Consider the following 144,179-nt stretch of genomic DNA (forward strand, 5'->3'; position numbering starts at 1 on the left):
AAGAGGCTGACTAGTATCCACAGAACAGGCCATCCTGTCCACTTAACTCCTAAAATCCTCCTCTGCTGAGGTCACATATTGGTGAACATTCCCATGGGATACAAATATCTCCACATTTTTTGGCCTATTGAAAGCGGTCTATCCACATATCCTTTCCTCAGATTTCCTTGTCACTAATTTTCTAATCATGTTCCTTCCAAGTCCCTCACCATTTAGCCAAACCACAGGCTGTAGCCCATGAATCAGCATATAATTCCATGTCTGGCCATTTCTCCATCCAATCAAAGTGAACAACCGGGTGCACAGATCAACATTCTGCACATTAAGACTTCCCTTCATCTTGGTACTTCACAGCCTCCAGAAAAGGGCTGTATTGCTGCAGCTGCTCACTTTGGGCTAGTGCCTGCATATCATGTGAAACTATCTGTAAACCATACCTGAATCTTCTCTTCCTCCACCAACTGAATGTAGAGAACTTCCCATGAGGCCATAGGTGCAGGCTGGGAGAGAGAAGGTAATGTAGCAGGTATGGAGACCATGAGCATTTGGGCCACTTATTCATGTAAGATACTTGTGCTTGATTTAAATATTTACCACTTCTGTTGGATGATGGAGTGCCACTGTACACACCTAACTTTATGGTTAAGTAGATCAGATATCACTCCATTCATCATGGACCACTCAGGTCATGTGGTAACTTAGTGGTTGCCCATGGCTAAACAGTCAGCCTCTACTAAAATGTAGTAGCAGGCCAAGAGCTGTTTCTCAAAAACAGAGTAGTTCCCTGCAAAGGATAGCAGTGCTTTGCTCTAAATCCTAAGGGCCTCCACTGTCACTCACCTATTAGGGACCTGCCAAAAGCTCCAAACGGCATCCCTATCTGCTGCTGACACTTCCAACACCACTGGATGGCAGGATCATATGGCCCTGGCTAAGAAGTTGCAAGGCAGCCTGGATCTGTGGCAGAACCTTCTTTTATTCTCAGGCAAAACTAGCAGTTTTTCTGATCATTCACTAGATGGGCTGGAGTAACATATCAAAATAAGGAATGTATTGCCTCCAAAATCCAAAGAGGTCCATGAAGCATTATGGCTCTTTTGTTTGTTTATTTGTTTGTTTGTTTGTTTGTATTTGTAGGAGGGACCATATGCAGCAACTTATCCTCCATCTTAGAAGGAATATCTTGGCATGTTCCACACCACTAGACCCTGAGAAACGTCATTGAGGTGGAAGATCACTATTTTTACCCTATTTTGTTTGTCTTTTGTTTCCTTGACTTTATGGGCCTTCAATTTGTGTCAGATGTATTTCTCTGACATGCAAATGTCTTACCAGTACATCTAGGGTAGTGGCTACTTCTTGTTCACATGATTAACATACTATCATGGACCAGTGTGATCCCTTATAAAAGGGAAAGACAATAAAATCTCTGTGAACAAAATTATGACATATGGCCGGAGAGCTGATAGACCCCAGAAGCAGGATCATGAAGGTATATTTCTGGCTCTGGCAGCTAAAAGCAAACTGCTTTAAAAAATACCTGTCAATAAAGACAGGTATGAAGGAAAAAGCACTTTTCAGATCAAGTACCAGGGGATGTGTTCATTTGCTCAAGAAATTAAACCACATCTGGCATAGCAGTTGCAATTGGAGTGACCACCTGGTGAAGCTTACAATAATCCACTGTCATTTTGAAAGGTCCATCTGTCCTCTGCACAGGCCAAATAGATAAGTTGAATGGGGATGTGGTGGGAATCACCACCTCTATGTCTTTCAAGTCTTTGAATGGGGGCACTGATCTCTGCAATCCCTTCAGGAATGTGCTCTGGCTTTTGTTTTATTGTATCCTTAGGTAGAGGTAATTCTACTTGGCCTTTGCCACCAGAATAGCCCTCACGCCACAGGTCAGGGCACCAATGTGGGGATTCTGTCAGCTGTTGAGTATATTTGTGCCAATTTCTGGAACTGAAGAAACTGAAGAAACTTTCTGGAACTGAAGGAATAACCATAGGCTAGGCTTAGGGGTCCATGGGACTCACTGTGAGATGGACCTCAACTAAAACTCCATTGATTACCGGACCTCCATAGGCTCGACTCTAAGCTGCAATATTAAATGTCAAATCTCTGCTTAGTGGGCTCATATCAATAAATTTGGCCTTATCCAACTTTATATTTCTTCTACTATTATCCCACACCCTTAGTAACTATTCCCACATATGTTGCCCCTGGATTTCTTCTTGTGTAAATTAAAAGCCCAAGTAATTATTTTGGAGTGTAGCACTGCAACTTATGGACCACACTTTGTATCTCACCTCTAGGAACCTCTAGGGTCTTAAGTCTATTTATGGGTCAGGAAGCAAGGAAGGGTATTGGGAGTGAATCCTGAGAAGACTCATGGCTGTCTTGCACGGCAACTGCAACTGCTTTAGTGGAGGCCATTACAATTTCCTCAGGTAATGTGGTTAATCTCCTCAGATGGGAATGGAGAGGCAGCTCTCAGTCAAGGTGGAGTGGCTTCTCTTACTGGGGTTCAGGAGGGACCCCACTGACATTTAGGGGTTCAAAGGCACTGAGGTTTATCAGGCCCTTCCCACAAATGCTCATGCCAACTTTCAGGATACCATTCCTTCCCAATCAGTATCCTCACTTTAACAATTCATACTTAACAAGGCTGGGAGTTCAACTTACATTGTAATTTAGCAAGTCACAGAATGAGAATCCGGGTTTGATTCTCAGCAATCTCAGCCCTGCAGGTACCAGAGCTAAGGGTCTTCTTCAGGGCACACACAGAAGCTTTTAGGTCATTCATGCAGCACGTGAGTTGGAAATTCAAATGCCTGGGTTCATCGTTTTCTTTTCTTCTCCACTTTATTCAGTGACATTAGAAGCAACCAGCCCATCTCATTATACTCATTAATTTGCCAAAAATATTTCAAAGTATCTTATACATAAACAGGTTCTTGCTTCTTGTAAGTAGTTGAGTATCCAATGGTGGTATTTTGTGTATCTCCATTGTCAGATCATGCCATGAACTATTACTGCTCTTTTCCTACTGAAAATAAAATCATTAGTGTTTCCAAATTTAATCATCTTAGAGACCCAATTCCAGAAATCCCAGAATTAATTTCTAAAACTCATTGTTAAAATTCTGTTCTTCTGGACTCACTCTTAGTGACAAAATTTGTATTAGTTACCATCCTATATAAACAAATAGAGCCAATAGGATGTATATATTCACAGAGAAAAAGATCTATTTATCTGGGTGAGAGAGAGATTTATTATAAAGAATTACCTCACACAAATATACAGAATGACAGGTCCCAAGAGGTGCAGTCAGCAAGCTGAGACACAGAAGAGTTGGTGGTATCATTTCCGTGAGCCTGAAAACCAGGCAAACCAATCATGTGGCTTCATTCCAATTGCTGATAGGCTGAAGACCCAGGAAGAGCCAATGTTTCAGTTTGATTTTGAAGGCAGGAAGAAACCAACGTCCCAGCACAAGGCAGTCAGGTGGTAGAAGACTCTCCCTTACTTTCGGAAGGGTCAGTCTTTTTATTCTATTCAGGCCTTCATCTGATTGAATGGGCCCCCAACCCTGCACATTAGGGAGGGCAATCTGCTTTACTCAATCTTCAGATTCAAGTGTTAATCTCATCCAAAACACCCTCATAGACATACCCCTAAATAATGTTTGACCAATATCCAGACACCCATGGCAAGTTGATACATAAAGTTAATCATCGCAGATAGTAAAGGAGTTTGCGGCATTTAGGAGCTGGGCAGATATTTGCCTCTTTTCTTTCATTGACATTAGTCTAGACATCACAAATTCCTCTTTGGAATAATGTTTTCTAGGCCTTTCTATGTTATAACGGAAGGCATACTAGTGATAATAAGCAGTTCATTTTATTATAATGTAGTTTATAGGTTTTATATTCTACTCTTAAACAATTAAACAGCGCTACCTTCTGTTTAGCATATGTAAGAAGAATAGTAAGACACTGTATAATCATTCACCCTGATGATTATTCAGAGACAACATCTCCTCCTCTTCATTTTTGTTCAGTTTCATTTGCCATTTTTCTGAATCTGCTCTGAATTCAGAAGTGGTTTTTTCAGAAAGTGTTTTTCTTTGAAGCATTTTGAGCTTTGGATTTTCTCTGTTCTTTTGCTTCTCAATCAATTCAATACAATCTACTTTTCATCATCCGTAAATCAACCTTTCCCTTGTCCAGAAATTCCTCAAGATATCTTATCTGCTCATCGGTTCCTTTCGTTCCTTTTAAGGCTACTATGAATTTCTTCTCAGTTATTAAGGTATTTGGTACACAGGAAAAGTCGTAATGAGGCTGTGTGAGGAAAATATAATGTTTCTAATAGGAAAGAGACAGACTAAACAAGCCGTCAGAAATAGAGGAAACAGAGATGATGCAGAAGTTGAAGAAAGCTTTAAAAAATTATAATAGTTGTCTGCGCACAGTGACTCATGCCTGTAATCCCAGCACTTTGGGAGGCTGAAGTGGGCAGATCGCAAGGTCAGGAGTTATAGACCAGCCTGGCCAACATGGTGAAGCCCCATCTCTACTAAAAATACAAAAATTAGCCGGGTGTGGTGGTAGGCACCTGTAATCCCGGCTACTCGGGAGGCTGAGGCAAGATAATCGCTTGAAACCGGAAAGCAGAGGTTGCAGTGAGCCGAGATCGTGCCACTACACTCCAGCCTGGGTGGAAGGGTGAAACTCTTTCTCAAAAAAAAAAAAAAAGAGAAAATTGTAATAGTCACAGAGAGATAACAGAATATATTGTAATCATAGACCTAAAATGGGATCCTATAAAAGTAAATGTTCTGAAAAGAATAAAGATGTCTTACAAATTCAAAGCAGGATAAAGTTAGTGTAGGAGAGTATATTATCAAAGCGATAATACAATATAACATAATATATATTACATTTATTTTTCTGAAGATCTCTCTTCTCAGGCCTCTTTACTCTTTCTCCAATCTGAACTTACATTTCTGCAGGTCTAATGCAGCAGTCATCCTGGGATATCTCTGCTTTGCTCTCTCTGAGGTGGTTAATATTCATATTATAAATATAATATAAAATCACACTATATATTTAAAAACAACATTGAGAAAAGCACTATACTTCATAATACAACTCTAGATACCAAAACACCAAATAGGGCACTGTGATTTATGTTTATGGAGCAATGCCTTCATATTATTAAACAAAATTATTTTCGGTCCACTTAGCCAAACTTTTAATTAATCATGAGGGAATAATGAAGCTATTTTCAGTCACACAAGATATTAAGAAATATCCCTTCGGGGTCTTTCTCAGGAAGCTTTTGGAGGATATGCTTATGCCAAGCCATGGATTAAGCAAGGCATAGGATCTGGGATACAGAAAAGGAAGGAACTAGCCAGAAAAGCAGTAAAGCAAAAGACATCCCAGGATAACCACTGTATTAGACTTAGAGGAAACTAAGTTCAGAATTATAAGCAGGAGGAAAGAAGGAGACAGGGGGCCTCAGGAAAGAAAAAAAGGAATTTATAGTTTAATTGACATATATTAGTGTTTGGAAAGATTATTTATAGGTGTTTGCCATATCTGTTGATGTATTTGGAGAAAATAGAATGCAAAACAAAGGGAAAAAAGATAAAATTATTAGATTTAAGAAAAATTATAGGAGACGGGAAAAAAATCACAGTGTACTACTTGGTTCGATGGTGAGCAATCATTTACATGGCCATAAAAACTGAAATACTGCCTACTGATTTTAATTACATAAAAATCCTATAGTGAGAAAAATGTGGGATGATAATAGTAGAAAGAGAACAAAATCTTCATTTTAAGCATCATGTGTAAAACTGATAATTCAAAAATGGTAGTATAAGCATATTATTTAAAACTATGAAAGTAAGTCCAGGTGCAGTGGCCCATGCTTGTAATCCCAGTACTTTTGGAGAGAGAGGCAGAAGGACAGCTTGAAGTCAGGAGTTTGAGACAAGCCTGGGCAACAAACCAAGATCCCCCTCCCCAATCGCCTGCCTATATGTACACAATATTTTAAAAATTAGCTAAGCATGGTGGCATCTGCCTGTAGCCCCAGCTACTTAGGAGGCTGAGGTGGGAGGATCCCTTGAGCCCAGGAGCTCAAGGCTACAGTGAGCTATCATTGTGCCACTGTATTCCAGCTTGGGTGACAGAGCACAGGGACCCATCTCTAAAAAGAAGGAAATAAAAAGTGAAAGTAAGTATCAGAAGAAATAGCAAAATGAGTTTAAAACAGGTGAATGGGGAGGCAGGGATTACTGATTATAAGTCATTTAGCATTATCTGATTTTTTTTATCTGATATTTTTGCTAAAACAAGATGTGCACACAGTTTAAAAAATCAGATAATGCTAAATGACTTATAATCAGAACTGTGTGCACGTATTGTTTTGGCAAAAATATCAAATCTAAAAAGAATACAGATGCAAATAAAATGATACCAAGATATGCTGAATATAATTTTAAAACATATTTGTAAATGTTAGTTATTTCCTAAATGTGGCATTGATATGGTTTGGCTCTGTGTCCCCACCCACATCTCATGTCAATTTATAATCCCTACATGTCAAAGGAGGGACCTGTAATCTCCACATGTTGAGGGAGGGAGGTGCTTGGATCATGGGAGTGGTTTTTCCCATGCTCTTCTCATGACAATGAGTGAGTTCTCACAAGATCTGATGGTTTTACAAGTGTTTGACAGTTCCTCCTTCATATGCTCTCTCTTGCTTGCTGCCATGTAAGATGTGCCTGCTTCCTCTTCTGCCATGATTGTACGTTTCTTGAGACCTCCCCAGCCATACCGAACTCTGGGTTGATTAAACCTCTTTTCTTTATAAATTACACAATCTTGGGCAGTTCTTTATAGCAGTGTGAAAACAGACTAAAACAAGCTAATGCTAACACATTGGTACTTTATATAGCCTTAAGGAAACAATAAATTGATCGCACACACACACTTATATATATATAGCATTAGCTTCATGGTTAATAGCAGTTAACAGACACAAAAGTCAAGGTGACAGACATTACTATTCACCTCATGAGTTAAAGGTTAACTGACTAACAATAGTGGCAAAAAATTTTATTGTAAAATATGTTTCTATAGACATGTAGAATCCAGAGACATGAGCATGTATGTCTTGATGAAGATACTAGATGCAGCATTCTGGCAATATTTGAAGACTGAATTACAAAAATCTGCTTCATTTCGTGGATGTACCTAAAAGTTTGGGCCAAAGGGGCAGCATTTAGAATCTGCAAGGGAGAGGAGGAGCCATTAGGAGAGAAAGAAGAAAGTAATATAGGAAAGAAAGATTAAGAACGGATGGCCATTCGTATAAGGAAAGAAGGCACCTTGACTGTGTTATATTACCACTACTACACTGAGTAGTAAAGGAACTAGTATTTTATCACTAAGCAAGGAGATGCTAGGTGATCCCTCAGCAGGAAACAACACTCAAAGGACTGTACATTCTGAATTAGCAACCTTCCTGGAGAGGAAGATGACAAATGATTACCAGGTATGAAGTTCCAATCCTTATCTGATACTGATTTTCTGAAAAAGAAAATTAAGGTGGCATATAGAAATTGTAAGTTGTAAAGAATCACCTGATGATATGTATGCCATTGATCTTATTCCCATTAACTAGCAGATTTTGAAACCTATCTACAGGGTTTTAGTAGTGATTAAATTTATGTTTGTTATAGGCATTATTAAAGCAGAGTGGAGTAATTTATACAATTACTGTAAACATCTAGAAGGCATAGGCTATTTTTAGAGTAAAAATGCAGGGATAATAAAGTCATAGCTTTGAAACTGACCCTGCTCCCCAATTACCTGCTTAGTAATGAATGACTTGGAAAAAATAATGATGCCTTAACTTTTTAAAGGTGCAACTTAATTTTATAAAAGAATTCAAAAAAGATACTTAAAAATACTTGCTAGGCAGGGAGGGCGCAGCGGCTCACGCCTGTAATCCCAGCACTTTGGAAGTCCAAGGAGGGCGGATCATGAGGTCAGATCGAGACCATCCTGGCCAACATGGTGAAACCCCATCTCTACTAAAAATACAAAAATTAGCTGGACATGGTGGCGCATGCTTGTAATCCCAACTACTCAGGAGGCTGAGGCAGGAGAATCGCTTGAACCCGGGAGGAGGAGGTTGCAGTGAGCCGAGGTCGCACCACTGCACTCTAGCCTGGGGACAGAGTGAGATACCATCTCAAAAAAATAATAATAATTAAATAAATGAATATTTGCTCATCAATTAAAATTCTTACATGAAAATTAAAGAATTAAAATGATTTAATATTTTCATTAATAAGGTAGATGAATTATGTCATATTGCTATTCTTTACAGTTTAGATACCACTATTGTGTGAACAGGTTTCAATAAAAGTCTACTTTATATTTTGTGTGTGACAAAAATAATATATAATTGCTTTAAATAAGTCAATCATACAAGAATGTATAAAAAGGCAGATGAATATTCTCCCCCCTGCCCCATTTGGTGTCACAACTTGCCTGTGATTTTAACATTCGGCGTGTGTCTGCTCATCTGGTACAAATATATTGCACTTATATAGCCTTGTTCAATTTTTTTCAAAAGTGAGAAAATACACTGTAATTTTTTAAGCTAGCAATTACTGTAGACATCTCTTCTGATCCATAATTTTAGGTCACTTAAACAGCTCATAACATAGATGTGTTATAATGTTTTGACCACTGTCCTACTGAGGGACATTCAGAATATTTGTAGTTGTTTACTACTATATTAAAATGAACTTCCTTTTACATATATCTTTACATATTGCTATTTTATTTCTGTAGGATATATTCATAAAAGTAGAATTTGCACTTTGGGAGGCTGAGGTGGGCAGATCACAAGGTCAGGAGATCCAGACTATCCTGGCTAACACAGTGAGACCCCATCTCTACTAAAACTACAAAAAATTAGCCAGGCAAGGTGGCACACGCCTGTAGTCCCAGCTAGTCAGGAGGCAAAGGCAGAAGTTACAGTGAGCCGAGATCGCACCACTGCACTCCAGCCTGGGCGACAGAGTGAGACTTCATCTCAAAAAAACAAACAAACAAAAAAGTAGAATTTACTAGATTAAAAAGACATAAAATTGTCATTATTATCATCATTATTACTATTGAATAGGTACTACCTAAGCACGGTAAAAAGAAAAACATTCAAAAAGGAAAAAGGGATATAAAAACCTAGTCTATTATACACGGATTCTTGTTATATTTTAAAAGTTTGGAGAGGCCAGGAGCGGTGGCTCACGCCTGTTATCCCATCACTTTGGGAGGCCAAGCCGGGTGGATCACGAGGTTAGGAGATCGAGACCATCCTGGCCAGCGTGGTGAAACCCCGTCTCTACTAAAAAGTACAAAAAATTAGCTGGGGGTGGTGGCGGCGCCTGTAGTCCCAGCTACTCCAGAGGCTGAGGCAGGAGAATGGCGTGAACCTGGGAGGCGGAGCTTGCAGTGAGCCGAGATCGAGTCACTGCACTCCAGCCTGGGTGACAGAGCGAGACTCCGTCTCAAAAAAAAAAAAAAAAAAAAAAAAAAAAAAAAAAAAAAAGGTTTGGAGACTATATCATCTAATATACATACTAACCCAGACGACTGAATTATGATAATCATTAATGTGTCAATAGATACACCAGTGACTATCTTGATATCAAATATTCAATGAAGTGCCTGTCTTACTGTATTTCAGTAAAGTGTCTGTGGCAGGTTCTTACTTTACAAGCATTTAAATTGGTCACTTACATCACCTAACAGATTCTGAAAACTATTATTTTATGGATTATATAGACTACCAGATTTTCAAAGGAGAGACAGACCTTTTAAAAAATCTGCAAATTTTGAACTTTTATTGCCCTTCCTATACAAAATGAGAATCCAGATGAACCAGTGATAACTATTTACTGGCAACAAGTTTCATGATGAATGCTTAAAGGAGCTGCCTAGAAAAAACAAAGACCTCCTTAATCACCCCCAACCCCCCAGGGTCACTATATGATAACAATGACTCTTAACTAGAATGCATGCTCATTAAGGGCTGGGATTATTCTTATTTCTGCTGTATCCCCCAGTGGCTAGTGTCAGAGACAGAGATTCAGTAAATACCAGTTGATTGCATATTATTCAAATTTGACCAAGAGCTTGAGGACACGGGCTTTCAAATGATCTGATTCCAACATTTAAGCAAGGAAGAGCTAAGAAGCATTCACTCTAAATGGTATACATAAAAACAATTGAAAGCAAGTACCATATGGGAAGGGTAATTCGTTAGAAGTGATGTTATTCATATGATGCAAATCACACATCACATCAAAGTCTTGTTCTACTTCCTAGTTTTAGCTTTTTAGCTTTCCACAGTGCTAGGGTTAGCTAGTCTGATCCCAGAAGTATCCTTGCATCATGACCTATCACAGGTACATAATTCAACTTAATTCACACATAAATGGGGAAAAAAAAGAGAAACTTAGAAGACTCAGAGGCACATTCAATAGGTTTACATTTAATAAAGGTTGTGGTGAGACACTTTAGGAAAAGTGAAGACAGAACTCTCATGGTTTGGTAATATTAAATTGGAAGCAGGGCCGGGAGCAGCAGCTCACGTTTGTAATCCCAGCACTTTGGGAGGCCAAGGTGGGCGGATCACCTGAGGTCAGGAGTTCGAGACCAGCCTGGCCAATATGGTGAAACCCTGTCTCTACTAAAAATACAAAAATTAGCCAGGCGTGGTGGCACATGGCTGTAATCCCAGCTACTCAGGAGGCTGAGGCAGGAGAATCGCTTGAACCGGAGAGGTTGAAGTTGCAGTGAGCTGAGATTGTGCCATTGCACTCCAGCCTGGGGGACAAGAGCGAGACTTCATCTCAAAAATAAACAAACAAACAAACAAATAAATAAATAATAAACTGGAAGCAGAACTATTGACTTAAGGCCCTTTCTGCCATTTTGAGTCCAGAAAAAAATAAAAACTGCCTTTTTGCCAAACAGAAGTGATTAGTAGCAGGTTTTCCCTCAAAATTATGTAAAATTGAAATATTTTTGATTTGTATGCATTTTTTGTTACAAGTGGTAATGAGGATATAGCAGTGAAACTTACAGATTAGGTCCTTTAATAACTAATACTTCCAAAAGTAAAAAAAACCCAAATATTTCCAATTAAAAGCAATGATTAAGCTTAAATACTCTCTATATAATTTGGGAGCAAAAGGGGTATCTGTAGCTATGATGTGAATCTGATTTGACAGATTTTATACTTTTACATTGAGTTTAATGACTAATATTATAAAAGGGAGCTATAACTAGTAGAAAAATAACTCAATAAGATTCTGCTCTTTTGGAATCAGGAAATATATTTGTCATTGACTCACAAAACAAAATGTGCTTTCAAAATCTTTTGAAACAATTTTTCTGAAATTTATTTCTAAAAGAGACAAAACTTTAGAAGTGACACGTTTATACTAAGCATACATGCGTGAGCAAAAAATAAGCACGGAATACAAAAATGAAATAGTAAAATTTTAATACAGTATTCTGAATACAAGTAGAATACCACTAGATAAGATTTGTATTTACCTAAGAAATCTATGATAGTATGGGTTGAGATAAACCAGTTTAGGATAGCCACTTCACTATTCACATTTTAATCAGTGCTGACCAGAAGCTAAAACAATTTATTTTAGGCTAAGAGTTGCAATAAAATCATAGACCCAATCTTCCTTGTTATGAATCAAATGAACATGTTTTAAGGTGATTTGTCACTTAATGGTAGCTGGGGTAAGTCATACAATAGAGAGCCCTTACAAAGACTAAGCACCAAATGATGAACTGTTTGTGGCTTTTGTTTTGGGCTATCTTAAGTTTTATTTTGTGTTTTCCATTAACATTCATGTGCAAATTCTTACAGGCAAAATTTTAACATGGAAGTTTCAGCTTGGAGATCTTGCCAACTGCACTTACAACAGTTTTAAAGCAACTGATACTTTCAGAACAATCTCAAGCTTAATTGGTTACCATTACAAGATGCAGAACTTTTTCTTTAATGTTTTCTGGTCCCTGAAAATTCAATAGGGCCAAATGCATTAACTGGAAATAGCATTTTTTAAAGTCTTAATCAAAGATGATAATGGATAAAACAACTATATAGGCTCTCATACACAATCTTTCTAAATTTTCACCCTGTAAGAAATGATTACAATGTCCTTCAGGCTTGTTATACACCCCCACAGAATCAAAAAGAAAGCCAACAAAGAATTTAACATTTCAACAAGCTAGGAACTATTTACTGTAAGCATATCGTGAAATTCTGGAAGACATACTATCAATACTTTGAGAAAACACTATTAACATGTGTTGAAGAAGGCAGTTTATAAATGAAACATTACAAATCTTATGTTTATGCATACAACTTATAAAATAGAAAAAAGTTGCTATTTTTCCAATAGTATAGCATCACACTAACACTATATAGTTAAGATTGAAAACTTCTGTACACACGTTCACTACACCTCCAAAGCAGCATATGCCTCTTAGACATCCTCATTTGTTATCTAACATATGCCAATCATGGTTTCAGGGATTTGTATCAGTTTGAGCAGGCTACAACAATCATTCTGCCTTATTTCTTTAACTTTAGACAAAGTCAATTAGTTTCAGGGAACAAAAGTTTCATAATCAATGAAGAAACATTAATACCAAATCCCCACAACAAGATGGAAAACATTTCTAGGGAGAGGATATAATCCTAACAGAATGGACTATGCCCCTAGGTACAGTGAATGTGGGAATTAGGAGTCTGAAAAATACATTAAGATATATAAAATTTAAGTGATTATCAAATCAGTAGTAACTACTAGAAACTTAAATATGAATTATTGATGTTTTTCTAATGTAACATCATCCAGTTTACTGCTTAGGACCACTCTCAAAGCTGATCTGCCATTACATTTTGCCATTAGTGCAAATTAATACCCAAATAATAGGGAGCAGTTTCAATCACATGGAATTTCAAAAAACAGAATGATTGTATATCTAACTTTTTGTATTCTGAAAATAGTGCTATAAAACTCAATTATTCCTAGCTTCTAAAATCTACCATCTTGTATAGTTCAAATTAAACATGGTTGCCTGCAAATTCTTTTCTAGAGGAAGTAAACGCAAAACACATATGGTTATGTTTTGCTGCTGGTCTCCTCATACACGTGCTTCATCAATGAGAGCACTACTCTAGGCATGCATTTATTATACTACTTTAACATAACTGAACATGAGGAAAACAGTTCACATTTTGATAAGTGATTTGTTTTGGTGGCAGGCTTATTTTTTAATGAAAACAAAGCAAATCTCTGAAGTTAAATGGCCAGTTTGACAACCTGAATTAGAAACTTAAGTCTGTAAAAAAATCTTAAGACATGGAAAGCTGTTACTGAAAAATACACAATCTAACTTTTTTTCACTTTGGTTTTTTCTTTTATAAATGAAGATTTGTGGTAAAAGTCAAAGATAACTCCAAGTCACATAGGGCATCATTTGTCACTGCTTTGTAATAGAAATATATCTCATAAGTATTTTTAACTTGAATTTCAAATAATTTAAGATTTTTTATTAAAGCTAGTCTAGTCCAAGTTTCCAGCTGTTAAATTTTCAAAAAATATAATTTGGGTCTCTGATAGAACTTAGCTAGGCTAAGCTACTTGGATAACCTTACAGGACAGTGAGGTTCAAACAGAAATCATTTCCTGAACATGGTTGATCTTTAAGAGAACAATTTCCTCACCCAAACAGTTATGCAGGATACTGCCAGATCTCCACTACAAAAAACCTGCCAGAATTTCTAGACAATTGTTTACCATCCATGTTAAAAACCTTGTACCACCGGAGGCAAAGCAGATAAAGTAAACTTGTTTCTAGTCTATTCACCTAAATAAACTCATAAAGTCGTATAGAAAAATGAATAGAAAGTAATTTTATCTGTCAGCCAAAAAAATCATTACTAATTCTCTATAAAGAAGAGAAAACTCAACCATAACATGTTTAAATAAAAATGCCAACATTGAAGTCTTTTAACAGCAAGACATAGAAAAAAGTTTGCAAATGCAAGATGATGCTTAAAATGAAAGCTATGGTTTGAAATTAGTATTCATAGTAAGAGACTAAAATCTTGTCACTGCAAAATTCCCCTTGGCTTTTGGCATCGACATTGAAAGATTTTAGTCTTTTGGTCACTTGAAGCTGCTACAAAATACAACAATAAGCCTTTAAAATGGGGGCAGGGGAAGTATGGAATTGAAAGCTAGTTAAGGTAACTACATCATATACAAGTAAAACGTAGTTTGAAATAAACAGTCATTTCTGCTAGGGATCTGAAGATATAAGAACAGTTTTCCACTATCCCTTCCTTTTTGAAGAGGATCCTCTAAAGAAAATAATTTCTATAAGTTACTGTTAAGTGGTGTTGCCTTGCAGCAGCTTCAATAGGCTAGTCTTCAATCCAAGTAATTAAGTAATCTTACAAGGAATAATCATACATGGCAACAGGGTAAAAAAGCAGGGCAGTTCTTCCATGCACAAACATTTCAGGAGAAAAACCATTAATTTTAAAGATAACCATCAGGTTTCAGGTATCCTAGCACACTCTAAACCTAGGTTTTGCTTTATACCATTGGTGACTAAAATTAACAATAAGTTTTGCAGTGAGGTGTTTTGTTTTTTTTTTTTTGCCTGCAACTATATACACATTGCAAAACTATTCTGCGTCACATGATTTTAAATGAAATAAATACAAAAATGAACCACACAATCAACACATAACTTTAATACTCCACATTTATCTTGATCACAATGGTGGTAACCTCCTAGTCAACAATCTTGTGAGTTGAGGAGTTGATTCTCATTCTCATATCCATCAGGAAGATATGCCCTCCGTAGCTGGTCTGACTTAGGTATGGAGCCTCCATTCTTCACATGGCGAGATAGGAAAGCACGGACTGCTGGGTGATCAGCCTTCTCAAGTGGGATGTTGGCTTCCAGGCACATTTTCACAAAGTCCTGGATAACACTGACTTTCTCTGTTTGCGCAGTACTGTTGCACTGAAGAGATGCAGTTAGGGGCCTCTGCTTCTTTCTCACATTCTGCTCTTCAAATTCTGCCTTCCTCTTGGTATGAGTCTTTGACTTGAGGTGGTCACTAATGGCAGACTTGCGAACATGATTCAGAACCACATTGCAAGAAGTGCAGAAGAGTTTTCCTCCATCCTCATGCAGCTCACCTCCAAACTCAGTGACTCGATCCAGGGGAGTCACATACAGAGCAGTCTTAGAACGGTTTCGAGCAGGTGGTGCTGTTACTACAAATCGCTCCATTCTGACTCTAAATAAATATGGTTCTTTCAAGACAAAAGAAACAAAGATAAGTATTATAACAACAGTTCATTCTGGAACAATAAAAGGCAGTATATAAACACTTTAAGATTAAATACTTCAAAACAACTTAAATTAGTAGACTGTGTGTCTATTAATCTTAGCTTACCTGAAATATATAAGGAAAGGCAAAACTAGAACAAGTTACTAAGCAGTAGCAATCAGGTCTATTCCTTGATTTTTATGAAATTCAAATAAATTAGACTATAAAGAAAGAACTCAAACTATCCCAGATGTCACTATTATTTAGGGAAACCTAATAACAGGTCAACATTTAGGATATAAATTACATTCAGGATATAAATTGTATTAATCTCATCCAATTTAGATATGCATTCAAGTTCAAAAGAGTTTCTTTCCTGTCACAATTCTGGGACAACTGAGTTTAGAAAACTGTGGACAAAGTTTTTCAAACAGGTGGGCCTAAAAATTGCCATAATTCTATATGAAGATGAATATAATTTCCAAAACTGTTCTGAGTAAAAACCACAAAAAAAAATTTAATTAACAGCAACAATGACATTAAATTGTAAATCCAAAATACACAGTTCAAAGTAAGTTATTTTGTAATGCATGTATACCTGTTTTCTAAAAGGTGTTACGATATGCAGTCTTATTTCTCCAATACTTTTTTGTTTCCTTTTCCCATTAAAATTAGTAATTACATTTAACATTTACTTCACTTATTAACTAGTAAGAACAAAATCAAGAACATAGTGTCTAGTATACAGCAGAACCTCAATTAAAATTTGATGGAAGAAGTAAGTGAGTACCTTCACTATTTGTCCAAATATTTATATTTCATCTAGAAGCAGCCTAATAATTTCTCAATTTACAATATTAACACACTTTTATGAGCACTGCACTAAATACCAACATCACAGCCTTATGGGCATTGAAACGTTTAGATAATGAACATATTTTGGTAGGTGACAAATCATCAAGTCTTAATTGTTCCCTGGCCATACCTTTGGGCTCTTACAATAACCAAGACTTAAGAAGTTAAAGTGAATTTGATAAAATTCAAGATGGAATTCTGTCTGCATAAATATGATAGAGAAATAATTCTAAGTGTGCTCTGAAGAATTATGCTTTATAAGTGTAATCAGATATGATGGAGTATTCAACGAATACAACGAATACTAGAGAATAGCTGGGTAACATGAACTCTGTTTCAAAATAACTTTATTCGCCAACATATCAGACATTCATGGACACAGAAGATTAAACATTCCACAGAAATTCTGAAAAGTACGACAAAGTATAGGTTTTAATAGATTTACTTTTATTTTTTCCACTTTTTTTTAAAAATTGCATAGCTCTCATTTGCCAAATATTGTGTTAGGCTACAGGTTTGCAACGGCAGAGAAGACAACTATGATTCCTACCTAATACTTACCATTACACGTTTATATTCTAAGTAAATGGTATGTATTTTACACTCCCCCGACAAATCAGTACCAATTATGATTAACGGTTCTAACCTAGTTGTGGGAAATATTAAATATTTGTGCCCCGTAATGCGTAAATCTTACTTTCTACGTAAAAAGTCTTGTATCTTTAAACATTTGGATTTCCAAAACAATAAGCATGTAATTCTTTATAGCATAAAATGCTCAAACATTTGTGCTAATGTGAAAGGCCTATACTTTCCAATGTGTTTGTAATTTCAAAAAGTCTGCTTGTGTTACTGCAGAGGCAAATTTCCACCCAGTAGAGGATGCTCGAGTTTACACACCCAGAGAACAAAAGTGTTTTCAGTAGAAGATAAAGACATTTTCAACAGATGAAGAAATTAAAAAGTGCAGGAATTAGCCAACAAAAGAGAAAAAGCAAATCGTTTACTAGATCAAAATAAAACTCATCATAAGTTTTCAAGTTTAAATGTTTACCGGATTAGTTTCCAGTTTTTTTCGTCTTGATACTTAGCAGGGAAGGGTCTCCAGAGCAAAACCAGAGACGCATCAAATCCTGGCACTTTCCGTTTGTTCAACCCCGGAGATGCCTTCAAATCAGTTTTTCAACAAGTGGTGGTGGGGAAATAGTTTCTGGGCTTGCACCCGATTTTCCCTGCGGTGCCAGGAAGTCATGCCTTTACTGTAAAACACGAAAAACAAATGGAAGGAAAAAATGGGGGACGGAAGGAGGGCGACTGAAAAGATGAACAAGAACGTCAACAACTGCCACCACGAAGGTGTTTCTAAAACCACTTTATAGGTAACTCCACACTACAAACCCGATCCCAGCGTTTACCCTAACACTTCCCCTCCCATGTCCTCCTCCGTGGTCCGCCCGCTTGGCACCTCCTCCCGCTCCCCAGGCCTCAGGGTTCGGGCGGGGGCGCGGGAGAGGCGGGGCGCGGGACGTTCCCGACGTCTGGGCTCCCACCTCGGGCGCCGAGCCCAGCACGCCGGCGCCCCGCCGTCCCGACCCCGCTAGCCGGGCAGGGCCGAGTCCCAGGTGCCAGCTGTGGGCCCGGGAACTCGACAGCCGAGTTGGCGGCAGTCTCAAGGGAGGAGGCGGCAGGCGCCTGGCGGAGGCGGCCGCTGTCAGGCTTCCCGTCTCCTCCCTCTTCCTCCCGCCGACAACTGTGCCCCGGCCCCGCCCCCGGTTCCAGCTTCAGGACGGAAGGCCCCGGGCCCAGAGCCCGCACCAACGGCTGGGCCCACCCTCGGCCTCCCGAGCTCCTTGGTACCGTAGGATCGAGGCCGCCGTTAGGGAAAGTGGACGAGGCACGGCCGGAAAGGAAAAGAGAAGGAAAAAGGAGGAGCAAGGGAATAAGAGAGGAGGAAGATCCGTCGCTGCCGCCGTCGCCGCCGTTGCCCGATCGAGCCCCGCGGCGGCCGCCGTGTCCCCCGCCGCGCCCCGTCCGCCTGCACCGCCTATGGCAGAGCCCGTAGGCGGTCCCCAGCAACCGCCGAGCAGCATTGACCAACAGTCGGCCGGTCTATCAAACGGACTGCTGATTTCACCAATAGGAGTAGAAGGGCGGGCATGGGCATGATTGGCAGCTTGCGTTTTCCAATGAAAACTGGGGGCGTGGGTGGGCGGAGCCGGAAGTAGAGCCCAGCCGAGAGGCCCCTGTCCGGCTAGGGAGGAGGGAAGGGGGAGGGAACTAGAGAGGAGGAGGAGGTTAGCCTAGGCAGCTACAGCGGCGGCGGCGCAGGGGCTGGTACGCGCTGGGCGGCGAGAGCCTCATGGCGGAGGAAGAGAGCGATCAAGAGGCCGAACGCCTCGGAGAAGAGCTTGTGGCCATTGTGGAGTCCCCGCTGGGCCCTGTGGGGCTTAGAGCTGCGGGCGACGGCAGAGGCGGCGCTGGCAGCGGCAACTGCGGCGGCGGCGTCGGGATCAGCAGTCGGGATTACTGCCGACGCTTCTGTCAGGTGAGGCGCCCGTTGGCCGCCCCGACTTGTCACCCGGGTCCTGGGCCTCTCTGCGTCTCCTGGCCTTCTCGTCCATGAATCTGGTCTATGTTCAGTGCCCGCTTCTCCCCAACAAGGAGAGTGAGGCTGAAGCTCCCTCCTCCACCTATCCGGCTTGGGGTGGGGGGCGGGGAGCAAGGCGAGGGTGACCCACAGGCTTAGGGTTGCTGAGAGAGTGAGAGTTTGTCGGGAATGGAGGGGCTGGAAAGAAGGAAGGTCGGCTGTCCGGAAAGCTCTGTCCTGACATGCCGTCCCTACCCCAAACAGACCTTCCTGCCCCAGAGTCCCGCCTTTCTTATGTTTCCTACCCTGCCTGGTCTTTCTCACCTCATTTGGCACCTCTGGAAACATTTTCTGCCTTCCCCTCTCCGCCGATTGCCCCCCGTGTTCTCCCCTTTTTTCCGGGATGGGAGACATGCCATCTTTCCTGTCACTGCCACCGTTCACCCTCTTCTAGGGTCTCCTGTCATCCCCTCACAAGATCTCGCTGGGCCGGCTCTCCAGTTGGCGTAGACGCTGACCCACGGTGATTTAGTTACTTTTTTCGGACAGAGGGTGCGTTAAGGCAGTGTGATTGTCATTTTTTTTTTTTTTTAACCTCCTTCCCTTGACACACGCACTCTTTTCTAATTAACTGCTCATAATGAAAGTAATTTTCCTTAAACTCTTGCTCCGGTTAACATTACCAATCTCCCTCACCCTTCAATTTATAATTTTTTTTATTTAGCCTGTAAAATACAGTGTCTGAATGGTGACATTAAATTATTTACTCAGTCGACCGTCACAGGGGTTTGATGTTGTTCAAAGTGTTTGTAATCAAATATGGCAAATATACCCCTACTTGTTTAGGGGTAAAGTTTGAGTACTCTGAATTCTCATCTACTTGCATTTATAAGTTAAACGGTTTGTTCCCATTCACAACAGTCTTTTTTTGCAAGCTATTTTGGAAAAAAAAAAAATTAACTGCTCCTTTTCCATCCCATTCCTTTTAAAATGTATCTATTATTTTGGACGTACAGGGTTCAGATTCTGGCTCCACCATCTCCTGGCAGAAATTACTACCTTGAACAAGTTACTCTGTGTCAAAGAGGAATAATAGTTAAATAAATATGTGAAGGGTTTGAATCAGGTAGCTATTAGTTTCATTCTGATAACAAGTAGGAAATAAAGTTAATGAGAAGTGGGCATCATGTTTGCTGACATTTCTTTCACTGCTTGTACGGAATTTCTTTCAATGCTTGTAAGGGAAAGCTTGTAAGAATTCCCTTACCAGCACTGAAAGAAAAAGGATGGAGTTGACATTTTTCAGGTAAGTTTTTAATGCTTTAATTTAAATTGCCTTTTGAATTCATGTTTTCCCCCAGTGTCATAAAGAAGTTGGTTTGAAGGGTGTGTCAGTTTCTTTGGCATTGCTATTTAATGACTTTCTTGAAAATGTATTTTTATTTTGATAATTGGCATTCACTTTTATTTTGAAAATTGGCATTCAGTGTCTTGTTTTCAGAGCACTTGTTTTTTCTAACCATACCTTTTACATCTAGAAAGTACGCTATTGGTAGATTTTGTATCTATAGGAATTGTAAACTTCTGAAGATTAGGATACAATTTATATTTTTAATATATTCAGGGGCTGAAAATCTATTTAATTTTTTTGTTTTGCTTTTTATATCAATAATGAGCAACTAAAATTTTAAAATAAATGACAAATTTAGCCTGAAAACACAGTGACTGAATAGTGACAGCACAATATTTTAAGAACAAATGAAGTTGACTACTTTATGACTTCCCTACCTCCTGTATATCCAAGGAAATAAAACAGGAAGAACTTAATGAACGTTTATTTTCTATTGCTAAATTATGTTAGACTGACATACTTTCATGTTACCCACTTTTACCTGAAACATAGTTTATTACCTGAAACTTTACATATTTTATAATACTCTGGATTACTGATAGATATGCTCTGAGGTTCTGTCCTGATTTTACTTTGCAGGTGAGCTTTGTGAAGTCCTTTTTCATATTAAAGCTTTTGGATGGAATAAAATATTCCTTTATTAATCTGACTTGTATGTACCAGAAATAAAATTCTGCCATAGTAATTGCTTTATTTGTCAGTAAGGGAAGCAGGGGATTATTTAATCTAATTCCTAGTCGAAGATTTCTTTTTAAAAATTTGGTTTTCTGACACTTACTGAGGCTAATATTAAGTATAATAATTTGTATTTATTAGTGAATGACTTATTCATGAGTAATGAAATGGATATTGTGCAGTTGGGGTATGTGACAGTTAACTAAATACATGAATTATACAGACAGCCTAGTGGTGTTTCAAAGAAAGGCTCTGGTTTATCTTCCTCTTTTTAGAGGGAAATATGAATCAAAATTTCTTGGCAGTTAGTTGTGTGGGCAAAGGGAGAGAGGAAGGAACGCTTCTTTTCCAGAGCGGTTTTTGTGTCTTTTACCATAAGGAAAAGTAAAACAGAAGATACAGTGTAATGTTGGACTGGCCCTATCACATCCTCCCTTGGCTCTTGTTAGCTGACTCAATAAATGCTTAAATAAAACTGGCCCTTAACTGATACTTAATTTGCTTTGAGGATGAAAAGTAGGGGAAAGTAACTGTTATGGAAGACCTACTAACTCTTAAGCTTCAGACAGCAAGTAACATAGCTGAAATTGAGGACTGAGCAAGTTAATGTGTCTTAGTTTCCATTATGTAGACATGCTGGGATTTGAACTCAGTCTTCAGTTTCTGCTGAAAAGCAGATTGAAATTATAAGTAAATCCTCAATTATAGAGGGTTTTTTTTTTTTTTTTTTTTTTTTTTTTTTTTTTTTTCCCGCAAGTGCTGTGAAAGGAAAAAGAAGTTACTGGAAATAACTTGGTATCATGGATGAAAAGTTTATAAAGTACTCTTTCATTATGACACAGTAGTAAACAATATTTCAAGAAGCAGACTATTATTGTCTGACTTGTTAAGTGCTGTAAACACTTTTCTAATTCCTGAAAGTTTTAATGATTCAATTTATTTTGTCACCAAATACACTGAATTTTTTTGTTATAAATTGATTGTAAACTAAGGAAGTTAAGATACTTCTTAGTACAGTGCCAGAATGAATGTAATGAGTAATAAAAAACGATTTCTGGAACCATTTTGATATGTTGATTGAAATATAATTTAAAATTATTTCATACTACAATGGGGTTAATATTCATGCCACAAGGATGTCATGAATATAAAAAGAGAGAAGAATATAAAGTACTTAGTATTGTACCTAGCACACAGATAGACTTAAATAGGTAGATGCTATTAGTATTTCTCTCTTGTAAAATCCTCTGAGGATTCAGGAGGGACGTTAGAGATAATCTGTAGGTAGCTTATAATTTGTGTTTTGCACTAAACTTGAGAGAAAATTTAGAAATGTTACAATTCTTAAATTCTGTTATTTAACTAGAAAAGCTGAATGCTCCTGGTGAAACACAATGATTTATAAAACAATTATGGCAGGGGTTCGTAACATCTCTATGGCAGGGGTTCTCGGATTTTGTTTCCCTTAGGAGACATTTGGCAATGTCAGGAGATACTTTTGATTGTCATGATTGAGGTTTGCTGCTGACATCTAGTGCATGGAGGCTAGAGATGCTACTGAACATCCTACAATGCACAGGATAGCTCTAACAGCAAAGAATTATCTGGTCCGGAATATCCATAGTGCCGAGGTTGCGAAACTTGGCTGTACCCTTACTTTGGGACTCTTAGTGGGTACCTTATATGTGTAATGCTGATATAAATGGCAGCAAAGTTTTTAATGATCCTCAAATACTTTTTAAGTAACAACTATGGGCCAGGCACTGTAATAGCTGCCTTAAGAGATGGTATTCACAGAAAAGAGAGTTTGTCTCATTGTGTTATAAAATCCATTCTAATGTCTGTTAATTTAGAGAAATTAAAATTTGTCTCAGGAAGAAACAATCCTTATTTCTTGGTCTTGGTATAGGATTTGCATAATACTTATTAGAGCTCTATGAGTAGTTTTCTAGGGTATAATACATTTTTACTAATTCTTGCTATTAATTGGGATTATTTTTACTTTATCTTTAATTTTTATTAATGTACATAGTTTTAAGAAGTCATATAAGGCCTAAATACCAGGAATTGCATTTTGGTGCTAATGGAGACCTGGTTTAAACAAGGTGGGCATTTATTTCTTACGTAAAAAAATCTTTAATAGACAGTGTAGGGATGGTACAGTGGCCATACTATCATTTGCTCTTTCTTACCAGTCATCCTTGTCTTACCATCCCGAGTTTGTGACATGATCCAAGGTAGTTGCTTGAGTCCCAACTATCACATCTGACTTCCTAGTGGCAGGAGCTGGTTGTCTCTATGGTGTAAACCAAAACAATTTGTCCTAAATCCTACTCAGTGACCCACTTTCATCTTGTGAGTTATCCCCATCTGAAAAGAATGTTAGGAAATTTTTCTAGATTTTTGATTCTGTCAGTATGGAAGAAAACAAGAATAGATATTATTGAAACAACCAGCTTCCTTCTTTTCCTTTCTTTTTGCCACAGCTTATAACAAAAAATAGCAGTCATGTCCTGTCCTCTTCCTTTTCTACTTCTTATTCTCCAGAGGCTATCACTGGCAACTCTTTGAGTTTTGATGTTTACCTCTATATTTATAAGTAATTTTTTCCCTAGTTGTTTTAGATGGAATCAGTTGGCCTAGTACAGGAAGGACTTAGGGACTACCTTACTGTCTCACTATTGATCTCACTATTGAGCATGTTCACTATGTACACTTCGATTATACGCCGTTTTTGTTTATCCCCTTCCTTCCTCCTACTCTGTGTCCAAATGTTCAGTCTCTCAGAGAATTAGGAGTTAGTTTCCATTGTTTTGTTAGGGGAGGGACCTGGGGGAGATTTTGAACTGATCTTTTTGTTTCTGACTCTGTTTTCACTTCTTTTGGTGGTATGTGGTGCCTCAAATTCCTGAGATGTTCTGGGGTTCTGGGGTTTTTTCAAGCACACATTAGCTTGTTCCCAAACTCCCTCTACTGATGGCTTGGCTTTCAGTTTCTTGGGTCTATTGAGTCAGTTACCACCCATCCATCTAATTTCCAATACCCATTTGTAGATATCTCTCCTTTTTCATTGCTTTGTCCTGTGGGTTTTGCGCTTTTAAAACACAAATATTTTTACTGTTATTTTAGTGGAGTTTTCAAGTAGGATCAGATGTAAATGTGGTTCAGTCTGTCACATTTAACTAGAAGTCTCAAATTAGTTTTCTAGCTCAGTAAATAATAGTATGAAAGATGAAAAGTATTGAAAATAATTTGCAGTCACTTACTTTTGAAAAAGAGTATCCTATTTTCTGATCTATTCTGTAGTGAATATCCAGAGCTAGAAATAATTTAATTACATTGATTTACATTATGTGTTCCTTTTGGCCAAATTATTTTTATTTCTCAATTGCAAATGAAAATTTTAGCTTTTTAAAAAGTTTTCAAATTTTGTCACATTTGGGATATTTCAAGTCTTCATAAAAGGTGAATTCCCTGGAAAGACATTAACTTGTTTATTATAATTAGGAAAAAACAAAGCAAATGAATCATGTTGATGGCTGTATTTGGGGAGCTAAATTTTTTTTGTTGTTGTTATTGTTGCTCCTTAATGCCTTTATAGGTTGACTTTCAGAGTTGAGTTGAACTGATTGTTCATAATGACATTATTTGTAATAGCAAATCATTGAAAACCACCTAAATGACTATTATTAGGGGAGTTAGTACATATAATGTAATCCTATGTCCCTTCTCCCTAAACAATCATGTATTTAAAGAATATTTATTCATACAAGAAACTGTTTATAGTATAACTACTGAAAAGACACAGGACAAAGGTGTTTCACTTTTGTAAACAAAAAGACTGAAATATACCAAATTGTTGTTAACTTTGTAGTGTTATGCTTATGGCTGAATTTTATTTTATTTTTTACATTTGTTTATTTTTTAGATTTTAAAAAATTAAACCTACTTTATAATCAAAGAAAAAATAAAGTATATAAAATAAATTTCATTTTCTCTTCCTCACAGATTGTTTATTATTACTATTTTTTTGAGACAGGGTCTGGCTGGCTGTGTCGTTCAGGCTGGAGTGCAGTGTCTGCCATCTAGGCTCACTGCAGCCTCCCTGTCCCAGGCTAAAGTGATTCTCAGCACCCACCAGCCCCCACCCCTAGTAGCTGGGACTACAGGCATGCACCACCATGCCTGGCTAAATTTTTGTAGTTTTAGTAGAGATGAGGTTTTACCATGATCTGCAGGCTGGTCCTTTTTTTTTTTTTTTTTTTGAGACGGAGTCTGATTGCCTGTTGCCCAGGCGAGGCGAGACTGCCTGCCTCCCGGGTTTACACCATTCTCCTGCCTCAGCCTCCCGAGTAGCTGGGACTACAGGCGCCGGCCACCTCGCCCGACTAGTTTTTTGTACTTTTTAGTAGAGACGGGGTTTCACCGGGTTAGTCAGGATGGTCTCGATTTCCTGACCTCGTGATCCGCCTGTCTTGAACTCCCAAAGTGCTGGGATTACAGGCTTGAGCCACCGGGCCTGGCTGCAGGCTGGTCTTAACTGCTGAGGTCAAGTGATTCACCCACCGTAGCCTCCCATGGTGCTAGGATTACAGGCATGAGCCACCGCGCCTAGCCCTAGATTGGTTATTTTGTACAAATAGGTGCAAAGTTATTTTGAGTATGATGAAATTTTAATTGTTTCCCCAAAACATGTGAGATGCTTTTTTAAAAAAATGAATTGGTTAAACTTATGAACATCATTTTAGAATGACCAATGAGGTTCTAAACTTCAGTGACTTTTTTATACATAGTCTTTCATTAGATACATGATTATTATTGCTTTCCAAATAACCACTCATTACATTGCTTAAAAAATCTATCCCGGCCAGAGTGTGGTGGCTCACACCTGTAATCCCAGCACTTTGGGAGTCCAAGGCAGGCAAATCGCTTGAGCTCAGGAGTTTGAGACCAGCCTGGGCAACATGGTGAAACCCTATCTCTACAAAAAAAACAAAAAATTGGCTGGGTGTGGTGGCACACACCTGTAGTCCCAGCTACTTGGAAGGCTGAGGTGGGAGGATCGCTTATGCCCAGGAGGCGGAGTTTGCAGTGAGCAGAGATCTTCAGCCTGGGTGACAGAGCAAGACTCTGTGTAAAAAACAAAAAACAAAACCTCAATTTTAATTTTGTAGATACAATGGCAGGAGGAAATAATATTTAAATGGAGTCATTCCTTTTAAGTTTTTTAGTTATATCATCTTTTCACAGTTCTACCAAACACAAGTAAGACACCATTTGTACTGTTATTATTGGCACTGAATTTTCTGGCTTTCCTGCCAAAATGTGCTAAACTATACCTTAAAAATTGTAAACAAAAGAACTTTACGAAACCTGTAGTAAAATATTTGTCTGGTAAGATATGTGAAGAAATAAAATAAGATCAATTAAATCTGGCCCATTGAATGACACGTTAATTGTATATTAATATGTAATGTTAAAGATATTAGGAGGTGGTGGGACATTGTGGCAAACTGAATTTCAGAGAGGTTGAATTGTATAATTTATGAAATCCTAGAGTCCAGTACATTAACACTGTATACTGTCAACTTTTCAAAGCAGTGGTCAATACAAAAATAACTTAAAGACTCTAAGCAGTAGAAAAGTCACTAATGTGAAGGTTGAAGCTTGTCAATTATATAAGGCATTGGGGATATAGTGGTAAGCAAACAGACATTGCCCAATTTTGTGTGCAGTTATAACTTTGGTAAGTGCTATGAAGAAAAGGTATGTAATACTATAAATGGGAACTAATAGGCTTGACTATGTATATTTGGATACCTGGGCAAGTTCTGCTCTACTGAGATCCTTTGATTTGGTTTGATATGTTCAATTTAAGGTGCTTTTGCCTCATCCAAGGAGAGATCTTGAAGATAGCTGGATTTAACAGAAGCTAGAGCTCAAAAGGGAGGTCTGGTTATCATAGCTGTGTGGATGGTATTCAAAGTCATATGTGTGAATGAGCTCACATAGGGAGAGAAAATAGACTAGGAAAAGGAGAGGACCTTAAAACTAAAGCTTGAGGAGCCTCAAAATTGAATGTCTCAGTAGGAAAGAATGAGTCTTCAAATAAAGTTTGAGAAGGATTAAAGAGGTTTCAAAAACCCAGAGAACTGTGGTGTCACAAAAGGCAAGGGAAGAGAATGTTTCAGGATGGGGTGAATGGTAACTGGCATTGCAAACTGTTGAGATCCAATCGTTGAATTAACATGGAGTCTTGGGTGACTCTAAACAGAGCTGTTTTGGTGTAGTGATGGGATCAGGAGTCAGGCTGGAATAGTTCCAAGAGTGGGAGGTGAAGGAATAGACAGTAAGTGTAAATAACCTATAAAGGAGAAGGAAAGATATGGTGGTAACTGGAGGCATTGTGGATTGAAGGTAACAATTTTCTTTTAGTAAATTGGTGTGAACTGTGTACACTTAAAATCTAGTGAGAATGATCCATTTGAAAGGAAGCTACGAATCTACAAAAGAAGGGATTATCTATATTATAAGACCCCTGAAGGGGAGGAAGGACAACACTGAAAGCACAAGTGGAGGGGTGTTACTTTATATAGGAGTTTTCGTGGTAGGAGTAAAGTTCATTTGTTAAGAGTACATGGAGGTGGTTGGTAGCTGATTAGAGAGGTATGTTGAATTGACCCACAGAACCATTTGAATTTGATCATTGTGAATGCAGAGTGACCACTAGTATGTACCTTTGTTCATCAGTGCTTATTTGTCTAGGTGAAGGCATAAAAAATGAATTACATTCATTCAGGATTGGGTGTAGACTATGATAAATCAGTTAATTAACTTTGAAAAAGAAAGGGACAGACAGGTTCATTTTCGGGCTCCACTTGTGGCCAAATATAGTACAGAGAAGTGAAAGGAGAATAGAAGTGGTTGTATCAGTACATATTAATTAGACAGGTGCACAAAATTGCCCTGTGTACTGTGAAAATAAGTGTGCATATATAATGTCCTAATAAAATATGTACAGTTTGTTAATATGTATTTCTACAACTAGAGTTTATTGACATTAACCAGTATGTTTTGGTTACTCTAAAGTTGAAATATTATAAATACTATTCCTAGTGATTTGATGTGTGTATGTTAATGTTTTTAATATCTGAAAGCTATTATGGGAATAGTTTCTATATGTATATGCTGTATATATGTATATAACTCATTTTGAATGCTTTTCATGAATCAGGGACTGTGATAAGTCCTTTACCTGTTTTAGCTCATTTAATCCACTACCCTACAAGCTATGTGCCATTATTCTCATTTTTATAGGTCAGGAAACTAAGACCAGAAGAAATGGCTTGACTAAGTCCTGTACCTAGTATGTGATAATCAGACTGTAACCTAGCCAGTTTGACAGGCAAAAGCCAGCCCGTGCACTCAGCCTCTACAGTATACATATACATTGTATTGTATCTAGGAATAAGCATTTGGTATCTATTGTATCATCTGTGCATATCTATTTGATATATACTGTAGCTTACTAAAGCAGTTTTGATTGAGTGGAAGCATTGGAATGGACACTGTTGAAAAGACACCAGGCAGCAGAAACTAAAGATGTTCATAAACGTGAAACAGAAGAAAAAATCAAATTCAGTCTAGCAGAAGTTCCCCATCAGAGGTGATTCTCAGGCCAGGCACAGTGGCTTACACCTGTAATCCCAGTACTTTGGGAGGCCGAGGCAGGTAGATTACCTGAGTCCAGGAGTTCAAGACCAGCCTGGCCAACATGGTGAAACCCCATGTCTATTAAAAATACAAAAATTAGTCGGGTATGGTGGTGCATGTCTGTATTCCCAGTTACTCGAGAGGCTGAGGCAGGAGAATCACTTGAACTCTGGAGGCAGAGGTTGCAGTGAGTCTAGATCGTGCCACTGCACTTCAGCCTGGGTGACGAAGTGAGACTCTGTTTAAAAAAAAAAAAAAAAAAAAAAAGTGATTCTCAACTCTTAGTCCACCCCCCAACCCACTTGAATGTGATATGCTTAGATGAGATAGTAACAATGGCTCAGTTATAACTTTTCTTCATCGCACTTAACTACACAAAACAGGACAATGTTTGCTTACCACTATATCCCCAGTGTCTTATATAATTGACAAGCTTCAACATTCACATCAGTGACTTTTCTGCTACTTAGATGGAGAGTCTTTCAGTTATTTTTGTATTCACCACTGCTTTGGAAAGTTGACATTATAGAGTGTTAATGTACTGTATTTTAGTATATATAATATATTAGTAATATAATAATTTAGTAATATAATATATTACACAAATTATAGCAGTTCTCAAAATACAAAAGTTATGGTGACTACAAACCAGTAGAAGTTATTTTATGTTTATTATCTTGTGTTTTGAAAGCAGGAGGGTATGGGATGTGTTTTAAATGTTTATCATAAATGATTAAAGTTCGTCAGTCTCTCCATATTTACATTTAACCTTGAATATCTGGAAATCCTGCCAGTCCCAAATACAATGGATGTGCTTTTTTGCCCTTTATCTGTCTTACTGTGGTTTGACAAATCTCTCAAATTATAGAATTTATTTTTAAAGTCTAAAATTTACATATATTCCATTCTTATGAGAGCATGAAGATCTCTTTCAGCTGATGGGAGTACAGATCACCACAACTTTTCTGGACTACAATTTACCAAGCTATGTTAGAAACCTTAAACTGATTTGTACCTTTTGACTTAGTCATTTTCCTGATAGCATTCATTTATGAGGAATTATAAATTTGGACACAATACTATTCTTCATAGCATTAATTATAATTGATGTAATGAATGAATTAAAATAGGAAACCAGAACATCTAAAATAGGTGAATATCTTTTCATCTCCCATAAATTAAAATTTTATGCAGCCATAAAAAATGATCTTTTCAGTGTCTATGTAAAGTTTTATTTGCATTTTCTTGGTGAGCAGATCCAAATTTCTTTTTTTTTTTCAATCAGATTCTTTTAAGAATTTCAAAACTTGCCAAACAAGTCCAACCCAACAATAATCCAGACACACCAAAAAAAGTTATGAACCTTTACTATACACCACTGTGGCAAAGGCAACACTGCCTGTTTTTTTTTTTTTTTTGCAAATAAATCATATTGGTGTTTGCCCATTTAATTTTATATATTCTGTGATTGCTTTCATGATATAACAGCAGGGCTGAATAATTGGGTTGGAGAAAGTATGGCCCATAAGCTTTCTGGCCCCTTAAGAAAAAGTATGTCAGTTCCTGTCCTAGATTCTCATTTATCGTTTGCAACAACTCTGTGAAATAAGTACTGTTTTTATCGTCATTTTGTGAATGATGCAGCTGAGACTCAGAGAGATTAAGCAGCTACCTTAAGACACACAGCTAGAAAAGGGATCAAGATGTTAATAGTAGTTATATGTGGGCAGTGCAGTGATGGATACTTTTTTCTCATATATTATCCAAATTTAATGTAGTGAGTATAAAACATAAAGCATAATCAAGAAGAGGGAAAGATATAAAACGTAGGTAGAAGAGAGTTGTGAGAATGTTAAAACTCACTCATCTTTTCTCAATTTATTACTTTGATTTCCTGCATATCATCCTGTCATCCTGTGTTTATAAACTTAGAGTAGATATACAATTTTTGCTTTCCTTCCTGGCACCTAAAACTGTATTATGGAGTTCCCCAATTCTTGATTTGATTTAAAAAGAAAGAAATTATTATCTCGTTTCTTAAAAACTTCTGTATTGGGCCAGGTGTGGTGGCTCGCGGCTGTAATCCCAGCCCTTTGGGAGGCCAAGGTGGGCAGATCACCTGAGGTCAGGAGTTAGAGACCTGCCTGGCCAACACGGTGAAACTCCGTCTCCACTAAAGACACAAAAATTGGCCTGGCGCGGTGGCTCACGCCTGTAATCCCAGCACTTTGTAATCCCGCCGCCAAAGCAGGCAGATCACGAGGTCAGGAGATGGAGGCTATCCTGGCTAACTCGGTGAAACCCCGTCTCTACTAAAAAATACAGAAAACTAGCCGGGCGAGGTGTCGGGCGCCTGTAGTCCCAGCTACTCGGGAGGCTGAGGCAGGAGAATGGCGGGAACCCGGGAGGCGGAGCTTGCAGTGAGCCGAGATCGCGCCACTCACTCCAGCCTGGGAGACAGAGCGAGACTCCGTCTCAAACAAACAAACAAAAAAATCCCACAAAAATTAGCCGGACTTGCTGGTGTGTTCCTTTAATCTCAGCTACTCAGGAGGATGAGGCAAGAGAATCAGTTGAATCCGGGAGGCAGAGGTTGCAGTGAGGTGAGATCGCGCCATTGCACTTCAGCCTGGGCGACAAGACTCGTCTCAAAAAAAAAATCAAAAAAATTTCTGTATCAAGTGAAGCCATTTTGTACTTAACTTTTGAGACTTTTTATCTTCTCTCATATTTTGAAGTTCAACAACTATTAAATGCTCATAACTTATAAGTCCTCATAAAATGCTGTATTTGTCTTGTCAGTACATAAATTGCTTTTTCTTAATATCAATCAATTGAATATTCTTAGATATCTTAGGCATAAATCTACATACATAAAGTACAATAATTGAGTATTGTAGAGGGTATTCCTTTAAGAAAATAATAGGTGCTATGTGAAAAGCGTCATTTTAGTGATTATAGGGAATTTAAAGGAAAAACCACACAATTCTTGCCCTAAAGGAACTGAATTATCTAGTAAAGGGGAAAAGGCATATCTAACCATTATTTCTGTCTGTTATGACCCTGATCCAAACCGTAGTTATCTTTCTCCTGGATTATTTTATTTCCCTGTTTCTACCTGTCCTCACTTTCAGTTTATTCTTTACGCGGTAGTCAATGTGATCCTTTTAAAGATATGAGTGAGGTCTCTTCCAGACCTTCCATACTTTTCTCAGAGTCAAAGCCAAAATCCTTATGGTGGACCACAGGGCTCCATAATCCTGCCCCATCTAGCATTATGACTTTTTCTTTTATTACTATACACTCACCAGCACTAGTGTTTTTGCCACTCCTTGTATGCATCTGCTTCTTGGCTTTTGTTTTGTCTGCCAGGAACATGTTTCATTTGGATATCTATATAGTTTGCTGTGGCATCCTGCTCAGACAGCCTCTTATTAGAGAGATGGAGGCCTTCCCTGAACACCCCATGTAAAGTAGCATCCCATCTCTAATATTCTTTTTCTCCTTACCTGTGTTTTATTAATATTATTTTAAGGTACTTAACACCATCTAATATACATTCATTTACGTCTTATCCCTCCACAAAAAAATGAAAGCATCAGTGAACTTGGTACACAGTAGGCACTCTAAGGTTTGAATAAATTAATGAATAAATATACATAAACTCTAAAATAGGGAAAATGTGATTAGTGCCATTATTTTAATTCCTATGCAAGTTCACATGGAGAGACCATTTCTGATAGAGATAATTTGGAAAATTTTAATGGATGAAATAGCATTTGACTTGACTCTTAAAAAAGTTGTTAGTGTTAAAATGTAGGCATGAAGAAAGGAAATAGTATGGGGTAGGTGGACATTTTAAGCAGAGGAGATAATCTGTCATGGCATATTTATGAATGGCAGTAGTTAATTGATTAGAACTATGGTTCTTAATGTGTGGATCTGCAGACCAGCAGTATGAGCATCACCTGCAAACTATTAGCAGTACAAATTATTGGCTCCACCCAGACCTACAGAATCTAGAATTGTGGGACTAGGGTTCAGCAATCTGATTGTCACATTTTCCCAATGATTCTGATGCATGCTAAAGTTTGAGAGCCACTGGACTAGAACATAGACTCAAAATAAAGTATTGGTAGATAATAAATTGGAAAAAATGGATTGAGGCTTGGCTTAGGGGTTTGAATTCTGTGGGATAACATAGCATTTGAGGGCAAAGTCATGCCATTATTAATCTTAAAATATTGTTTTAAGATACCACAGGAGGTAAAGAATGAAAGTCTACATAAAAAAAGTAAGCTATCGAAGTATCCCAGAAAAGAAATTGAGGGCCTGGCTGAATAATGGCAATGAACATGGAGTGGCTGGAACAGTTTCAAGGAATATTACGTACAATAAAGTACTTAGCATTTTGCTAAAAGTGGAGACAAGGCACCTAAGAATTCTATGAAATTATATTGGGTTTCTAATCTAAATATCTGAGAGTATAGTGATGGTATTAACAATAAATGGTGGGAGAAACAATTTAAGGTATCTAAACGAACAGCATAGTTTTGGTTCTATTGGGTTTGAAGAGTTAGTGCATTGTTTTTAAAAAAGGAAGAATAAAAATTGTTCATCAGTCGCTACAATGTACATTTTTATTAATCTTGAGTATATTTATCCCTATTTAAGAACAGAGCAGTGGATTTTCTAGTAACTTATGGTAAAGTTTAACAAAATGTAAAACTCATAATTTATTTTCTCCTTTTAGTGATAGCTCAGTACTTAAGAGTATAAGGCTTTTTAAGAGAGGCAGTTTCTGTGTTTGAGAAAGCTAATTAACCTATGATAGTTTTTTAGTTTAAAATTTCCAGTTTTAATTTGAGGACATAAGTAGCTTTGGTACAGGGGACTAAATGTCCACAAAAATAAGAATCTACCAGATTTGATCATTTGTTTCCCATTTTTGAGTTCACAAAGAAAAATTAAAGTCTAGAGTCTAAAGACGTTAAGATCCCAAATTCCTCCCTTTCTAGAGTATTACTTAATCAGAACCAGTGGGTCTCTCATGTGCCCCTGTGATGTAGAGATGGGTATTTTTCAGGAGCTGCAACTTGGGTGTCTTCTTCTGATTGGGAGTGGCTTCTTTTAGCCTTCTAAAGGAGAATTCTTTAACTTCCAGTCTCTTTTGTGTCTTACTTTTTCTTTTTTTTTTTTTGTTTGAGACTGAGTCTGATTTTTTCTCCCAGGCTGGAGTGCAGTGGCTGATCTCGGCTCACTGCAACCTCTGCCTCCCCGGTTGAAGCGATTCTCCTGCCTCAGCCTCTCAAGCAGCTGGGATTACAGGCACCCACTGCCACGCCCAGCTACTTTTTATATTTTTAGTAGAGGTGGGGTTTCACCATGTTGGCTGGGCTGGCCTTGAACTCACCTCAAATGATCTGCCCACCTCGGGCTTCCAAAGGGCTGGGAGTACAAGTGTGAGCTGCTGCGCCCGGCCTGTGTCTTACTTTCTTAAGGGTCTTGAAGATCAGTAGGGCAAACATTGATTACTGCACCCAACCCAATACACATTAAATTTAGAAATATACTAATATTTCTGTCAACTATACTATGTAATAATTCAGGGAATTACTTTTGCCAGTAAAAATTAGTGATATCAGAAGGATGATGGATGTACAGAAAACAGGATACCAAGTGAATTTTGTTTTCAACCTCACCAGGCTCACCAGTGTGCCAGTTAGTTGTGCCAATTGCCAGTGGCCATAACTTGTGCTTATATTTTACTAGGAAAACTCATCAAGTGGTTAATTGTGCCACTGTCTGTTTACCATATTTTGTGGAGGGTGCTCTTACCCTATTTCCTCCTTCCTGAAAGTAGTATCCTAATTTCTGTCTTATTGCAAAGTTTACAAATTTCCATGGACGGTAGCCCTAGGTACCTCATCTTAATTGATGTTTCCTACTTTAGATTTCCATCATATTAAAAGCTTTTAATTTCTATTTCTTCTGTGTTTTCCCGGTACTCCTTATGCTGAAATAAGTATGGAGTCTGTTTAGTGGCACCACTTCTACTGCCTGTTACAAAGAGCATATGACTTACTTGTAGTTTGTAAAGCTTCAAGCATAGTCATTTGCCTTGCAGTCTCCACAACCTGTGTTCTGCTCTTGCATCTGTATTTCTCTAGCCCCAAACATGTGCCAAGACATTTTTAGTCCTGTGCTACCTAGACTGTTGCCACGCCCCCTGAAAGTTTTAGGCCTATCATAAAAACACTCTTTTTGTGCCCCCATATTTGTATTATTTGGATAATAACCTTTGAATGGGTACCTAAAGTGGAAATGCTTTTGTTGTTTCTGAAGTCTGTGCTTTTAGGAGCCCAGTAGAAACAATATCTCTTCTGCTGCTTGCTCTTTTAGACCTTTTCTTTGCTCTGCTTTTAATTATTCTAGGCCTTGCATAATTTTTTCTACTTTATTGGCAGAATAAACGTTCCTTTTTGTTACATTTCTTTCAGCAATAGTAGGATATGTCATTTCAGATAAGCAGCTGGTTTTTGTGTTTGTTTACATTTGAGCCTGTTCTTAAATTTGCCTCGCCTATTTTCCTTTTCTTTTCTCTTGGTTTTTTTTGTTCCTTCAGTTGTCTCTTGTAGTGTCTTCCATATTGTTAGAGAAGGAAAGTCAAGGAGTTCCAAGTTCATCAAAAAGCATTCAATATCAAGCAAATTTTGCTCACTCTCGTCTCTGACTTAAGAAAAAAAATCTTACCAGCACAACATTGAACCCAAGACTGACCTCTTAACTTTGTTTCTTTTCAGCATAGCTTTTCCCATTCAGTCCCCTGAGACCTAACTTTGACTTTCTGGAGCACTTTTCTTTATGGCACAGTGCCATACCATATGTTGTTATTTGTAGTAACTATTAACCTGAAATGCACCTGAAATGCTTCAGATATTTTAAGGTAATCTCCCTGCTTTTTATCAAATCTTTACAGATTTTATATTACTTGTATAGTAGTCTCAGTCTTCAAGGTGTGGTTTTTCAGTTGCTTTTATTATAGACTTTCCTTTTTTTTTTTTTTTTTTTTTTTTTTAGACGGAGTCTCGCTCTTTTGCCCAGGCTAGAGTGCAGTGGCGTGATCTCGGCTCACTGCAACCTCCGCCTCCTGGGTTCAAGCAATTCTCCTGCCTCAGCCTCCTGAGTAGCTGGGATTACAGGCGCCCGCCACCACGCCAAGCTAATTTTTGTATTTTTAGTAGAGATGGGGTTTCACCATGTTGGTCAGGCTGGTCTCGAACCCCTGACCTCGTGATCCACCCACCTCGGCCTCCCAAAGTGCTGGGATTACAGGCGTGAGCCACCGCGCCCGGCCCTATTATAGACTTTCTATCTGTCTTTTAAAAAGCAAGCTTTTGCCATATTGCCATAGTTGGATCTCCAGTCTGGTTCACTCTTGACATTTCCATCCCATCGTTACCTTCTGTCCCGCAGTTAGGTACATTTGTAAACAGTCACCCTTCCTTTGAGTAACATCTATATTTTTTTTTTCCCTCTAATTTCATCTTTAAGTACAGTTACTTCCGACATATATCTCCTTTTTCTTTTTTGATACCTGTCTAGTCTAGCCCCTAAGAGTAAACTCTTATTCCTAAGGAAGTCCCTCTTCTATCTTAATCAGTATGCCCTCCTTTTATTTTTCTTTAATTCTTCCACTGTTGATTGTGAGTGTGTCATCTGTTTTTTTTTTTTTTTAAACAAATTTAGTTCTTGAAACTGAGCAAACCTCATCCTACAGTTGGTGTTTGTTCATCCCTTATTTTAATCTGATCTTCATGTACTTCTTGTGCATATATTTTGGGGTTCCCTTGTCCATGCACCAATTTTAATATTTATGAAGGAAGCATTTAATAGACTGCTCTAAGCTCTGATTTTGGAATCAAATGAAAAGTTGGCAGGGGTCAAAATTCATCAAAAGCCTTTAAAATGACCTACTATTTATAAGAGGAAATTTGGATCTTTAGGCAGATACCTAAGCTGCCACATAGAGGACTCTGACCTGCCTCAAACCTGGTGGAAGTAGACAGCTCAAGAGGGATATGAGAACCAGACCAATACATTAACCTTGGCCAGGAGCTGATAGACTCTTACTGGTATTGTTGATTTTACTTCCATGGGGTAAAAGAATTTTAGGGAAGGAGGAAAATCATCCTTTCACTGGTATTTTTTGAGATGGAGTAAGTTCATATTTTATAAACAGGAATGTAGAGGAAAAGAGAAAAAGTTTGCCCCAAACTTACCATGTCCAGAATTTAGGAAGAGGATAAAAATACAAGAATCAGAATAGAGGAGGAGGATTCTGAATGAATTTTTGTTGTTTAGCCTTCTCTACTCATCTCTCTTTCACGCACCAATATAGGCAGTCTGTTTTCCATTTCTTTGCCGTGGCTTATAAAATGTTGGTTGCTACAAAAAAGAGAAAAAGTTACAGACTTAAATTTTTATGGGGAATCATTGTTCTTCATTTAATTTATGAAATATACCTATGAAAAAACTTGCATTTGTGGGAATGTCAGAAAAATTATACTGCTTCTGAGATAGGGATACCTTTTCAAAATAACACATAGGAAAGATAAATGAAACATGCTGTAATACTATTTTTATGTAAACTAACAGAATGCAATTTAACAGGATATTTTAAAAAACTGAAGAAGTCACAACTGATTTTAAATATTAATGTCAAATGTCTTGGTTCAAAGAGTTATTTACTGTGCGTTTAATGGAAATCATTTCTGAAAACCAAGGTTTTGTTTTTTTTTTAGTGTAGAAGTAATTTTGTATACCCTGTGTTGTAGCTTCACCGTATTTCATGAGTCACCAAAGCCCCCTGTTTTGTATATATATTGAATTTTAGGTGACTATTGTGAATGTAAATAAAACTACTTCATAGGCTGAATTCATTTGTAAAATTTCTTTGTATTTGATATAAAACATGCTTAATATGCTAATTCTGGAATCCCTATATTAGCAAGTATAATACTTATTACATTTGAAACTTTTGTGAGTATCTGACTGATTTCTTTGTTAAACTAGTTAGTAGGGTTCTGATACATATTCTTTCCTCTTGGATGGAATTAAATCCTATAACATTATTTAATTTCATTCCTTCTTGTGCATGTTCATTATCTTCTATTAAATTAGCTGGTGTGAATGAAGGGGGTAGACCCTCTGCTTTGCATAGAAAAATAAAACTACTTCATTTTATTTTTGAAATTTTTAACAAGGTGAATGATTTTCAAATTAGTAACTAACTGTGGTTAAAAGTATTAAAGCCCAAAACAGGTAGGGAAAGCTGATAGGGTATTTTAAATAAGTTTAAATCTCATCCCAGGATATGGGGGAGGGGTGGGACAGGAAACACTTTATTTAAGATTTGAAGATACAAATAACTGAAGACATGCTGTTAGTCTAAATATGGGGAAATATTCTGTTTTTCAAAAAGGTAGGTTATGGGAACAGATGACCACTAAAAGTAATATAATGTTGAGCAAAATTATTGATGGTTAGAAAGGGAGCTCTTCATTTCTAGCCATCACTATGGGTTCATTAAATCAGGTCATTCCAAATTTTTGTTTCTACTTTAAAAAAATGGATTACTGGTAATGGATATGAGAGAGATGACAGACTCAGCATATATGGATTTCAGCATGGTTTTGTATACAAAATTTCTCATGGTATTCTTATAGATAGATAGGGAGATGGGGGATGGATTAGTATTAGTAACTGACTTAACACTCTTGCCTAAAGAATACTGATTAATGGTTCTAAGGTTAGCTAAGGAACTGAACTTGGTACTATTATAAATATCTCTGTGTGAATTTTTTTTGTATACAACTTTTATGATAAAATAAAAAACTAACTTTTCAGATTTATAGGTGCCACAAACTGGGAGGAAATGCTAATGTATTGGCTAAAAAGGCAGTGTTGAAGGTTTGGGCTGAAACTTAAGAATGGGAAAAGTGAGAGGATTAACGTACAGTTATACCGTAAAAAATCAACTATAAAAAGTTATGGGATCTATATGAAAAAGTATTTTTGCTGAGTCAACCTAAAGTAACTTCAAACTAAATTAATATTATCATAGAGTCAAAAACAGGGAGATGATAGTCCAACTAATTCTGACTAGAGTTAACTGAAGTCTTATGTTACATTTTGGGAGCTTTATTTAAGAGGAACATGCACATTTTGGAGCACAGACAGATATGCTAATGAGAACTGAAAATTTTGTAGACTATGGAGAAATAGTTAAAATGATGAAAGGATAGCAGATATTTAATCTAGGCAGAGACTATAATAAAGATGTATCTGATAGCTGCCTTATAATATTTGATGGGATATTGCATGTTTTATTTACATAATTTTAAAACTTCAAACTAGAACTGATAGATGGATGTCACATCTATCTGTTTTTGCTTCATAATGAAGAATCTTCTAATAAAGATGTCTGTAAAGTTAAGTAAATTGTCATTTGAGATGGTGCATTCCCCATCAGTAACAGTATTCATGTTGGTTAACTCTCTGGGAGTGATACTGTAATGGGTATTTTTGCTCTGGTTGGTAGGTTGGACTAGATAATCTTCAAGATTCCTTTTAACAGTATGATTGTATGGAATATTAATATTTTAGAGAGATGTTTACTCCATTTTCCATTTTGAAAAGGTTTTGTCTTATTACATTTACAGAACCTATCAAATACATTAATGTTGTATAAATACCAGCTTTTAAGGAGTAGTGAGTTGAACAGTATGCTTTACTAAGCCCCCAAAAGTACCAGGTCTTAGTTGCTTGCTACTGTAGATTATGTTCTTTGCAGATTTCCAACAACTTTTAACTTGGAATGTATTTCTAAACCATTTTGGTGTTTTTTTTTTTTTTTTTAAACATGACTTTTAGATTTCCATTACATGATTATCCTGATAGAAAAGGTCAAATTGACAAGTGACTCTCTTTTTTCCAAACAATTTATCTTTTTCATTCTCCAGGGAGAATTGTAAAAACAGTGAGTCCTCAGGTATCTGTTCAGGCATGTAGCATTTTATTTATATTGCTGTATGTAGGATATGCTTCATTTGTCAGATGAGTATCGAACTAAATAGCTGAAACTCAGCAGTCGTTTTCAGATTTTATTTAGGAGTGATCTGTTTGCTTGCTAAAAGTGAGTAAAATTTGTTGTAATTAATCATACTTGGAAACAAATAATGAACCAGTTCTTAATGATGTAATGAAATTGTCACTAAAGCAAGCTTGATTTTGTCATTTTCCTTTCTTAAAACAAGGTGCACTAGTAATGGTGCACTTTATAGCCGTACCATTTTTATATCTGATAGCTCTTGTTTGTTACATGCCAGAAATTATCATATATTTTAATATATGTCTTACGTAAATTTTCAGTAGGCCTGTGATTAAAGTGATATTAAATTCATTTTATAGGTAATTTAGAATAGAAGTTTAATGACTTTGCTAAGGTTACCAGCTAATGAGTGACAGAGCTGGAATTCAAACCTAGGTCTGTCTGCTTCCAAAGCCTATACTCTGTCCATTCTGCTGCCAATTTACCTGCTTTATTTTTCCATCTGACTCTTAAAATAATACCTACAGGCAAGGGCAAATCTTGAGGTGCAAATAGGCAATAAAGTGGAAAAAGTAAATGTAGAAATCTGCTTATGTTATCAAATAACATCCAGAAAATCTATAACAACATTGAAATTTGAGGGAAAAGGATGAACAGATAGATTTGTTTTTAAAATTTTTAAAACTGAACTAATTTTAGACTTACAGAATATAGTACAGCTATCAAGAACGGGAGAGTAACATTGGTACAATAGTCACAAAATTGTAGACCTTTTCAAATTTTTCCACTAATGTTCTTTTCCAATTCCAGGATGTTATCCATGATCTCACATTGTATTTAGGTGTTTCTCCTTAGTCCCTTCCAAACAGTTCCTCAGTCTTTCCTTGCCTTTGCTTGCCATTTTTGAAGAACACTGATCAGTTATTAATATTTTTTAGAATATCCCTCACTTTGGGTTTGTCTGATGTTTTCTTGTGACTGGAATCAGTCTGTGCATTTTTGGCAGAAGTACCACAAAAGTGGCATTGTGTCTTTCTCAATGTATTGTTATGAAGAGATTCATGATAATAGTGTATTTTATTATATAGTTCACAGGTGATATTTACCTTGATGGCTTTAAGTTTATGTTTGTGAGGATTTTCCACTCTAATGTTACTGTCTATGTATCTGTTGATAAATGTCTTGGGGGAGATACTTTGAGACTGCAAATCCTGCTTCTCCTCAAACTTTCACTCACTATTAACATCAATGCATGGATGTTGTCTGCAACATTTGTCATTGTGGTGTCTGCCTAGTGGTGCTTCTCTGTCTTTTTCCTTCTTTCACTGTAGGAAACAGCTGTTTCATTGCTAACATTTATTATTTGTATATGTATGGACTTACATATATTTTATTGTATGGATTAAAGTCCAATGCTATCATTATTTTGTTGTTCAAGTTGTGCCAGCTTTAGCCTTTTGGAGCTCCTTCAGGTTGACTCCCATATTCTCATATCCTGTTGTTTTTCACAGCATTTCTCTACTTTCTGGGAACACAAGATGTTCCAGGCTCATCTTGTGTTTTCCCTATCCCAGCTCTGGAATCAACTGCTTTGTTCATTTTATTGGAGAATGGTGTTTAGAGACCAAGATTTGGGCACTAAGTGTGTTACTGTTACTGTAGAGTCATTGCTTCTAGGATCTCTCAATGGATAGCTAAGAAATATTTTTATATATACAACTACATTACATATGAATAACATAAGCATACTCAAGGGGGTAAGACTAACCTAATGTGTTTTAAAACATTTTAGGTATTTAGAAAATTAGCAAACTTATCAGTGCACAGATTGTATTAGTCTGTGTTCAACACATTCCTACAGGTGTGTATCACAGCTATTCTTTGACGCTCCTAAAATGGAGGGTCATTGTGACATGTCTTCTGGTTTGTTAATTTTTTTTTTTTTTTAAAGACAGTCTCACTTTGTCACCAGGCTGGAGTGCAGTGGCGCGATCTCAGCTCACTGCAACGTCTGCCTTCCAGTTCAAGCGATTCTCCTGCCTTAGCCTCCCAAGTAGCTAGGACTACCGGCGCGTGCCACCACGCCCAGCTAATTTTTGTATTTTTAGTAGAGACAGGGTTTCACCATGTTGGCTAGGAGGGTCTCGATCTCTTGACCTTGTGATCCGCCCACCTCGGCCTCCCATAGTGTTGGGATTACAGGCGTGAGCCACTGTGCCTGGCTTGTTAATCAGTTTTTAAAAGTGACTGGGTTCGCTGTAAACAAATGATGAACTTAATATTAGTGAACAGCTTGACTGACACCTATGAACTGTGAGGTGTTTGAGGTAAGGAAAGTTGATGACAATGGGAGTCTTCAGGGAGGAGAGAATAACAGGGATGTGAATAGCCAACTAATAGAAATAAAGACATGCTTGATACTGTGTTAATGATCTAGTCTGTTAATGTGGGTTTAGATATGAAGATCATTGTTTGCTCAGTGACAAACTAATGTTTGGTAGTTTTCTTTGTTATATTACAAAAAAGGAGAGGTCAATTAAGAAACAGATACCGATATTTTAGTTGATCACTTTATATGTTTAAATAGTTGTGTATTACTTAGGCTGCCATAAGAAAATGCTGGGTGGCTTAAACAACATAAATTTATTTTCTCACAGTTCTGGAGACTGGAAGTCCCAGATCAGGATGGCAGCATGGTCATGTTCTGGTGAGGGCTCTTTTCATGGCTTGCAGATGACCTGTTCTTGCTGTGTGCTCACATGGCCATTCTTTGGTGAATGTGCATAGAGAAAGAGAGAGGTCTTTCTGCCTCCTCCTTTTCTTCCCTCCCCCTCCTCACTCCTCCTCATGCCTCTCACTCTTCCTCACTCCTCCTCCCTCTTCTTCCTCACTCTTCCTCCTCCTCACCACCAATTCCACTGGAATAGGATTTCACCTTTATGACCTCATTTAAACTTAATTACTTCCTCAAAGCCCTATCTTCAAATACAGTCCCATTGAGGGTTAGGGCTTCAACAAATGAATTTTAGGAGGACAAAATTCAGTCCTTAACAATTTAGATGATGTATTTTAGGGTTCCTAAATGATTTAATGTAATTTTAACTTAATAGTTTTTTTTTTTTTTTTTTTTTTTTGAGAAGGAGTCTGGCTCTGTCGCCCAGGCTGGAGTGTAGTGGCGCGATCTCGGCTCACTGCAAGCTCCGCCTTCTGGGTTTTTACGCCATTCTCCTGCCTCAGCCTCCCGACTAGCTGGGACTACAGGCGCCCGCCACCTCGCCCGGCTAATTTTTTGTACTTTTTAGTAGAGATGGGGTTTCACCGTGTTAGCCAGGATGGTCTCGATCTCCTGACCTCGTGATCCGCCTATCTCGGCCTCCCAAAGTGCTGGGATTACAGGCTTGAGCCACCGCGCCCGGCCACTTAATAGTTTTATATTAAGTTTACATTTTGACAGTTTTGACTGACAAGTCTTCTCTCATTCTCACATTAATTTACCTTGGTCAATTAAGATATGACATTTTATAGTATATACTATATCCCATTTAGAGCAGAGTATATGCTCTTGAAAGTGCTGCCGGATTATTAGAATAGTCTAACATCTTTCTTTGGCATCAGCTCTATCCTCTTCAACTCCCTTTATATCATAGCATGCATCTGGCCTTGGCTACTGCTTCTATCAGCAGTATTCCTATAATTTCTGTAAATATTCACTACAGTAATGTTTGTTATGCTCTTCAAAATAAGAAAAGGGCTTCCACAATCCATAAAGATTGCTGGCCTTAATCTTCCGCTTCTTAGACGATTTTCTTAAAGGTTAGAACTGTAGTAAGAGTGGGTTTTTAAGATCTTGGAAAACACTATTCTTATATGTTTGCAGCTTCAGCGTTATCCTGGCCACCATTATGTTAATGGCAACCTACTAGAATACCAAAAAAGAAAGAAAGTGAAAGATGTGCTTACTGCCTTGTGGCCTGGTAGAACACACAGATTAGCTGAGTGCCTATGATAGCACTCACAGCACAGGAAAAAAATTTCATTTTAATAGGGCACTGTAATGTACTTATTTTATATATATAGAGAAAATATTTCAAAGAGAAATAGTGTTATAATGAATTACAGTGCCTGATACGACATTAAACAATGTAAGATGGTATCTAAATTTCAGTTGATTTTGTTTATGTCCCTTTCAGGGTATTGTGGCAAACCTAATGGAGGTGTTGTCCACAAGGACTTGTATTGTGTTAGGTTTGGGCTCAGCTAGACCAGGCAATGCATTGGTAGCTGAATCTGAATGAATGAAGGAAGCTATAATGAGAACAGAACCTGAGAAAGTAGAAAGCTTCTCTTCTAAGGAGATAAACCCAACCCATAAATAGGGAGCAGGTAAGGTTGCAAGTAGACATGGACTGTGAACAAGAAAAATATGAGGCTGTCGGGTACCTATTTTTTATGTGGCACCAGAGTAGGGGTTTGGTAACCAGGGAAAGGCAATAAAGCTAGTCAGGGACTTCAGGGAAGAGCAAATTTAGAGTCAGGTTACCAATGTTTTTTCTAACATTCCTCCTTTTTTCATCTGTACTGATGACAGCATAGTTAGTAGTGGTTTTTACTTTCCAGCTAGTGAGAACTGCAAGATCCAGACGAGATACAAGTTCAGAAACAACCTCCTTTAGCTTTCTTTTTTATCTGTATGTGTTCCCAGAAACATTGGAAAGATGTATGAGTACCTGGTATTGCTATTGGGAATTGTCAAGAACTGTGAAGAGTGAGCTTTTATCCAAGTTTGTCTGCCACAGTTTTACAGGTGCTGGCAGAAGACACGAAACTCTTGAGTCAGAGATAATGGACTTTATTAATCATGGCACAGCAAGCAGCATGAGTTTCATGTTTATGATGGTGCCCCTCGCTACCTCAAGTCTCATACAGTTGACATGGTAGCCCAAGTGGATGCTACACTTAGCAGGTTTTCATCACAGTTGAGGAACCTCAAGTTTAAGGAACCCTAATCTTTTACAATGGTCTGCAAGCATATCTGCCTGAGCTTTGCCCTAGAGGGAGACAATGTCTTTATTATACTGGATATAAAGTGGTTCTCTGCTCTGGAGGGAGACATCATCTCTGGCTTTTTTTTGAGATTTGGTCTCGCTTTGTGTCCCAGGCTGGAGGCGGGCAGGGCTTGATCTCAGCCTCATTGCAGCTCCAGCCCTGGTTTTTACGCCTATCTGCCCCTCTTCTAGCCTCCCAATGGCTGGGACTATAGGCTGCCTCACCACCTCGGCCTCCGGCTAGTTTTTGTATTTTTAGCAGAGACGGGTTCTCACCTTGTTAGCTTTGTGGATGGTCTCAACTCCTGACCTTGTGGATCCTACTTCCATCTCGGCCCCTCCCAAAGTGCTGGGATTACAGGCTTGAGCCACCGCGCCCGGCCCATCTCTGGTTTTCAAGGCTGCTTGCTATAAATATCTTCAAAAAGATAAAGTCAGCTAGGGCTTTTTGAAAAATTGTAGAAATGTGAGAGACCCATGGAAAATTGTCTCCCAGTAGGAAGTGATTAGTGTGAAAAGTCTTTTCGGCTCTGTTCTTGCCTTTTGTATTCTAGTTTTCTTAGCTTATATATCAGGAGTCAGCAAACTTTTTTCTGTAAAAGGACAGACATTAAATATTTAAGGCTTTGTAAGCCATATTCTTTCTGTCACAACTACTGAACTCAGTTGTTGTAGCAGGAAAGCAGCCATAGACAAACATAAATGGATAAACCTGGTTGTGTTCCAATAAAACCTTATTTGTAGATATTGAAATTTGAATTTCATGTAATTTTCACATATCACAAAGTGATTTGTTTTTCCAGCCACTTAAAAATGTAAAATCACTTTTACCTCGTGGATGTACAAAAACAGGTGGCAGGCCAAATCTCGCCTGAAGGCAGTAGTTTTAGATGATGAATTTTGTTAATATAATATATTGTTTTAATATAGCATTCTTGCAACATAGCAATTGTTTCTAAAATGTTTTCTCATAAATTACCCCAATTTGGCTTCAGAGAGCATTTCATCTCCATTTTATAGTAAGGAAACTAATGCATTGAGAAGTAAGATGACCTGTTGACCTACCCAGATTAATAAAACTAATTAAGTGACAGAGCCGAGACTGACTGTATTCTGGACTCTTCCCCATAATATGGTACAGGTTAAATATTCATAATCAGAGTATCATGTCATATATCTTTTGTTGCCGGAATATTCATTTATTGCCAGAATTCTTAGAGCCTTATAATAATGATAATGATAATGCATGATCATTTCTAATTTTATTACTATATTCTACTCGCTAGCTATTTTAATATTGAATATTATTTTCACTAAAGTTGGACATGGGAGATAAAGGGCATTAGTTAACAAAATTTGGTAAAAAAAAATGGCAGTTGAATAGTACAGACATTCATACACTATATTTTACATCTTTTCAAAGATAATAATTGATTTTATTTTCAGATATATGTCATGAAAATAAACAGTATAGAAGATCCCTCCCTCCAGTCACCTGTGTTCCTGCTGAACTAATATTTTAATTTATCCAGTAACTTTTATGCAAATTTTTAACCTCGAGATGTTGAGAACATTTTCTATAGTAATATCTGGATTGCTTCCCTGTCAGGTGGTTGAAGATTATGCTGGAAGATGGCAGGTCCCTTTGCCACAGCTTCAGGTTCTTCAGACTGCACTTTGTTGTTTTACAACAGCCAGTGCATCATTCCCAGATGAATGTGAGCACGTACAATATGTTTTGAGTAGCCTTGCTGTGTAAGTACTTTTTACTTCTTATAAATGCATTATTTTTCTTGATGTGTTTGAGAATTTGTTTTTGATAATTTCTTCTGAAGAAGAAACCTTTCCTAAATTATCCCCGCAAAAAGTAATGTTTATTTTTTCACTTAAGTATTCAGGTTTAATTTTGAACATGTAACCATAATTTTACTGTAAGTTTTAATAGTGAAATGGAATTTTGATTTACAGATTCCTCTGGTTGCTACAAGCACTTTACTTTTCTTTTTAATTCTCCATATTGCCTTGGGAAGCTCTAATGGTAAGTCCCAGAATACAGCAGTTTAGGCTATGATAGATAGTGAGCAGAGAGAGCTTACATCAGGCCAGAAGGAGGTTAGGAAAATCCTGTTTGTTTGTTTTGTTGTTGTTGTTGTTGTTCTTTTTTTTTTTGAGACAGAGTCTCGCTCTGTCACCCAGGCTGGAGTGCAATGGCACGATCTCTGCTCACTGCAAGCTCCACCTCCCAGGTTCACGCCATTCTCCTGCCTCCGCCTCCTGAGTAGCTGGGACTACAGGCGCCCGCTACCACGCCCGGCTTTTTTGTGTTTTTAGTAGAGACGGGGTTTCACCGTGTTAACCAGGATGGTCTCGATCTCCTCACCTCGTGATCCACTCGCCTCAGCCTCCCAGAGTGCTGGGATTACAGGCGTGAACCACTGTGCCCGGACCATTGTTTTGTTTTTTTGAGACAGAGTCTCTCTGTCACCCAGGCCAGAGTGCAGTGGTGTGATCTTGGTTCACTGCAACCTCTGCCTCCCAGGTTCAAGTGATTCTTATGCCTCAGCCCCAGAGTACTTGGGACCACAGGTGTGCACCACTACGCCCAGATAATTTTTGTATTTTTAGTGGAGATGGGGTTTCACCATGTTGGCCAGGCTGGTCTTGAACTCCTGACAGGTGATCTGCCCACCTCGGCCTTCCAAAGTGCTGGGATTATAGGCGTGAGCCACCACTCCCGGCTGAAAATCCTGGTTTTTAAAAAATGCTTACAGAGAACTTCAAATTAAAGATTAAAAACTGAACATTTGTGATTATCCCTTCTGCCCTCCTAAAAACCCACTAAAACATAGTAAAGAAGTAAAAGAGAGAAAAGAATGAAAATAAATAGAGAAAGATTATCAGTGAATGAATGATTTCTACAGTTTTCTGGGGGACAGAAAGCAGATAGAGGAATGGTCATTGAAACACAGCAGAGCAAGTCACAGTTTCATCTGTTATTTATTTATACCTCAAATTGTAGTCACACCACAACAGTGGCTTATAAAATCACTTATCATTACAAATTGCAATAGAAAGTGTCAAGAGTATGTCTCATAGGATAAGTATTATTATGTGAAACATTTATTTTGAGGAGGATGCAGATAAAGAAATTAATTACAATTTTTTTATTTAGTTCAATCTCCTCACGTTGGGGTGGGGAAACAGCATTAGAGGTTGAGTATCCCTAATCTGATAATCCAAAATCTGACATCTAAAATGCTCCAAAATTCACAACTCTTTGAGTGCTGACATGATACTCAAAGGAAATGCTCATTGGAACATTACAGATTTCAGATTTCTGGATTAGGGATGCTCAATCAGTAAGTATAAATATAAATACTACGAAATCCAAAACCTGAAACACTTCTAATTCTGAGCATTTCAGATAAGGGATACTCAGCCTATACTACTTTTTGATTTCCTCTATATAAATTAACCCTGGAACAATGACCTTTGCGTTCTGGCATTTACAGATTCCTCATTGAGGCTGCTAATTCCTTAATTACTCTAAAGAAAAATTCATCAGCCAAGAAACTCCAGACTCATGCTCATAGGGCTCCCAATTATTTATATATGGCCTGATTTTTACATATTAATATCTAAGAATCATCAGATATTCAAAAATGCCTTCAGTATGAAAAAACGCAATGAAAAAGTGAAAAATAATTTTGAAAGAAACAGTGTTAATGTTGAAAATAAAAATGAAATATAAAATCTATAATTAGCATTTCTAGAGAGAATTGAGAAGTTATGTGCAACATTAAAATCATCAATATCATGCTGTGTGAAAGGAATAATGAGATATGAAAAATGAATTTGAAATTAAGAAAATATGATGGTTAAAATTTAAAGTTCTGTAGGAAGGTTGGAATATGTAAAGCTGAAGAAGAAATCCAGAATATAAAACAAAACCAAAGAGAAACTTAAATGTGTGCGTGTACATTGTGCCTCTTTAAAAATTGATTTGTATATATTTAAAATTGTAGGACGGAAGGAGAGTTTAGAATGTATTATTTAGATTTGTAAGAGTGAGGCAGTTAAAAAAAAAACCTTTATTGATGGATGGATGGATGGATGGATGAATGGAGTCTGGCTCTGTTGCCCAGGCTAGAGTGCAGTGGCATGATCTTGGCTCACTGCAGCCTCCTCCTCCTGGGTTTAAGCAATTCTCCTGCGTCAGCCTCCTGAGTAACTGAGATTACAGGCATCCATCACCATGCCTGGCTAATTTTTTTGTATTTTTAGTAGAGATGGAATTTCACCATGTTGGCCAGGCTGGTCTCGAGCTCCTGACCTCAGATGATCTGCCCACCTCAGGCTCCCAAAGTTCTGGGATTACAGGCGTGAGCTACCATGCCTGACCTAAAAAAAAAAAAGAAAACTGTATTAAAAAAATTATATTTATTTTGTGATGCTGGAAGGAATATGTGAATGTATTTGTATTTGAACTTTTTGATTATACCTGACAAATCTTACTCAAGTTTAAGTATTTAAAAAAAAAAAAAAAAAAAGGCCAGGCGTGGTGGCTCACGCCTGTAATCCCAGCACTTTGGGAGGCCGAGGCGGGTGGGTCACGAGGTCAAGAGATAGAGACCATCCTGGCCAACATGGTGAAACCCTGTCTCTACTAAAAATACAAAAAATTAGCTGGTCGTGGTGGCAAGCGCCTGTAATCCCAGCTACTTGGGAGGCTGAGGCAGGAGAATCACTTGAACCCAGGAGGCAGAGGTTGCAGTGAGCTAAGATCACACCATTGCACTCCAGCCTACATATACAGTGTTTATATTTCTACATTAGTGTATAGTCATGTCATAGGCCTTTACATTTACATTCATTCACCATTCACTCACTGACTCACCCATAGCGACATCGTTCTTGCAAGCTCCATTCATGGTAAGTGGCCTATACACATAAACAGCTTTTATATTTTACACTGGGGTGTCCAATCTTTTGGCTTCCCTGGCCACACTGGAAGAACAAGGATTGTCTTGGCCCATATATAAAATAAGTAACACTGATGACAGCTCGTAAGCTAAGAAAAAAAAAATTGCAAAAAGATTATGTAATGTTTTAAGAAAGTTCACGAATTTGTGTTGGGCCTCACTGAAAGCCACCTAGGCTGCACGTAGGCTGCAGGTTGGACAAGCTTGTTTTATACTGTATTTTTACTTAGTTTTTTGTGTTTAGACACACAAATACTATTGTTACAGTTGCCTATGGTATTCAGTACAGTAACATGCTATACAGGTTTGTAGCCCAGGTGTGTAGTAGACTATACCATTTAGGTTTGTGGAAGTACATTCAGTGATGTTCACACAAGGACAAAATCACCTAATGATGCATTTCTCAGAACATATCCCCAGCCGTACTATGTTGGCTGCCCCATCAGAACCATAGAAGTGTTGGAGAGAGAAGTAATTTCCTTAAAGAATTGGTTATGTAGAGAAAAATAATAAACAAAAAAATAATAACACTACAAAGAAAATGTTTACATTATTTTGCAGATTACCAAAACTGTTTCAGTTATTCTCTACTGATTTTTGAAGAAAATAAGTATTAAAAGAAATTATTCGTGGCATTTTTTCCCTCTTTCATCTATATAATCTTTGTTAATTTTAGCGTTATGTGAAAATTCTTATAAAACTTTCAAAAGTTCTTTGGTTATATGTCATTTATTGACTTCTCTTGCACTGCCTGCTAGCTGATATGATTTGGCCGTGTCCCCACCCAAATCTCATTTTGAGTTGTAGCTTCCGTAAACCCCATGTGTCATGGAAGGGACCCAATGGGAGGTAATTGAATCATGGGGTCAGGTTTTTCCTGTGCTGTTCTCATGATAGTGAATAAGTCTCATGAGATCTGATGGATTTATAAAGGGCAGTTCCCCTGCACACGCTCTCTTGCCTGCCAACATGTAAGACATGCCTTTGTTCCTCCTTCGCCTTCTGCTGTGATTGAGGCCTCCTCAGCCATGTAGAACTGTGAGTCCCATTAAACCCCTCTTTTTCTTCATAAATGACCCAGTCTCGGTATTTCTTCATAGCAATATGAAAATGGACGAATACACTAGTTTTTTGACTACTGCCCATGTAAACAATAATGTGTTAAGCAGAAGCAAATCTTATCTAAGATGTTCAATATAAGTCAAAAGAAATACGTTATGTTGATGACTTACTAAATAGTAAGATTTCTTAGAAGGAAAACTTTTTGCATTATTTGTATTTACTTTACAGAGAAGTTAATTATATTTTCCATACCAGAAGAAAAATGGGGAAATAGCAACATGTTAGTTCTACTAAAAGAGTAGTCAACCTACAACAGTATGTTATTTTATTTAAATATTTAATCAAAAAATTTTTCTAACAATTACTGCATAATTATTTATTCTGTAAAGCTCTGCTTGCTTCTAGGGATAAAAGAGAATATAAGATAGATAAATTCTCGTTCTCAAAGATGTTACAGAGCTAAGAGATATTATATTAAACAAGCAGTTACACTTTTATATAATGGTAGTTAGGAGGGAATTACAGGGTGCAATGAGAGGGGATAACAGGGACTTGACCTGTCTTGGAGGTCAGTGAAAATGTGCTGGGTGAGCTAACTTGCTGTACTCTGAAGGAATGACAGGAATAACTTAGATGAAGGAGCAGAAGAGCCTCTTAGGGATGGCAAACAGAATGTTTAAGGCACCTGGATATTAACAGATTTCAATATATTTATTATCTGTTTTTACAGTTCTTTTGATTTGTATCATGACTTTAAGTTTTTTATTTGCTTGACATGAAAAAATGAGGAGACTGTCTTTTATATATGTATAACATTTACAAATAAAATATGTTATATGGAAAAATTGTAAGTTACTATATTCTCTGGCAGTATTGTCTGGTATATATGTCCACCTTAGTAAAAGGCTTTATCTACTTTGTAATTATACTTATGTATTGATCTGCCTTCTATCAGCTGGGAGACTTGAAAAATTAGAGTTTTGCTAGTGTTGTCTACAGGGAAGGAAAGTGGATTCTGCTTTTATTTATACCTGAGTGTTATTTCCAATGTTACAGAAATAAAAAGTCATGTGGTGAATTGTCTTAAATCAGCTAATTATAATTCTGTCTACCTTTACCTGGGTTGACTGTCCTTCTAAGCTGTATTTTCTAAAGAAACAGAGATTTTGCTTTGTGCATATGGACCTCAAATTCATTCTTTGCAGATAAGAAAACCGAAGCCTGAGAAGTTGGGGGACTTTTGCAAATTGAGTTAATTAAGTTGTTACTGGTTTTTTCCCTCTTGCCTTGTTTTAGATTGGTTAAATACTGGTTCCTAAGTTAAGTTTCACAGGTGGAACAAAGTCAAACACTCTGAAACTAAGTGGACTTTCAGGCAGAAAACATAAACTTTATAAGTTTTACATAAAAGAAAAGCACATTTTAATGCTGCCTTCACAACCTCCTTTTACCCAACAGGAAGGAAATGTTCATAGATTTCAGCATTCCAGGCAGAGGTGAGTTATAGGACAGCAGGTATTTGCCTGACGGCCACTAGGTCCACAAGAATCCCTGGAGGAACTAGTTCAGCTAGTAGTATTTGGTGTGTGCACTGGCAAAGACTAAAAGGTGTATTGGCAAGTTGTCTAAGAGAGAAGACCAAATGTTCTTGTCTTCATGGAGCTAAGTGGGTATAATCAGTCTCTTATTTTGAGTGGCTAGATCATCTTGGACTAGACTACACATGTAATGTTTAGATCACTGATATTTTCTGATTATGTTGCTAAATTGTACTGTATTTCAAACACAGCATTTATGCCTAGCCTAACTTCAGTCTTTACTCTATAATCAAGTTTTACTTGATTGCATTTATAATTTAAGTCTAGGCTTTCGACTAATTTAGGAAATGGCTTGGAAATACAGGAAGAAAGTCTAATTATAAAGGTACATTTGTTTTTTGTGGGGTCTGGGCCCCACAAAAGGTGTTTGTCTTGTAGGGTTCAATGAGTATTGCTCATCTCCACAGCACATAGCACTCTTACTACTTCCTGACTCGTTACATTGACGAACACTTATTCAGCACCTTAACCAATTTTGTATCTACTGTCTTTACTAATCATTTGTGACATGTGAACTTGGTCATTTTAAAGAAAAATCTAGGCCATCCAGCCTTCTATCTCTTTGTCTTCTCTCTCTGAGGAAGAGATAATTTTATATATATATATATATTTGAGGCAGTTGGTGGTCTTAATTGTTTTCTCTTACTAAACTTCATGAGATGGTTTTGTTCTTCCCTATTACACTAGAATATTTTGTTTATAGGATTTGTTGTAGCTGAAGTCAATATTAAAAAATTCTTAGTGCATTTGTTTATATTGGCCATCGTTAGAAACTTAGTATTGCATTTGGTCTTAGTTGTGACGAGCATCTTTTCCCCTGTAATTTTGGTCTTCATTGCTCCCTTTATTGATTTTGGAGTAAAGTGGTTGGTACTGTAGTTGTTTTATGGGCAAAGAGATAGATTACTAATTGGTATATTTGTGTTGGCAGGGATGGAAAGTGATCGGGGAAAAGAAATACCCTGTTCCCACCCACATTACTATATATATCAGAATCTAGAGGACTGTACATGTGTCGTTTTGGAAAATGGTATTTATTGTTTTTCTATTCTGAAGGAAGGAAAGCTTGATAGTTCTCTTGGTCAGTGTGGATATACAAAAATTAGAGCAAAAAGCAGTTGACTGCAACCTACTATTAGGAAGATCTTTATTCTTTAAAAGTTATTCTTTAAAGGATGTATATAGTCATTATGAATGGTGTAAGTACGTTTGAATTTTTTTATTTTGAATGGCTTAATCTTGTACTAAGTCAGATCATTTAAAAACTATATATCTGAACTTTTTTTTTTTTAACTTCCTTCCCACTAATATTTTTGGTTTATAGAACTACAATATTATACTGGCAGCTTTTACTGTGGAATGAAGAAAAAAGAAAAAAAATTACATGAAATGCTTCTGTAATTATAAAATTGACAAAATTTTGCTCACTGCTTCTTACAAAGAAAACTTATGAGAAACTATCCCAGGATTAAGGCGCTGGAAGAATTTCTTCCAAGTTTGCTATATAAGAAGCAATGAACAGAATTATAGAATTCAAAATATTTAAGCAAATCATATATTTTTAGTAATTTATTGTTTGAAACTTATTAGCTATAGTTTTCTTAAGCTATGGTACCTTGAAAAGGTTTTCCCTTTTAATTTTGGAATTGAGGTTAATAAACAATTTGCTCCTTGTTTTGTAGGGAATGATTTTCAATGAATTCACTTTTGTTTCCCTTTTTAGTTTTTCCCCCTATGAATAGGACTATCAGTATGTTAAAGAGAACCAATACTAGCTTTTCTCCTGTGGAGCACAGTGATAAGCACATTTTTTCAACGACGTGTTTAGGATAGAAAGGGGTGGGGAGAAGGGAAGAGACAGGAATGTGAATGTATTATGTACTAAGAGAAGTGACAGGGATCACCCCCTCCTTTAGCCCTTTGCTGTTTTTTCCTCTTTGTTTTCTGCATCCTCAAGGTATGCATGCAACATCAGTCTCTCTTCATAAAATGCTGTCATAGTTTTGTAGACATTTCACATTAGCTTCTTTTGCAAGAACCAGGTCTGCTTCATCTATCTTTCCATTTCATTAAAAACATAAATCGCCACAGGAATCTGTTGCCCCAATAATCTTTTCTGGTTCTAGTCTTATCTCAAAGCCCCGAGCGATATCATTGCTCTGTTCTCTTTTTTGGACTTGGTACTGTCAGCACAGTTTGAGAAATTGGATTTCCTTGCTACTTTCTGACTTCTCCCCAGGTTTGTTATTTTAACCCTCCTTCATCATCTTAAACTTTTTTGTAAACTAAGAAATGAGCTAAAGGCAATCCAAGTTTTTCTCAGATTCCCAAGTATTGTGCTCCTCAGAAAAGCCTTTCCACATCAGTAGATACTCCATTTGCCCCTTAACTACATGCGTGTCTAGTACCTTCTCCACAGTGTACTCTTCATTCTCTGACGAACTGTCAGCTGTGTGCTTGGTTTTCTTTCCCATGTTGCATTGTTCCACCTGAAGGACTAAGGCCACTGCATCCCAGATACCCCCAGTTTGTTCTTTCCCTCTGGGCTATCAGTAGTGGCCTCCCCTCCCGGGTCTAGGGCTTGGCAAACTGACCTTCATTTTCTTTTTGATTAAGATATATTTCAGTCAAGATTCAGTTAGGTAAATGTAAACCATGCTAGATAATTCAGTAGAAGGAACTTACTCATAGAATCACTTTTAAAGGTGTTAGATGATCTGAGAGAATAGACAGGAGATGGTGAACCTGCACAATGGCAATTGTGGCAAGTTGCTGTTAGCTCTAGAAATGGAGGGACAAAGGAAAAAGAAAGTATTACTAGAGCCCACAGACAGGAGATAGTTGATGAGAGGAAGCAGCACTGATTTGTGTGAGAGGGTACCTCTGAAGAGATATAACTACTGCTATAGAGGATCCTAAAGCTGAGGGGTTAGGGGAGAAAGACCCTTGTTTCTCCTTCCTCCTGACTTTTGATTTCTACCGCTGACTCCCTTTAGCCAAACCTAACCAGAACCCAAAGACCTTTGTTTTGAAAGAGATTTCCACTGATTATTGAATTTTACATTGGCAATTTTTTTTTCTTCCCATACTTTAAGTCCATCCAGTGTCTTCTGGCCACATTTTCTTGTGATGAAAAATCTGCTTTTTATCTGGTTCCCTGAATGTAACGTACACTTTTAGGGGCTTGCTTTTAAGATTTCATCTTTATCACTTTTCATTTTTAATTTTTGAGTAGGTAATACATGTTCATGGTTCAAAATGCAAAAAGTATAGAGTGTACAATGAGATACCCTTGCCATTTACATCTACCTGTCCCCTAGTTTCCTAGTTTCCGTTTCTGTAGCCATCCAGTGTACTTATTTTCATGAATTTTCCTTTCAGATGTATAATGCATATATAAGAAAAAAACCCCCATATTCTCAATTTAGACAAATGCTAGTATACTACACACACAGTTTTGTATCTCCGTTTTTCACTTAGATATCTTTCCCCATCAGCATAGAAAGAACACTGGTCATCACATTGGCTGTAGAGTATTTCACTCTTATGTGTATATCAAAATGTAATTAACCAGCCCCTTACTAATAGATACTTAGTTTTTGTTTCAATCTTTTGCTGTTACCAACAACTGTTTAATGAATTACCATGTATGAGCGGAATATGTACAAGGGTATTTGTATATCCTAGATGTATCCGAGGAGTAGAGTTAATTGCTTGATGAAAGAGTATAATTTATCAGTTATCATACATTTATACAAAGAATATAATTTGTCACTTTGGTAGATACTGCCAAATTTCCTCTGTAAAGGTTGAACCGGTTTACATTTTTGCCAGCAATGTAAGAGAGTAACAATTTTCTCACACCTTTGTTAACAGTGTTTTTTTTTTTGTTTTTGTTTTTTAATAATGGGAGATTTTAACACCCCACTGTCAATATTAGACAGATCAATGAGACAGAAGGTTAACAAGGATATCCAGGACTTGAACTCAGCTCTGCACCAAGCAGACCTAACAGACATCTACAGAACTCTCCACCCCAAATCGACAAAATATACATTCTTCTCAGCATCACATCACACTTATTCCAAAATTGACCACATAGTTGGAAGTAAAGCACTCCTCAGCAAATGTAAAAGAACAGAAATCACTATACTGTCTCTCAGACAACAGTGAAATCAAATTAGAACTCAGGATTAAGAAACTCACTCAAACCGCTCAACTACATGGAAACTGAACAACCTGCTCCTGAATGACTACTGGGTACATAACAAAATGAAGGCAGAAATAAAGATGTTCTTTGAAACCAATGAGAACAAAGACACAACATACCAGAATCTCTGGGACACATTTAAAGCAATGTGTAGAGGGAAATTTATAGCACTAAATGTCCACAAGAGAAAGCAGGAAAGATCTAAAATTGACACCCCAACATCACAATTAAAAGAACTAGAGAAGCAAGAGCAAACACGTTCAAAAGCTAGCAGAAGCCAAGAAATAACTAAGATCAGAGCAGAACTGGAGGAGATAGAGACATAAAAAAATCCCTCAAAAAATCAATGAATCCAGGAGCTGGTTTTTTGAAAAGATCAACAAAATTGACAGACCGCTAGCAAGACTAATAAGAAAAGAGAGAAGAATAAAATAAACGCAATAAAAAATGATAAAGGGGATATCACCACCGATCCCACAGAAATACAAACTACCATCGGAGAATACTATAACCACCTCTATGCAAATAAACTAGAAAATCTAGAAGAAATGGATAATTTCCTGGACACATACACCCTCCCAAGGCTAAGACGGGAAGAAGCTGAATCCCTGAATACACCAAAAACAGGCTCTGAAATTGAGGCAATAATTAATAGCCTACCAACCAAAAAGAGTTCAGGACCAGACGGATTCACAGCCGAATTCTACCAGAGGTACAAAGAGGAGCTGGTACCATTCCTTCTGAAACTATTCCAATCACCAGAAAAAGAGGGAATGCTCCCTAACTCTTTTTATGAGGCCAGCATCATCCTGATACCAAAGCCTGGCAGAGACACAACAAAAAGAGAATTTTAAACCAATATCCCTGATGAACATTGATGCAAAAATCCTCAATAAAATACCAGCAAACCAAATCCAGCAGCACATCAAAAAGCTTATCCACCACAATCAAGTTGGCTTTATCTCTGGGATGCGAGGCTTGTTCACCATAAGCAAATCAATAAACTTAATCCATCATATAAACAGAACCAAAGACAAAAACCACATGATTATCTCAATAGATGCAGAAAAGGCCTTTTACAAAATTCAACAGCCTTTCATGCTAAAAACTCTCAATAAACTAGGTATTGATGGAACCTGTCTCAAAATAATAAGAGCTATTTATCACAAACCCACAGCCATTATCATACTGAATAGGCAAAGACTGGAAGCATTCCCTTTGAAAACTGACACAAGACAGGGATACCTTCTCTCACCACTCCTATTCAACATAGTGTTGGAAGATCTGGCCAGGGCAATAAGGCAAGAGAAAGAAAGAAAGCGTATTCAATTAGGAAAAGAAGTCAAATTGTCCCTGTTTGCAGATGACATGATTGTATATTTAGAAAACCCCATCGTCTCAGCCCCAAATCTCCTTAAGCTGATAAGCAACCTCATCAGAGTATCAGGATACAAAATCAATGTACAAAAATCACAAGCATTCCTATACACCAGTAACAGACAAACAGAGAGCCAAATCATGAGTGAACTCCCATTCACAATTGCTTCAAAGAGAATAAAATACCTGGGAATCCAACTTACAAGGGATGTGAAGGACCTCTTCAAGAAAAACTACAAACCACTGCTCAACGAAATAAAAGAGTACACAAACAAATGGAAAAACATTCCATGCTCATGGATAGGAAGAATCAATATTGTGAAAATGGCCATACTTCCCAAGGTAATTTATAGATTCAATGCCATCCCCATTAAGCTACCAATGACTTTCTTCACAGAATTGGAAAAAACTACTTTAAAGTTCATATGGAACCACAAAAGAGCCTGCATTGCCAAGACAATCCTAAGCCAAAAGAACAAAGCTGGAGGCATCACACTACCTGACTTCAAACTATACTACAAGGCTACAGTAACCAAAACATCATGGTACTGGTACCAAAACAGAGATACAGAGTAGTGGAACAGAACAGAGCCCTCAGAAATAACATCACACATCTACAACCATCTGATTTTGACAAACCTGACAAAAATAGGAAATGGGGAAAGGTTTCCCTATTTAATAAATGGTGCTGGGAAAACTGGCTAGTCATATGTAGAAAGCTGAAACTGGATCCCTTCCTTACACCTTATACAAAAATTAATTCAAGATGGATTAAAGACTTAAATGTTAGACCTAAAACCATAAAAACCCTAGAAGAAAACGTAGGCAATACCATTCAGGTCATAGGCATGGGCAAGGACTTCATGACTAAAACACCAAAAGCAATGGCAACAGAAGCCAAAATTGACAAATGGGATCTAATTAAATTAAAGAGCTTCTGCACGGCAAAAGAAACTACCATCAGAGTGAACAGGCAACCTGCAGAATGGGAGAAAATTTTTACAATCTACGCATCTGACAAAGGGCTAATATCCAGAATCAACAAAGAACTTAAACAAATTTACAAGAAAAAATCAACCCCTTTAGAAAGTGAGTAAGGATATGAACAGTGTGGTGATTCCTCAAGGATCTAGAACTAGAAATACCATTTGACCCAGCCATCCTATTACTGGGTATATACCCAAAGGATTATAAATCATGCTGCTATAAAGACACACACACACATATGTTTATTGCGGCACTATTCACAATAGCAAAGACTTGGAACCAAACCAAATGTCCATCAATGATAGACTGGATTAAGAAAATGTGGCACATATACACCATGGAAAACTATGCAGCCATAAAAAAGGATGAGTTCATGTCCTTTCTAGGGACACAGATGAAGCTGGAAACCATCATTCTGAACAAACTGTCGCAAGGAGAGAAAACCAAACACCGCATGTTCTCACTCATAGGTGGGAATTGAATAATGAGAACACTTGGACACAGGGTGGGGAATATCACACACCGGTTCCTGGGGTGGGGTGGGGAGAGTGGGGAGGGATAGCATTAGGAGATATACCTAGTGTAAATGACGAGTTAATGGGTGCAGCACACAAACATGGCACATGTATACATATGTAACAAACCTGCATGTTGTGCACATGCACCCTAGAACTTGAAGTATAATAATAAAAAAAACTTTATTATGACAATTTTCAAATATACCTGAAAGTAAAAGTAGTAGAAGCAACTATCACCCAGCTTCAACAGTTACCAGTATATTGTCAATCTTGTTTCAGGTATATTTTCCCACTCCTTACCCACTGCTAGTTATCTTTTTTTATGTAAAGCTTTATTAAACAGTGTAAATTCCATATAATTCACCCACTGTCAGTTTATATTTCAGTGATTTTTTGGTAAGTTTTATAGAGTTATGCAACCATTACCACAATCCAGTTTTTCATTTTCATTGCCCCAGAAAGCTCCCTCATGCACATTTGCAGTCAGTCCCCAGTGCCTACCCAGTCCAAGGCAACTACTGCTCTGCTTTCTGTCTCTATAGAGTTGTTATTTCTAGACATTTCATATAAATGATATCATACAATATGTAGTCTTTTGGATACTTTCACTTAGAGCAAGTGAAAATATTGAAAAATAGTTCACTTTTTGTGAAAGAGTCATGTAAAATAGTCTTTTAAATGACTATTTTTCGCTTAGAATAATGTTCTTGAGGTTTACCTATGTTATAGCGTTTATCAGTAGCTCATTCCTTTTTTGCTGCATAGATTTCAGTATATGGATATATTACATTTTATTTGTGCATTCAGGAATTGATGGCTGCTCAGATTACTTCCAGTTTTGGGCTATGACATGTGTGTATGTGTTTTAATATGGCCACATCTTTTCATTTCTTTTAGGTAGATACCTAGGCATAGAATTGTCAGATGTATGATTAGTTTATGTTTAGCATGTTGTAAAACTCTTACTCTATATCCAAAGTGACTGTACGATTAAAATTCTAACCAATTTCCTACTGAGGTAGCAGTTTCTTTACATCTTCACTAATACGTTTTTATCTTTTTCATAATAACCATTCTAATGGTTGTACAGTAGAATCTCATTTTAGTTTTAATTTGCATTTCCTCAGTGCTGTCGTTGGTAAGCATCTTTTTGTGTGCTTTGCTATTTTATATTTTCTTTGACAAAATCTATCAATTTTTTTGATCATTTTTAAATTGTATTATTTGTCATCTTACTGAGCTCTAAGAATTCTTTATGTATTCTGGATATACACTCTTTATCAGATACATGATTTTTGATTTATCCCACTATATCTTGTCTTTTCATTTTCTTATTGGTGTCTTTTGAAGTTTATTGCTGGTTTTAAGAAATTTGGTTGTAATGTGTTTTGTGTCATTTTCTTCATGTTTCTTGATTTTAAGCTTCTTGGATCTGTGGGCTTATAATTTTTGTCAACTTTTGGAAATTTCCTCAAAAAACTTTTTTTAGAAACCACTATTATGTTTTTCTTCAGGGATGCTACCTGAAGGGGAACAACAGCTGTCCTGCAGCTCATTAATAGCTCTAGTTGTTTTTTGTCTTTCTCTTTTATTTTAAATAGTTTTCTATTGCTATACCTTTGTTTTCCCATTATAATATTATCTTCTATAATGTCAAATTTGCTGTTAATACCGTAATACAATGTATTTTTCATTTCAGACATTATGTTTTTTACGTGCAAAAGCTTGATGAAGTTCTTTTGTTTCTTCCATTTATTTACTTAACATGGTTAATCTTTTCTCTACCACTGGGGTTCACAAACTATGGCCCATGGGCCAAATCCTAAAATAATATCTGGCAATTCAGTCTCTAAACCCAACATATAGTGCAAGAATTTGAAGCCAGTGGTGCACTGAATATCATGATAGCAACAACAAAACCCATATTCAGTTTAACTTCTGATTGGTTTTACTCATATGCTCCACAATAAAGCCCTAGCAGAAGAAAAGACATGCCTCTTTCTAGTCATAAATGCTGTTTACCTCAACCTCTACTGTCTTTTTTTTTTTTTTTTTTTGTTTAAATAGTAATTTCAACTTTTAGTTTAGATTCTGGGAGTATGTGTGCCAGTTTGTTGCATGGGTATACTGCTGAGGTTTGGGATATGAATGATCCCATAACCCAGTGGTAAACATAGTAACCATTAGTTATTTTTTAAATCCTACCCCCTGCCCCACTAGTAGTCTCCAGTGTCTGTTGTGCCATCTTTATGTCCATGAGTACAAAATGTTTAACTCCCACTTATAAGTGAGAACATGTGTTATTTGGTTTTCTGTTCATGCGTTAATTCACTTAGGATAATGGCCTTATATAATGAAGCCCAGCTTTCAAAAACGAGAAATTATAGACACATTTAAAAAAAAAAAAAGAGAGAACCACTATTAAGAGATAAAGCAATCAGTAGAGCCAGATCCAGATATAAAGGCTATTGTGGAAAAGACAGAATACATTTGAGCAGATTGGAAATTTCGGCACAGAGATGGAAACGTTAGGGAAGATTCAAATGGAAATTCTGGAAATACACACAGTAACAGATGAAGAATGGCTAAGACCTTCAGATTCCTTAGTAGACTTAATGCAGCTAAAGAAAGAATGAACCTTGAATGTAGATTCGTAGAAATACTCAAACTAAAAGGCAAGGAGAAACAGCACAGAGTGTCTAAGAATTTAGGAAAATCTAAAACTGTCTACTAGAATCTCAGAAGATAAAATGAGGCAGAATAATATTGACAAAATAATGGCATGAATTTTCTTAAAATAATGAAAAGGATCCAGCTACAGAAACTAGAACACAAGTAGGTCAAAGTAACAAGAGAAAAAGACATTATCCAAAGAAGAGTAAAGATAATGTGTAGCAGACATCTCTTCAGAAATTACAAGCCAAAACACAATGAAGTGACAATTTTAAAGTGATGAAAGAAAAAAGAAGTATTAACTTTTTTTTTTTTTTTTTTTGAGATGGAGTCTTGCTCAGTCTCCCAGGGTAGAGTGCATTGGTGCCATCTTGGCTCACTGCAACCTCTGCCTCTCAGGTTCAAACAATTCTCCTGCCTCAGTCTCCCAGGTAGCTGGGATTACAGGTGCCCGCCACTATGTCTCGCTAATTTTTATATTTTTAGTAGAGACGGGATTTTGTCATGTTGGACAGGCTGGTCTCAAACTCCTGACCTTAGGTAATCTACCCGCCTCGGCCTCTGCTGGGATTACAGGCATGAGCCATCACACCTGGCCAGACTTTCAGTTTGAGAAAATATATTTCTAAAGTAAAAGAGAGAGATGTATCTAGAGAGATGTATCTAATCAAAAACTGAGGTAATTCAGTTCTGGCAGGCCTGAACTACAAAAAACGTTAAAGGGAGTTCCATAAGCAGCACCAGATGCTAGACAGAAATTTGGATGTATCTAAGGAAATAGAGCTGAAAATGGTAAATAAAAACTGAAGATAAATATCAAATTAAATTTTTCTGATTTTTAAACACTGTAAAACATAACTGATGGTCTAAAGCAGGGGTTGACAAAACAGTTTTTAAAAGGGCTATTTTAGACTCATGGACCCTAGTGTCTTTGTTTGTAACTACTCACCTTTGCTCTTGTAGCAAGAAAGCAGCCATAAACACTACACAAATGAATCGATAGGGTTGTGTTTCAACACAGTTTTTATAGAAACTGGCAGGCAGCCTATGGGCCATATATTCCAGATGCCAGGAATAAAGCAAAAATTGTAGTGAAATATTATTGGTTTGTAGCATATTTAAAATCAAATGAATGACAAAAATAGCACATAGGTTATTATACCTAAAGCACCATAATATTATTTGAGATTAGGCTGGGATTTTTCAAGGCATATATATTTGTAAACTCTGGAGTAACTGCTAAAAACAAGTGGATGTGTTAAGCCAAAGTGGACACTAAATGGAATCTTAAAATTGCTCAGTCCCAAAGAAGGTGAAAGAGGTCAAACAGAACAATGAATAAACAGAACAAAGGAACCTATTAAGATGATAGGTTTTAATCTAAGCATATCAAAAATTACATAAAATTTAGCCACGCACGGTGGCTCACGCCTATAATCCCAGCACTTTGGAAGGCCAAAGCGGGCAGATTACTTCAGGCCAGAAGTTCGAGACCAGCCTGGCCAACATTGTGAAACCCTGTCTCTACTAAAAATACCAAAAATTAGCCGGGTGTGTTGGTACATGCCTGTAATCCCAGCTACTCGGGAGACTGAGGCACAAGAATTGCTTGAACCCAGGAGGTGGAGGTAGCAGTGAGCTGAGTCACACCACTGCACTCCAGCCTGAGCAAGAGAGCAAGACTCAATTTCAGAAAACAAACATAAATTACATAAAATTCAAATGGTCTGTGCCTATTAAAGACAGGAATTCGGTTGACAGAAAAGCAAGGTCTAGCTAACAGATAACATATCCATGCCCCCATGCCCTTTTTTAGATAAACAGATACATACATTTTTCCACCCTGCTTTTTTTACTTAGTAGTATATCTTGGAGATCACTCCACAGTGATAGACTATTCCAAATCCATTTTTTACAATTTATAGTATTCTGTGGATTCTATGAATTCTATTGTGTTGATGTAGCATAGTTTAGTCAATTTGTCCTCTACTGGTATGCATTTGGGTCGTTTACATTCTTTTCCTGTTATAAATAGTGCTATGGTTAATATCCTTTTGGGTACCTCTTTTTGAATTTTTGCCAGATTTTGGGGGTAGGTTCCTAAATTGTAATGTTGCTAAATATGCCCAGTGTTCCTTCCATAGTGCTTGTACCATTTTGCATTACTACCCACAAAATCTGGCCTTGTATACCTCTGACCTCGTCACAATTTATTCTGTCAATCTTTTGATTTTTTTTTGACTGAACTAATAATGAGAAATGGCATCTTGGTGTATTTTTAATTTGTATTTTTGTTACTGTGACTGAAGTTTGAATATCTTTTTCTCACATCCTTTGGTATGCTTTATCCCCCCAAAACTCATATTGCAATTTAATTGGAATTGTAACAGCATTAAGAGGTGGGACCTTTGAGAGGTGATTAGGCCATGAGGGCCTGCCCCCTCATAGGTGGGATTAATGCTGTTATCAAAGGGTGAGTTTGGCCTCTTTTTGCCGCTTGGCCCTTCCACCTTCTGCCATGTAATGATCTAGCCTTCCTCCTCTCCAGAGGATGTAGCATTCACCGTACCATCTTCTCAGAAGAGAAGGGCCTCACCAGACACTAAACCTGTTGGCGCTCTGATGAGCTGCCAGAATGGGAGTCAAGTAAGTTTCTCTTCATTATAAATTACTCAGTCTCAGGTATTCTGTTACAGCTGCACAAATGGACTAGGATGTTCTTGAAGACCATTTGTGTTTGATTTTCCACGAGCTATCTGAGTATATGTCAATCCTATTTCCTATAAATTAGTTGGACTTTTTCTTCTCATTATTGTTATAGGGATGTTAAGCTCTTCCTGTGGTGTAAGTTAAAAATGTATGTTTTTTCATTTATCTTTTTTTTTTTTTTTTGGAAGACAGAGTCTTACTCTGTCGCCCAGGTTGGATTGCAGTGGTGTGATCTTGGCTCACTGCAACCTCCACCTCCTGGGTTCAAGCAATTCTCCTGCCTCAGCCTCAGGAGTAGCTGATACTACACATGTGTGCAGCTACCCCCAGCTAATTGTATTTTTTGTAAAGACAAGGTTTCATCATGTTGGCCAGGCTGGTCTCAAACTCCTGACCTCAACTGATCTGCCCGCCTCGGCCTCACACGTCAGTCCCAGAGTGCTGGGATTATAGGTGTGAGCCTCTGGGCTCGGCCCTTTTTTTCATTCATCTTTTGCTTTGCATGTGGTGATAATTTGTTTAATGCTTTTTTAAGCCATGTAGATTTTTAAAATGTAATTAAAATATATTAATGTTCCCCTATTGCTTCTGAGTTTCTTATCATAGCTAAGAAACATTTCTCAGTAACCAAGTTATATAAGGATTTTTTTTCTGATATTTGTGCTGTATAATTTTTAACATTTGGCTTTCCAGTATGAAGAAGTGAATTTTTCCCTGATTTGAGATGAGATGCTGTTTTTATCATATACTAAATTTTCACATACAATTGTCTCTTTTTGGATTTTCTATTTTATTTCATTAGCCTATTTGTCTGTTCGTGTGCCAACACAATGTTGATTTAATTATAGAGGCTTTACAAAATGTAATATTGGCTAGTCCCTTTTCATTTCTCTTGTTGTTTCATGTTTCCTAGATACTCAATGTTGTAATGAAATTGTCTACCCCCAGAAAAACTTGAAGATACTTTTACTGTATGTAAATGTGTAAATTAGTTAAGGGGAATTTAGCTCTTAACTTATTGAGGTATACACTTTATATACTTTATCTTCCTCCGGTAAAATGACATTGGAACACTAATGCTGAATGAATGCTTATATGTTATTGATGTCATGTGTTTTTGCTCTATTTTTGAAGCCCAGATGAGATTATTTTTATTAGTACTTCAAATTGCCAAAATTCTTTAGCCTATATATTTACTGATTTGCATCTTGGACCTTTCTTTCCAATTTAATTTCCCATGTTTTTGTAAACAATCTATATCTTTCTCTGTTTATCCACTGCTCTTTATTGGTATTTTATAGTTTATTATGATTAGCTGGATGTATAATTATTTTATTTATCTCTGTTCGCATTTTCTGGGCTCTCCTGAATCTATGGATTTGGATTTTTCATCAGTTGTGAAAAATTCTTGTCCAGTTAATGTCTTAGCCACATTTCTTATTTCCCTTTTAGAACTATGATTAAACATGTGTACTCCACCTCTGTGTTCCTTAATTCTTGCTTCTTGTGTTTTCCATTTCTTTTTCTTTCGGTAGGTACTCTGGATAATTTTTTCAGTGTACCAATTTTTTCTTCAGGTGTATCTAATCATCCATAAAATCTGCCTACTGACTTTTAATTTCAATGATTTTATTATTTCTGGAAGCATTTTGACTACTGATAATTTTACCTTGTTCTTTATATTTTCAATGTCATCATTTCTTAAACTATATAATAGCTTATTTTATACTCTCTATGATTTTAATAAAGTCTCTGTGACTGATGTTCTTTTGGCCTTGTTCATAGTGCTTTGTTTCCTTGTATGTTGTGGTTTTTATTGTTCTTATCATGATTATTTTTGTTTATATTGTGAGTTTGTATTGTCTAGAATAAATTTATCTGTGGTAATTGAAGCCTGGATTGAAAGAATTTGCATTTGTTTTTGTCAGGTGCCTGGAGATATTACTAGCTTGGGACCAGTATTAACTAAATTCTTCACTTGAGAATATTTTGACCATGTAGGTATATGAATTCAGGTCACAACCTACAAGAGAAGATTTTCAAAGTAGTTTTTTTTTTTTTTTTCTACTTAGCTCCAAGTCCACACTGGCAGTTTTCCTTCCAGTCTAGAAATGTGGGGAAGAATATACTGGTGTAGCTATTTGAATTTGTAGCCAAGGCAAGCTCATTTTAATTGCTTTCAGAGGGAGAATTATTAAAGGTACCTAGTGACTCATACTATGGAAAATACAATGTACAGTTTCTTTAGTTTTGTCCGTACAGTAGTCTCCCCTCATCTGTGGATTCACTTTCTGCGGTTTTTTACCCATAGTTAACGATGGTCCAAAAATGTTAAATAGAATATTCCAGAAATAATACATTTTAAAATTACAGGCCATTCTGAGTAGCATGATGAAATCTCACACCATCCCAACTAGGATATGAATTATCCCTTTGTTTAGTGTATCTACACTGTATACGCTACCTGCCCATTAGTCATTTCGTAGCCCTCTAGGTTATCAGATCAACTATCATGAGTATCACAGTGTTTGTGTTTAAGTAACCCTTATTTTACTTAATAATGGCCCCAAAGCCAAGAGTAGTGATGCCGGTAATTCATATATGCCAAAGAGAAGCTATAAAGTGCTTCAGTTGAAAAGGTGAAAGTTCTCAACTTCAGAAAAAAAAATTGTATGCTGAGGTTGTTAAAATCTCACAGTGAGAACAAATTTCCTATCTCTGAAATTGTGAGAGACAAAGAAACTCATGCTAGTTTTATTGTCCCACCTCAAACTGCAAAATTTAAAGCCACACAGTGCATGTTAAGGTGCTTAATTAAGATGGAAAAGGCGTTACATTTGTGAGTGGGAGACATGAACAGGAACATGTTCAAATTGATGAAAATTGGGTTAGGTACTATCCGTGGTTTAAGCCATCCAGTGGAAGAGAAGGGTCTGGTAATATCCCCTGTGGATAAGTGGGCACTTGTGTGTGTGTGTGTGTGTGTGTGTGTGTGAACAAAATGTTAACTTTTTCCTCCCTCAGTAAAGATGTTACTGAAGAAAGTATTTTGAAGATTAAGTGCACTGGAATAGTTGAGTATGTCAATGTTACTCACAATCAAATGCTCTTTGTTACTGAATAGAAATTTCTGTGAGATAACAAAGCTTCAGTTAGTATATATAGAAAAGTTGTTAAAAGTTGAGTGGTTTAAATAAAATGTGGGTAAAAGTTTATTATATTATTGTTTGACTCACATAGAGTAGACCTAATTTTCCTTTACTTAAATTGGTTAAGTGGATTTCTTTTATTTGGATAGTTAAGTATCATATTTAGTGGAATTTTCCTATGGTAGATAAATGCAGAAATCTTTCTTGTATTTTAGTATAAAAATTACTAATATGCTACAGAAATCCAAAAAAGAATAATAATTCTGGTTATCACTATCAAACACTCTATGTCTGTCTGTGTGTTTTAGGGAAGTCTGGTACTTTATTACCATTTGTAATACAGTCATATGCCACAGAATGACATTTTGGTCAATGACTGACCACATATATGACAGTGGTCCCATAAGATTATAATAGCGTACTTTTACTGTACCTTTTCTGTGTTTAGATACACAAATACTTAACCATTGTGTTACAGCTGCATATAACATTCAGTATACAAATGTGCTGAACAAGTTTGTAGCCTAAGAGCAATAGCTTACTATACTATGTATACTATATAGCTTAGAGGTATAGCAGGCTACACCAGCTAGGTTTGTATAAGCACACTCTCATGTTTGCATAATGACACAGTTGCCTAAGGATGCATTTCTCGAATGTATCCCTTTTAGTAAGTGATGCATAACTGTATATAGGAAAATATGGTCTGAATTCCTAGCATCCAAATGACAAAATCAGTTTGTTTCATAAATAGGGACTTTAGTAGTACTCTGGTTATTTGCTTGCATAGCAAATAGGAAGATACTGATTGATGAAAGGCAAATAAGTATGATTATGTATCATAGATTTTTTTAAAAATTCAAAACACATATCATTTAGCATGTATTTGTCCTACTACAAATTATGTTTGTCTGTATATACAGTTGACCCTTGAACAATGCAGGAGTTGGGGTGCTGACCACCCTCCCCCATGCAGTCATATTCACATATAACTTTTGACTCCCCCAGAATTTAAGTACTAATAGCCTTCTGTTGATAGGGAGCCTTACCAATAATATAGAGTGTTGGTGCACACACATTTTGTATGTTATATGTATAATACACTGAATTCTTATAATAAAGGAAGCTAGAGAGTAAGTGTTATTAAGAAAACCATAAAGAAAAGAAAATATATTCATTCTTAAGTGGAAGAGGATCATTATAAAGGTCTTCATCCTTGTTTTCATGTTGAATTTGCTGAGGAAGAGGAAGAAGAGGGGTTAATCTTGCCGTCTCAGGGTTAGCAGAAGTCTGAGTTTGTTTATAAGTAGACCTGCACAGTTTAAATCCGCATTATTCAAGGGGGAACTGTAAATCATTTTGTTTGGGAATATCCTGGATAATTATTTCAATTTAGGTAAATGAACTGTACATAACTTATAATTTGGACTCAAATTTTTTATAAATGTATAAACTATTAACATATTAAAACATGGTAAAAATGTATTAAACACATTTATTGTAGAAACATATTAAACATGTTCAACATGAAAAACTGATAAATACTATGATACAATAATAAATTTTTGGAAAGAAATCTTTTGATGAGTTTAATCAGATATTTTAAAAAAATCTTTACAGTTTAAGAATAATTGGTCTGTTACATTTCAACAAAATTGACATATGTATAGCTGAGCAGAACAAACTTCTGAAGATCTTGTGTTTCCTCATAGATTGTTGAAGAAAATCTGGATGGTGACATGTTAATAAATAATGGTTGTACTATGTTATTAATCAGCAAATACCTATAGCACTAAGTGCCAGGAATTATGCCAAGTGCTTTTCAAGAGGTGGTTACTAATATTATTACTTGTGTTTTATAAATAAAGAAACTGAAGCATTGAGATATTAAGTAACTTGCCCAGGGATACTCATCAATTAAGTAGTGGAGCTGAGATTCAAACCTAAACAGCTAGACCATGGGTCTGTAAAGGACCAGATACTAAACATTATAGGCTCTCTGCCTACAATAGGTCTGTGTTGTCACTGGTCAACTCTACCACTGTGGTATGAAAGCAGCTATAGTCAATATGTAAATAAATGGATATGACTGTGTTCCAATAATACCTTATATATTAGCACTGATCATTGTATTTCATGTAATTTTCACCCACCATGAAATACTATTCTTTTGACTTAAAAAAATTTAAATATGGCTAACCATTCATATCTCATGTACTGTACAAAAACTGGCCTTCCTCGGGCCAGATTTGGCCTGTGAGCAGTAGTTTACTAGCCTTGCTGTAGGCTGTTACTTATTATGGGCTTCTACTTTATACTATTTTGGACTCATTCAGTCTGCACCCTACAGAGTTTTCTTCCATAAGGAGGGCTATACAAGTTGATCTCTAAACATTTAGTTGATTATTTATAGAGTCAATAGGAAATACAACAGGTTGGAAACAAGAGGTTTCTAATTCTACATACATTTCAGTTTCTTATAGTAATTTCAGCCTTTTCTTACTTCATAAGTACTTGCTGTCTTCCTTAAAACTTCCTCTAAGGAAAAGGTTTGATGTGTTTTGCCTTTATTTACTGTTACTTTGCATGTGGTTTTTCTCTCTTTAATATCATTATCATGGAGTTGGACCATGTTATTTAGGTAACTGGTAGTGGGGTATGCACACTACCATCTGTGCTTTAGATGGTACAGTCCAAACAGCAGTTTGTAAAGTTGGTGGGTAGTGGGTTCATTTCTGTTTTAGGAACATAATAACTGCTGTGTTGAACATGGATTTTGAGTAAGTATGGAATGTCTAGAGTGGAGGTCCATTAGATGTTTAAAGATGAGATAGATGTGAATTAGTGCTTTGTTACTAGGAACAGAGAAGACTCCAGAGGCACTTTTTGGTGGGCTTGTTTTATACTTATTAATAGTAAAATGAAAAATTACAAAAGGATTAATAACAAAAAATAATTCTGCCTTTCATTTCTGACCCCTAGTTCTTATTTGCCCTTTGCAGAGTCAGTTGCTTTGCTGGATATCCTGCTAGATAGTCTGACAATGTACAAACTTTATGTATTGGTGTATATGTTCCCTCCACCCCTTGACCCCTCACCTCCATTCCCATTTACACAAAGATAATGTGATGAATATATATCTCTGTGTCTTTGCTTAACAATATATCTTGGAATTTTTTATTCATATAGATGTAGCTATATTCTCACTAATGTTCCATTAATATTTGTATTATATTTCATTGTATGGATATATTTAATTTACCTAGTACCCTATGGTAGACATTTCCAGTATATTTCCAGTTTTTTGCTACTATAAACCATTTGTAATGTATATTGTTGTTTATGTCTTTGAGCTTATGTATGTATATTTCGAGGATGAAATTTCTGTAAGTAGAACTGCTAGGTCAAATGGTATGTGTACCTTTTAAATTGTGATGAGTATAGGAACATTTATATTCCCTCCAACAAGATTATCAAGTCCTGTTTCTATACACCAAAGCCATCATAGAATACATCATCTCTTTTATTTTCATAAATATGAGAGGAGAAATAGTATTTCATCTTTATAATTTTGGCCTGACAATTAATAAGAGCATGTTTTTCTATTTGAAAAAAAAAATCCACTTGCATTTATTTTCTGTGAAATATTCTCTTGCAGTTTTCTACTAGGTTATTGACTTTTTATTTTTTTTAACCTAACTTGTAGAAGCATTTAAATTAAGGAAATCATCAAATAATCTTTCTCCGTGTATCAGTTTGCTTTGGACTGGTTTTAAGTTTTTTGGTCCGTTGATATTTTAAAATTTGTAGTAGTCAAATTTATAAAAATGTCAGGTTATGAAGTATGGTGATTGTGCTGTAAGTGTGTAACTGTGTAATATTTAGGTCTTTTATATAATTTTAAAAGCATATATATTCTCACAGTTATATTTTATAATTTTAGTCTATTAGTGATTTGTTTTGATTAAAAGCAAAAACCATTTATTAAAAAAAAACTTCAGGTAGTTACACTTGAGGATCTGCTAGATGAATTAAGATCTAAGATTTAGAGGGATTTGTCACTTGTACTACTTTAGGATTGCTAAACAATAAATAATTTTATAATTTTCCATGCTCATGATTAGGAAATCATTCATGTTCTTTTCTTTATGAATCATAAATTATTAAGAGCACATATTTAGTAACAGTATTTCCAAATGATTTATTTAAAAATGAGGAACTACAGAATTTGAGCAATCCTGTTATGAGTGGGATAATCAAGGTAAGCTTAGTGTGAGGAACCATGTGTCATTTATTACATATAGTTGTTAGTATATGCTATAATATAAATGTTGGCCAAGAGTTTTATGGTGATTCTCTAACTTATGTTTTTGTGTTAATTTTATCCAACTCTTATATCACCCTGAAAAAAACGAGATTTTGGATTTTCTCTGGAGTCCTATTATATTATGGTGAAGCCAGACTTCGGGTTCATTTTAGATCATCCTTCCATGTATAGCTCTATCATTGTTGTGACCTTGTATGCCATTAAATTGTATTGCATTGTGGTCATTAGTAGGCATGAGTAATATAATTGTTTCATTCTATAGTTCTAAAACTGTAAGTATATTTCTTTGTATTTTCCTTGAAGGCACTTCTTTTAAAATCTTACAGAAAACATAATATGAATTCTGGTGATCAGTACAATTTTTTTAAACCAAAAAATTTTAAGTCAAATATTTGATATTAGATAGCTGTTACTAGTTGATAATCTTTTAATTGGAGCAAAACACTCAAAGAAGCAATGAAAATTATTCACTTATTCTTTCTAGGAGTTTCTTTGAGTTGCTGCTGTTCTTTGGAAGAGATGAGTTTTATGAAGAGCCCTTAAAGGATATTCTTGGATCATTCCAGGTAAAAAACAGTTTACTACTTCACATTTTGTTTACACTTAAAATAGACCATTATGCTCTCACTAAATACAGCTTATTGGTTATTTATTGCTTGTAAGTTTTTAATGGTTGCTAACGTGACAGTGTTTAAGATCCTGTTATTACTGGCTGATAAAGACAACTCATATAATTAATTTTTAACTGTATTCCCAAGCAGTTCCTAGCTGGAATTCATATTCCACATTTGCTAGAAAAGAGCCTGCTACCACCCTTGTGGATTCCTAGAACTTTCCCTGGTGAAAAACGATTCTTCTTTGCCAGACTTGAAGCAAGCTGTCTATCCCATGCCACTTTTTCCCTTGGCTGTACCTTGATTTTCTCTCTCATAATAGCTTTCCCCAGCTAGGAGGCAGAAGATTTTTTTTTTTTTTTTTTTCCGGGCACCTGGTATAGAAGAGAAGAGAGTAAATTCAGAAGGGAATGACAAAAGATTCAAGACCTCTCCTGTAGATGAAAGACATTTGATCTTTTTACTACTTACTGGGAAGCAACCCTGACCCACTCGGTGAAGTAAAGGAAGATGTACTTTGAGCTCCCCCTAGGGGTGAAGTCTCCCTGACTGCCCATTTAGAACTGAAATACACAGACAACGTATCTTGTATTTGTTACCATGGTGTTAAAAGGAAGGCTTATAGACAACCAGACTGCTGTATTAGGTACATTATATTGAACATTCTACTTTAACCATTCTTACATTCAGCAAAAGTGGTAAAAATACCTGTTCTCATGGAACTTCTGTTCCAATTAGAGTATATATTCAAGTATTTAAAACTTATTAATTTTCCATTCCATTTTTTTTGACGCTTGTGTTCTCGGTAATCCATTCTTAAAATTTTACTCGGCAAATGTTTATTGAGTCCTCACAGTATGCTTTGCACTGAGGTCTGAGAAAAACAGTAGTAAGCAAAACAGAAAAATCCTCCTATTGTGGAGTTATTAATTCTGGTATAGGGACAGAAAGACAATCAAACCTTTATAAATGAAAAACTGACAGATTCATTAGAGAAAAATAGAGGAGGATGGGGATAGTGCTGGCATAGTGATATTGGGGAAGGATATTTCAGTATTAAATGGAGAGGTAAAGAAATACCTCATAGAGATGTCAGCTGACCACTGATAATGGGAACCACTGAAATATTTGGAGTAGACGAGGGACAATATTTAACTTCCACTTTAAATGTATGGAAAACATAACACTAGTGAAGGCACATTTCCTTTATTTTTTCCCTTGTAAGCAGGGTGCCCATTCAGTTATCAAAATAATAAATTTCTCAAGGAAAAGTTAACGGTTTTGCATACTTTTCTATCTCCTGTTCTGATCCTTTGACACTCTCTAATCCTGGCTGATTCTAAAGCTCATCTACTAACCCCCCAACCCCACCTTTTAAAAGTCTCTGCCATTTCTGCCACTTTTGTTACTGTGGCTTCTTCCTACTCTGAATTTCCTTGAGCCTGTAACTCCTACCTTCTAAGAGAGGTTTCACCTTTTGCTCTCATGTTATCTTTACTTAGAGAAACATCCTTCATTTGCTGACCTGAGCTTCTGCTGTAGGTGCTTCCCAGGCCTGTGCCCTTGGGAACTCAGGAAGGGCCAACATGTAATCTTCATGTATACCTCCCTAAAACCTTGTATTTTCCAAGCTTACAAATTATCCAGGCTTTTGACTGACATTGATAATAGTCACTAATTGTGATAAGTGACTAATTCAGTGACAACCCCAAATGTCACTTTTTGAAATATTTTTAATATATTGTACTGTGCAAGTACAAACCCTAGCTCCCCAAGTGGTTCATCTCCATACATCTTTCATACAGATTCATACCAGCATAAGATGGTGTTCTTTCTCTTCTCCTATAAGTAGGACAAACACAGTCCTACTCATATTTTAATGTACATAAAGATCACCTGGGGATCTTGTTAAAATTTAGATTATGATTCAGTAGTTGTGGGAGGGGGCCTGAGAGTCTGCATTTCTGATAAGCTCCAAGGTGATAATTAATGCTGCTAGCCCCTGAACCACACTTTGAATACCAAGGTATTCTTTGTTGGATTTCAGTTAACTTCTCTTTCCCCCGCTGTATTTCCACCGTGAGTTTACCAGCTTTGCTGCTTACACTGTGTCATCCTGGGCAAGTTTCATAATTTCTGTATCACTTTATTTATTTGTAAAATGGGGGCAATAACTATACTTGCTGCATAGTAACTTTATGGGTTAAATGAGTAAAGTGCTTGGCATAATTCCTGGCAAAATGATCATGTCATTGTTTTTAAGGTAGGCAGTAGAGCCTGTCTGGTGAAGGGCATGAGTTCTCAAGTCTTACTACCTGGATTTTTATTTTTACAACAATACCAAAACCATGCTATTAGATTTATTATTTTCTTCCATGAATTTCTGATCTCCTAAAATCTCAGTTGTTCAAGTAAAAAGTTCTAACTCTTCTTACCTATAATTTTTCCTCTCTGTTATTTCTAGAAGAAACTTCATTCTTAGAGCCAAATGTTCCATTTACTGGCTTATAAAAATTTTCTTCTTAGCCTTTTACTTCCAGTAGTTTTGTTTACATTTCTCATATGATGCATCTGCCTCATCATCATTATATCTAGCAGTTTTCGAGATTCCCAATGAAATGACAAAAATAATGTAAAATGAGGGAAAATAATAATGATAAATGCTGGAAATTAGGATGGGAGCTTGATGTCAATTGCTCAGGGATGAAACCAGATTGACGGGGGGCAGGGGAACAAATAATACTTGATTGACTGAATGCGATGAAACAGGGAAATGTGTGAGAGAGGAAAAAATAATACAGAGAGAAAGAGAGAACTTCTAGTGGTATCCAGTCATGTCCCCCGCTACCCCATGCTTGTAACAACAAGGGCTGGAGGAAATAGCAGGTGGTAGGGATTTGGGGTGTGATCAATATCATTCTTGTTGCCGCTTCTCAGAAGTGCATCAGGCATGCAGCAGAGCCTAAAGGACAGAAATCCTGAGTGACTTTTATATCCACATTAAAAATAAGATACATGGGCTGGGCGTGGTGGTTCACGCCTGTAATCCCAGCACTTTGGGAGGCCGAGACGGGCAGATCACCTGAGGTTGGGAGATCTAGACCAGCCTGACCAACATGGAGAAATCTCATCCCTACTAAAAATGCAAAATTAGCAGGTTGTTGTGGCTCGTGCCTGTAATACCAGCTACTCGGGGAGGCTGAGGCAGGAGAATCGCTTGAACCTGGGAGGCAGAGGTTGCAGTGAGTAGAGATCACGCCATTGCACTCCAGCCGGGGCAACAAGAGTGAAACTCTGTCTCAAAAGAAAAAAAACACATATATATACATATATATACACACACATATATATGTGTGTGTGTGGTGTGTGTATGTGTGTATATATATATACATATGGCTTTTCATGAGAGCATTCTTTCCATTGAGAGAATGAGGGATGACCCAAACTAAATGCAGCCAGCCCCATTACACAGAGGTAAGAAAGTCTCATAAGAGAGGTGTAGTTGTCTTTCACTGAAGCTTCCTCTGTACTCTCTCATAGGCCATGATCTACCAAATTAAACTGTAGTACATATAAACTTTCTCCTTCTCCCTTTGTTTGGGCATGAAGGATTTGACAGAGACTTATTTACCTGCTAGCAAAACAGTTCTCTGTTACAGATGTTCTAAGTAAAGATGACTAAAGAGGATAAATACCTCAGTTATCATCAGTTAACTGGAAAGATATCTTGTTTAAAAAATTTTTTTCTTAAAGGATCTGTACATTTTTGCCAAGGTTGAGTTCATAGTATCTTCCATGAATGTAAGTGAAATTGCAAAAAAGGGACAACTCCAAAGTCCCAAAAAGGATATACTTAAATAGCTCAGTAAATACATAATTCTACTTATTTTAAAAAATCAAATAATATAACTTATAGGCATTCATACATTTTTATAATTTTGAGACTGACAGTCATCTTAAAAATTATTAATCCAATTCCCTTATTTAACATATCTGAAAATTAAGCCCCACCAGAGTTGAGGTTTATAGAAGCAGAATGAGGACCTAAGTCTTACTCTCAACCCAGCATTCGAATTCTTTCTATGCCATATTCCCTAATCTATTATAAAGATATATTCATATGTTTACAGTAATGTATATGGCTAAAGCACAGGTTTAAATGTTTTATTTATACTGCTATCTTGAGAACTTTATTGTCTAAGATTTTAAAACCTTCTAAAGACTGCCTTATTAGGGATGGGGAGGGATGAAGAAACTTTACTTTGGTGATCTGAGTGGTAGTCAACAAACGCCTAGACTAGAATGGTAATTGTAGAAATGGCAAAGAACAAACAAATCAGGAGATGGTGAAGAAAACTGACATGATAATCAATAGAAGACAAACATGAGTTTTATATTCAGCCTCAAACACAAATACAAAAACAAGTAATACCTAAGACCAGGGTCTCCAGACTTCTGATATACCATACAGTTTTTAAAATACAGTTTAAGCACATATCCCCTTTGTGCGTATATTACTTATGCACATGTACTCATACTATCTACGTTATAAAACAAAAGTACATTTAAAAAGGATAAAACTAAAATAATGTTTTAAATTCAACAGTATAAAGTCACTGACAGTAGTGTGATTATGGTGTATTTTTGAAACATTTTCAAAATTACTGTATCACAGTGATACAGTAATTCGAAGTCAGATTTTAGGTTCAGTTTACTTTGATGTTTGGTCATAAGTTAAAAGGATATTTTTGATAGAAAATTTCTTGTCTGAGCATTAGGACAAGTACCTAATGCATGTGGTGCTTAAAACTTAGATGATGGGTTGAGAGGTGCAGAAAATCCATGGTACATGTATACCTATGTAACAAACCTGCATGTTCGGCACATGTATCCCAGAATTTAAAGTTAAATAAATAATAAATCCAAACAAAGATGAGCAAAATTAAAAAAAGGAAAATTTTCTTTTCTGAATCATGATGCTCAGTTTAAAATGCCTTCCGTGAATTATGCAAAATTTGACTACCAAATTTGTATTCCTAAAGTCAATCCATGTTTTCTTTAATACTAACCACTTTTACTAATGAATTAAAAACTCATTAAAATGCTCCAGTTGAAAATTTTTCAACAGAAAATTCTTAAGTTTTTTAATGGCATAATAGAAGCATTATAGGTGACATACTGATTTTTGGCAACAGCAATCATGTAATAAATGCAAATACTTCCAAACGTTCATTTTAAGTTACTTTCTTTGTAAAAACTTTGTATTGAAAAACAGTAACTTCTTTCATTGTTATAACTGTCCCCTTTATTTTATATATGGGCAAGCTCAGAATGATTAATTTTTGAAAATACAAGGTAAATATTCCTCAGGAACCTATCATAAAAAAAGAATGGCAAATTAAACATGATTGCCTTTTTGTAAAAGAAAAATGCATAACATCCTTAAATTTTATAACTTTATGAAATGCTTTGCTATGAGATAACCAATGAACGTGTAATAAGATTTATGATTATTCTCATCTCATTTCAAAGTATTATAAAGACTACTGTAATTCAAAGATTATGTTTTTATAATATTAACCATATTGAAGACCTTTTACATTTTTGTCTTAATTTGCTGCAGTAACTTGCTTATGAGTGAATTGGATAGGTGGTGGTCTCTAGCTTTATTCTGGAATCTTCATTCAGACTCCATAGTGCTTCCATTTACACAGATTTCTATAAAACCCTATTTTGATTAAAAAGTTATTTATTATTGGGAATGTATCTTCTCTGGCACATCTTTCCTTTCTTGTCTCTGAAAAAACTTTTAACTACCTAAGAAGATGTCAACACTTAAGATAGTAATGCAAGGCCTTCCTCTTACATAATAATGTAGCACAAATGTTCAATATGGCAGGAGAAGAAATTAAGTTTATTATGGATTAAGGTAGCTAGTAGAAGCTTCTTGGGGAAAGTGGGATTGTGTAAAGATAGGATTTAGATACGTTTATGGAAGTTGTAGGAGAATGACATAAGAAATGGCATAGGTAAGAAAAGACAAGGTGAATTTTGGGAGATGTGAGAGAAACCAGACTGAAGAAAAGGATTCATGATGTGCAATAGGTGAATGAGTAGGTAGGTAAGTTCAGAAGTCCTTAAATTTGAGATTAAAGTAGTAAGACTTTCATCCTATGATAAACTGCTGATGGATCCAGACCAATTATGTAGAATGGCCAGAACACTGATCCGTAGCTTCACAGACACATGTTGTAGGTGCCTTCTCCAAAATGGCAACTAGTTCAGGGAAAAGAAATCTTCCTTTTGGAGTAAAACATTAAGAAATGGACTCTGGGCCGGGCGCGGTGGCTCAAGCCTGTAATCCCAGCACTTTGGGAGGCCGAGACGGGCGGATCACGAGGTCAGGAGATCGAGACCATCCTGGCTAACACGGTGAAACCCCGTCTCTACTAAGAAATACAAAAAACTAGCCGGGCGAGGTGGCGGGCGCCTGTAGTCCCAGCTACACGGGAGGCTGAGGCCGGAGAATGGCGTGAACCCGGGAGGCGGAGCTTGCAGTGAGCTGAGATCCGGCCACTGCACTCCAGCCTGGGCGGCAGAGCGAGACTCCGTCTCAAAAAAAAAGAAATGGACTCTGAAAGAAGTGATGGAGTTGTATTTTCTCTCCACCTTTGGCAAAGACACAAAGTTGAATGGAAGTAATTAAGGGGATTATATTTAGCACAGTGTAATGTGGGTATCAATAATAATAGACTGATGACTTAATAAAGGATTAAGTTAAGATAGAGGCACAATTTATTATTTAATTAAATATTCTAGAAAAATACAATATGTATGGCTGGGTATGGTGGCCCACGCCTGTAATCCCAGCACTTTGGGAAACCGAGGTGGGCAGATCACCTGAGGTGAGGAGTTCAATACCAGCCTGGCCAACATGGTGAAACCCTGTCTCTACTAATAATACAAAAATTAGGTAGGCATGGTGATGGGCACCTGTAATCTCAGCTACTCGGGAGGGTGAGGCAGGAGAAACGCTTGAACCTGGGAGGCCCAGGTTACAGTGAGCCAAAGTCGCACCATTGCACTCCAGCCTGGGCGACTTACCTTTTTTTGAGACTCTGTCTCAAAAAAAAAAAAAAAAAAAAAAAGAAAAAAAAAGAAAGAAAAATACAATGTGTATATATACGCTAAGGAGAGAATAAGTTGTGAATTCTACAGTAATTTAAGTGCTTCCTTATTCACTTTGGAGGTGTTACCTTGAATATCATCCAAAAAAGCCACTATTCTAGTTAAGGAACAAGGAGCCAAAAAATATTTGTAAGCTTATTGTTCTTTCTTCCTTTGTCTTTTTAAACAGACCAAAATGAAATCTTTATTTCACCTGTTTCCTATCCTGAGCTGTTCTCTATAGGAGTGCTCTCCAAAATATGGTATTTTTGACCCCCGAAGTGTACATCCACAAAAACACCATTTATAATTCATTTTTATCTTAGAAAAAGGAATGGAAGCTAGTTTACTAATTTTTAACAAAGATCGGCAAGAGTACAAGTATATAATTCATTATGTAATCATTTATGGGAGTATACACTAAATGTGGGAGGTGTAATTTTAAAAGTGTTCCAAAGTTGCCTGTGGGTGAGAGTTGTTAAATATTCAAATTATCAGGGCTTTCCCCTAGAAATTCTGATTCAGTAGGTCTAAATTAGGTCCTAGGAATCTGTTTTTTAAAAAGAGCTCCAAGTGTTTCTTATTTTCAGCCAACTTTAGGAAGTTGGAAATATGTCTTGACTTAGTCTAAGTCCAGTTCTAAGTCCCATAGCACTGACTGATGCCTCACCTATCCTTAGACAACTAGAAAGATGGATTGTCCCATGGCTGAGCAGCAGAACTAAGCTCACCAATGACTCAGGGACTAGTGTCCAACTTACCTTATTTCTTGTGCTTTGCTTGGACCAAAAGATAGCTTATAGTAGTTGAATTTTCAGGGCAGTCATCTGTATGTCTAGAGTAATTTGGGAGCTTGCTACCTTGCTTACCTTGGGAGGTTTCAGGTGATCTTTGTTTTTACCCATGACGCTGTTGCCAAGAATCATTACAATGTTCCATGTATGTTAAATTCATACCTTTATATTTACCACATATTTAATGAATGCTTTAACATGCTGACATGTGGAAATGCAGCAATTAATTTCATGCCAAGGAAATTAAATGCCCTAGAGTATTTATTCAAACCGTTAAAATACTAGAAGAAATAATAGCTAATGTCTTTTGAGTGCTGCCGAGGTGCTAGGCATTGTTCCAAGCACTCTCCATATACCATTACTTTACCCTCACAACAATCCTATGAAGTAGGTGTTTTAGTATCCATTTTACAGAGGAATTGACTGATAGAGCAGAGAGGTTAAGTAACTTGCCCATTGTTTATAGGATTTTTGTTTGCTTGATTGCTTAATTTGGGACCAACCTTAAATACCTTTTAGAAGATACTTATTTTCATAACGTTTGACTATTTACAAGTGATGTTTTTACTTGACTGAATGATTCTTTATTTTAAAGCTTGATTTCTTCTACTACTTTATTCTCTCATAAAACAAGTAAAACCTCTTTTGTCTATTTTAACCAGGAATGCAATGTGGCATATATAAATCACTATATAATCTCAGCAAATTATGAAAGAATATGAGAGTTTAATAAAAGCAAGGTGTTTGTAGCCACTTTGAATATGTAGCCTTGATTCGTCTAATAAGTAACATTTGTGAAGATATGTTTTTTAAATTCTGAAGCTTTGCTTTATAACTGCTACTAATATCTGAGAGATTTTAATATCTGAGAGATTTTGTGAGCACAGAATTCTGGCAGTTGCTTGTGTTTTGATTGATGTACAATACTCACTTTTTTTTTTTTAACATCGCCAGTTTCTACATCTAGTTTTTTTCTTAACACTTTAAGCTCTATTTATGCATTTTTGAAAATAATACTTTTACTAGATATTCAGTTAATCTTTTTAAATTGTCAAATTTGATTCTCTGAACCATTTTAAAAAACAATACCTTGGCCGGACACAGTGGCTCACGCCTGTAATCCCAGCACTCTGGGAGGCCGAGGTGGGCAGATCACAAGGGCAAGAGATCGAGACTGTCCTGGTAACATGGTGAAACCCTGTCTCTACTAAAAATACAAATAATTAGCTGGGCATGGTGACACAAGCCTGTAGTCCCAGCTACTTGGGAGGCTGAGGCAGGAAAATCACTTGAACCCAGGAGGCAGAGGTTGCAGTGAGCCGAGATCGCGCCACTGCACTCCAGCCTGGGCAACAAAGTGAGACTCCATCTCAAAAAAAAAAAAACCAACAATATTTAACAAAGTATGTAATTAATCAGAAAGCATAATCAAACTAAACAAAGCTTATAAATCTAAATCTAATAAATGAGATTTATAAATTCAGTAAACTAAGATTCATTGCTTACAGACTTGTTACAAATTTCATGTTACAAGTCCAAGCAGATTCTCTGAAAAAACATTTCAAATACCTTTTTTTAAAAACCCAGAAAATGTGTGGACAAATTCACAACTATTGCCCAACTTAACAATACATCTTTATTTTAAATCTAAAGCAGAGGTTGGATTTACTTATTTATAGATTTCTTTAACCTGTCATTTTTTTAATCCCAAAACTGCAAATCTAACTATCCAACAAAGGGAAATAGAATCTCCATCTTGCAGCCTTCTACCACGACTTAGATTATATATTTGGGATCAGGACAGGAGACTTTTGTCTACCTGCCAGCCAGAGAGAGACTGTACATTTAGCAGGCACCCCACGCCCCCTGCCGTACCACACACTTTTTTTCTTGTCAGGCTCTTGCCTGCCATTGTTAAGAGGAACTTTATGAACCTTTATATAAATTTAACTGAACATTTTTCATTTTTTTGCAACCTGGTTCTTTTCCTAGAAATGATGTGTCCCTTAGGTTACACGTCATCCCTGTTTGGGATTTTCTAAGTCCAATTATACAGATACTGCTGTATAACCTTTGGCATTAAAGCCTATTTGTGTTCATGGGGTTTCGACACCCTACTTAGGTTACAGTAGTAACCCTTTCTCTTTTATAATTTAATAGCTGCCTCACTGGCCATCAGTCATTTTACTGACAATGATGATCAAGTTTAGTTTTTAACCCCTTTAAATTCACAGAGCCAAAATGATTTTTCTCTCCTAGGAATGCCAGAATCACCTCCGCAGATATGGAAATGTGAATCTGGAACTGGTGACTCGAATCATTAGAGATGGTGGCCCATGGGAAGATCCAGTGTTGCAAGCTGTCCTTAAAGCTCAGCCAGCATCTCAGGAGATAGGTACTTCAGGAGATTCAAAACCAAACCAACATTTGTGAGAAGCAAATACACTTTCATTTACTAACTAGAGCAGTAATAGTGATTTTTCTTCATTTTATAATACTGAATAATGGGAGTGATGTATTTTCACATTAACAGTGTTTTTGTAACCTGGCCCAAAGTGACTTCTGACACCCGGATCGGTACATTTATTTCTCGTAATGGAAATTCTGAGTGGTAACACATCTACTAGATGTTACTTATTTACAGAGAGGGTATTTTTGTCACTTCAGTTGTATTTTTAAAATCTGTTTAAGTAGGAACATCTTTTTCTGTTTTTTAAGAAACAAAAAGTCTGCTTTTCATGAAAGCATATGGAATCTCCCTTCCCTTACACAGGAAGCTTCATGAGGGCTGGAACTCTGAATTTTTGTCACTACTACTGCATATCCTGTAGCTAGCCCAGTGCTTGGTACAGAGTAGATGCTTAATATAAGTATTTGTGGATTGAATGAATGACCACATGATGAATGTGTGAGTGAATAAGTGACTAACTGAATGAATAAATTTGAATTCCAAGTACTCTAGAGCAGTATTTCCCAAACTTCATGAATTAGAAGTTTTGTCTCATACCCTTACTACCTGCATATTTCTTTGATATCACCTCCTGTCCAATCTGATTTAACAGTGGTCCTTTGTAGGCCAGATTTTTCTTTCAAGGCAGGAGGCTTTGTCAACTGCTGTTAATTCTTTTTTAAAATGTTCCCCACATTATTCCTGAACCCCAGAACATTTTGGATCACTAAAACTGTAGAGTGTAAGCTCAGTAACAGTGAATAAGCACAAAAATGTAGAAAACATTTAAAAATGTGGAGAGAGCCAATGGAGTTTAGTTATGAGACAGCCAATGGGGAAAAAACAAGACCTCCCAACCCTGGAACCAGTTAGACCTTGGTTTGGTGAGAAAGACACTTCATTCCACAGATATTGTTGAGCAGGTTATTTCTGTTAGTCACAGGTTAAGGGGTTAGGGTGAGTTGTGAATGCAGTTAAGTGGAGGAGGAGCTTTGAAGGGATGGGAGGTGGGACAAGACTAGGAGGATAGGGCTAAGGTATATGTGACAGTGTTATAAAGAACCCAAGGGGTAAAAAGGACACTGGTGTTTGAGGTGTGGATCTTGGAAAGGGAGTTAAAAAAAAAAAAAAAATGAAAAGGGAGAGAGTTGAAGCTGAAGAGGAAGAGCTGGAAGAAGTATGAAGAGTCAAATACAGGAAAGGCAAGGGTGACAGACTGGAGAAAATTATGAGGAGACGGCATGTGCGCAGAGGGGAAGAAGCTAGACAAGGACAGAGCTTCAAGAGAAGTGAGGACAGGGGAGAAGAAAGTTTGAGCTTTTAAGGGATAGATTTAGGCTTCACTCGTAGAATCTAGAATAAACCTGTTATTGGTTGGTCTGAGGGCTGATGACCTTTTAGGCTGGGAATTACATTAAAATAATAAATACTCCTTTGATACCTATACTAGCATACCTCACACTTTGGGAAAAGCTGCTCTAGAGCCTCATTGATATGGATGACTTTTCTCTAGTTGGTGATGATTAGGGGAAAGACCAGAGTGAAGTTATCTTTGCATTAACTATACAAGTCAGTATCATATATTGTAAACAGAATTGCAAGACAAATTTTTAAGCCAAAATAAAACATTTGTAAGCACTTTAGAAGCTACTGATTAAATATAAGTAATTAAAATACTTCTGGATTCAAAATCATAAAAATATGGGTTCCAGTTCCTGCTCTGCCAGTTAATTATTTGTCCTTGGGCAAGTCATTTGACCTCTCTGAGACTCAGTTTTGCAATCTATAAAGCTAGTATCATAATACCCATCATAAGGTTGTTGTTAGGTCTAAATAAAGTTATGTAGCTAATGGTGTTTATATATTTTAAAATTGTGTAAAGTATTAATTAGTAATTATCCTTAGTGATACATAAATGTATATTAATAAGCAGTCCTATTTGGCACTACTTTTGGATTAATTTTATCTTTAAATAAAATATATTTTCTTGTGATTCAACTTTTTCATTAATTCAGATTACATCTCTATAATTAATGTGAACTAACATGGTTTTAATGTGACAGACTAGGATTCAGCCTTTTAATCTTAAAGAAAATATTGAGCAGTAAGAAGATAAAGTATGTAATCTTAGACTAAAAAGACATAGACCCATGTTACTTGGAACATATTTTAACATATTAATGAACTGAAAGAAGAAAATTTTTTTTCTTTTAAAATTTTGTTTCTGTTATTTACTTTTTAGACTGAGAAGAAATCAACAAATATTTCTTGAGCACTGTTTTGGTGTCACTCTTATTTTCCTTTTTCCAACCATATAACTGAATATTCTTTTCACAAATAAACTCCTACTAAGGAAAATGCTATTTAAGTAGTTAAATCTAATTAGAAACCATATTTTAGTGGTAAAGTTTCAAAGAACAAAGTTTGAGAGAATCTTTTCTTGAGAGTAATAGAGTCTGTTTTCTTTTTAATATAGTGAACAAATATTTAAGTTCTGAAAATCCACTGTTCTTTGAACTACGTGCCAGATACCTAATTGCTTGTGAACGCATACCCGAAGCAATGGCTCTTATTAAATCTTGTATAAATCACCCAGAAATCAGTAAAGACTTATACTTCCATCAAGCACTCTTCACATGTCTGTTTATGTCACCTGTAGAAGATCAGCTATTCCGGGAGGTATTGTTTGAGACTATTTTTGCCTATTACCATTTTAACCCTGCCAAAAAAAAAAAAAAAAAAAAAAAAAAAACCAAAAAAAAATAGTAGCCCACTGTTGTTGTTAAATTCCTTTTACAGTAATGCCAAAGATTTAAGGATTACATTATCTAGATGTGTTTTCTTTTGGCACCATAACTTAAGGTCATGTTGAATTAAGTCAAAATCTGATATTAACAAATGATGAAATCAATAAAATATACTCATTAATAAGTATTATTCACATTGCACTTTTGATGTGATGGAGAAGAGGTCAAATAAAAGTCAACAAGCTCACAGCTTGCCAGGAGTAAAAAAAAAAAAAAAAAAAAAAAAAAAAAAACAAAAAAAACCCCAAGAAGCATTATGATCTTGCCTTTAAAATAAAGTACTAGAGGTAAAATGCTCATGTTTATTTTGTTTCTTAAGGTGAAGGAATTAATCTTTTCCTAATATGGATCATATGTACCTATAGGTTGTGGACATTAATGAGATTAAAAGTAGTCATTGTAAAATGTAGGTGCTGTACAGTGAAACTATGTAACCATGAAAATATTTCTGTACAAGTCATCATTGTCTTTATAGAAGAAAACTAGAAATCTAAGTAATTCATTTTGAATGTTTAAACATTTATTGCAACTAGCTTCTTAGATACTTTTAATGATATGAACTGATTTCTCTTTTCCTCTTACAGCATTTATTGAAAACTGATTGTAAGAGTGGAATTGATATCATCTGTAATGCCGAAAAAGAAGGCAAAACTATGTTAGCCTTGCAACTCTGTGAATCCTTTCTTATTCCACAGCTCCAGAATGGGGATATGTACTGTATCTGGTAAGTGTTCGCAAATAAAGAAATTGAAATGGTAAGATGGGCAACAGAAAGAAAACTGCAGTTTGAACTTTGTTTTTTAAATTGTGTGAAAATATCAAGCTACTTTAAAAAAAATTAATCAATTTTTTTTATTGCAAGGAACAACAGTAGATTCTAAGAACTAGAGAATTTAAAAAGAAAATGATAATGTGCCACTAAACTGGTAGTGTAAATGTTTAAGGGATGTGCTATAACGAAGCAATGGTTTGAAATTAAATTTTAATTTGGAGTCTGAGTTTTAAAACATTTAAAACTTGCTAGAATATATGAAGCAGCAGGTTTACCTAGCAATCATGTAATTTAAAATGTAATATGAGTGTTTTAAGGTACCTAAAATAAAAACACTCTTCAGGGGCTATTAAGAATTTCTGTTTCCTCGACTCCAGTACACCCATATACACACATAAACACACAAAACTCTTACCACTTTGCTGTTTCATTATATTCTTAACAGAAAACTAGGTTTCATTTGCTAAACATAATACTCTGAAATGATCATGGGCTATAAACATTTTTTTAAATTCTCAAATACTTAAAACAATAGCTTGAAGGCTTATAGCTGCAAACCATAATACTTCAATATTCTTGGTTAGTTTTTGTTTTTGTTTTTTGGAGACAGGGTTTCACTTTGTCACTCAGGCTAGAATACAGTGGTGCGATCAGAGCTCACTGCAGCCTCAACTTACTGGGCTCAAGTGATTTTCCTGCCTCAGCCTCCTCAGTAGCTGGGACTACAGATGTGTGCGACCATGCCCAGATAATTTTTGTTTGTTTGTTTTGTAGAGACGGGGATTCACCATTTTGCCCAGGCTGGTTTCAAACTCCTTGGGCTCAAGTAAATCTGTCCTCCTCAGCCTCCCAAAGTGCTGAGATTACAGGCATGAGCCACCGTGCCTGGCCCTATTCTTGTTTTATAGATTAAAATCTTCAAACTCAGAGATAAGAGTCAAATAGCTAGTTAGTAGCAGACCTGGATCTGGAAACAGGTAAATTTGTTTCCTAGGGGTTACAATATACCTTTAGTTAGGTTATGCTAATTTTTATTTAAAATTATACCATGTAAATTGGAATTTCAAATAGAGAAAGGGATTAGGAGGTGGTGGTAAGACATACATACGCCCTTATATACAGTTATGCAGCACCTAATGATGGGGATATATTCTAAGTAGTATGTCAATAGGCAATTTCCTTGTGTGAATATTGTAGAGGTACAAACCTAGATGGTATATCCTACTGCACATCTAGGCTATATGACGTAGCCTACTGCTTCTAGGCTACAAACCTGTATGGCAGTGTTACTGTACTAAATGCTATAGGCAGTTATAATACAATGGTATTTGTCTATGCAAACATATCTAAATATAGAAAAAGTACAGTAAAAATGATGTTATAATCTTATGTGACCACTGTTGTATACGCATTCTGCTGTTCACTGAAATGTTGTTACACTGCATATAACTGTGATTTTTGAAGTATTATCATTTTTTGATATGTGGTTATTTGGAAACTGAAAACAGTCATGACAGTTATAATAGATCTTTTCCTATGGGAATAGGAATGTTCTCTGCCCTGAGCTATATCACACTATTTAAACAGGGTAACTTTAATTCTTTCATTGTAATATACTCATAAATAACTAGAAACAAGTATACGTACACACACACACACACAAATAAAAGAAAAGAAAAATACATTTTATTTTCTTCTTCTATTGGTAACCCATCTCTACTGTTTAGGGAAGGACCTTAAACATATTATAATGCCTGTCTTCCAGCTGCTGGCCACAGGCACCTTCTAAGAATACAAGCTCAGTGTCTCCAGCTGCCTAACCAAAAAGGAGTCTTTAGCCTTCTTTTTGTCCCTTCCTTCTAAGTAGTGTGCGTTCTGATGGCCTACCCTCTTATTTCTTCTACCTCTTTTCTATATTTCTGAATGTTAGAAAAAGTCCCTTTTCTTCCTTCTAGAAGTTAATTTTCACTGTAATTTGATGAGCAGGATTCTTTTCAGCCTCCAAAGTCTGTGCTGTCCATTTCATCCTGGCCTTGCCTATGAGTCAGCTTGTCATCTATCTTCCCTCTGTGTGAATAGAACCGGATCCACAGTTTTGCTGTATCCCAAGCCAATGGGGCAAGTTGCTAAACCCATTTCTCTTTCACAATCATTAATAATAATAATAATAGCCGCAAATATTTGCCGAGTGCTTCCTATATTCTTTGCTTTATATATGCATATGTCATTTAACCCAGCAAGCTTATGGAGATAATACAGTGTTCAAGCCATTCAATACTGTGTTCAAGCCATTCAGCTAGTAACTAGTGAAGCCAGGATTCAAACTTAGGCAGTCTTCCAGCCTCTGCTATATTAAAATTACTTAAAATAAATGGGTCAAGTTTGAAAAAAAAAAAAAAAAAATCTGCATTGTAAGGGTAACTGACCTCATTATATAGGTTTTCCTCAGAAAGTAGATGACTTAATGGTAATATTAGTAGTTAATAGGGTCTTGTATTAGTTACCTGAGAAATGTGCTGTGTTTTCTAACGCACACATTGAATAAACGAAAACGTGTATAAGCTTCATTAAACCTGCTCTTTTGGTCTTCTAAAAGACTATCAATGGTTTTCAGGATTTTTTCATTTTTTGTTTTCCTTCAGAATCCACTGTACAACTAACACCTAAGATCCCATGTTGTAAATCCAGTCAAAATGGAGCTTCATAACACTATCCTAAGATTTCTGCTTTGCCTGCTTTAAAGCAAAAATCCATAGTAGTAGCCTTCTCTTGGCAAACTTATTAGGATATTGCAATGTACATATTACAGGCTTTCAGCATTTAGGGGAAGTATATGCCAGACATTTCACCTAGGTGTTTCAATTATCTCTCTTAATTCTTTGGATAAAGATGCTGAATAGGAATAATCCCAAACTTTATGTATAAGAAAACTGTATATAAAAGAGATAACAATCATACAGCTAGTAAGAAATGGAGTTGGAATTTGTACTAGTTTGCAAGTGATAGCACCTGTGCCTAACTAGTATAGGACAATATTTAGGGTGCAGTATGGGCTACATGAAAGCTACATGGAAGGCCACAGGTGGTTCTCAAAGGTAACTGCTACCAGGGACACTGACATTGATAATGTTTTTCAAAATCTGTTTCTTTTCTGTCATTTGGCTTCAGTCTCTCTTGCTGCAGACCAGCAGGAACATCAGCAAACCCCAAGCTTAATAGTTTAGAATTGAGAACATCCCAGAGATTCTGACAAGCCTGACTGGGATCATTTTCCCACCCTTGAATTAATATCTGAAGGGGAATGCAGAGGAGGGTCACACAGGAGACATGGCCACTGGCCTTCTACCTTTGTATTTTAGGGCTTTTCCTAGAAAAGGGTGACTCATTGAACTGGGTGTGCCACTTCAGCTAGTGTATAATGCTGTATTGAGATTTAGGTCTCTCTTATTTCCAATTCCATGTTCTTGCCACTGCATCCACTAAACAATGTGTCATTGTATATATTTACAATATATTAAGGGTTGGGGAAATAGGTAGGACCTATAAAATATAAACAAGGAAGCATATGATAGGCATGAATCAGTAAGAGGAATCTTTTCTGAAATAGATATCACTTTAGTTTGGGGTATTCATGAAGGCTTTCCTGAAGAGATACTTGATAAGGCCTTTGAAAGATAAGCTCATCTTAGGCATGAAGCACTTTCCAAGTACAGCAGTCAGTATAAACAAAAGTGAAAATAAATAAAGCAGTTTAGCTGAGAGTAAGGAGTTCCTAAGATTCAAATCCTGAAACTCCTAACTCTAAAACCCACATTTCTATTGCTGTTAACTTTATAGCATAAGCACTAAATGAAATGTGATCAGGGAGGCTGAAAACAGATCAGGTTAGAAACCACTCTAGAAATACACCTGTAAAATTAAAGGGCCTAAAAGGGTAACATTGAGAAAGAGTGATACAGCTGAGGGCAAAAGTATACTTGAAATGTAAAGACACTGCAAGATAAACAGGTTAGAACCAGATGAGGATAGAGGAATGTTTAGTGTCACTGACTGATCTAGGAAAAGATCATCAATTTTGCAGGAATATGATTAGTTCTGGGTGGGTTAAGGTGATGGAAAGCAATGTAAATTGAAACACCCAGGCCTGAAAACTGGAAAGCAGTAAAAGCTAGAGATGCGGTAGGAAGGTATGAAACCTCAAGAGAATTCTAAAAGAGTATGAGTGCAAAAAAAGGGGGGATAGTGGACTGAAACTTAATAAATAGCTAGCATGAAATGGAAGTGGAATTTTGGTTTTACTTCTTGTATGTTGCTTGCTGTCATTTTCTGTTTTGTGTTTTCTGTATTGTCTAAGTAGACTATGTGCACCCTCATGATGGTAATCAAGCCGTCCTTAGACTTAATACCTGTGTGTGCTGAGCTCAAAGTATATGCTCATCACTTTTAAAAACTATTTTCATTAATTATTGTAATACTTTTAGATTATGATGCTTTGTACACTTTTATGACATGTTTTGAAGAATTCTAATTTGCTAAAATGTGATATCAAAATATATCAGCTCTATCATATGATTTGCCTTTGTCTCAAAACCCACTGCTCTTAGCCTTGTGCATCAAATAACAGTGGCTGTATTTGAGAAAAGAATCTGCATATGAAATAGTTCAAATGGTCCATAGCCTGTCTGTTTAAAAGTATGATATCTGAAACATACTATTTCAGAATCAATACTATAACATACAGTTTTAATCTTTAGAACTTTTGATGTCTTAATAAATTGAAAATGAAAACTATGAACCATTTCTTTATAAATAGTCTACAACATTGGTTTCCAAATTTACAAGTAAAATATTAATTAAAGGCCAGAATTTATTATTTTTAAGTAATATCAGTATTGGCAAATTAGTATTAGAATTTCTGTTTTGACCCAGTAGTAGAGACATCTTAGGTATGCCAACATATTGTTGGAATTCATTCCTTACCACTGTACATTTGTGATTTCTGACATTTCTTCCTCTCCCAACTTTTTTTAGTTTCATATAGGTAGCAGAAGTAGCTTGGGAGTGAACGTAATACATATTTACACTCATATACATTGCAGTCAGGGCACTATAGAATCAGGGAAAGATAGCTAATGTCTGTATTTGATAAACTGTATTTTTGATAATTCTCTTTTTTTCTCATTTACAGGGAGTTGATTTTCATATGGAGTAAACTACAGCTTAAATCTAATCCTTCAAAACAAGTTTTTGTAGATCAATGCTACCAGCTTTTAAGAACGGCAACTAACGTGAGAGTCATATTTCCTTTCATGAAAATCATCAAAGATGAGGTAAATAGGATATATTGATCCCTTACGTTTAAAATTCAGTGGCAGTTCACTGAAACTTGAATCTCTTTTGATAAAATTTATTTGATTTTAAAATTGAAGGAAAGGAGGATTTTAAGGCCTCATTTTCCATACATTACATTCTCCTCTGTCCTAACTGCAGACTCTCAACATGGGAGGCTAATTTATTGTTACTTGAAGTTTAACATGGAAGAAATTGCTTCCATTACAACCTTTTTTCTTTTCTTTTTTTTTTTTTTTTTGAGACGGAGTCTCGCTGTGTCGCCCAGGCTGGAGTGCAGTGGCGCGATCTCGGCTCACTGAAAGCTCCACCTCCCGGGTTCACGCCATTCTCCCGCCTCAGCCTCCGAGTAGCTGGGACTACAGGCACCCGCCACCACGCCCAGCTAGTTTTTTTGTATTTTTAGTAGAGACGGGGTTTCACCGTGTTAGCCAGGATGGTCTCGATCTCCTGACCTCGTGATCCACCCGCCTCGGCCTCCCAAAGTGCTGGGATTACAGGCTTGAGCCACCGCGCCCCGCCTACAACCTTTTTTCTTATAATTAATTTGTTACTTTCAATATTGTCCTAAATCCCATTTATAGAATCTTAACTAATTTGCAAATAAACTTGGTGTATCTATCGATAATACCAGTTCACTGTCACAGAGAAACTTAGTTCCAGTTTTAGGTCCACTGTTTACGTGTAAAGGAACAATGAATTCTGAGGTGTTTTTGAAACTTAAGGACAAAGTTTTTAAATTGTTTATTTGAAGTAATTGTAAAAATGTATTACCTCTTTCTAAAAATAGTCCTGAATCAAGTTTTTCTTGGGCCACTTGCAAGTGAGTACAATCCTACATGAGTCTTACGTAGACATGAAAGTGGATCCTGCAGATCTTTTAGTTTTCCCCCCAAAATATCAATAGGACTTTGAGTATAAAGATAAAGCCACTTTACATTTTAGGTAGCACCATTAAACTGAATCTCTATGTTGGTTACTTTTAAATATATAAGGAGGCATCTATTAAATAATACATTTTAATTTTTTTATATTTTTATGCATTTATTACATTCATTATCACATCACTCATTAGATGTATGATCATGTAGTGATCATATTCTCATGGTAATTTTGCTAACTGCATTCATGGTATGCTTATTAAATGGTGAAATATCATTCAAATGCATTCTCAAAGTAAACCTCTCCTTCCAACAAAAGAAGAAAACTATGTTACAGAACATGTCTTAACATTTGATGTGCATTAGAATCACCTGTAAAACTTAATTTTAAAAAATAAAGATGTATCCATATTTTTGTACATGATTCTTATTTGTACCAAAAATTGATATATATTATTATAGAAAGTTTACAATGTAAGTGAGGTTTTGCCAGCCATCACAGAGCTTTCTTCTTTTCACATGTGGGGTAAACCTATGAATATATTATAAAAGGAAAATTCAAAGATGAAATAAGTATTAAAAATACGATGCTTAATAGTTTATACTCCACTAAAAACACTTATTTGTTGGAATAAATCATTCAATTGCCTCAGTACTGTGAAGAGTCATAAATACTGTGTGAGTTCAGGAGACATAGATGGCATATCTAAAAAGGGTTCACGGAGGAAATACTTTAAGCTGGGTTTTCAATGACATGAGAATAGTATTAACATTTGTAGAGAATTTTATAGCTTACAGGGCACTTTTTCCTCATTTTATTATTTGTTTTTCACAACCATCTGGTGACATTAAAGGGTAGCAGAGAAATGTGGGGAAGTGGGTGGGGGATGAGACTAATGCCAGAGACTGTGTGTGGTAGGTGGAGTGATTGTCGGAGATACTTAAAGGAATTTGAATGCAACAATTCATTCATTTCATTGAACGAATTGAAAATTCATAAATATCCTGGAACCATCAAAAGATTTCAGGTAAGGAAGTAGCCTGTTCTCTTTTTTGATGATCTTAAGATTTTTAAACGTGAGCATCTGTATACATTATAATTTTATGAGCCAAGATAGAGGACGTAGGCTGGGAGCGATGGCCTACACCTATAATCCCAGTACTTTGGGATTCCGAGGTGGGCAGATCACTTGAGGCCAGAATCGAGACCAATCTGGCCAACATGGTGAAACTCCGTCTCTACTAAAAATACAAAAATTAGCTGGGTGTGGTGGCTTATGGCTGTAGTCCCGCTACTGGGGAGGCTGAGGCAGGAGAACTACTTGAACCCAGGAGGCAGAGGTTGCAGTGAGCCAAGATCGCGCAATTGCACTCCAGCCTGGGTGACAGTGCAAGACTCTGTCTCAAAACAAACAAACAAACAAAAAAAAAGAGGATGTAGATAGAAGTATGGAGAAAGAAAAGGAATTCTGTTTTGAATGAAAGGATTTTGAATTTGCTGTATCTGAAAAATCTAGGTAGTAAAGTCTAATTATAATTGACATTTAGAAATAAGTAGTTGGAATTCAGAACGGATTCCAAGTTGTAATGATGGATTTGTAGGAGCAAACTAAGTAAATGCAATAGGTCCGACTTTCACTCATTCTGCAAACATTTATTCAGAGGTTACAATGTACCAACTTTTATGCTAACTATAGGGAGATATAAAAAATGAAACACTGTCCCCTGTAATTTAGGAATTCAAAGTTAGGAGGTGAGGACATACACATACACAGATATTTATAAAACAAAATTGAAATGTTTTTTAAAGATAAGTTATTCTGGGTGGAAAGAATGGGGAATTTTAACTGTACCTCAGGGCAGAGACCAGGATAAGTGGGAAGAAAAACCTTCAGATTAGAGCTGATTCTCAAAAGAATGAATAGGAGGATCAGTAGGAATTTACTAGCTAAAGTGAAAATAAGATGTGGTAAGTTAAGGTCTGCCTGTGGGAAATCTAAGTAGTTCTGCAGGGTTACACAGCATGTAAGGGACTAAGAAAACGTGAGGCTGGCAAGGTAGTATCCCTCCCTGTAATCTCTACTATACCATATGTAGGCAGTATGACATACATACATATATATGATGTTAAAGACATTATTATGGTATCTCCTCCAATCAAAATAAGCCTTTAGATTATTCCACACCACTAGAGAGACACTATTATAACTAAGATGGGTCGACAAAAGATTCCCAAGTAAAAGCTGATGCAATTATCCTTGAGTCATCAGTAAACGTTTCAAAGCTTGAGTACTATTCAGATAACTTCCAGGGGGGCTTATTATTCTGAGCCTTATATATCTTATTAGATTTGGAAAGATTATAACTGCCTTCTTTATGTGGGCCACATTTCCCCCCTTTCTGGATAAATAACATTACTTAATAAGCAAAATAAGTAATATTTTTTCATTATAGCACCGTAATAAAAGTTCCCATAAGCAGTTTTTTTTAAGCCTAGTTTATTTCTTGATGTGGAAAATTGATAAATCTGTTAAAATATGTATAATTTTGACCCTTCTCTCAAAAAATATGAGATTTATACCTAAAATAATAAATGGGGGTCTAGAATTCTAAGAAATCTTAATCACCATAAGTTTATGAAACACCGTAAGTCCATTTTGTATTATGGATAGTGGGGCTTGTCAAATGTGAAAATTAAATAAATTGGAAGCTAAAATGCTATCTATTCCACATTATTCTCAAGTTTTAAAAACAGAGAAAGGTATATATTTAAAGAGTTAAACAAGGCTACTAAATATGGAAAACTGCACAATAGAATACTATGTTTATTCAGCTTTCATTTTTAAGAGTTGTATTTTTTAAAGATAGACTAATGTAACCATGTTTTGGGAAAAAAAAAGTAGCACTAATATTTTTATTTTTCCAGGTTGAAGAAGAAGGCTTGCAAATTTGTGTCGAAATATGTGGTTGTGCTCTGCAACTCGACCTTCATGATGATCCCAAAACTAAATGTCTGATTTATAAAACAATTGCACATTTTTTGCCAAATGATTTGGAGATCCTCAGGATTTGTGCACTCTCAATATTTTTTCTGGAGCGCTCCTTAGAAGCGTATCGTACTGTTGAAGAGCTTTACAAACGTCCAGATGAAGAATATAATGAAGGCACAAGTAGTGTTCAAAATCGTGTTCGTTTTGAATTGCTTCCAATTTTGAAAAAGGGATTGTTTTTTGACCCTGAATTTTGGAACTTTGTAATGATTAAGAAAAACTGCGTAGCATTATTGAGTGATAAATCAGTAGTTAGATTTCTAAATGAAAGCACACTGGAAAATAATGCAGGTAATCTAAAAAGGACAGAAGAACAGCAAGGTTTGGATGAAGGGTTTGACTCTCTTACAGATCAGAGCACTGGAGAGACTGATCCTGATGATGTATCTGGAGTGCAGCCTAAAGGTCATATTAATACGAAGAAAAACTTTACAGCTCTTAATACTTCCAAAGTAGATCACAATGTCCCAAGGCATCGTTGTATGTTATGTAACAAGGAATTTCTAGGTGGTCACATCGTAAGGCATGCCCAGGCTCATCAGAAAAAAGGCAGTTTTGCATGTGTAATATGTGGTAGGAAATTTAGAAACAGAGGACTTATGCAGAAGCATTTAAAGAATCATGTTAAGAAGATACAGAGACAGCAAATTGCTGCAGCTCAACAGGATGATCAGGAAGTCACTGCTTTGGGAGAAATCAATTGTTCTAATTCTTCCATTTCATTTGAAAATGGGAATTCGGACAGTAAAGATTTGGAAGTCGAGACTCTTACTGCTTCTAGTGAAGGAGACAAAGAAGTCATCCCTGAGCATGTGGCTGAGTTCATTGAAATCCCCATAAGTGCACCAGAAGATGTTACTGAAAATGTTATTGAAAATGGCAGTCCTGTAACTTCTTTAAATAATGTCTTGAAGCCTTTACCTGAATGTGGGGATGATTATGAGGAGGAAGAGGATGAAGAAGGTGATTATGAAGAAGATGATTATGACCTGAATCAAGAAACTTCAGTAATTCATAAAATCAATGGAACTGTATGCCATCCAAAAGACATATATGCCACAGATCAAGAAGGAAACTTTAAGTGTCCTGCTCTTGGCTGTGTCCGGATATTTAAAAGAATTGGGTTTCTAAATAAACATGCAATGACCGTACATCCAACTGATTTAAACGTGCGTCAAACAGTAATGAAGTGGAGCAAAGGAAAATGCAAATTTTGTCAAAGGCAATTTGAAGATTCTCAACATTTTATAGACCACCTTAATAGACACAGCTATCCAAATGTGTATTTTTGTTTGCATTTTAATTGCAACGAGTCATTTAAGCTGCCATTCCAGCTTGCCCAGCACACAAAAAGTCACAGGATATTTCAAGCTCAGTGTAGTTTTCCAGAATGCCATGAGCTTTTTGAAGATCTTCCTCTGCTATATGAACATGAAGCTCAGCACTATTTAAGTAAAACACCAGAATCATCTGCACAACCAAGTGAAACAATTCTTTGGGATGTTCATACAGACTCAAATCCTAATCATCAGGAAAAAGACTCATCTAGTAATGAGAAACAAACTATTAGTCTGCCAGTTTCTACTAGCAAATCAAGGAAAGAGTCTACAGAACCAAAGACATGTATAGAAAGTATGGAAAAGAAAACAGACAGTTTAGTTCAGAATGGAAATGAACGTTCTGATGACACTGTTTCAAATATAAGCTTGATAGACCAAAAGATGCCTGACATAGAGCCAAATTCTGAAAATAATTGTAGCAGTAGTGATTTAGTCAATGGACATAGTGAAATAGAGCAAACACCTTTAGTTTCATCGGATCCTGCTTTGAAAATTGATACAAACAGAATCAGGACAGAAAATGGTTCCATTTTACCCAGTGTTGTACCACAAGAACACAATACCTTGCCAGTATCTCAGGCACCTTCCAAACCAAATCTGACAAGTGAACATACTTCATATGGCTTAATTTTAACAAAACCATACGTCAGACCATTGCCTCCCAGTTACCTTGACGAACGGTATCTTAGTATGCCAAAACGCAGAAAATTTCTGACTGATAGAGTAGATGCCTGTTCTGATCAAGATAACGTATATAAAAAATCAGTGAAAAGATTAAGATGTGGCAAATGCCTGACCACCTACTGTAATGCAGAAGCACTTGAGGCTCATCTTGCACAAAAGAAATGTCAGACACTCTTTGGATTTGATTCAGATGATGAAAGTAAGTCTTCTATCTTCTTAGTAGAGATATCTGTAAAAAAAGAAAATGGCATAAATAAAACTATTATAGATCTTTGAGATTTAAAAACTTGACATTTGTGTAGCACAGATAGTGAAGCATTACTCCATACGTTATTTCCTTTAATACATACAACCAGTATGAGGTGATACTAATATTCCTGTTTGATAGATCAAGCAACTGAAATTCACAAGTAATTTGCATAGGGCTTTGCCTATGAACTTGTGCAAGGCAGAATCTGAACACTGGTTTTTCATATTCTTTGATTATACTTCTTCCACTGTATCAAAAGTTCTTCTTCATTCCAAGTTTCTGTAATAAAAGTTGTAATTTTGATGGGAATTATTTTTCATATGCATTCCAGAATATAAATCAAGTGAATCTGTGTCTCTGTTACAAAAATAGAAGTAGAAAAAGAACCGAAAATAAGTGAGAAACAAAATCAGAAAAAGAGCTTGTCTTTCTACTAATAGCAATATCCTTTAACATGACAGGGTGTAAATTAAATAGGAATCTGACTTGGAATTCCGGTTGAACGTCAATAAAATTTGAATTAACAGATGTGTTCTGTTTTACAGGTGCCTGATGAAAATATTTCAGAAAGACCTATCAATCAAGCAGTAGTGTGAAAAAAACACTATAAGAAAATGCATCATCAGTTTGCTATTTCCCTGATGGCCTTAATTTTAGAGTGGTCTCGGATTACTAAAGATAAAGACAAAGCACATTTTCTAGAATGAACTCACAGAGATGTGCTGGCTTAGACTCCAAAAGGGTTATTATAAAACTCCCAAAGTACCAGTTTTCCAGAAAACCACATTTTAAAGTTTATGATGATTAATAGCAGCAGCATGTTCAGTTTCGCTTATATGAGAAACATGTTTAGGCAACTAGTCAGAAAACCAGCGATGGCCTTACAGAAAGGGAAAAGTTAACACATTATTAAAAAGTGTGTGGGGGGAGGGGGGCTGGTTTACAATAATAAACCATTTAAAGTATTTTATTCTACAAATGGGGTTTGTTTTCTCGTCATGCATAATCAGATTATGTCCCCTCCATTCTGGTCAAACATGTTGAAGGAACCGCTGCTGTTTGGTTTGTGATGATTTAGAAACTTATACATTAACATACCACAGTGCTATCAATTAAAGATTGTAACTGGTTTCCAGATGATTAATTAAGTCAAAGTTCAATGAATGGCACGCCAGCATTGAAAATTAAGAAATAAAAAAAAAAACTACAGTGCTTTGCTAATAAGCTCTTGATGGAACCTCCCACTAACCACTTTTGTGGTATAAATTAGTTACATTTAAAGGGCAGCAGTGTCGATAAAATAGGGAAAAAAAAACCATCAGTAACTCTGGGGAGAGATGAAAGGAATCTAAGACTTTACAGGCTTTGTAGTTGAAGGAAAACACTGAATTGCAAATTATTCAATGTGAATAATGGTAAAAGCACACTGGGATATTTCTGTTTGTATATATGTTGGGACATTGCTTGATGATTCATAGTGAGGTCCTTTAGACATTAATATGAGTTATCTAAGTACAGTCCTATTAAAATAACTGGCTCAAAAAATCAGCTAAGAATCAGGTTGAGAATTCATTCATTTTATTCTATTAGGAGAGGTAATTCCAAAATAAGCCATACTACTCCTGTTTTTTTATTCATTAGTGATGACTCTGGTCTGAATAGTAATTTTTATATGTAAAAGGCAGTAGTTACACAAAACATTTGCACAACACAATAAGAGATACATTCATGCATTGTTTTCCTTAGTGATAAGTTATTTTCCTAAGAAAATTTTAAAGTGTTAACAAAATAAATATTTTTTAAAATACTCTCTCAGATGTTTTCCATTTGTCCATTATGGAAAGGAAGATGCTTAAAGACTTCCTTTTACCTAATAGCGTGTGAATCTAAAACAGGGATAAAAATAACAAAAAGGCAAACTGTTTCAAAACGGATCTCCTAATGTCCCAATGTCAAATATTCCAGTTATTCTAAATAACAAAATCTTTATTCAAGGCAGATAATCTCATCAGACCCTATTATTAGAGCTTCTTCAATGAGGCTATTATGGAAGTGGGGAATTTCTTCCAGGTAGCATCCATATTTTATTAGGATTTCCAGATCATGATAGATCAGATGATTTTTTTTTAATTTCCCGGTTTTATTAGTTTATCATCAGCATTCACTACTATGCAATGATGGTCATAAGTCCATTCCAAATTTAAATTTGTTTCTGTTATGTAGCCTACATTAGGCTGTGGAATTTACATTTAGGTAACTAAACACAGCTCATAATTCAAGTCTTTTCTTTAAGGTCAGCTAAAAAAATGTTTTCTGTATTTCTTGATACTAAAAATGTAATGATTTTTATTTTAGTTCATTCTAAAAGTATGTCTTGTAATAAAAAGTCTGTTTGGAAACTGGTTCATTTGGACAGTGAAGTCTTTTGAAATATTTCTGCTTTGTACATTTTCCAGAAGTTTAATATTTTATCACATTTTTCACAAGTTGTAACAACTGATACAAATCCATGCCCACAAAGTATTCCATTTTCATTACTTCCATTGTTCATGCAAAGATGTTTTGAATATATTCCATTTGTTATTTGTTTTTAATTTGAGGTTTATTTCTACTTTTGTGTTGCTAAGAGAAAATTATTTCTGAAAGACTGAGATCAAACTGGTTTATATATAACTAAATCAAGGAATGTTTTATAAAATTCTATTTGACCACCCTGTCTTAACCTCGGTTTATATATTTCTCAAATAGCTAGTGAAAGAATGTGTTCATTTTATTATGTCTGTCTTTTAGCACATAAACCTACATCATTTTGCTTTTATAGGGTGCATAAACTTCCAACAGTTCTAATTTGAGCTTCAGAAGAAAAGGAAGCTTGCTTCTTATTCCTCAGATTCTTCTTTTCTTCTGTTTTGAGGATGTATTCATCCTACATGGACCAAGTTTCAAATCTTCATTTTTAAATAAAAATTTCCTTCAAAAAATTAAATGTTAAATTTCTGCTGTGTGTCAGTAAGGTCAAGAAAATAGCAAATCTGAATTTTTGCTGCTCAGATATTATGGAGGAGGTAAAAAGGGTAATCTCCATGGACAAGGACACTGGTACTTTGGGCTTTAGCCATATTCATTTTTTTAAAACCACCAATTATATAATACTTAAATAATTTATATCATTGAACTTGTGATTCTTTTCAAATCACACTGAAGGTTCAGCCGTACTCCTTTCATGTTTGGTTTAATACTGATGTATGGATGAAAAACCTAAAAGGGATGATAGTGTTTATTTTTTAATTTATTTGGTACTGTAAAACACCTTTTCAGAATGAGTAAATGCTGCATATGCATTTTGGAATTGTTAATATGTGAAAGATATTACAGATTCAGCAAGAAAGGAAATTTGTGCTTCCTTGTTGAATGTTAAATTATTTTACTTTGCATTTTATAAGAGTACAAATTAAAACTGAGCCATTGAACTGCAATAAATCAACAATAGTGTCTCATTTCAAGAAATTTTTTGTACTGTACATAGATTTGTTCAATAAAACGTTGTCCTTGTTGGTAATCAAGTGTTCAATTTTATGTAGTACATTGCTTTCAAAAGGAATTAGACTTATATAAGGTATATATTAAATGAAAATGTTAATTATGTCTTATAAAGGAATGGCATATTTCAGTTAGTATCATTACCATATTTGGATTGAGTGATTTTTTAAAACATAATATAGAAAATAGAAATATCTAAAATTTTACACAAAATAGGCATTTTTGGACATTTTAACGAATGCCTATATGGAGGAATAAAAGTTGATAGAATTCTGTTTCACCAAAGTCACTTCAGGTAAGTGGGTTCAGTGTGATACAGTACTTTCTGCAAACTTAGTAGGTGTCGGAACTCTCCAAAGGCAAGACAGTAGATAAATTTGTCTACATTGGTAATTCTTCAAAAATGAAGAGCTTCTGGTGGAACTTAAAAAAAACAAAGACTGAAATCATTTTGAAATATTACAATATAAATGACGATGAAAATTATTTCCTAGGAAAGAATTTCACTGGGGAAACAAACGTTTTAAAGTCAGTAAGCTGTAACCCAAAGTGATGTCCTTGAGCATGAGGGCTCCTACTTTTTTGGTTCGCTAACAAAGGAAAACCCTCTAAACTATTTGTTATAACTTGCAATTGGAAAAAATGGGGCTTTAAGTAGGAAAAAAAAACCTTTCTGATGTGATGAGATCACACTGCAAATGATAAATGGGATAAAATGATTTGTGCAACTTACAAGCATTATGCCTTGAAACACTATGAGAGTGTTACTGAAACATTCTAGAGCTGAGATCTAAAATTATCAGTCTGATTTATGGTCATATGATCTTAGACTCAATATATTCCATATTCAAAATAATGAATGTATTGAGGTATTTGGACAAAGTTATTGGGGTTTTGATAACTTCATTTTCCTTTTCTGAAATTTGAGGAATTCTGGGAAGCAACTACTACTAAATAGGCTTCCAAGATAACCAAATTCAGCTGATTTTCATAGCATAATGTCTGTACTGATTTTAAGAATCAACTGATAAAACAGGGACAGATGTTTTAACTGTACATCAAGATTTGAAATAGAGTCAATCCACTAATACTTGGAATAAAAATTGTAAATGATAGAAAGTTTCATGCCTTATTGATGGGTACTGCACAGCGGGGGAAGAAATGGCTTGTTGATATATGCTACCTCTAATTGTACAACTCAAGGGTAAATATGAACACTGCTCAGTAGACACCAAAGTTCAGAAAGGTTAACCTGGTTAAAATCACACAGCTAATAAATGCAGAGGGTGACTGAAAAATCAGATGGGTCCCAAAACCATGTTTCCATTGTGCCACACACTTTTCCCTACAAATGTAGAGCATGAGTGGATCTAATAATCCAAATCGGGTCAGATTTGCCTAAGGATCAGTGACTTCAGAGTCAAAGGATGAAGCCTGGTAGAGAGATATCTGGTTGATGTAGTAGTATCTTCTAGCAGTGATTCTTATGTGGTTTCTAGAGCAGCAGAATCAGCATCACCTGGAAATTTGTTAGAAATGCTAAATTGTGGTCAGGTTGGAGGCCATCTGGCGTAACAAATCCTCCAGGTGATTCTGATACAAGCTAAGGTTTGAAAATCACAGATCTAAAGCAATAAGGTTCTTTGTATTTCCCTAGAAGATAAACTTTCCCCTTAAATTTATAGAACCTTCTCAAAAATTAGTTTCCAAGACATTTAAAGAAGTCCCCTATTACTAGGTACTTAAACTGTTGGGTGAATGGATACTTTAGTAGTAAGATCTAATATCCCAAACCGCTCTAATGGGGAGAGTTTTTTGTTTTTTGCTCAAGTTGTATTCAGTAAATGAAACTACCAGAACAGAATTTAATGGAAACAGTGCAAAGAGGTGTGGGGATCAGTTACATTCAAATTCTAGCATACCAGTTTTATCGTTGTGGAGAGCTGTACATCCCATTGATACAGAATTTTGCTAAGTTTCTCTTCATGTTAGGTATGGCTCCTGTACCCTGTCTTTGGCTCCAGTCATATTTAAAACCCCCATCTACCCTCATCATGTTATTTTAGTCCATGCATTTTTCACTACTATTCCCTTTACTGGTTGTTCACCTTTTTCCCTGTCCCATCTCTCATTCTTTGATTTAATCCTTCCTAAGCATAACCACTTTGTCAGAAAGCCAGGTCTCTTGATTACTCCCCTAGCATTCCTCCTCTCAATACATGGCAACTAGTTGCCCGAACCAAAACCTTCTAATCATCCCTGACTCTATCATGCCCTTCACTCTAATTCAAGCCACCATTTTCTCTAACCTGGATTATTTTAATAGTCTCCTAACTGGGTTCCCTGCTTCTACCCTTACCCTCCCTTCAGTCTTCACACCAGCAGCCAAAGTAATCCTGTTCTGAGACAAGTCAGATAATGACATTCCTGTTTAAAACCTGCCAGTGCCTTCAAAGCTCATTCATTTATTCAACAAATATTCATTGGATACCTACCGTATGCTGGCCTCTGTAACAGGCAATGAAAAACAAATCCTTGCCTCACAGAGCTCATATTCTATTGGGGGACAACAAACATACAGTATGAGTGCTATGCAGAAAAATAAAGTGGGTAGGAAATGCATAAGTAAGCATGGTGTTGGTGGTGATTTTAAGCAAGATGATGAGGTAAGGCCTCTGATAAGGTGACTTTTGAGCAGGAACCTGACTAAAGTAGGGGAAAGAGTCATTCAGATATCCAAGGTAAGAATATGCCAGGGGCAAGAGCAAAGGCTTTGAGGCAAGAACCTGTGGCAAGTTGAAGGAACAGATGATAAGGGAACCACTGACTAGTCTGGAGAGATTGACAAAATAATGAGAAAGGGATAAAACATGAAAGCTGAAGTCCATATAATGGTCTACAAGGTTCTAGACCTACACTATCCAAGACAGTAGTCACTAGCCACGTGTGGCTATTAAAATTTAAATTCAAATAAAACTTAAAATTCAGTTCCTTAGTTGCACTAAACACAAGAAGCTCAAGAGCCACGTGCCTGATAGTTACTGTATTGGACAGTAAAAAGAACACTGTCATCTCGAAAAGCATCTTGACAGGTTTTATATCAGTGGCTCTTAATTGTGGGTGATTTTGCCCTGCAGGGGACATGTAACAACGTCTGGAGGTAATTTTGGTTGGCGCAGAGAGGGAAGGAGGTGCTACTGGCACCTAGTGGGTAGAGGATGGGGATGCCTTAAGCATCCTACAATGCACAGGACAATCCCCTGGACAAAAGATTATCCTGCCCAAAATGTCAACAGTTCTATGATCAAGAAACCCTGTGTTAGATCAGTCTTGACTGCAACTCTAACCACCTTGCTCATTGCCTCCTCTTGCTCAAACGGGCTCCAGTCTCCTGGACTCCTTCCTCGAAATCTCTTGCTTCTTCCTGACATGCTTCTCCTGCGGTTCACTCACTTTCTTGTGATCTTCAAAGTCACTTAAAGAAGTTTTCCTTTCAACTTGTATAAAATGCTAACATCCTCTCCCATCCCTGTCTTCTGGATTTATTTTTTTCCATAGCATCTCCTGGCCGACTATATAGTTTCTTACATGTTTACTGTCTATTTCCTTCCACCAAAATGCAAGCATTGTTTTTAGCCCTAGTACAAAGAACAATAACTGGCAAGTAGGTGCTCAACTATAATACATTTTTAATGAACGAATGAAGTAAGTTGGACATGCCCTCCACGTGGTCCCACACCAACATATTTTAGCACTTATCTTGCCACCTCTTTACTAACAACACTCCCAAAAGCTCCTTGAAGAAAGGTCAGGGTCACGTCTCTGAACCTTCAATAGTAGCAGGCATTCATTAATACTTAATTTAAAATATGAAGAATTGCTGTGTTGAGCAAATGGTACCCCAAATAACATCCACTGACAATTTCACCATATTTTGAATGCCTTGTTTTAAAGACTACATGTACACTATATGACTGATATTTAGCTATTATTTATTTTTGAGACAGGGTCTCGCTCTGTCACCCAGGTTGGGGTGCAGTGAGTGTGGCGTGATCTCAGCTAACTGCAACTTCTGCCTCCAGAGTTCAAGCGATTCTCCTGCCTCAGTCTCCGAGCAGCTGGGATTACAGGCGTCTGCCACCATGCCAGGCTAATTTTTTGTATTTTTAGTGAAGACGGGGTTTCTTTATGTTGGCCAGGCTGGTCTCGAACTCCTGGCCCCTTGTGATCCGTCCGCCTCAGCCTCCCAAAGTGCTGGGATTACAGGCGTGAGCCACCGCGCCTGGTCAATCCTAATTTTCATATGTAAAAATAAATTTTAAAGTTAAATTTGCTCGCCAGGATCTGCAGATGTGTACATTTCAGCTACTAAATGGCAATACCCCAATTAAATGTCAACTGATCAAAAACAGGCCTTAAAAATGGAAAGAGAAAAAGGCAAGTGACAATTTAGTCCGATTCCTGTTTAGCAGAGCATGACTATTTCTCTCGTCAATGTGTGTTGCTACCATGCCAATAGTAATATCAGCTCTTTAGTAAGAGCCACGCACTGTTCACCCCGCCCCCACAACCCCAAGAGGTAGGCATCTCCACTAGATCCACTTCCATAGGACACTGAAGGGGAAAAGGCTAAGGAGCTTGCTTACAGTCTGAGTAAATGGCGGAGTAAAACCCTGGCAATCTGGCGTCCAGAACCCCCAACCTTAAATTGCGCGCGACATCGCCTCTTCTAAGGCCGAGCCGGCAACAAGGGAAATGGAGGCAAGAGACTGTCCCGGCGTGTTTGAGAGGAAAGTCCGCTGGAAGACGGCCAGGCACAGTGGATTATCTATTTTTAACTTTTCATACTATAATGTTAAACAAAACTAAATTATTTTAGTTTACTTAATTTAAGGAATCAAACTACCGGCTCACCCAACTCAGAAGTGGCCGCAGAAGACATTCAAGCGCTCCCGGGGGCCTGGCCCGCGGGCGGGGAGGAGCCGCCTCCATTGGACGGCCCCGCGGCATCACGGGAGCTCGCAGTGCACCCGGCTTGCCGGCTGCTTTCTACGCACCTGCACCTGCGCAGCCCTCCAAGGCGCTCTTTTGGAGGAGGGACTTCTCTTTCGGAGGAGGGACTTCTCTTTCGGTAACCAGCTCCCTTGCTGAAAGTGTATGTTCTCCATATAAACCCGGCACTTCCCTTAATTGAGATACGTGGGACTTCACTCCGTCCCCAGCCCGGAACCACAAGTGGGAGCACTTTGTTTCCTGATTGACCTCTTTGGCGATTACTTCCGCCCAGGGGCCTGGAATACTCGAGGCCCTTCGACGGCGAACAACAAGAAAGGCACTTCCGGTGTCTGTTGCCAGGCGCGGGCCCAGTGGGCCGTAGGGGCGACGTTATTGCCGTCGTCTTTACCCCCAGCCCCGGGGGTGGAGATGTCGGGACTCAGCTCTTCAGAGATGGAGGGCTGCCGTAACCTACTTGGCCTACTGGACAACGACGAGATCATGGCCCTATGCGACACCGTCACCAACCGCCTCGTGCAGCCTGAAGACCGCCAAGGTAAGGGCGGACCCTTCCCCTAGAAGGCTGCCGCCCCTCCCCTGGCCTCACGCCTACCCTGCTTAGGCAGAATCCTCGGGAATCTGGGCCGCCGCGGCGGATCCATGGCTCTGCAACTACTACCCAGACTTGGGCTGCCGGGTCAAGGGAGGGAGGTGGTGGTGGTGATGATGGCGCGGCTTCCAGGTTTTATCCATTCAGTATTATGGGCAGCGCTTGTTGATTCAAGGATTCGGAATAAGTCATTAGTAATTTTTAAAATTTTTCTGGGGAGCCAGAATGTTTTGCATTTTCAGTTCCGATCAGCTGAAGAGAGTCAGCTGCCGCTCGGGCTTTTTTCTTCAAGTTTGAGTGGGAGGAGGTTGGCAAACATTTTCTATGTCTCTGGTAAAAAGCAGCTACTGTAATTAAATGGCAGACACCTTGAATCCATGTCTCTTTTTGGAGGCAAAATTTTTCAGAGCTAAGTTTTCGTACTAGGAATACATACAAGCGAGCTAAATACATATTCCGGTGGATTTTTAAGGGCTGTTAGTGCGAAGCCTGATTGTGACTAGTCCATGTAAAAATGTAAAGCGTTTGTTCATTTTGTGTGTCGGGTAGCTAGTTTTATTTTAAATTTGCTGAATTTTACTTCAAAACGTGAAAAATTCCAGATTCCCATATTAGTATACGATTATCTTTAAAAGATTCTGCCCTTTTAAAACTGGGTTTTTCTGCTTAAGTCGGATTTCGTTTTTGGCATTGAAGAAAGTCATTTATCACTTTGAGCCATGGACACTAAAAGAGGAAATTCCAAAGAATTAAGACCTAAAATAGCTTTAGACTTACATGGTTCTTCAGTGTTTGCCTTACATGCCTTCACCTTCTTACAGTCATGGTGAGTGTGAATTTAAAATTATAATGGATAAAATGCTGCATTTAATTGATAGGGTATCTAAAAGCAAATAGGAAAAAAATTCCTAGTTCAAAAACGTTTAAATGACTTGAAGAAACATTGTTGGGGGGTGGGGGGAGGAATAACATTTAAGCATATGAAAGTATACTCAGTGTCTTTAGAAACTAATGAAATGAAAACCAGAAACAGAAGTTGTCTTTTCTGTGTACCAGATTGGAAAAAAAATTATAAAGTATAAACTTCAAGTGTTCATGATCAGGTGAAGCAACTCGTTGACAACTAGTGAAGGAGTTTAAGTTAAAACTACCACTTTGAAGAACAGATTTGACATCTCCTAAAATGGCAGATTAGACACATACTCGAGACCGACCTAGTCTTCTCAAACTTGAATATGCTTTTGAATCTCTCAGGGATCTTGTTAAAATGCAGGTTCTGATTCGTTAGTTTTAGGGGAGGCCCAGAAATTCTGCTTCTGACAAGCTCCAGGTTGATGCTCATACTGCTTGCCCCTTTGGGCACTGGGAGATACGTATGAGAATTTCAAAGTAACAGCGTTTGTAATTGGACACAGAATAGAAGTCTGTAAACAGAAGAATAGCTAGATACCTTGTGTACAGTCATATAACTAATTATGATATAGCAGTGAAAGTGAGCTAGCTATGTGTATCAGATTACTCCAGAAAATATTAAGTGAAAAGCTGATTATAGAAAACTATATACTGTATATGGATGGATTGAATTTATAGCACAATTTAAAACATACCAAACCAAATATAGTTCAGGGATATATACTTATGCTGTACAGCTATTAAAAAAGGGAAATTTTAAAGCAACATTTAGTATAGTAGCTACTCTGAGGTGGATGAGAAGAAAGAGGAATAGCATTAGGGAAGAGACGAAATGGGGGCCTCAAAGATAGTACTATTTCTTACGTCCTAAGTTAGGAGGTATGCATATGGAAGTTCGTCTTATTGCCATTCTGTATGATTCCCACGTGTCAGAAATATTCTTTGGTCTGTGTTTATTATAAATATTTTAAAATAGAAGTCGGCCAGGCGTGGTGGCTCACGCCTGTAATCCCTGCACTTTGGGAGGCCGAGGCAGGTGGATCATCTGAGGTCAAGAGTTCGAGACCAGCCTGGCCAACATGGTGAAACCCTGTCTCTACTAAAAATACAAAAATTAGCTGGGTGTGGTGGCATGCACCTGTAACCCCTTGGGAGACTGAGGCAGGAGAATCCCTTGAACCCAGGAGGTGGAGGTTGCAGTCAGCCAAGATCGCGCCAATGCAGTCCAGGCTGGGTGACAGAGCGAGACTCCATCTCAAAAGAATAAAAATTAAAATAAAAAGTATAAAAATATAAGCCCTGGTTCTCCACTTTCTAGAAATACAATAATTGGGCCAGATGTGGTGGATCACGCCTGTAATCCCAGTACTTTAGGAGGCCAAGGCAGGCAGATCACGAGGTCAGGAGATCGAGACCATCCTTGCTAACATGGTGAAACCCAGTCTCTACTAAAAAAAAAAATACAAAAAAATTTAGCTGGGTGTGGTGTCGGGCGCCTGTAGTCCCAGCTACTCAGGAGCCTGGGACAGGAGAATGACGTCAACCCGGGAGGCAGAGCTTGCAGTGAGCCAAGGTCGCACCACTGCATGCCAGCTTGGGCGTCGGAGAAAGACTCGTCTCAAAAAAAAAAATAATAATAATAATCGATACCTAATATGGCCTCAACTTTCATTATCTGTAGAGGAGATAGGACTAAAATTCCTTGACATCTAAAATATTGTTGTAATTGTCCCTATTTTTAGAGGTTGTACATGAATTTAGGACTGTTGGCCTTATTAGAAAAAAATGTTTTTTCTGGCTTGAATGTTTTCTTAAAATGCAATTCTTTAAGAGAAAATGCTAAACTTTCACTGTCACTTATGGGAAGTGAAAAGAAGAGATTTTAGGTAAGGGAAGTTTAAGGCATAAAGACATTAAAAGAAAACTGACAATGGACTTCCTATTTTTTTAAAGTGATGGCTATCATGCAACAGCAGTAATATTGTGAAAATAGCTTATAAATATTATTTAATAGAGTTTCTACTGACCTGGCACAAATTTGTAAGTGCCTCATGATTTTTTGTTAATCTTCGCAATTTCTTTCTAGATGCTGTTCGTGCGATATTAGTGTACAGCCAAAGTGCAGAAGAACTTCTAAGGCGTAGAAAAGTCCACCGAGAAGTTATATTTAAGTACTTGGCAACACAGGGGATTATTATACCTCCAGCTACTGAAAAACACAATCTTATTCAGCATGCGAAAGATTACTGGCAAAAGCAACCACAACTGAAATTGAAGGAAACGCCAGAGCCAGTTACAAAGACAGAGGACATCCAACTCTTTCAACAGGTAAAATAAATCTTAGAGTTCTTTTCTGAACCTTTGTTCTGTCTGAAACTTTGTTGATAATCCTAAATCTTGGGGAACATGGTTAGTAATGTTTGTGGGGTTTTTTTATTTTTATTTTTTAAGAGATTCTTGCTCTGTTGCCCAGGCTGAAGTGCAGTGGTATAATTGTAGCTCACTGCAGCCTTGAATTTCTGGGCTCAAGTGATCCACCCGCTCTGCCTCCTGAGTAGCTAGGGCTACAGGCATGTACCACCATGCCTGGCTAATTTTTAAAATGCTTTGTAGGGATAGGGTCTCAACTATGTTGCCCAGGCTGTTCTTGAACTCCTGGCCTCAAGTGGTCCTCCCACCTCAGCTGGTATTACAGGCAAGAGCCACCATGCCTAGCCTATTTTATTTATATTTTGTAATTTTAACTTTGTTTCATATCCTATCAATCCCGAAGGAAGAGACCAGTAAAGCAACTAAAAGAAAAAATGTTTCTGACATATCGTGGTATGTATGTAATCATCTATTGATATGTGAGAGAAAAAGTATTTTTCAATATCAGCATCATCAAATGAGGACTATTAGATTTTTAGAGAGTAAACTGCAAGGTTAATTTTTTTTTTTTCAGCGAAATACTGTTCATTTAAAAAAGGACTGCTGATACATGCAACAACCTGTATGAATCTCAAAAACATTAAGTAGAGCGAAACAAGCCAGACATAACATACTATCTAATTACTTTTATATTAAAGCCACTTCCAGGCAAAGCTAGCATTTGATGATAGATACCAGAGCAGTGGCTGCTTTGAGTGAGGGCGGGGAATTCAAAGTGAATGGAAAAGGGGCCTGAGGAAATGTTCTGGGGTGATTGAAATGTTTTGTATTTTGATCTAGATGATGGTTATGTAGCTGCATACGTTTGTCAACATTCCTCATGCTGTGTGTTTAGATTTGTGATTTTACTATATGTAAATTAATTCCTTAATAAAATACTATTATAAAATAAGCTGTAAATTAAATGGAATTAACTTCAAGTTTATATTGAGTTTATATATTTCCATTGAACAATCACTAGTGCTGGTTAAAAGTGGCTTATCGACTTACTCATTCCTTTTTTTTTCCTCAAATATTACTGATTTGTTTATATGCAAATACCTATTTTTTAATATATCTTCACTTTTTTTTTTTTAAATTATACTTTTAAGTTCTAGGGTACATGTGCACAACGTGCAGGTTTGTTACATATGTATACATATGCCATGTTGGTGTGCTGCACCCATTAACTCGTCATTTACATTAGGTGTATCTCCTAATGCTATCCCTCCCCTCTCCCCCCTCCCCACAATAGACCCCGGTGTGTGATGTTCCCCTTCCTGTGTCCAAGTGATCTCATTGTTCAATTCCCACCTATGAGTGAGAACATGCGGTGTTTGGTTTTCTGTTCTTGCAATAGTTTGCTGAGAATGATGGTTTCCAGCTGCATCCATATCCCTACAAAGGACACAAACTCATCCTTTTTTATGGCTGCATAATATTCCATGGTGTATATGTGCCACATTTTCTTAATCCAGTCTGTCACAGATGGACATTTGGGTTGATTCCAAGTCTTTGCTATTGTGAATAGTGCCACAATAAACATACGTGTGCATGTGTCTTTATAGCAGCATGCCTTATAATCCTTTGGGTATATACCCAGTAATGGGATGTCTGGGTCAAATGGTATTTCTAGTTCTAGATCCTTGAGAAATCGCCACACGGTTTTCCACAATAGTTGAACTAGTTTACAATCCCACCAACAGTGTAAAAGTGTTCCTATTTCTCCACTTCCTCTCCAGCACCTGTTGTTTCCTGATTTTTTAATGATTGCCATTCTAACTGGTGTGAGATGGTCTCTCATTGTGGTTTTGATTTGCATTTCTCTGATGGCCAGTGATGATGAGCATTTTTTCATGTGTCTGTTGGCTGTATGAATGTCTTCTTTTGAGAAGTGTCTGTTCATATCCTTTGCCCACTTTTTGATGGGGTTGTTTTTTTCTTGCAAATTTGATTGAGTTCTTTGTAGGTTCTGGATATTAGCCCTTTGTCAGATGAGTAGATTGCAAAAATTTTCTCCCATTCTGTAGGTTGCCTGTTCACTCTGATAGCAGTTTCTTTTGCCGTGCAGAAGCTCTTTAATTTAATGAGATCCCATTTGTCAATTTTGGCTTTTGTTGCCGTTGCTTTTGGTGTTTTAGACATGAAGTCCTTGCCCATGCCTATGTCCTGAATGGTATTACCTAGGTTTTCTTCTAGGGTTTTTATGGTTTTAGGTCTAATGCAAGGTTAATTTTAACTTTAGCTCTGTGTAATTTTTTTTCACTTTAGAAGAATTTTATTGCAAATTCTTTCTCAGTTTGTTTTTGGTATTGCAAAAATGTCATGAAAACAACCTAAAATTTTACTTTAAAAATTTTTTTTTTTTTTTTTTAGGTTCCAGGGTATGTGTGCAGGTTTGTTAGACAGGTAAACATGTGCCATGGCGTTTTGCTGCACCTGTCAACCTATCACCTAGGTGTGAAGCCCAGCATGCATTAGCTGTTTTTCTTGATGCCCCGCCCCTACATTGGAACCTAAATATTTTTTATGCTTTTTTTTTTTTCTAGCTAGAAAAAGTTCTATTGTAGAAATTTTCTCCAGCGGACATTGGCTGTTTCTGTTCTTTGTATCTCCACCGTACATTTTAGATATTGCACAAATATTTAAGTGTTGCTTGAATTAACCTCTAGGTAATTTGCAGATTTTTAAACTACATACCACATTTTTTGAATTAATGAGGTTTCAGAGTGAGAAAGCTTTGCCTTCACATTAGGAAAGAATCTTCTAAGAGTTTTCTTACTTTATATACTGATAAGAGCATTGACTTTGAACTCATACAGATACAACTTCAAATTAGGGTCTGCCATATACTAGGTGTGTTAACTTAGGCAAATAACTTGACCTTTCCGAGCCTTGTTTTTTTAATCTATAAAATGATCATAATAATATCTATGTCCTAGGGCTTATTGTGAAGGTAGGAAGAAATAGCTCTTAAGTACCACACACAGTGCCCAGTATATTGAATAGCAGGTGCTCAGTGAACCTAAGATCTCATACATCTTGGTAAAGTAGTGTTGTGGAACATATGGATGAATGAGATCTAGTCTATTAGGTAGATTTTTACAGTAACTTTTTTTTTTTTTTTTGAGGCAAAGTCTGTCCTGTCACCCAGGTTGGAGTACAGTGGCATGATCTCAACTCACTGCAGCCTCCGCCCTCTGGGTTCAAGTGCTTCTCCTGCCTTAGCCTCCCGAGTAGCTGGAATTACCAGCATGCGCCACTACACTCAGCTAATTTTTGTATTTTTAGTAGAGACGGGGTTTCACCATGTTGACCAGACTAGTCTTGAACTCCTGACCTCAAGTGATCTGCCTGCCTCGGCCTCCCAAAGTGCCGAGATTACAGGCATGAGCCACCGCGCCCAGCTTACTGTAACATTTTCTTTGAAAAAAGAAAAATAATAGAATAAAATTAATCCCAGTTATAGAAAATAACCTGTTTCAATCACCGTTAGAATATCTGTTTAAAGACAAATGAAAATGCTTACTTATATCAACTTTATGTAATTTATATACAAAATGTGAACATCTTGAAGGTTTGGAGTCTCGCTCTGTTGCACGGGCTGGAATGCAGTGGTGCTATCTTGGCTCACTGCGACCTCCACCTCCCAAGTTCAAGTGATTCTCCTGCCTCAGCCTCCCGAGTAGCTGAGAATACAGGCACAGGCCACCATGCCCGGCTAATTTTTGTATTTTTAGTAGAGACGGGGTTTCACTATGTTGACCAGGCTGGTCTCGAACTCCTGACCTCGCCATCCGCCTGCTTCAGCCTCCCAAAGTGCTGGGATTACAGACGTGAGCCACTGCACCCGCCCAGTTCATACTAATTTTTTTTTTACTAAACCTTACTCTCTTAGCTGAATTTTCAGCAATTTAAGCTGGAAATTTCTAAAATGATTTTTCTCCTTTTGAAAAAAGATTTTTTACTATGCATAATGGGTTCAGCAAGTTCACATATAGTTCATTTCTCTCTGGTGTAATGGGTGCATTCAAACTTTGAATAGGATAGATAGAAAAATAAATATGAAAGTTAAACCTTGGTGTTATTTTGTATTTATTTTATTTGTTTCAATCAGCAGGTGAAAGAAGATAAAAAAGCTGAAAAAGTTGATTTTCGTCGCCTAGGGGAAGAATTCTGTCATTGGTTCTTTGGACTCCTTAATTCTCAGAATCCTTTTCTGGGACCACCTCAAGATGAATGGGGGCCACAGCACTTCTGGCATGATGTGAAGCTTAGGTTTTATTACAACACATCAGAACAAAATGTTACGGACTACCATGGAGCAGAAATCGTGAGCCTTCGTTTGCTGTCACTAGTAAAAGAAGAATTTCTTTTTCTCAGCCCCAACCTAGATTCACATGGACTGAAATGTGCATCTTCTCCTCATGGACTGGTTATGGTTGGAGTTGCTGGGACTGTCCATCGAGGAAACACTTGTTTGGGCATTTTTGAACAAATTTTTGGACTCATCCGCTGCCCTTTTGTGGAGAATACTTGGAAAATCAAATTTATTAACCTGAAAATTAGGGGAGAGAGTTCCCTTGCTCCTGGAACATTACCGAAACCAGCTGTTAAATTTGAACAAAGTGATCTAGAGGCCTTTTATAATGTAATCACTTTATGTGGTACCAGCGAAGTACGACATAATGTAAAGCAGTTTTTGGATAGTGGAACTGGGGACCAAGTTTGATGTAGTGGAAATTAGACATTGCTTAACAAAAGAGAACTGGGTTTACCTGACCCTCTAAAGCACTAAGTACTGTCAGCCTGAAAAAATCTTCTGTACAGAAACTCTTCCAAATACTGTATCAGTAATGTCTGAATTATTTCAGATGTGAAAATTGACATATTTTAGTTGAAATACCTTTCTGGACTACAGACTTACATATTATGTGAATACTTACTATTTCTACCCGAATTGCAGCAAATGTTCTGAAAGCTTAATGCAAATAAATCCGACTTTAGATCTGACAGCTAACTGTGTGCCTTAGAAACCAGGTAATATTTTCCTTTTACTTAGTGAATATTCTGCTAATATCTGCACTTTTCATGTGGGAAAGGATTAATAATGGTCCAGGCTTCCCCTCTTTAAGTTTCTTGTTTACTTTTGTCTAACTCTGGATAATTGTATTTTACAAATACATCTCACCGTAGTATATTTTTAAAACTATTAAGTATTTTAGATCAAAGGTCTCATTTTAGAAAATTTAACATTCTTTTTGCAAAAAAGTCCAATAATTTGAAAGTTTAAGAAAAACTTACTACCTCTTTAAATATTTGAGACACGTTTTTCAAAGTTATCAGCTATAGTCCAAGCTCAATATCTTTTGTAATCTGCACATTTTCCTTACTGTTTTTGGGCAATGATAAATGCTGTTCTCAAAACAGACTTTATTCTTACCTAGGCTTCAGCCAACAGTTTTATAGAGCTGTTACTGTAATATGATATAGAGGAAATATGCTGTTGAAATTTTAAAGGTATGTCTAGTTCCTAACTTTTAAACGAATTACTCTTCTTCCTCTTGGTTGATCTTGGCAGAGGTGACAAAAAAACCCAAAACAACCCCATGCATTTATAATGTGTGTTTACACATATACATAAGTATACATATACTCCCACATTATAGCTTAGAATGTTTAGTTTTTTACCTTTCTGTTACTAGGTTTGAGTTACATGGTTGAGTTGCCAAATTATTTACATGCTTTGAAGTTTAAATTCTTCATCACCTAGCAACTGTTTGCTGATCATGGATTTTCTTAGTTACTTTAATTTATAAAAGTACCGTTTGGAAAAAAACTCAATTGGAAAATGTGATGATGTATTCGTACATGTTACTTTTTCCTTTGCTATAATCATCTAGGGATACTGATAAGAATTTTGGAAATAGGCTGAAAACTCATCCTTTTTGTTTTTTTAATGCTATGTCTCTTATGAGGAATATGAATTGGTATGTCCTAAAATAAGAATAAAGGAGGGAAATCCCTTTTGTCTGCTATAAGAATAGTGCATCATTCATATTTAATTTGTAGTTTTGTTGCTCTTAAAGTTTTAGGCATTTAACCAGAACAAAGAAAATTTTATAACTGCTAGTTACACTATTATTGTAATATAATTAAGTATAAAGAAAAGAGTGTGCAAAATAATTTCCTCTCATGTTTTTATAAAGGTACACAATCAGGTCACAAATCCATCTTTATCCATCCTATACCTCTGCTTGAGTTTTGAAAACAGGGTTACCTTTTATTCCTTAGGTTGAAGTTTGAAATACCATTATAAAGTGTAATAGATAAACATCCTAAGTAAAGGATGAAATTAAAAACCATTCCTGTTGCCACAGATACTCAAAAAGGGCAGGGATTTCCTCTAGGTACCTTTAGTATTGAACTTTTGAGTTCGTGTAAAGCGCAAATAAGGCTGCAATTTCTGCACATGGTTTTGATTCAACCTTAAAAATTTAAAATCCTTTTGATAGTCTTAAGATTCTTGAGGATTAATGCTATTTTATTTCATGTTTATTTCACGAATCCCTAGATGTGGGCACACTGTACAGCCTAATGTTGGAGTGAATGTGTTAATGAATGAGCGAAAAGCAACTTGTATACAAAAGGCTTTTCCGCTTCTGGAGTTCATCTTTGGTTCTTCTCATTAGTGTTACTTTTTCAGTCACGTAGTTTCTTTGAGTTTCATACTTGAATACGCAGAAACTTTTAAGCCCCCAAAATAACTCAGATTTGGGAGGAGAAAGATACTGACTTTAAAAGCCCAGGGTCAGTAACAGACCCTGAGATTCCTGAGGCTACCTGGAAAACATTACAGGGGAAGTGTGTGAAAAAACAGTATTTGGAGGAGAAAGACCTAGAGGAATTGAAATCTATTGGTGAAGCTTGAAGCTTGATCAGCCTTTTGTGAGAATAGCCAAAAACACACTGCCAGGATTGAACCCTACTTGTGCTATGACCCCATTAGTCTGTTCATGTCAGGGAATGGCGGAGAAAGAACCCTGTTGTAGTTCTCTGTTTTGATATACCCAACTGGTATTTGGAAAGTCTGGAGTCAGTCGTAAAGGAGAATACCATACACATAATTCATCATAATTGGGCGGTCAAACTGGGGAGACCGTCTGGCCCTTTACTTGCTGTAGGCTAATTTGCCATAGCCTAATAACAGGGCATACATAGTAAATATCCTTTTTTGTTAAAATTTTTTAAAAATTGTAATAGTTATGTTAGAATACTTTGTTAGAATCCAGAATGTGAAATAACATACTTCATGTGTCTTCTTACCAAAAATACCAACGATAAGGGAAAAAGCCATCTTTAATTTATTAAATCAACTTGAAAATGGCAAACAAGATAGCAGATCAAGAAATGTTCTGGGTTTTCAGAAAGGTAACGTTTTTATACTAAAAGAAGGTTAGTTACCTAGTACCAGTAAGAAATTGTAATCGTGTCTGAAAAAAGATTTAAAGAACAGTGGCTTAAAAAAAAGTACAAAACTGCGTTTTAACAAAATAGATCATATGGCTAAGTAGATCAAAAAAATGAATGCAAACCACACTGTAATGTTATCTTAGGATATCTCTGTTTTCACAAACTTAGATGACCTTTTCTTTCTGGGTTGTGGAAGTTGGTCATACAAGTCGAGTGCTGTGTTCTTTCTCAGGAAAAATGTTTGCATGAATTTTTAGAGTTTTTACATATTTCATTGAGTCAACGGGTTTCACTAAAACATCTGTGCGTCTTATTCTCCATGTGTGGAAAATCCTGCCGTAATGATAATTTCATTTCCCCCAGACGACTACTGTATTAGAAAGTGGAAATATTTATAAAAGATTTTGTGGTATTTTTAAGTCCTTAAGTTAGCTAAGCCTTTTTTATGAGTGAAAGGATAATCTCTAGGAAATGTTAGTTTATGATAGTTGTAACTTGTGAATTTTGGTTTTCAGATATGGAGACAAAACCAACCAAAATACTGTCAAGTGGAACGTAAAAATATTAATTCAGAATTTATCTTATTTTGCCAAGATAAATTTAATGAAGAATAACATACTTTGGAGAAAGTGATAAAAACGTGAAAAATTTAGAAATGATTCTCCAGACCTTTACAAAAACTTTTGCTGAGAAATTATTTAGAAATAATTGTATATTGCTAATTCTGATGAAGGATTTTGAAAATAGGAATATTTTTTCTTCCAGGCCTATCTATGTATGTGATCTCACCTTATACCTCTTCTTCCTGCCTCTCCCCTCACCCCCAAAATCCTATTCGTAACCTTTGTTATTTACCCAGTTTTGATGCAGATAGCACAGTGTCCATGTTAGGAAACAACACTTTCTGAATTGGGATTCTCTGCAAGTTTATTTGGCGTATATTTGTTGAGCATCTATTGATAAGTCACTGAATCAGATACAAGACAAAATAATACATCAGTAGATTATTTACATAAACTTACATTGGATTCAGATCTCAGTCTCTGGGTTTAGGTTTTCTCAAGGTCGAAACTTTTTTAGGCCCTTTGTCGAAGGATTCAGATCCTTTTATATGGTTTGGAAAATTTTTTAATTGAAATTTTAAACAGCCATATGACTCTAGCTAACCATGTAGTTTTTGTTGTTGTTGTTGTTGGTTTTTTTTGAGACAGAGTCTCACTCTGTCACCTAGGCTGGAGAGCAGTGGCATGATCTCGGCTCACTGCAACCTCTGTCTCCCAGGTTCAAGCGATTCTCCTGCCTCAGGCTCCTGAGTAGCTGCGACTACAGGTGCGTGCCGCCACGCCCGGCTAATTTTTTTTGTATTTTTAATAGAGACGGGGTTTTACCGTGGTAGCCAGGATGGTCTCGATTTCCTGACCTCGTGTTGCACCTGCCTTGGCCTCCCAAATTTCTGGGATTACGGGCGTGAGCCACCGTGCCTGGTGCCATAGAGATGTTATCAATACAAAATACAGGACATTTTGACAGGCCACTTTATTTAGAATTGGAAACAAAAGTTTCCAAATTGAATGCGCTAAATGCTTTTAGCTTTATTTTTCTAGTCTGAACCTTTGCAGTAGCCTTTCAGTAAGATGTAAATATTGAAATTAATTGTAATATTTACTGTGGTATATAAAACCGGAAACTCCAGAACTACTTGTGTTAGTCATGAAATCACTGGCCTAGAGTTTGGTAGCTTCTAACTTCTAATGCCAGTACTGCTAAATCTTTTCTTTTTTTTTTTTGTGAGTCATTTGGTGAGGCTCTTGATTAGTCATTTTCATCTTCAGTTTGTAGATATCATAAGTCTCAGGTATGCAATGAGTTATACTTGAATTAATAAATTCAAGGTTTGAAGGAAAAATCACCCACTGCCAACTCTTACTTGTCTGATTCAGTGTTTTCTGAACAAAAAATAACGGGAAAGACTTTTCCTTAAAACATTTAATTTGTAAGTTTGCATCTTTTCCATGTCTCATCTTTTACTATACTAATCATTTGTATTACACTTAATTCTCAAATTGTTATGTGTAAGTTATCTTTGCCTCCCCAAATTGTAAATTATTAGAACCGGTGATTCTTACTTATTTTGCAGTCTTCTTTTTCCCAGTGCCTTGCACAGCATAAGTCAAATTTGGGGTGCTTATTACATGCCAGTTACTATTCCATATACATTGCATGTATTTGCTCATTCAATCTTAGGAACAACTACATGACATAGATGCTATTATCCCTCTTTTACCTGAAAACGGGATTGAGTAACTTCCTAGGCTATCCAAGTGTGTGATAAATACTGTGACTACACTGTATTTCCTCATATGTAGTAGAGTTTTGAGGAACACTTTTTGACTGATTATCTTCAATGTGAAGGTTTTCATTTGTTGGCATTTATTTCCAAAACAAAGATTCCTTTAATCTATATTGCTTGTCTAAATACAGAGTAGGAGTATTAATTCATAGTGTATTCTACTTGTAATTATATCTAGAGTTGCTCATTTAGTGATTTAAAACATCTTGGAGAAAAATAGAGAATATTCATGTAAAACAATGTTTCATAAAGATAATTGGGTAACATATGTAACAATTTATATCAAATATCTTGAACTCACCACAATCTCTAGTCTTTTTCCCTTCTTGTTTATGACACCATTGTGCTTTTAGTGTCAGAGACAGTCTTTGTTTCATATGTTCAATTTCTTGCCACATTCGGATGTAGCATATCTGTATGTTTTCTGTTACAGCTACTGCTGCTGTTAGGTCCTCTTTACCTAACCTTTCACTAATTTTAATCGTATTTCTTTGCTTTAATATTGGTTGCCTATTTATGATGTTAAAATTTTCTCGGAGTACAACTTTTATGTGCAGAACTTTCGGTGGCGTTGCATTACCTCCAAAATGAAATTTAGATATCATAATCTGCCATTCATCGCCACCTAGTTTGACTCCACTCACTTTCACACATTGTTTGGTACAGTCAGCATCTACTAAGCTTTCTCTTTATCCTGTACTTAGCCCTCCGCTTTTATGCCCACGTGTCCAAAATTATAGAACTTAACTTTTGGCCGGGCGCGGTAGCTAACTCCTATAATCCTAGCACTTTGGGAGGCTGACGTGGGCAGATCACGAGGTCAGGAGTTCAAGATCAGCCAGGCCAACATGGTGAAACTACATCTCTACAAAAAAATACAAAAATTAACTGGGTGTGGGGGCACATTCCTGAAGTCCCAGCTACTCGGGAGGCTGAGGCAGGAGAATTGATTGAACCGGCACCCAGGAGGCAGAGGTTGCAGTGAGCTGAGATCGTGCCACTGCACTCCAACCTGGGCTACAGAGTGAGACTCAGTCTCAAAAAAAAAACATAAAAATAAAACAAAAACAAAAACTTAGTTTTCATTTTATTACAGGCAATTGGATAATATATTGTAGGAAGAAAAGAACTATGATTCAAACAGTTTAATGAAATTTCTTCAGTCAAGCATTTTTCCTCTTCATTTTTGTGTACATTGTCTAGAATAATCTTTCCCAAGCTTTTTGCATGACTACTTCATTTTCGCCTTTGAGGCTGCCTGCCATTTATCTTGGATTAAATGTTTTCTCTTATCTAAATTCTCAGTATTTATCAGAGTACCTTGTTTGAGTCTAGCACTTTAGATATTATTTGGTAATTTACTAATTTATCATGTATCTCCCCCAGTAAATGTTAAGCTGAGAACAGGGACTGTAACTGTTTTACTCACATTATATTTGTATTGCTTTGCACAGAGACTAGATATTAAATTTATTAAAGATAAATTTATTATTATAGATAGAAATAAGGAAGTGATGCTACTTTGTATTCCATGCTTTATATATTCCTAGACCTTTGCTTATCTGTTAAAAACAAGACCTAGCGGCCGGGCGCGGTGGCTCAAGCCTGTAATCCCAGCACTTTGGGAGGCCGAGGCGGGCGGATCACGAGGTCAGGAGATCGAGACCATCCTGGCTAACCCGGTGAAACTCCGTCTCTACTAAAAAATACAAAAAAACTAGCTGGGCGAGGTGGCAGGCGCCTGTAGTCCCAGCTGCTCGGGAGGCTGAGGCAGGAGAATGGCGTGAACCCGGGAGGCGGAGCTTGCGGTGAGCTGAGATCCGGCCACTGCACTCCAGCCTGGGCGACAGAGCGAGACTCCGTCTCAAAAAAAAACAAAAAACAAAAAACAAGACCTAGCATATGACATATATTAGATGCTCAGTAAATATGTTTAATGAATAAAGCCAAAGTTATCTTCTGGAATGATAATATATGAGCTCTAATACACCCTGGTAGGTAGAATTATCTAGTTCTTATGCTTTTTTGTTGTTGTTAAGACAGAGTTTCACTCTTGTTACCCAGACTGGAGTTTAATGACACGACCTTGGCTCACTGCAAGCTCCGCCTCCTGGGTTCAAGCGATTCTCCTGCCTCAGCCTCCCGAGTAGCTGGGACTACAGGCGCCCGCCACCACACCCAGCTAATTTTTTGTATTTTTAGTAGAGATGGGTTTTCACCATGTTGGCCAGGCTGGTGTTGAACTCCTGATCTCAGGTATTCCACCCACCTCGGCCTCCCAAAGTGCTAGGATGGCAATAGTGAGCCACCGTGACCCTTCTAGTTCTTATACTTTTATGAAAGACAAAGAAGCTGAAGTGCTCCCCTGACCCCCGGCCCCGAAAAAAGCTTGGTAATTAGTAACATGCTGAAGATCACATAGTTTTGTTGTGGTGATCTGGCCTGTTTTTGTTTTTTAACAACAAAGCCCATGTGTTTTCTTGCACTTCGTTTACAGTCTGACTACTGCCATTACGTTAATTTGAAAGAATTTAAACTTAAATCATCAATTTCTTCACGTGAAGAAATGGACCATCTAGATTAGATGGTTTCTAAGGTCTGCTGTGATTTTAAAGTTACACAGTGTTGTGGTTGTATGTCTTCGCAGCAGTTCAAGAATATTGCTTTTAAAGGAATTTGTAGTTCATTGTTGGGAAATTTTTCTATTATTTTGCTTCCTCATAAGTGATGCTCATTTTTCAAAGACATACATATACATTTTTAAGTATGTGTGTGAGTAGTATGTGTATTTCTGTCTACAAAATTATAAAATGATGAAACTATTCTCTCATACCTAGAATATAAAAGGGAAAAAAGTGTGAATTCTTTAAAATATTTTTCTATGTCCTAATCACTGGAAGTCCTGTAGTTGTTTCAAACTGTGCTGTAAGATTTGTCTTGTTGCTTAGGTTCAAAATATATTTCCATATTTTAGTCAAGAAAAGTACAAAGTGGCTTGACAGAAAGTGAAATTAAAGACTGCTGGTAATCCCTCGAAGAGACTAATAGGAGTTGACAAATATTTGAGAGTGGCATTGGAGACAAATGGCAGATTCAGGATAGGCTGTTTCTGCAGGAAGCATGGTTCTGGGTGAGTGCTGCTCATAAAGTCATTGAAAGTTATTCCAGGAGGTTTAATAGAAATGTTTGTTTCGCAAAGACAACAGATTTTGCTATTTTGACTGCAGTGATTTTATTAATTCAGATTTATGAAAGAAAGAGCCCAGAATACAGAAATAAGAAAACAATAGAAAATGTAAGCATGTCAAGAACTTTAATGCTGGAATTGTCAGAGCAACCACAAAATTACTGGGCATCAATAGACTCCTAAGAATTAAAGAGAAATTGCAGAATGTAAGCCATGATTGTCATTTTAGGAATGTTATGCTAGAGCACAGGTTTAGGATTGGGCAAAAGAGTTGATTTTAAGGCTGCATTGGTGTTCTCTCTCTCTCTCTTTTCTTTTTTCTTTTTTTTTTTTTTTTTGGAGACAGATTCTCGTTCTGTCACCCAGGCTGGAGTGCAGTGGCGCAAGCTCGGCTCACTGCAACCTCCGCCTACCAAGATCAAGCAATTCTCCTGCCTCAGCCTCCTGAGCAGCCGAGATTACAGGCACGTTCCACCATGTCTGGCTAATTTTTGTATTAGTAGAGACAGGGTTTCACCGTGTTGGCCAGGCTCGTCTCAAACTCCTGACCTTGTGATCCTCCCGCCTTGGCCTCCCCCAGTGCTGTGATTACAGACGTGAGCTTCCATGCCCAGGCTGGTGTTCTCTCTTAAATGTGTTTCAATATGGTGGACATTTATTGAGCACTTAGTTTGTGTTGGGCGTTTCAACAGGAGGCACTGGTATGTAAAGTAGCTTGTTCTAGTTCGTATATCATTTGCACTTTGCTTAACTCGTATAAGTACTTTTTACTGTTTAATAAATAGTTTATTTTATTAGAAAATACTTCTCTGATCTCTCATTGATGCCCTTCGTACTATTTTAACCATTGTCATCTTTGGACATCTGTCTCAATTGTGGGTAAGACTTAACCTTTGGACTAGAGAGTAATGCTGCTTAAAAAATAATGATCGTTGGTAGTCTGTTAAACAGATTTGCAATTTCAAAGAGAAAAAAATGCAACTGTTTTCCACATACTTCACATATATTTTGCAAATCTTATGCACGTAATTCACATATTTTGCACATTTTAAATGTAAGATGATTTGCATGACAATCCCCTTAAGTTTTTAACAGTGTTAGTTTATTGTAGGTGCATATGTACACAGTGAAGACTGTGTAGGTCAGTTTTAACCTCAGGCAACATGAGGTTAACAGGATGTTCACCTTACTAATGTTCTTTCATATTAATTTTAATGCTTGTTAAACTTACATTTTATACTTCATACTCATTTTGCCAATTCACAAAATTGGCTTATTGAAAAATGATGAAAATAGTAACAAATATCATTTGTAAAAATGCTCCAGTGGAAATAACTTCAGTGTGAATACAGAATTAGAAAATGTATGTGGTTTTGGCCGGGCACGGTGGCTCACACTGGTAATCCCAGCAATTGGGGAAGCCTAGGCGGGTGGATCACCTAAGATCAGGAGTTCAAGATCAGCCTGGCCAATATGGTGAAAACCTGTCTCTACTAAAAATAAAAAAAATTAGTCAGGCATGGTGGCTGTCTCCTGTAGTCCCAGCTATTGGGGAGGCTGAGGCAGGAGAATCTCTTGAACCCGGAGGGCAGAGATTGCAGTGAGCAGAGATCACCCCAGTGCACTCCAACATGGGCGACAGAGTGAGACTGTCTCGCAAAAAGAAAGAAAGAAAAAAAGAAAAAATGTATGTGCTTCAGAAGAGATTCTATGTGTATGATGTTTTCAGACATCAGCTGATACAGATAAGGAAGGATAATGACTCTCTGAACTTATTTTTTTTTGGCCTGCATTCCATTCACCGTTGGTCAGTACATTGCCTATCAAATACCTACATGTCACCATCAGAGTTATCACATCATTTTAAAAGTACATTAATTTCTCTGGTAATGAATTTAGTTAGGTAATTACTTCACATCTCAGTTTAAAATGTGTTATGCAATATTATGGATGAATCCAAAGTTACAGAAACATCACCCAGAGTTGTATTCCTTTAAACCAAGTACAAAATAAGATATTGTTGCCCAGAAGCTTGTAAAAAGTGTTAACAGTAATAGCAAATATAATCAGGGAGAACAAGTGCTATTGGAAAAGTATTATTGATAAAGAACATTATGTAATTAAGTGACAATGTGGAAAAGCAATTCCTATAATTTGCCTTCTAGAAGATATTATTCAGACAAAACCACTGCTGTACAGTATATGAATCATATGATGTGTGTTACATGTATCAGTGAGAAGTCAATAACAACTCATTCTGTTTATCTCTGGAAACCTTCGAATATAGACAATGAGGCTATGCTGGGAAGTAAGTTTTGGTGTGGACTAGAAAGGGTGACTCATGACCTTTAATGGTGGAGCACCAGCTATTTGAGCAGTAGCGAAGGTGATTGTAAATAAACGGAACTATACAAAAAAGCCAATCAACACATCCCTTTCTTAAAACAGAGCAGTTAATTATCAACCATAAACCATTTAATGGTGATTCAATATTGAAGGGGCTGGAAAACACCAATCAAATTTTGATCTCTTGAGTCCAATCATTTTTGTAATGCTATATGAAAAAGTGGGCAGGAAGTTACAAAACTTCTTCCTATAGTACTGCCTGTATAGAGGAAAAATATTCACGTGAAATTTTTGAGATGAGGACATAAATTTGAAACATTTCCTTGAGACAGTGTTAATGTTGGTAAAGGGCTTTTCCTTGATTGTAGACACCTTGCTCAAGTGGCCTATCAGCCAATCCAGTGTCTTGAAGAGCCATCACTTCAAGTCTTATGTGAATTTTAGTGGCAAAGAGATCAGATTATTTTAAGATTACACAACTCTCGTGCAAAGACTAAGTCTTATAGAGCTTTATTTTTTCCCCCACTGTCTCATTATTTTTGCTTACCACAGAAACATATTTGGGGGCTTATTTAAAACCATATCTAAATACAGCATAAAAACATAATAATATAATAACGTGAAAGAATGCTTCCCTGAGTTGAATGCAAAGGACAGATTGGGAACCCATTTAACATCATCTACAGGTAGATTTTTGGTGACCTGAGGTAAAAAGATTATTTTGAGACAAAGTATGTAGCCAAAAAAAAAAAAAAAAAGTGTACATGTGGATCAATGAAAACAAGAAATGGAAACCACATGTTTAGTCTTAGAATAGCGGAAGAATGGCAAGCTTCCTTTCTTTTTTTTCTTTGAGACAGGATCTCACTCTTCTGCCCAGGCTAGAGTGAAGTGGTATAATCTCGGCTCACTGCAACCTCTGCCCCCTGGGTTCAAGCGATTCTCCTGCCTCAGCCTCCCAAGTAGCTGGGATTACAGGCACCTGTCACCATGCCCAGCTAATTTTTTTTTGTATTTTTAGTAGAGATCGGGTTTCCCCATGTTGGCCAGGCTGGTCTTGAACTCCTGACCTCAGGTGATCCACCTGCCTCTGCCTCCCAAAGTGCTAGGATTACAGGCATGAGCCACTGTGCCTGGCACAAACTTCCTTTATGAATATATTACTGTAGTATAGAATGGCATTGTAGGAAAAGTAAAGCTGCCCATTTACCGTTTTTATAAAGGTTCAACAAGTTGTACACTAAAAGCTTAATGCTGACCTGACTTTATACAACTTCTTAAAGAAAAAAAAAAATCACCTTTTTACACAAGCAATTGAACTGGAATTGTGTACTTGTGCTTTTTAGAAACCATTCAGTGCCCCTTATTTTATGTCTTTTCATCACCACTGTGCTATGGCAATTTAGTCAGTGATCACTGTCTCCTTTTACTTCCCACCCAAACAAGAATCAGTTTGAAACATTTTCAGTACTGGAATAAAAATTTTTTAAAAAATATTTCTTTTGTTTACTTTCTGTGAATTACAGTTACTAACATTTTTAAAATGCCATGTCATCTGTCAGTGGTCAGTCTTCTAGAAGTGTGTAGACATGTTTTTGCACAATATATTTTGGAAGAAGGGGAGATTTTCATCAAATAATTTTTGTATTTTTTGTATTCACTATCATAATTAGTAAATGTATAAATATATTTCTTCTATACATAAATTGAGATGGCTTGCTGCAATGTCTGCATTTTATAGGTTAGTCTTTCTAAGACTGATACTTTTGAAGCTCTTGGACTTGCACGTCAGGGAAAGTCCCAAGAGATGTACACAAATACCTTTAAAATAGCCTTCTGGACTCAATTGTTAGACTTCGCAGAGTAATGGTGAAGTTAAAGAGATTAACATGTTTTTCCATTAAATGTATTTTTCTTTTTGTAAGTTCATATTTAAGAGCATTCGGAGTGTTTTCAGAAAATTCTGTATAGTGCAAATTTTAATAATAACTATGACTGTTTAAAAAATTACTATTTGCAGCATGGCGTGGTCACTCACGCCTGTAATCTCAGCACTTCGGGAGGCCGAGGGGGGTAGATCACGAGGTCAGGAGTTCGAGACCAACCTGGCCAACATGGTGAAACCCCGTCTCTACTAAAGATACAAAAAATTATCTGGCGTGGTGGCAGGCGCCTGTAATCCCAGCTACTCGGGAGGCTGAGGCAGGAGAATTGCTTGAACCCAGGAGGCGGAGGTTGCAATGAGCTGAGATCTCGCCATTGCACTCCAGCCTGGGTGACTGGGCAAGACTCCATCTCAAAAAAAAAAAAAAAAAATTAGTATTTGCAGATGTGAGAATGTACATATATATTTACCCATGTACACACACACACACACACACACACATATCTTTTGAATTTTGTGCTATGTGCATATATTACCTGGTCAAAACATATACAGGTATAAACAAATAATGAAGGCAGTTGTTAGTGTATAATCAACCTTACCAGTGAGAGCTCTGACCTTTGCCCCTAGCTCTAGGCTCTTGTAATGTTCTGCAATGTAAGAGTGTCACTCCTGGGGGCATTGGCTGTGGGACAGTCTAACAATGTGATTTATGATAGGTTTTGTGCTGTGCCATATCAGTTTTTACCTAGCTCCAGAGGAACTTGAGTTCAAAGCTGTTAGCCCAACTTCTGGGAGGAACTGTAGACTAAAGGTCATCCACACAAACAGTAGGCGATCAAGCCCTAATAAAAACTCTGAACACCAAAGGCTGCGATGAGTATGATGAGTATTGTCCCACATTGTGACTGGAAAGAGAATGCCTCTCCGTGGGAGAGGGACTGGAAGCTCCACATCGGACCCATGCTAGACTCTGCGCTATATTCCTGTGATGCTTAATTTTAGGAGTCAACTTGACTGGATTCAGGGATACCCAGATAGCAGGTGAAGCATTATTTCTGGGTATGTTTGTGAGGGTGTTTCCAGAAGAGACTGGCATTTAAATCAGTGGGCTGAGTATGGAAGATCTACCCTGATCTAATGTGGGCAGGCACCATCCAGTTGGCTGAGGGCCTGGATAGATCAAAAAGGTAGAAGAAAGGCAATTTGCTCACTTTGTCTCATCTGGAGTTGAGACACCCAACTTCTCTTGCTCTTGGACATTAGAACTCCAAGTTCTCCAGCCTTTTGGCATCAGGATGTGCACTAGTGCCCCTTGGTTCTCAGGCCTTTTGGATTTGAACCAAGCCATGCTACCAACTTCCCTCATTCTCCAGCTTGGTACTTCTCAGCCCCATAATCATGTGAGCTAATTCCTGTAACAAATCCTCCATCATATTTATCTATCATTTATCTGTCCTATTGGTCCTGTTTCTCTGAAGAATCCCTAATACCAGGAGTGATTCTAGAGGAACAGAATTGTAAGGATGAGCTTCCTAAATTGGTTTTGGGACTTCTGGAATTGGCTCTCTAGTGTGATTATATTTTAGAATGCTAAGGACTCTATTTCCAATAGTACAGGGAGCACTGGTTGTTCAGGGCATGAGCTGTTACACAGACATCAAAATATCTGCATTAGATACTCCTAATCAAGCATTTGTAAGAGGCAGTAAATCAATGACTCTGTATATAATACGTTTGAATGTTTATGAAAAACTGAATGTCTTAGTCTGCGTTGTGTTACTATAAAGGAATACCGGAGGCTGGGTAATTTATAAAGAAAAAAGGTTTATTTGGCTCACAGTTCTGGATAGCTAGAAAGTTCAGCTTTGGGCATCTGCATCTAAGGGCTTCAGGTTGCTTCCACTCAAGGCAGAAGGTGAAGAGGAGCCAGCATGTGTACCTCACATGACAAAAGAGAAAGGCGGGCAGTGCCGGGCTGTTTTTTTTAACCTCAGCTATTTCTTGGGAACTAATAGAGTGAAAACTCACTCACCCTTTTCCACCCACAGGGAGGACATTAATCTATTCATGGGGGATCCACCCCCAGGACCCCAAACACTTCCCATTGGGATCCACTTCCAACATTGGGGATCAAACTTCAGTATGAGGTTCAGAGGAGACAAATATTGACCATAGTGCTAAGGAATATAATGATATTTCTTGGTTATTCCTAATGTTACTGCACAAAGTAATGAAAGAAAGGAATGAGTTAAGGGATTCAAATTCCCAGCTCTAGCAATGCATACATGACCTCAGAAGCTTCTAGATGTACCCTGTGGAAAAATTTTCTCTCCTGGAGCCATAGGGCTGAAATTGCTGAAAATCAAACACAAGTCCTCATCATGCGATTGGCTGAATTAAATGGAAGTTGAATCCCCAGCCTCATAGGGCATCTACTGTTAAGGTGAGGACATTGATTGGGAAAGAATGGGATCCTGTAAGTTGATTTGGAGACATGTGGGGAGACATGATGAAGCTGGGGACATTGAGCACTTAAATTTTGATGAGTCTTTTTTGCAAGCAGAAGTGGCCTTTCCACCCCCAGAAGCAGTGGCATTCTCACCCACAGTGGCAATGGCCTTTCTACCCTTAACCCTGCATTGTTTAAGGAAATGACAATGGCCTCCCCTGAGGCATTTGCCAAGAAAGACAATGCTGATTCTCCCCATACCCACTTCTATTACCCCTTTTTGCTTTTAGGCTTATAACTAGACTCAAATCCCAGCAGGCTCCTAAGGGTGAGGTACAAAGTCTGACCCATGAGGAGATATATTACACTCCAAAAGGACTATTTGAATTTTCTAGTTCACACAAGCAGAAATCCAGGCAACGTGTGTGGGAATGAATGTTAAGGGTATGGGAAAATGGTGGAAGGAACATAAAGTTTGATAAGGCCAAATTTATTAATATGGGCTCACTAAATAGTAATCCTGAATTTAATGGTGCAGCTTAGAGAGTTAGAAAGCATACAAACTGGTTGTTTGGTTGGCTGAAACATTAATCAAAAGGTGGCTCGCCGTGAGCAAGTTGAAGATGCCTGATCTCCCTTGGCTTAATGTGGAGGAGGGAATTCAAAGTCTTAGGGAGATTGGAATGCTAGAATGGATTAGTCACCTAAGACCTACTTACCCACACTGGGAGGGTCCGGAAAACACACCTTACCAATACTTTGAGAAATAGATTTGTGAAGGGAGTGCCAGCATCCTTGAAGAGCTCCGTGATCGTTCTTCTCTGCAGGCCAGTCTTTACAATGGGAGTCGCAGCCACTCAATTAGAAAACCTAAATGCAATGGAAGTAATTGGATCTCAGATGGCAAGGGCCAAATGCTGACACTCAGCTGTGAAAAGCAAGGTGGGTGTGGTACTGTTACAGACAGTAGCGTCAAAGCAGCAATCAGGATAACCTGACTCATGCGACCTCTGAAAATGGTTGTTTGATCATGATGTTCCTAGAAGTGAAATAGATAAGACGTCTACTAAATTCTTACTTCATCTGTATAAGGAGAAAAATTATAGGTCAAGTGAACAAGCAAACATTTAACCTGAATCATAAAAATATTATCATAACTCCTCAATCAGTTCCCAGTCTTGAGCAGATTTACAGACCCACAACTCCTTGAATGAGGGAAAGCCAGGTCCCATGAAGGAAGGACCCTAGTACAATACCAAAAATTTATCATTTTAATCTTTCTTCCATTCTTCCCCAAAGAGACTTATGGTCTTTTATCAAGGTAATTGTGCGTTGGTAAAAAGGAAGTAATCAGACCTTTCAGGAATTACTGACGAGTGTTCTAGTAGTTCCTGAAAGGTCTGATTATTTCCCTTTTCCATGAGACCAAAAGCATCACTGTGGCTGTCCAGTCAGAGTAGGGTCTTACGGAGGTCAGGTGGTCAGTGGAGTTTTAGCTCAGGTCCAACTCACAGTGGATCCACTGGGTCCCCAAATCCATCCTATGTTATTTCCCTGTTGTGGAATGCATAATTAAAATAGGCATACTTAGCAACTGGCAGAATCTTCACATTGGTATCCTATCCTGTGGAGGGAGGGCTACTATGATGGGAGAGGCCAAATGGAAGCCATTAAAGCCGTCTCTACCTAGGGAAATTGAAAATCAGAAGCAATACTGCATTCTCAGAGGGACTGCAGAAATTGGTGTTATCATCAAGAACTTGAAGGAGACAGGGTGGTATTTTCACTACATCAATGTTCAAGTCTCTTATTTGTTCTGTGCAGAAGACAGATGGAGAATGACAGTGGATTATTAGAAGCTTAACCAAGTGGTGACTCCAATTGCAGCTGTTATACTAGATGCAATTCCATTGCTTAAGCAAATTAACATAGCTCCTGGTAACTGGGAGGCAGCTTTTCATCATGAGCAATTTTAGGCCTCCAGACAAATATTTAAGAATGTGTCAAAATTATTTCCGTACTATGGCATAGTGTGGAGCAAAAACTATCAGTGATAAACTTCATCCCAAACCACTGCAGCATACATCTTACATGAATGCGTAAGACTGAGCCCTACCAATCGAAATCGAAATCTAAAAGTGCATTCTTTCCAGTACTGTTCACAATAGCAAAGACTTGGAACCAACCCAAATGCCCATCAGTGATAGACTGGATAAAGAAAATGTGGCACATATATACCATGGAATACTATGCAGCCATAAATAGGATGAGTTCATGTCCTTTGCAGGGACATGGATGAAACTTGAAACCATCATTCTCAGCAAACTAACACAAGAACAGAAATCCAAACACCACATGTTCTTACTCATAAGTGGGGGTTGAACAATGAGAACACATGGACATAGGGAGGGGAATATCACACACTGGGGCCAGCTGAGGGATGCGGGGCTAGGGGAGGGATAGCATTTGGAGAAACACCTAATGTAGATGATGGGTTGATGGGTGCAGCAAACCACCATGGCACGTGTATACCTATGTAACAAACCTACACATTCTGCACATGTATCCCAGAACTTAAACTATAATAAAAAATAAATAAATAAAAGTGCATTCCACTATGCCTCTTAGTAAAACTCATTGAAGAACATAAAAATCAGATGTTGAGACATACAGTTTTTGAAATGTGGCTCAATTATTTAAAACCTAGTATACTTTGACATACTACTATATAAATGATAATAGCCAAGATCGATCTAATACGTGCAAGATTTTGGCTTAAGTACTTTTTAGATACTAACTCATTTACTCTTTATAACAACAGTATGAGGTAGGTACTCTTATTTTACTTATTTTATAGATAAAGAAACCTAGGCATAGAGATATAAGTGACATACTCAAAGTCACACAGCAGGCAAGTGGCATAGCTTTGGTTTGTACCCAGGTGGCTTAGCTCTGGAATCTGTACCCCTGTATTAGTTTGCTTGGGCTCCCATAATAAAGTACCACAAACTGGGTGACTTAAATAGCACAATTATTTCTCACAGTTCTGAAGGATAGACGTTCAAGATCAACGTGTTAGCCAAGTGTGGTAACGCCTGTAGTCCCAGCTGCTCAGAAGGTTGAGGCGGGAGTATCGCTTGAGCCCAGGAGGTTTTGTGTGTGTTTTTTTTTTTTTTTTTTTTGAGATGGAGTCTCGCTTCTTGCCTGGGCTGGAGTGCAATGGTGCAGTCTCAGTTCACTGCAACCTCTGCCTCCTGGGTTCAAGCAGTTCTCCTGCCTCAGCCTCCCAAGTAGCTGGGATTACAGGCACATGTCAGCACACCTGGCTAATTTCTGTATATTTAGTAGAGATAGGGTTTCACCATATTGGCCAGGCTGGTCTCGAACTCCTGACCTCAAGTGATCTGCCTGCCTTGGCTTCCCAAAGTGCTGGGATTACAAGTGTGAGCCACCGCGCCTGGCCAAGCCCAGGAGTTTGAGGTTGTAGTGAGCTTTGATGTAGCCTGGCCTACAGAGTGAGACCATCTCTAAAAACAAACTAACAAACAAAAACAAGATCCAAGTGTTGACAGAGTTGGTTTCATTCAAATACCTGTCTCCTTGGCTTGCAGAAGGCTGTGTCTTCATTTTATCCTAACGTGGTTTTTCCTCTGTGCACACATGTGTCCTAAGCTCCTCTTCCTATAAGGACACTAGTCACATTGTATTGGAGCTCACCCCAATGATCTAATGTCACCTTAGTTATCACTTAAAGACCTTTAAATACCGTGCATTCTGAGTGGTATAATACATGAAGTTTGGAGCGGCATAATTCAGGTCATAAAAGTCCCTAACCTAACCTCAAGTGATCCACCTGCCTCAACCTCCCAAAGTGCTGGGATTACAGGGATGAGCCACCATCCTGGCCAACATGGTGAAACTCCGCCTCTACTAAAAATACAAAAATTAGCCAGGTGTGGTGACTCATGCCTGTAATTCCAGGTAGTCAGGAGGCTGAGAGGCAGGAGAATCGCATGAACCCAGGAGGCATAGGTTGCAGTGAACTGCGATCGCATCACTGCACTCCAACCTGGGCAATGGAGCAAGACTCCATCTCAAAAAAAAAAAAAAAAAAAAAAGTCCCTAACCATTAAAATAGTGAATATTTTACCTATTATGTTTGTAATTATACATGTATGCACACACACCACACATTTGTGTTCAAGATAGTTGAAAATCACTTAAAAAGTAGAAAGATTTTCTCCCTGGCATATATATATATATATATATATATATATATATATATATACACACACACATACACACACAAAACCTCTTCATGGCACTTGGTTGGATCTAGCTATTGTGCCATGGGGTGTTACATTAGATTTTGTTGTGCCTAAATTCATTCAAGTCAAAATAGTCTGCACCGTAACGATCATCGAGGACTCCCGAGGATTCAGTGCAGAACGCCTGTCTGTAAACAAAAACGAAGACTTGGTTTCTGACACTTTGGAAAACTTCCCCCTTTGTTTAGATAGACTTCTGTGGTAATATCCGTGAGTCCGGTTGAAAGAAACTGCTAGAAATTAGGATCCAGATACAAATGTGGACTTTCTAGCCAGCGGACACAATGTACGACCTTGAAAACAAAACCAAGACTGTCATGCAAGAAGGTTTAAAGCAAGTGGAAGAGTAAAGATAAAGGAATTTGGTTGGGAGCACAAAGTAGAAATCCGAGTAAAAGATTTTGGTCTTCATTTAAACAGTGTGCAAGCCTCATTTAAATAAGGTAAAAAGGCAAATAGATATGGCTATAAAGTGGGAAGCCTGAGCCAATGTTGCAGTGTTTAGCCCAAAATATTGTAACTATACACCCTAAGCATATTGTTTATATTTTATAAAATGAATTTGGTAGAAATTCTTAAATATCTAAATTAAATATCTAAAAGTAAAATTTGGGGGATTATTTAGACAATCCTCTGGCTAATTTCAAGTGCTTTTTTATATTGTTGGTAAGAACAAAATCTTCCTTTTCTTTATGTCTCAAATTAAGACTCTGAAACTCGTAAGCCCCCAAAAGCAATTTGTTTTCATTTTTCATAAGACTTACATAATATTAAAATGTGCACTTACCTTCAGTAGCTACTCTCCAAAAGGTATGTAAATAAAGAACAAAGTTGGAGGCAAAAGTTACTATCAAGCTATAGTAATCCAGACAGTGTGGTACAAATGAGGATCCACAGATGAATGGAATAAAGAACCTAGATATACACTTGCACTTACATAGACATTTGCTCTTTAACAAAGCAATCCAATGAGGAAGGAGACGTCCCTCAGAATACTAAATATCCATATTTTAACAAAACCCCTTGACTCACACCTCTTACTACACAGAAAAATCAATTTTGGATCAGAGACCTAAACATAAAAGCTAAAATCATAAAGCCTTTAAAGGAAAATAGCGTATTTTTATGACTTGGGGATAAGCAAAGGTACCATCAGGTTCAGAAAGTAAAATCATTTAAGAAAAAATTGGTAAATTATATGTCATCAAAATTAAAACTTTCTGCTAATCAAAATGCACATTAGGAAATAAATAGGTAAGCTAAGACTGGAAGAAATATTCACAAAGAGATATTCACAAATAAATAGGTAAGCTAATATTCACACCTGACAAAGGACGGGCATGCAGAATACATAGAGTACTCCTACAACTCAGCAATAGAAAGTCAAATAACCTAATTAAAATGGGGCAAAGTATTTGAATAGACAATTTATAAAAAAAGAAGTACAAATTGCCAATAAAAACATTAAAGAGTATACAGTGTCATCTGTCACTATGGAAATACATATTAAAACCAGGAGACAAGACACCACCACCAGAATGACTATAATTTAAAAAGATAAATATTATCAAATGCTAGTGATGTTATGGAAAAACTGGGCGTCTCATACATTTTTTTAAGGATTGTATAATGCCACAACTAAATGCTAAATGCTAAAACTGAAGATATCCTTACACTGTGGCCCAGCATTTTCACGAATAAGCATCTACTAAAGGTAAATAAAAGCATATATTCACAAAAAGACATATATAAGAATATTGATAGCAGCTTTGTTCAGAATAGCCCCCAAAAGGAAATAGCTCACCTGTCCAGTTAGAGATTGGATAAACAAACTATGGCATATATAGTGAAATAGTCCTCGATAATACAAATAAATGAATTATACCTTGAATTCAACATGAAGGCTTAGTGAAAGAGGATTTAAACAAAAGGGTACATACTTTGTGACTCTACTTATAAGAAAGCCTAGAACAAACAAAACCAATCTGCAGTGGGAAAAAAATAACATTGGTTGCCTCTGGAGAGTTGTTCGGGTAGGAATTTACTGTGAAGGGTATGAGAACTTTCTTAGAGGAAGGTCGGGTTCTATATCGTGATATGGGTTTGACTGTGTACAGATGTATATATTTGTCAAAACTCAGTGAATATACACTTAAGAGCTGTACGTTGTAGTATATGTACATTTCACATAAACACACACAAATATTGAACTCTAAAGTGCTTACATAAATAAAAGGGATTTAATGGATGGGGGGATGGATTGATGGCTGGATATGATAAAGCAAGTGTACTAAACTGTTAATAGTAGGATCTTGTGGTAGATATTCAGGTACTCATTTAAAATTCTTTCAATTTGCTTTATGTTTGAAAATTTTTATAATGTTGAAAGAAAAATATCAAAAACAACAACAAATTAGTTTGTTCATGTTTCAGGTAAAATGACATTTTACTGACAGAGACTGCCAGAACATTATTTTAGTTTGACATTACTCAGTAGTTTGTCTACTTATGCCAGAGTTGGAATGATTAATTAAAATACCTTAACATACATAACAATGTGGTTTGAAACACGTATGAAACAATAATCTCAAAACTGAGGAATATGCTAATATTCACATTGAAAACTGAGGAATATGCTAATACTCACAACTTGACATGTAATTTGAACAAGACTATGTATTTTAAAAATCTAGAACTTTGAGAAATTTGGTTTTTTAATCCACATTAATCTGTATAAGTTTAACTCTCAACTATAATTCAGCATACCAATAAATAACTTCTCAACATACATATAGTACAATAAATACTATAAATATATAACAGTCTTGAATAACTAAGCAATAGGGAACACTTCCAAGACTAAGTAAACTTGAATAATAAAATGTTTTAGGGGCTGCATAGAGCTATGTATATGAGTAAACAGATGTCTTTTATTTTCTAAAGCAAATTTGCTCTAATGGATAGGCTTATTCTTATTGACAAGTTATCGATTTTCTCAGGATTTTAATAAAATGCTCATTTTTACAATAGTTTTTTCCATTTTATTTACTTTTTATTTTAAAAAATAGATTCTTTAAGCAAATTAACACAAGATTCATTTTTCCATTTTAGAGTATTTAAATGTGTTCATTGGATCATATTTTACTAGAAACTAATTTGTTGAGGCCCAGATAACATGTGATAATACTGCAAAACTATTTTTCGTCATCCTCCTTTATTTGTGCTCCTCTTGTTCAAAACCCAAATGCTGCTGTGGATCATTTTCAAGGAAGGAAGCTTGTAATACCACCTTAAAGTAGAAAGTGGAAATTTAGTGACATCTTGTGGCCAAGGCTTTTCTTGGAGTGCTTCATGTCTGTGTCATAGAATTGGCTTTGTAGTAATGCAATTCTAACTGGTAAACTTATGCTTCTGAGGGTACATGGAGACTTTCTGGGAAATTTGGCTGGTCTAAAGAGTTTTAGGGCAATCAATTTTCTGATCTTCAATGTCCTTTGCATTTTCCCCAACGAACTTGGTTTAGGTGCCATACCATGTTTCCAGCCTTCTTTTCTTTTCTTTCTTTTTTCTTTTCTTTTCTTTTCCTCTTCTTTTCTTTTTCTTTTCTTTTCTTTTTCTTTTCTTTTCTTTTTTCTTTACTGTTCTTTTCTTTTTTCTTTCTTTCTTTTTTTCGCAATTGCTGTTCTTCCATTTTACAAAATAAACACTTACTTCCCTTCTGAGTCTCACTGCCCTGTGGTATTAAAAACTTCTGGATGCTAGTCAAAGAGCATTTTTAATTATTAGTGATTTTAAAGAGAAAGGAAATCACTAGAATGATTGTTCAGCAAAAGTTTTGTAAGTCAAGTGGTTGCTAAACTATCTTTAAAATTACTTGATTCTAACAAAATTATAGAAAAAACATACTTTGGGAGGCCAAGGTGTGAGGATTCCTTGAGCCCAGGAGTTCAGGACGAGCCTAGGCAACATAGCAAGATCCCATGTCTAAAAAATCAAAACAAACAAGCAAACAAAATTAGCCAGTCCTGGCGGCACATACCTGTAGTCCCACGTACCTGGGAAGCTGAGGTGGGAGGATGACTTGAGCCTGGAGGCCAAGGCTGCAATGAGCCATGATTATACCACTTCACTACAGCCTGAATGACAGAAGCACTGTCTCAAAACAAACAAACAAACAAATTGAATTAGGTTTTCATCTGATGCTCTATTTACTAGAAGTAAATCTTGACAATAAATTACTATCTGATTATTTTCCTTTTGATATAAAATTTGCATACATTAAAATGGACAAGTAAATTAGGCATGCATTTAAATTTGGATGATATTATAATTTTATTTCTCTCTACTTATTAATGTAAGCATGATTTATCATGCTTATATCCAAAAACAACAAAAAAAAATGGGAATAGATTTCATAACAAACCCTGACTTAGTCAAGCAATAAGAGTATTAATGTATCTCAGCAAATGATGGATTTCCAGTAAAATATGTGAACTAGTTAGGTTGTTTTGATCAATTGTGTAATAATAATTATAATAATTCAATCCAGAAGACATTTTTTCCCACTTAAAATATTGTGAAGATGTTTCTAAAAATTATGATCACATTTTTGTTGCATAGAAATATTGTACAGTGATCAATAAGTCTCTTAAAAGCACAAAATGGTGAGGTCACTTCCAAGATGGCCAAATAGGAACTGCTCCAGTCTGTAGCTCCCTGCAAGATCAACATAGAAGATGAGTGATTTCTGCATTTCCAACTGAAGTACCTGGTTCATCTCAATGGGACTGGTTGGACAGTGGGTGCAGCTCACGAACAGCAAGCCAAAGCAGACCGGGGCATCGCCTCACCTGGGAAGTGCAAGGGGTTGGGAGATTTCCCTTTCCTAGTCAAGGGAAGCCATGACAGACTGTACCTGGAGGGAAGGTACACTCCCACCCAAATACTGCACTTTTCCCATGGTCTTAGCAATGGGCAGACCAGGAGATTCCCTCCTGTGCCTGGCTTGTTGGGTCCCACACCCATGGAGCCTTGCTCACTGCTAGTGCAGCAGTCTAAGATTGACCTGCAAGGCTGCAGCCTGGCTGGGGGAGGGGCATCTGCCATTGCTGAGGCTTGAGTAGGTAAACAAAGTGTCTGGGAAACTCAAACTGGGTGGAGCCCACCACAGCTCAGCAAGGCCTACTGCCTCTCTAGACTCCACCTCAGTGGGTAGGGCATAGCTGAAAAAAAGACAGCAGACGACTTCTGCAGACTTAAACATCCCTGTCTGACAGCTTTGAAGAGAGCAGTGGTTCTCCCAGAGTGGAGTTTGAGCTCTGAGAATGGACAGACTGCCTCCTCAAGTGGGTTCCTGACCCCTGTGTAGCCTGACTGGGAGACATCTCCCAATAGGGGCCATCAGACACCTCATGCAGGTGGGTGCCCCTCTGGGACGAAGCTTCCAGAGGAAAGATCAGGCTGCAATATTTGCTGTTCTGCAGCCTCCACTGGTGATACCCAGGCAAACAGCATCTGGAGTGGACCTCCAGCAAACTTCAACAGACCTGCAGCTGAGAGGCCTGTTAGAAGGAAAACTAACAAACAGAAAGCATCAACATCAACAACAAAGACATCCACACCAAAAGCCTAGCTGTAGGTCACCAACATCAAAGACCAAAGGTAGATTAAACCACAAAGATGGGGAGAAACCAGAGCAGAAAAGCTGAAAATTCCAAAAACCAGAGCACCTCTTCTCCTCCAAAGAATCACAGCGCCTCTCCAGCAAGGAACAAAACTGGATGGAGAATGACTTTGATGAGTTAACAGAAGTAGGCTTCAGGAGGTCGGTAATAACAAACTTCTCCGAGCTAAAGGAGCATATTCTAACCCATTACAAGGAAGCTAAAAACCTTGAAAAAAAGGTTAGATGAACAGCTAACTAGAATTAACCAGTGTAGATAAAACCTTAAACGACCTGATGGAACTGAAAACCACAACACAAGAACTTTGTGATGCATGCACAAGCTTCAATAGCCAATTCGGTCAAGTGGAAGAAAGGATATCTGTGATTGAAGATCAAATTAATGAAATAAAGCAAGAAGACAAGCTTAGAGAAAAAAAAGAGTGAAAAGAAATGAACAAAGCCTCCAAGAAATAAGGGACTATATGAAAGACCAAATCTACGTTTTATTGGTGTACCTGAAAGTGATGGGGAGAATGAAACCAAGATAGAAAACACTCTTCAGGATATTATTCAGGAGAACTTCCCCGACCTAGCAAGGCAGGCCAACATTCAAAATCAGGAAATACAGAGAACACCACAAAGATACTCCTCGAGAAGAGCAACCCCAAGACACATAATTGTTAGATTCATTTGAAATGAAGGAAAAAATGTTAAGAGAAGTCAGAGAGAAAGGTCGGGTCACCCACAAAGGGAAGCCCATCAGACTAACAGCAGATCTATCAGCAGAAACTCTTCAAGCCAGAAGAGAGTGGGGGCCAATATTCAACATTCTTAAAGAAAAGAATTTTCAGCCCAGAATGTCATATCCAGCCAAACTAAGTTTCATGAGTGATGGAGAAATAAAATCCTTTACAGACAAACAAATGCTGACAGAGTTTGTCACCACCAGGCCTTCCTTACAAGAGCTCCTGATGGAAGCACTAAACATGGAAAGGAACAACTGGTACCAGCCACTACAAAAACATACCAAAGTGTAAAGACCATCGATGCTATGAAGAAACTGCATCAATTAATGGGCAAAATAACCAGCTAACATCATAATGACAGGATCAAATTCACACATAACATATTAATCTTAAATGTAAATGGGTTAATTGCCCCAATTAAAAGACACAGACTGGCAACTTGGATAAAGAGTCAAGACCCATCAGTGTGCTGTATTCAGGAGATCCATCTCACATGCAGAGACACACATAGACTCACAATAAAAAGATAGAGGAAGATCTACCAAGCAAATGGAAAGCAAAAAAAAAGCAGGTGTTGCAATCCTAGACTCTGATAAAACAGAGTTAAAACCAACAAAGATTACACAATGGTAAAGGGATCAATTCAACAAGAAGAGCTAGCTATCCTAAATATATATGCACCCAATACAGGAGCACTAGATTCATAAAGCAAGTTCTTAGAGACCAACAAAGAGACTTAGACTCCAACACATTAATAATGGGAGCCTTTAACACCCCACTGTCAGATCAATGAGACAGAAGGTTAACAAGGATATCCAGGACTTGAACTCAGCTCTGCACCAAGCAGACCTAATAGACATCTATAGAACACTCCAACCCAAATCAACAGAATATACTTTCTTTTCAGCACTACATTGCACTTATTCTAAAAATGACCACGTAATTGGAAATAAAACAGTCCTCAGCAAATGCAAAAGAACAGAAATCACAACAAACTGTCTCTCAGACAACAGTGCAATCAAACTAGAACTCAGGGTTAAGAAACTCACTCAAAACCACACCACTACATGGAAACTGAACAACCTGCTCCTGAATGACTACTGGGTAAATAATTAATGAAGGCAGAAATAAAGATGTTCTTTGAAACTAATGAGAAAAAATATACAACATACCAGAATCTCTGGGACACATTTAAAGCAGTGTGTAGAGGGAAATTTATAGCACTAAATGCCCACAAGAGAAAGCAGGAAAGATCTAAAATTGACACCCTAACATCACAGTTAAAAGAATTAGAGAAACAAGAGCAAACAAATTCAAAAGCTAGCAGAAGGCAAGAAATAACTAAGATCAGAGCAGAACTGAAGGAGATAGAGACACAAAAAACCCTTGAAAAAAATCAATGCATCTGGGAGCTGTTTTTTTTTGAAAATATCAACAAAATAGATAGACTACTAGCAAGACTAATAAAGAAGAAAAGAAAGAAGAATGAAATACAAACTACCATCAGAGAATACTATAAACCCCTCTATGCAAATAAACTAGAAAATCTAGAAGAAATGGATAAACTCCTGGACACATACACCCTCCCAAGACTAAACCAGGAAGAAGGTAAATCTCTGAATAGACCAATAACAAGTTCTGAAATTGAGGCAATAATTAATAGCCTACCAACCAAAAAAAGTCCAGGACCAGACAGATTCACAGCTGAATTCTACCAGAAGTACAAAAAGGAGTGGGTACCATTCCTTCTGAAACTACTCCAGTCTATAGAAAAAGAGGGAATCCTCCTGAACTCATTTTATGAGGCCAGCATCATCCTGATGCCAAAGTCTGGCAGAGATACAACAACAACAACAAAAAAGAGAATTTTAGACAAATATCCCTGATGAACATCGATGCAAAAATCCTCAATAAAATACTGGCAAATAGAATCCAGCAGCACATCAAAAACTTATCCATGTCAAGCAAGTCGGCTTCATCCCTGGGATGCAAGGCTGGCTCAACATATGCAAATCAATAAACATAATCCATCACATAAACAGAACCAATGACAAAAACCACACGATTATCTCCATAGATGCAGAAAAGGCTTTCAACAAAATTCAACACCCCTTCATGCTAAAAACTCTCAATAAACTAGGTATTGATGGAACTTATCTCAAAATAATAAGAGCTATTTATGACAAGCCCACAGCCAATATCATACTGAATGGGCAAAAACTGGAAGCACTCCCTTTGAAAACTGGCACAAGACAAGGATGCCCTCTCTCACCACTCCTATTCAACATAGTGTTGGAAGTTCTGGCCAGGGCAATCAGGCAAGAGAAAGAAAGAAAGCGTATTCAATTAGGAAAAAAAGAAGTCAAATTGTCCCTGTTTGCAGATGACATGATTGTATATTTCGAAAACCCCATAGTTACAGCCCCAAATCTCCTTAAGCTGATAAGCAACTTCAGCAAAGTCTCAGGATACAAAATCAATGTGCAAAAATCACAAGCATTCCTATACACCAATAACAGACAAACAGAGAGCCAAATCATGAGTGAAATCCCATTCACAAGTGCTACAAAGAAAATAAAATACCTTAGAATCCAACTTAGAAGGGATGTGAAGGACCTCTTCAAGGAGAACTACAAACCACTGC

At 37.0% G+C, this 144,179-nt stretch overlaps 3 protein-coding genes and 1 pseudogene across 15 annotated transcripts; 2 read left to right on the forward strand and 2 right to left on the reverse strand.

Moving 5' to 3' along the window:
* Nucleotides 1–11,482: 11,482 nt before the first annotated feature.
* On the reverse strand, nt 11,483–18,448 carry CGGBP1 (CGG triplet repeat binding protein 1). Of its 2 annotated transcripts, none has more exons than XM_003893812.4 (3): nt 18,202–18,448; nt 17,399–17,603; nt 11,483–15,472 (listed from the first exon to the last, which is right to left on the reverse strand). In XM_003893812.4, the coding sequence occupies exon 3, from the start codon at nt 15,447–15,449 to the stop codon at nt 14,946–14,948; it is 504 nt and encodes a 167-aa protein (XP_003893861.1). In that variant the 5' UTR covers nt 15,450–15,472; nt 17,399–17,603; nt 18,202–18,448; the 3' UTR covers nt 11,483–14,945. The 2 variants fall into 2 exon arrangements, with proteins under 2 accessions (XP_003893861.1, XP_021789640.1); XM_021933948.2 differs by lacking the exon at nt 18,202–18,448 and adding an exon at nt 17,895–18,023.
* A 198-nt stretch (nt 18,449–18,646) lies between these two features.
* On the forward strand, nt 18,647–102,196 carry ZNF654 (zinc finger protein 654). 11 transcript variants are annotated; one of them, XM_003893810.5, is made up of 9 exons: nt 18,648–18,889; nt 46,498–46,643; nt 72,965–73,046; nt 83,315–83,450; nt 85,981–86,183; nt 86,896–87,035; nt 92,272–92,413; nt 96,240–98,586; nt 99,183–102,196. In XM_003893810.5, exons 1-9 carry the CDS (start codon nt 18,704–18,706, stop codon nt 99,188–99,190), a joined length of 3,390 nt encoding a protein of 1,129 aa, XP_003893859.3. In that variant the 5' UTR covers nt 18,648–18,703; the 3' UTR covers nt 99,191–102,196. The 11 variants fall into 11 exon arrangements, with proteins under 11 accessions (XP_021789639.1, XP_031518802.1, XP_031518801.1 ...); XM_021933947.2 differs by lacking the exon at nt 83,315–83,450 and having other exon boundaries at nt 18,647–18,889; XM_031662942.1 differs by lacking the exon at nt 46,498–46,643 and having other exon boundaries at nt 18,647–18,889; nt 83,315–83,484.
* Nucleotides 53,568–98,603, reverse strand: LOC103880941 (annotated as a pseudogene).
* Nucleotides 102,197–107,247: 5,051 nt separating the features above from the next.
* Nucleotides 107,248–117,144, forward strand: C2H3orf38 (chromosome 2 C3orf38 homolog). 2 transcript variants are annotated; one of them, XM_003893811.5, is made up of 3 exons: nt 107,248–107,728; nt 110,781–111,022; nt 115,221–117,144. In XM_003893811.5, exons 1-3 carry the CDS (start codon nt 107,602–107,604, stop codon nt 115,833–115,835), a joined length of 984 nt encoding a protein of 327 aa, XP_003893860.1. In that variant the 5' UTR covers nt 107,248–107,601; the 3' UTR covers nt 115,836–117,144. The 2 variants fall into 2 exon arrangements, with proteins under 2 accessions (XP_003893860.1, XP_009196667.1); XM_009198403.4 differs by having other exon boundaries at nt 115,224–117,144.
* Nucleotides 117,145–144,179: the final 27,035 nt, after the last annotated feature.

This window comes from Papio anubis, chromosome 2 (assembly GCF_008728515.1).
Source record: "Papio anubis isolate 15944 chromosome 2, Panubis1.0, whole genome shotgun sequence".
In the NCBI taxonomy this organism is placed as follows: Eukaryota; Metazoa; Chordata; class Mammalia; order Primates; family Cercopithecidae; genus Papio; species Papio anubis.

Coding starts and splice junctions, on each gene's coding strand:
- C2H3orf38 (XM_003893811.5), top strand. CDS start 107,602: ATGTCGGGACTCAGCTCTTCAGAGATGGAGGGCTGCCGTAACCTACTT. Junction 107,729..110,780: donor GCAGCCTGAAGACCGCCAAG/GTAAGGGCGGAC, acceptor ATTTCTTTCTAG/ATGCTGTTCGTGCGATATTA. Junction 111,023..115,220: donor ACATCCAACTCTTTCAACAG/GTAAAATAAATC, acceptor TGTTTCAATCAG/CAGGTGAAAGAAGATAAAAA.
- ZNF654 (XM_017955052.3), top strand. CDS start 18,704: ATGGCGGAGGAAGAGAGCGATCAAGAGGCCGAACGCCTCGGAGAAGAG. Junction 18,890..46,497: donor ACTGCCGACGCTTCTGTCAG/GTGAGGCGCCCG, acceptor CTTCCCTGTCAG/GTGGTTGAAGATTATGCTGG. Junction 92,414..96,239: donor TGAAAATCATCAAAGATGAG/GTAAATAGGATA, acceptor TTATTTTTCCAG/GTTGAAGAAGAAGGCTTGCA.
- CGGBP1 (XM_003893812.4), bottom strand. CDS start 15,449: ATGGAGCGATTTGTAGTAACAGCACCACCTGCTCGAAACCGTTCTAAG.